The sequence below is a fragment of the Musa acuminata genome, chromosome BXJ3-8 (genome assembly GCF_036884655.1).
Source record: "Musa acuminata AAA Group cultivar baxijiao chromosome BXJ3-8, Cavendish_Baxijiao_AAA, whole genome shotgun sequence".
Classification (NCBI taxonomy): Eukaryota; Viridiplantae; Streptophyta; class Magnoliopsida; order Zingiberales; family Musaceae; genus Musa; species Musa acuminata.
The window spans coordinates 7,228,327-7,337,687 of record NC_088356.1 but is presented as its reverse complement, the minus strand read 5'-3'; the positions used below and the strand labels follow the sequence as shown (position 1 = coordinate 7,337,687).

Below are 109,361 nucleotides of genomic sequence, written 5' to 3'. Positions count from 1 at the left end.
GGACCCGGTTATATCACTTGGACCGGGTTTGACTCCCAGGATTGTGGGCCGAGATAACCGGTCCGATCTTCACATACGAAAAATTATTAAATTATTTTATTCTTGTCTTCGTCGAACTCATTATTGACTCTACGAAGAACATAGATAAGTTCGACAAGAGTCGATAGGATCCGCAGAGTTGACAAGCCTCTTGCTCTCTCATTTCTAGTGCAAGAGTTGTGAGCAAACGCAAAAAGAGCGATGTAAGGCTAAGGTGACGATGTGATAGGTTTAACGAGAGCTAGAGATAAAATAATTATTTATATAAAATTTTTTTAAGTTAGAGTTCTCTATATAAAAATTATAAAGTTTTAAGTTTTTATAATAATTCACCTATATATATATATATACAACATAAAAATATAATACGTATAAATGGCATTAAACCATATATATTAAATATGTTTGAAATTTATGTCATCACAAGATTGAAAATATGAGAAAAAAAATTTTCTTCCACCATCACAAGTTTTTCCCTTTTTTTTTTCAGTGAAGCAGAAAATAGCAATTGATTCGATTAGATCACAATGGTTTTGAAATAACTCACAAATAACTAAAAGATTGTCTCCTATCTATTTGTTATAATCATTGATGGGATGATATCTGTGGTTAGAAAATGATCAAAAAGACAATTTTCGTAATGTTTATTTTTCTTACATTGCTTTATTGACGGGGGGTAATAGTGAGGACCCCAATGATTAGCCAATAACTACGTGTCATGTAGCGCAGATGACAGCTAACCAAACTGAGACCATTCCTCGTTATCATCTGCCTATATTGGCTGACACAGCGATTCTATCCATTGCCATATCGACTAACAGAACACGTTTTTAGTGACCCAATCAACCAACGAGGGACTCCCACGTGACGATTACGTTACATTCTGTTTCCCTCTCGTTGTGGACGTGGTCAAACGCGAATCACCATTAGCGACGGCAGCCACCACCTCGTCGACCAACATAGCAAGAGCTGTTACCGGAGCCCATGGACAACTACTTCATGCATCTTCTTCTTCTTCTTCTTCCTCTTCCTCATCCCTCCTTGTTCTAACCTTTCTCCGCGCTTTTCCTTTACGGTTGCAGGTGAATAACTCTTAACCCTACTACTTCATGGTTTTCTCTCTCTATATATAATGAATTTCTTCGTGTTTTTTCTTTTTGGGGTGTGTGTAAACGCAGGGAATTTTGGCGACCTCGGAAGAGCAGGAAGGGACTCATGAGACGGGGCACCGAGATTGACATCTGCATGCTGCTGAATGACAGATTAATGCCGGTCGGAAGAAGGTCTGCTTCATATCTACAATGGCGTGTTGCTCACCGTTGAGGCCCGCTTCCGCTGTGCCTCCGGTGGACATCCTCGGGGAAGCCGAAGTCGGCGCCTAACTTTGGGGTGACGAGTCCATCTTTCCGTGTTTCTTATCCGTCGCTTGCATTTCACCCCAAAGTCTGCATGTATAGCCCACCATCACTTCTTGGATGTTAAATCGAGTCTCAGGATTTTTTTCTTTATTCATTTGACTTAAAACATGTGAGAAAGAAAATTCATGATCGAGAAAAAAAAAAGGCGTGTGTCAAATATTGATATCATTTTTTTTGGCATAGTATAATAGTTGACATTTAACTGATCAATATGAATGATTTTGATATTTGAATAGCATCTTCATATTTTTTATATTCTTATTAGTAAATTCTCATCTGTCCTTTTTTTTAATTTATTATTGAGATAGTTCGCCTAAAATAAGCCAAAAATATTATTATTTTGTTTATTTTATATTTTCCCATCTTTCTCAATTCTACGCCGCCCTCTCATCACTCTGTGTCTGCAGATCAACTCATGCGAAGCCAAAACCAGAGAGCGAGGAAGAAGATGGCAGGTCTGAGCCAAGCAAGCCCAACCGGTTCTCCCACTACAGGCCCTCCCAAGTGGCTCGCTCATGGCCATGGCCGTGTCCTCTACCCCCTGTTCACCATCCTCAACATCGTCCTCATACTCCTCCTCTACTATTACCTCTGGCGGATATTCTGCAGAAGGTCTCAGCGGTTGAGTGACGCCGCCGCCGCTGCCGCCGCCGCTTCTTCCTCCACCGCCAGCTCTCCCTCGCCCTCCCTGCGCAACGACAGGGTTAACCCTGACGTCCTCTCGTCGCTACCGGACTTCCTCTACTCCGCGTCGGGGGAGGAGAAGCAGGAGTGCGTAGTGTGCTTGTCGGAGTTCAAGGATGGCGACAAAGGGAGGCTGCTGCCGATATGCGGCCATAGGTTCCACGCCGACTGCATCGACATGTGGTTTCGGTCACAGGCCACCTGCCCCATCTGCCGATCGGCCGTGGGAAGCAAAGCTCAGGGATCAGATGAGGCAGCATGATCGATCCCATGTTCTTGTTCTTGAAACGAGTTGGTGATTGCTCTTGTAGCTTAGATCTATCACGATGTCCTTCGGACTGTCATCTTTGATTCTTACACGCAATCTTCACCGGATTACCTTCCAACTCCACTCATTTCTTGATCTTGCAACTCCAATCCCTGTGTCAGAGATCTACTCGGTACGATTGAGAGCTTTTATTTCTCTAAATGAATCGACAAATTGAGATTGCGGCTACAAAGGAGCGATGGTTTATTTCTGTTTCTTTTGGTTGTAACAGATTGTGCTGAAGAGATAAGAACCGTACGGTCTACTAAATAAGAAGCGCATTCATGTAGACTGTGAGATTCCTCCGCCCTATTGGCCACCGCCTTGGCTCCACTACACCCCTGCCCTCCCCTCCGCCCCGCTGCGCCCCCACCTCACACCTCTCCGCCTCGCCCTCAACTCCATCCGCCTCCATGCCGCCTTTGCCACCCGACCCAACCCCCTTCCTCTCGCCCGCCCTTGCCACCTGACTCGTCCTCGTTCCTCCGAATGAAGGAGTTCGGCTCCTTCCGTTCCTCCGGAAAGAATTCCTTTATCAACGCCTTCCTTTCCTACGGAGGCTTCACGCCTTCGAGAACGGAGGTGGAGGAGGGCGACGGAGGGGGTAGGGGCAAGGAAGAGAACGCCACACCTCTGAGGGTTCGAGTCGGGTGGCGAGGGTGTGGAGGCGATGGCCCGACGAAGAGGATCGAGTTGGGTGACGAGGGCGGCATGGAGGCAGAGGGGGGTCATGGCCGAGGGTGGAGAGGGAAGACATCAACGGAGAAATTCCTTCAAATGAAGGGAACCGACGGAAGTCCTTCCTTTGGAGGACCAGGGTCGAGTCGGATGCTGAGGGCGGTGTGGAGGCGAAGGCCGTCGAGGGTGGGAGGACAGTGGCGACGACCGCGGTAGGACAGAGGCCAATAAATAAATTATATATATATATATATACATATATATACATATATATATGTATATGTATATATATACGCACACACACAATAAATGTTCCGACCTCAGCACATCTCCCTTCATCACCAAACAAATCATTACTGGAGGATGAACTTTCTTTGCTGCTAGCGTGGGTGTCATAAATGTTCCGACCTCAGCACATCTCCCTTCGTCACCAAACAAATCATTACTGGAGGATGAACATTCTTTGCTGCTAGCGTGGGTGTCTGACCTATATTTTCTACCGGTTGACTTTGTGAATTAGCCTCCTCTCGATCAACACGCAAGTTGGTTGTCATCTGGATTGATTTATATTTTATATGACTTGACTTCTAATTAATCACTCTTAAAGTTTATGCAGGGGAGGGGACTTCTTCTGTACTACAATTAATCGGTTCCTCCTCCTCGCACGAACCACCTGTTTCACATCCCATCGACATTCCATCTCCATCTCGACGAAGGGAAATCGTATGGCCAGAGATGTGGGCACGGGAGCCGTGGTGGTAATACTGTGCCTCGCTGCGGTCATGCTCTCTTTTTCCATCTTTGCCTTTTTGGTGGATTGTTGGACTCGGAAGCGAAGAAACCAGCGATCGAACACCAACCCCTTATGACACCAATCTCCACCACCTTTCCACTCCATGACAGGCTTCCAATACGGTAGGAAGTCCCCTCGGCGGATGCAGTCATCGATCGCCGTCATCACCGCACTCATCGGATGTCACATGCAACAGTGCACTGTGCATGATGGAGTCCTCAAAGAAGGAGATTTCTCGTTTGTTGCAATTCGACCTCAACAAGTAAATTTCTCGTTTGTCTCTTTCCTCTTTTACTCTCACGTAACGCAGAGTCGATAGCCGTGTCGCCGGTTATCCTTTTGCTTGCTAATTAATCCTTCACCTCTAATGAAAAGATAACTCTAATCCCTCAAGGCGGCTCGCCATTGCCACCACCGGTATCGGCTTTGCATTGCCTCCGGTCGCGGGCTCGACCCGGAGCCGCTGCTCTCCTCCCTGCCGTCTTGCACCTATTCTGCCGCCACCAAGGGCGAGCAGCAGAGTTGCGCTCTATGCATAACGGAGTTGCAAGACGAAGACGAAGTGCGACACCTCGCCAGGTGTTTCGCGTGGTTGAGCTCTCACATGAGTTGTCCCGTCTGCCGAGCCTGTTAGAAAATAAATAGATAAACAAGTTGTAGAAGAAGTTGATTGTTATTAACATATCCCCCTTCTTTTTATACAGGTTAGAAGGGAGAATTTTCCTCAACATGTTAGAGGATTTCCCTCAATAGAGTAGATAGATTTCCTCAAACAGTTAGGGAAATCTCATCTACTATCATGCCCCCGCAAGATGGTGCTCCTATCAAGGAGGCCAATTTTAGACTGATGTAATGCAAAAAGTTTACGAGCTAGAGGCTTCGTGAATTAGTCGGCCAATTGATCAGCCGTATGAACCTGAGAAACACGAAGTTGCGGTGGACAACTTGATCGCGTACAAAGTGGAAGTCGATAGCAATATGTTTCATGCGGGAGTGAAATACCGGATTAGCGCACAGATAGGTAGCTCCAATATTATCACAATATATTGTAGGGGTGGAATCGATGTTGAGTTCCTGGAGTAGATTCGTGATCCAATTGAGTTCTACAGTGGTAGCGCCAATGGCACGGTATTTAGCTTCAGTTGTAGACCGGGTGACTGTCTTTTGCTTCTTAGAACTCCAACTGATTGGATGAGCACCAAAGAAGATAATATACCCCGATGTGGATGTTCTATCATCAAGGTTACCTGCCCAATTAGCATCGGTAAAGGCATGAAGATGAAGTGGAGAGTGTTTATGAAAAAAGAGTCCATGATTTAGGGTCCCTTTAAGATATCGCAGAAGTCTCTTGACCGCAAACAAGTGTAGAGTAGATGGTTGCTGCATAAACTATGATAATTTGTTGACAACAAATGAGATATCTGGACGCGTGAGAGCTAAGTATTGTAAGGAGCCAATAACTTGGCGGTATTGAATGAGTTCTGTAGTAGGACTTCCATCCGATAATTTGAGAGAACCACTAGTAGAGATGGGGGTTGTAACTGCATTTGCATCTTGCATGTTTGTCTTTAATAACAAATCTTGAATGTACTTGCGTTGTGATAAAAGGAGACCGAAAGATATGAAGGTAGACGCCCAGAAAGTAGCTCAAGGGTCCGAGATCCTTAAGCGAGAATCGAGCTACCAACTGTTTGATGAACGCTTGGATTCTGATGGGATTGTTGCCTGTGACAATAATATCATCCACATATACTAGAATATACATTGTGTTTCTATGATGATGTCACAGAAACAACGAAGTGTCAGATTTGGAGTTAAGAAAGCCGACAGAAGTAAAAAATGAGCTAAGTTCAGTGTACCAAGCTCTTGGAGCCTGACGAAGTCCATAAATGGCTTTCCGAAGTTTGCAAGCATGCTGTGGATACTGAGGATGAGTAAAACCGAGAGGTTGTTGCATAAAAACAACTTCGGTTAGAGATTCCTGTAGAAATGCATTATTAACATCCAATTGTCGTAATTGCCAGCCTTTAGTGGTAGCCAGACTCAAGATAAGCCGAATTGTAGTGGGTTTAACAACAGGACTAAACGTCTCAGTGAAATCAACTCCAGGTCATTGATGAAACCCTTTGGCGACCAAGCGTGCCTTATATCGGGCAACAGAGCCATTTGGGTTCCGCTTAATTCTAAAGACCCACTTACACCCGATGATGTTTTGTGAAGGATGGAAAGGAATAAGATCCCACGTTGAATTATGGAGGAGGGCATTATATTCCTCACTCATGGCAGTACGCCAATGCGGAGATTTTTGGGCTTGAGTGAAGGTGGTGGGTTCAACGTTGGGGGATGAGGAATTCATGATAGCTTGTAGGTTAAGTACCTGACGAGGTTTAAAAATACCATTCTTAGAGCGAGTGGTCATAGGATGATTGGAGACTACAGGATTGGGAGGTGATGTTGGGTGAGGATCTGTGGCACAAGCCGGGTCAAGTGGAGACATGTTAGGGGCACTTGGGCGAGAAGGAGGTAAAGAGGATGGTTGTGTTTCGGAACATATTGCCCCATCAATTGGGGAAGAGTGGAGTGGAGTAGGAACAGAGGAAACGGGCAAGTGTTGAACTGAAGTGATATAGTGCGAATCAGGAGGGGAGGAAGTAGACAAAGGCATGGGAGGCTCGTCCGATTGGTCCGAAGGTATACTCCAGTGAGATAGTGAAGTGGTCCGTATGGCAGGATATGGAAGGGTTTGGAAAGGAAAGTTAGACTCAACAAAGACAACGTGACGTGATATGAATATTTTGTGAGTGTGGAGATTATAGCAGTGGAAAGCATTATGTTCAAGTGAGTAACCAATAAAGACGCAAGGAGTAGATCGGGATGTTAACTTATGAGAGGCATAGGGACGTAACCAAGGATAACATAAACAACCGAACACTCGGAGTTTACGAAGGTTAGGGGGTTTGTGAAATAGTGTGTCAAAGGGGGACTGGTATTGTATGACTGGTGTAGGCATTCGATTAATAAGGTAGACAGTAGTTTGAAAGGTTGCTGTCCAAAAAGTTGAAGGCATGGAAGCCTGATGTAGAGGTGTGAGTCCAGTTTCTACTATATGCCGATGTTTACGTTCGGCAGAACCAACTAGTTGAGGAGTATGTGGGGGAGACTTGAGGTGTTGAATACCACAGGCTGAGAGATGGGATGACAGGGGTGATGTTCGGCGAGTACCGAGTGCTCTTTCGTTTAGACTTGTGACTGACTTGAGTTGTGATAGTCGATCCAGGCAGTTTGTCCGCACGCTTCAAGTACATCTCATAGTCAGTCAGCTTATCATAGAGATCTTCAAAAGAGACTGATGAGTCGCGTGCCCAAATTGTAGCAGCCAATTCCTTGTAGTCGGTGTCGAGACCATTGAGGGTATGAATGACAACCTCTTCGTCACATAGGGAATGACCTATCAAAGCCAAGTCATCGATGATAAACTTGATATGTTGTAGATAATCAGAGATAGTACTTCCCTCTTGTTTTGTCACCATAAGCTTGGATAGAAGACTGAGCTTGCGAGTACGCGAATGATTTGCCAAGGTGGTTTATAGTTTAGACCATGCATCGACAACTGTCACACATGAAGATATCAAGGGAGCAACGGATCCAGCAACTGACGCTTGAATAGCTTGGAGAATGAGACGATCTTGACGTAGCCACAGTTTGTGAGCTGGATTGGGTACTGGACTGGGATCTCCGGGGATGTTGAGCATGGCCGAAGGACAACTGAAGGAGCCATCAATGTAACCTAACAAGTCGTATCCAAATAAAAGATTAGAAAATTGAGCTCGCCAGGATGCATAGTTGCCACCCTTTGATAACTTAAAGGGGATCAGCGTGGCAACATTGATGGAGATAAGCCCTATAGAAGAACAATAAGTGGGAGTCCCTATAGGAACTGAAACATCAGAAGAAGTGAACGAAGACATTTTTTTTTTTTTTAGAAGAAGTAATGCAGCGAACCTTGTGTGATACTTAGGTCACACAAGGTGGAGAACGAGGGAGGGAGGGGCCGCTGCTATAGATTGCTGCTTGCTGCAGCAAATTAGGCAATCTACAACATTGCCCAAAGCTGCCGGTAGCTGCTGTGGATTGCGGCTTGCTGCAGCAGATTGTAGAGGATGCAGTTCGCCGGAAGATGGCCGCGAAAACTACAGCGATACTCAAGACTGCGGTTCGCCGGGAAATGGCCGCGAAAATCTGCAGCGGTACTCAAGGAAACTACAGTGAGAGAAATCTGCAGCAATTAGGTGTATAGAGGAAAGCGGCAGCGAAAGTTGCTGCGGTAGAGGAAGGAATATGCAACGGTTGCGGCTGCTGCTGGCCGGGAAGCGGCTGCGATAGCGAAAGAGGAAGACATGGCATCCGTCGTTAAGTAAGGAAGACTGAGCGAGGAAGACACCGTCGTTCACCGTTCGTCGCTATTAAGGAGGAAGATACCGCCGTTGAGGAGGCGCCGTTGTGTAGAGGGAAGCGACAGCAAAAGCTACTGCGGTAGAGGAAGGAAGATGCAGTAGTTGTGACTGCTGCTGGCCGGGAAGCGAGGAAGACACCGCTGTTCACCGTTCGCCGCTATTGAGGAGGCAGTGAGAGAATGTTTTCCTCCTTACGTGGTGGCGACGGAGAGTGTCTGCTGTAAGCCGACGATGGAGAGTGTCTGCAAATAGGAGAGGGAGCAAGGCCGGCGAAGAAAAGCAAGACCGGCGATGAAGGAAGAGAAGGAGTGGATGAGCAGAGCCAAGACGGTGCTCGTTAGCACTGGCTCTGAATCCGTGTCTTGGTGCTTCTTCAATGACTCCGCTTGAGGCAGCGTGTTACTGTGACCGCTTGGCTAACACACGGCGATACTGCTGTCGCCAAGAAGGAACTGCTCTGATACCATATTAGAAAATAAATAAATAAACAAGTTATAAAAGAAGTTGATTGTTATTAACATATCCCCCTTCCTTTTATACAGGTTAGGTGGGAGAATTTTCCTCAATAGGTCAGAGGATTTCTCTCAACAGAGTAGCCATGGCTTCCTGAGGTCTCAATCAATAGCCACACCCATGGATAGATCTTTGAATGATTCAAATTGAAAGAATTTGATAGTTGTTTGGAACTATATCACATGATCAATTGATGGAAATATCCAACACGCCACCTTCGTCATACGTTTGATCCAACAAAAATGTTTGGAGGATAGAAAATGAAATCATAGACAACTATTGCAATATTGAGAAAAGGGCAAAAAGAGTGTGAAACAACATGAAGCCAATTTTCCGATCCTCGTTTGCTTACCCGGCCAGCTTACCTGTTAGTGAATGGAGGCAATTGCACCATACATGTGGTCCCTACACAATTTGACCCAATCAACAGGCTGGTAGTTGAGGACGTAACATCAAGCTTCATTCACACCCAGGACACCCCTCCCTTGCAAACCATCGAGGGTGGTGTTGTTCCCCATGCATTCTTGTGTGGGGTCTACACACGTGTAGGTCCCACCATGACAACCGACTTAGTTGTAAACGTATCTATTATGGTCGACGGGACGTCCTCTCCGCTTTGGATATCGAATGGTTTCTAACGCGGCGACGATACCCAGCATTTTTGACCGGAATGTCCGGCATCGAGTGCGATTCTTCGCAAAAGAATGGTGGGTGCAGAGGAATGGCGAATGATCGAAGGAATCACGTCTGATCCACGTTCAAGGCAATATGCAGACAAGTCCTCCATTAGATTGGGAAAGCATGCAAATCCAATATATGTTGACGACAGAAAGCATCCTTTCCAATGACTTCTTTATTTTGACCATTAACTCGATGAGATTTGCTGGCACCGTTTCCGATTCTCATCGTTCTCGACGTGCACAACGTGTCCATATCGGTCTGTAAATTATATTTGGATGGTATAAGAACTAAGATTCGTCGAGCCCCATATTCCTTTCCAGATCACAGGAGACATCCCGTAGAAGGTAGAGATATGACAGTCAGAACAACACTGCCGATGACATGTATCATCAAAACAATCACTCTAAACAAGAAAGAAAAATGTTCTCGGTCGTCAAAATCTTTGCACCAACTTTGGTCGTGATGGGAGCACCACTTACAGTCGGATTCATTTCTCTTCACCAACCTCTTGATGGAGTTGATGTGCCCGTCGGCCCACCGCATTCATCTGACGTGCCAACGGTCCGATGGTCGGCATGGCATGTTAGCGAACCACCAATAAGGCCGGGAACTCATGACCCCATCCGTGGGGTCCCCAGCATCATTTCTCAATGGGCGTACGACACGAGTACAACGCGCTGGCATCTGACGCGGTCCTGGCGAGAGAGCATTTACGGAGAGGAATCAATAAATGACGACCATTAGAGGCCGGTAGTTTGGGGTCAACGAGGAGGAAGAAGAAGAAGGTGGAACCCTCCGTTTAACTTACCGAGAAAGGAGCGAAGGCAGCCCAAGTTGGCGGACAAAACTTAGTTTGTCGTCGGCTCAAAACTCTGCCACAAGGCACGTAGAAATTTCGATTTGCAGCTGACGCAGGTGCTGATGATCGAAGGAAACGATGCCGTCCGTCATCGTTCTCTAACGAAGAATAAGTCCACGTTGACTTTGCGCCCCCCTTTAGCTTGACCACAACGCACCTTCGTAGCAAATTCACGATGTAGAGCCCCAACAACGCCTCGTCTTCTCCCTGCACTGACATATATACCTCCCCTACTCTTCCCAGCCCTTCACTCACAAGGAGACGACGACAGGGGGATGGTATTGCTCCAGGATTAATGCCTGGTCTTCTCATCGTCATCCTGTGGATCTTCTGCACGGTCGTAGTTCTCGCCATCTCCTGGTCCGTCCTCAAAGCCGTATGCGATGGTTTGCCCGACAACCGGACTTCAACCTCCACCATCACCACCACCACCACGGCAGCCGTCGCCTCAATCGCAGCCGCGGCCCCTAACGCCAGCGGGATCATGACAGCGGGCGCCGCCGCCGCCGCCGCCGCCGCCCCCCGAGATGTCCTCTCGGTGCTGCCGGTCTTCGTCTACTCCACGGCTCAGAAGAAGAAGCTGAGCTGCTCTGTGTGCCTGATGGACTTCAAGGAGGGGGAGAAGGGGCGGTTTCTCCCCAGGTGCTTCCACTGCTTCCATGTGGATTGCATAGACATGTGGCTGACTTCTCATTCCGACTGCCCCGTCTGCCGCGCCTCCGTCGACCCCGAAGCTCCAGAGCTTGCCGTCTGATCTTTCCTACTCTGCTCGCTTGTATACAGCTGTAAATAGACATCCTCTATTTGCCGATCACTGTAATCGGTGATGATGGGATCCATCACCTATGTTAAATTCGAGGTTTGTTTTCTCAAAAGAAAAAAAAATCCTAAGGTTAGAGTCTGACCATACGATGAAATTTGGCTGAACCAAAGGAATTGTAATACCTTAATTTTAATTAATAATAAATTAATAATTTTATTCTATTAACAAATAGATTATTAGGGTTAACTTTCCTTTCTCTCTCTTTATTTATAAGCTTCATTGACCCCATTTCATGAGAGATAGCAATATCATCAAGAAAGAAATAGAGGAGTCTTTAGAGTAATTATTAATAAAGATTAAAAGAGGGATCAAATTTCTTTTGTCTTCTTTATCTTTTATAATATATATATATAAATTTTAAAAAAAATATTTTATTGTTCCATAAAAGAGATTTTGTTCATGCATAAACCGATCTTCTAATAATAGAGTTAGTTCAGTTCGAGATGTGACACTTCTCATTTTTGACATGCTTCTATTGATCCTAAATCTTCAAAACTTATCATTTTAAGTTTTCAACTCATACATATATAGAAAAGAGCTATCAATAGATATCATAAATTTGTTAATAAATTTAAGTATAATTTTATTAATATGTGAATCCACGAGAAGGCGAAGAAATATATATTGATAACAGAGAGATTTCCTCTAATAACAAAGAGATTTTCTCAACTGTACAAGGAAATCTTTCTGCTCAATTGAAGAAATCCTCTCTTTCACCGTATATAAATAGATTTCATGTGATACTAATTAAAAAGTATTTTTCTTGTTTCTATCATTTCACTCTTCGTTTTATCATATACAACCAACTTTCACAAGCTAATGATATTCTAATAGATATTTATATAGAGAGAACTCCAATTCTCGTACTCTTCCTTATTTTACTTGGATTTTTTTGTCTATTATTTTTAATTACGTTTTTTTCATATTTTCTTGTGATTGGATTGAGAAGCCCCGTAAAGTCAGCATCTACATGAACTATATATATAATTTTTATATGACTAAGAATATTGCACTAGCGAGGGATTCAAACATTTCATTGGAGATGATTGATACAACTAGTTTACTAAACATTTTACGATTTTCATTTTTATTTGTTATCGATGTCGTAAGTTCTTAATTTATTTTTAGATGAAATTAAAATGCACATGTGTTTGCCTCATGTCAGAAAAATCTTGATATCTAAACTTATTTTATAAATATATTTTAATATGGGAATTTAAGATATGATGATTAATGCTCATTTTAAGTCACTTTTATTTTACTATATAATTCCTTAAAATATCTAAGAGGGATTGTAAGAAGTTTGTAATACAATCACAATGCACAAAGTTTAAATGTTGAGGACCACTGGTTACCCCATTGTGCTTACATTTGCCTCTTCACCTTATCGTGAGGTCTCATTATCTTTATATGATTGCCTCTATCTCGCGAGGTTTTGTCGCCTCTGCTCCATCATGAGTCCCATTGATTGTGTTGAAATAGAAGATGAGATTGAGGGCAAGGAGGTGACCGGGCCTACCCCACACATTATGATGGGAGGAAAAAAATATAATCATTGACCAAGGATAGAATAATGATGGGAGGAGCGAGAAGAAAGGAAAGAGCTGAGTGAAGAAATGAGTGAATGACGATGGGGAAAGGTCCAAGATAGTCAATCCGGGATGAAAGAAAATGCCAAAAATAGAATGATGGGTATGAGATTTTTCGTAGGCAAAGATAGGAGAGAAGATAAGGCAACCGAAGTTTGGACGAAAGATGTGAAAGCAAAGGGAGTAGACAAGAAGCTAGTAGAGGACATAACCATAAATGAATTCTTAGAGGCTATAGGCCAAAAGATGAAGGACAAAGGCAACAGATAAGGGTGTTGTGGCAACGACGAATGAGGGGTGAACATAGTTGAATATCGAAGATAATCTCATCTTTTAAAAAATAAAAGATATTATGTGAATAAAATAAAAAGAGAACACAATATTTGATATTTCAGATGGGTTATAAGTTATTTTTCTAAATTTTGTTACTATTCTAGATAATAACAACAAAAATATAAAAAAATAAAAATCCAATTAAAACATGGTTTTAATTCACAATATAAATAGATAACTCATTTATGGATATTTTGATAAATAAATTGATAATCGATCGAAGTTATTTTTGGAAATCGAAATAATTGAACTCTATGAAATGAAATATTGTTCTAGAGCCGTAGTGACCCAGATTTGATATTTCCATGACTATAAATCCTTTTTTATAATCAAAATTTAGATTTAATTTTGTTTACCTTTACTCTTTTTCTTCTGTGTTATCCTACTCTCTGTTTTTTTTTATTTTGGATTCGGTTTGACTTCTCTTCTTGATAAGGACCATAAAATGATGAAAAAGATAATAATAATAATAATAATAATAATAATAATAATAATAATAATAATAATAATAATAATAATAATAAAGGGGGCGCTCCGTAAGTAAAAATGATATTTATTTATGGTAAATCGCCCAATAATAATTTTACTTGAGACACAAATTCAACAAGCAGACAATACTGCAAGACTATGCCATGTATCCACGTAGAAGACGAGTGTTGACATTGGTCGATCAGACCAATCCACTGTCATGAGGCACTCCAGCCATCGGCAGCCATTGATCACCCGAAATGAAGTTGCTGACAGTAAAATTGATGGCGTCGTTGGCGCTGATCACAAGGTATCCTGGCCAGTCGACGCGGCCGGCCGTGCCGGAACCGGGACCGCTGTTGTTGTACTCTGCGTAGTACAACGTGTTCAGTGCGAGGTCATCGCTGTTCCATTGCACCCAACCTGCAGGCTCGATCAGCGAATCCATGTAAGATTGCATGACCACGGTCCTCGAGTAAGGCTTCCACGGTCGGCCGAGGTACGTCATCGGCGACTCCTGTGATTCCAGGCAGAGGGCCGTGGCGGCCAGATCAGCCGCGTCGAGGAAGTTGCAGGACTGCATCGACGTGCCGGTGTTCTGGTTCGGGTCGGTCCGGCCTTGCGCGGTGATGGTGTTGATCTGGCCAGGGAGGGGCAACCGGGAGTAGACGTTGCAGTTCTGGAACACCACCGCTGCGTTGCCGAATATGTAGTCCACTGTGCCGTAGATGTCGCACTCCCTGTAGAACTGCCTCATGGAGTGGGTGTAGAGCGTGTCTTGGTAGCCCTCGAAGCTGCATCTGTAGAAGGTGGACATATCTGCGTTGTTCAGGACCGCGACCGCTTGGTACTTGGCCGGCCCGGCCGCGTTTCGGAAGGTTATGTTGATCGCCACGAATCCATGTCCGAGGGCGACTACAGGTGAAAGACTTGTGTCAGGTAAAGCATATCTTGGGAATGGTAACCAAGCGGTCACGTACCAAAGGTCGAGGAGGTGAAGGTAGTCCAGCCATCACCGACGCTATGGTTGCCGGTGATCACCGTCTGGTTGATCCCATCGCCGATCATCATCAAGTGTTTCTTCTGCTTGGGGATGACGACGTACTCTTCGTAAACCCCGGCGGCGACGTATATCAAGTGGTAGCCGGTGTTTTCGTCGTGGTCAACGGGGGCCGACTTCACCGCGTCTGTGATCGTCACGAAGTTCCCACTGCCGTCTTGGCTCACCCGCACGACGTCGTTTACCAGGACGGCGTCGGTCGCCTGAAGGAGCCCCCGCCCGCTCCACTTCTCGAACAGCTCCCTTTTCTGGGCCGGCATCCTCAGCGGTAGCTCGCCGTCGAGGCCGACGGCGACTTCGTGGAATAACAGTGTCTTCCTACGTGGGACTCTGGAGTGGCTGACGTTCCTGTTCTTCCTGTGAGGCTCCCAGGCCCGCTTGAAGAGTGCAAGGGAGACGCCGTAGAGCTTAGTGCTATTGTGCATAGGGACGGAGAGGCCGTTCTTGATGGACCACGCCGACTCCGTCGCATGCAGGCCGTCGGAGCAGGTGTGCTGGTTGGTGACCAGAGCTGACAGCAGGGTGTGCACCTTGTCGGCTTGGTGGTCGAGGAGCTTGTCGGTGTCATTCAGTGTGGTTTCAGCCGCGGTGAGGATGTCGATGTTGAGCTCCGACAGGAGCTGGCAGTCGAGGAGGGCCAACGAGGCAGTCGGCGACAGGTTCGACTTGTGAGCGAGGTATCGGTTGATCAGATGGAGGAACTTCCTGGCATTGGAGAGGGACTTGGCGACGGAGAAGCGGCCATACTCGTACAGGTTGTTGGATCCTCGTGGGGGAAGGACCGTCTTGCAGAACTTGGGGTCGAGCGTCGAGTTGCATGCGGTGGAAGGGTCGACAGGGGCCAACAGAGGAACTACGGAGACAACGGGACTGAGGAGGAAGAAGGAACTCAGGAGGAAGAAAGCAATGGCGTCGGAAGCCATGATGAAAGTGGTGAGGGCCATCGAGTATGCATGTATATATATAAGCGGATGAGAGGGGCTTCATGGTGAATGGAAATCTGGTTGTCTTCATCTTCTTTGCGTTGTCCATTGTGATGACAAACAAACTTTCTACATAGGTCAACATTAATGACCTAAGAAATCAATCAACCATGTTCAAGAGAAGGTGGAAACCATGTCAAGTAGTTTGTCTGCGAACGAGCGATTTAATGGCGAGGGCTAACGAAAAGTTGATGTTAAGAAGGGATGATGACTGGGCAACACGAAAAGGGACTTGCCTTGAATCTGGTATTGTTTGGTAGAAAGCTTTTGATTTAGAAGGTAATATTTGACTGATGGGATCAGATATTTGATTTGACCTCAAGAATCTGTGCACTGATTCCATTGCTTTGATCAGGATATAAGTTTTAGATATCAAGAAATGAGGTGATTCTTGTATCAACGTCTGTAAAGCTCATGAAAAGATGGTTTTCGTTGTTTAGTTCATCATCTCTGCAAGTGGACGGTGATATCTTTCTTTCCAAGGACAAGTTCGAAGCTCCCCTCGATGACATCTTTTAATGAGTTCACTAATAACATGGAGCAGGTTAATCTTCTTACACATCAATCAATCAAGCTCGCTTCACCCCGGCAAAACACAAACTTGGAACTGCCACAGTTGACCATTTTTGACGCCACGTCAGAATCTAGAAAAGGATTAAGGGGTCGAGCAGTAAGTTCTGAGAAGACAAAATGCAAATGACAGCATACAACTTCGACGCCATCTCGTCGAGATCAATTCGAATCACTACGACACACGTCGCAGACCACACTTCCCTGTAGTTGATACAGTCAGCGGACATCTCTCATCTCTGTAAATAATCTAAAGAGACGAGATTGTTAGCAGCCAAAGAAGAACGACAAGAACTCCAGATTAGTTTAATGCTCTCCGAAGATACGTTTGCAGAGTTTGGCATGGCAAAAACGCAGCAGAGCTTATGGCTCCTAATCCATCAATCCACCTGGCTTCTCCCGGCAAAATAATGCTTCGTTGGAATCGGTCAAACACCGCAATCTGTAGCAGTTGACCAATATTTTCTTACCCGCTAGCAAAATCTAAGGAATGATTAACGGATAAGTGAGAAGATCTGACATAATAGAAAGCAAATGACAGCGTTGGCGCTACTAAAAGTATCAGCATACGACTTGCAACTCCAGCTCATTGAGATCGATTGGTGACACAATGACACATGTTTCCGACCACATTTCCGTATAGATTCTCAAGATTCTGTTGTTCCCTCCAAAACCGAAGCCTCTCTTCTTCTTCCTCCTTCTCTTCTGCTAATTGTGCCGAAGAAAAAAAATTCTGTAATCCGCTGCAATGGCGGGAGGTGCAGTAATGAGCAATGGCGGTGGCGGCAAGGAGTATCTCGGAAAGATGAGTTCCTTGCCTGCTTCGTGGCCTACTCCGGCGGCCTCATCTTCGGCTAACATTCCTCGTTAGTACTCGTGGTTTGATTTCGGGGGGTGTCACGTCCATGGACTCCTTCCTTGCTCAAGCTCTTTTCGTCGATTTATTACAGGGAGAAAGAATGAAAGACGAGAGTGTTAGCATAAAAACCAATTTTATATTATTATTATTATGTAAAAAGTTTTAATATTTAAAATATAAAATTAAATAATAATATATTAAATTTACGATACGTATCTTTTGAATTCATTCAAAAAAAATTTATCTGATTGACGAGTGCACCATCATCAAATTCGAAAGCCATAACGATATCAGTCTACAAGGATAATAGAACTCGTCTTTTTCTCTTTTCCTATTATTCATAATATCATTATAAATAATGGATTAGGGACAAAGAAGAAATGAAAGAAAATTTATAAATTGATTCACGTGACTAATGGGAGATGAGAGAAGATTTGTAATCTCTCAATAATATCATGTATCCTCATCTCCTTTTATTTATGCATTATGTATCGAGGTATTATCCTCTTATAAGCACGAGAGCAGATGATATAGGATAATTAATTATGATAGTCTCCTATATCAACGTTATCCCCTAAGAAATTCAATCATAATTGAACTTTCTTTCAATTTATCGATAAATATGATCAAAATCTAATTATATATATAATATACCTTACATAATTATATATGATCACATAATCTAATATTTTCTCACTTGACACATCGATTCGTAATATATAAAAAAATTAAAAATTAAAATAAAATAAATAAAATTTTATTTAAATTTTTATTTAATCAAATTCTAAAAATTTAAAAATATTTTACACATATGCATGAATTTTATAAAATAGGCTAATAAGTTTAATAAATATAATAATATCGTGTTAAGTCATAACGATTTTTTGTCATCAATGTTATACTTTCTTTTATGTACCACAACATTTATAGTTATTCGTTATGCAATCTAAAATGATCCTTATTATTTATCTTATCAAGAAAATCTTATTATCACATTTAATCATAATATCTATATACATAAATATGAATATAAAAATAAAAATAAATACTTTTAAGTATGTAAGAAAAATATCAATTATAATATACACTCGTATCATCATATCTTTTATGGGTTGTAGAACTCTAATTCTTAATTCATATTAATTAGTTTTAGATTCTTTTTCTTTAACCATCAAGTATTTTATATTATAATACATAGAGTTATAATAATACTTATCATTTTTAGATAAGAAACTACTGCAATATATCATAAAGTATCTTGAACAATTTGATAATTAAGTCTAACCACACCAAGTCCTAAAATAAAATTTTATAATTATAAAACTTAATTAGTAGCTTCAAAGCATACCACAAAATCAATTTTTATCATTAATAATATAATAATATATTATTATATATTTTTTCTATAAATTGCCCCTCTAATTCATATAAATTTAAATCAACTTCCTATTATCGAAAAAATTTATAAAATTACCATATGAAAATATCATCATTTTAAACTGATTTAATTATATATATGTGAGCATATAATTTCTCGTTCTATATAAATATCTTATTATTTTATTTATAGTGTTTTAGTGTTTTCAGATAACTCTAATATCTACTTTGTATTTTAACTGTAAAATTAATATATGATTTAACATAGGCTTGAGCATATAATAGATTTCAAAATGTACATACATGAAAAATATTTTTTTTTATCTTATATTTTTAAGTCATTTTAAAAATATTTATTTTGACTAATTTTTTTTAATTTTATCATTTGTTGAATAAAATTATATTCTAAATCTCTCCAAGACTTTCAATATATTTTTTCTAAGATAATCCTAAGCAGTTCTTTAGATCTATTTCTAAATATCTCGATACTATTAGCATAAGTTGTTTTATTCATGTCAACAATCTTAAAATTATTAGTGAGAAATTTTTATTTAAACATAATAAATCAAGATCACTATTAGTAAGTAAAATATTATCTATATATAAGACCAACATAATAAACTTGCTCCCACTGACCTTCAAATATAAATAATGATTAAGAAACTTTATTTATCATTGTTTGGAAGCTTGTTTAAGATTATAAATAGATTTTCTAAATTTATATACCAAATTTTATATATTTTTTTATTTTCTCTAATTCGTTTAGGTTAACCCATATAAATATAGATCCCCATTTAAAAAACTTATTTTCACATCTATATATTATAACTTAAAATAATAATGAACTACTAATGTCATGATGATGCTTAACGAGTTTATTAAAAAAAAACTCATTATGACATATGCATTATTTATGAGTAAAATCTTTGATCATAAATCTGGCTTTTATATTATTCGATATTGTCCTTTAAATCACGTTTATATAATATACTCTTTTATAATTATTGAGTAATTCGATAAATTCTCAAGTAGTATTTTGGCTTATTGATTTTAACACTTTTTTTATTCTGTCATATCACTTTTTAGAATCATTATTTTCTATAACTTATGAAAACAATGAGAGATTCTTTTAATTCCTTTATCATAATATATTTCTTATAGATATATTATATAATAATTAAAAATAATATATCTCTTTTCCATTTGAAATATTCTTAAAGTTATTGATTGTGATCAACAACGATATTAATATGATATGAGAATTCACTAATGTTATTTTGTTGTTCACCTCTATCAAATTATTTAGTGATATGAGGAATAGTAACATCTTGAATATAAAATGATAAATGAATATCAACTTATGTTTTCTCAATATCAAAATTAAAATTTAAAATTTTTCACTCTTATTGATTTGTTATTTTTAGGTAATCTAGTTAAAGAATCAAAATTATGATTAGTTTTATCATAACTATCATATAATTTATCATCTCTATCGGATGTAATAATTTTTAATTTTTTTATCTAATTATATCTCAACTTCATTTATATATATGTAAAGATATCAATAACGTGAGATCTTACATACCCATCTATAAAGATAATAAGATATCTCTTTATAAAAATTAAGAATATGAAATAAACTTAAGATATAGTATATAATTTTAAAAAATTTATGAAACTATATTTTATTTTAATATTTAATTATAAAATTATTATAAACTTAAGATTTATATTAATTTTGCTCAACCTATTTTTGGAGAAGGAAGATAGGAGCACCAACCTTTGCAGTATTGTATTTTGTTGTGCGTACCTTTGCAGTCAGTACCAGTTTACCTCTCTGAAACAACACCAGCTTGGCTCCGAGGAATGCTTAACACTGGCTTCCAGCTCATGATCACCATCGGCATCGTTGTGGCCAATCTCAATCGACTATGCCACTGCCAAGATCAAGGATGGGCGGGGTTGGCGTGTTAGTTTGGCGCTCGCCGCTGTGCCAGCCGCCATCGTCACTGTAAGCTCAATGCTCCTTCCTTAGACCGCCAACTCCCTCATCGACCGTGGGCATGATGAGAAGGCTAAGGTCATGCTCCAAAAGATTCGTGGCACTGATGACATCAATGAGTAAGAGGACCTCGTGGCAATCAGCAAGGAGTCGAAGACGATCGAGAACCCATGGAGGAACATACTGGAAAGCAAGTATAGGCCTCACAACTCACCATGGCCAACCTCATTCCATTCTTTCAGCAACTCATCGACATCAACGTGATCATGTTCCAATGCGCCGATGCTATTCAAGACCATCGGGTTTGAGAATTGATCATGTTCATCAATTTTTATTATTATCTTCAAGAACTTTGAAATCCCAAACATTATCTTTTACTACCCAGTATATTTTTGGATTAAAGTTCATTTTAACCCTATGATTTTGATTATGAATGTCTTAACTATTTATAATTTATTCATGTCTAAAATAATTCTTATATTTTTAAAAACATAGTATGTATACCCCTTTCGTCAAATCTAAATTAATATACGTTAGAGTCTGCTCATTAATATAATAACATATATAATTTATGATTAAAATCAATTTTAACTCGATTTTGATCATAGATATATTAAGCTCTTATGGTTTACTCGCGTGTAAAATAACTCATATATTTTTTAAAATATAACATATAAGCTACTCTCGTCAACTCTAAGTTAATAAACATTAGAGCTTGCTTACATGGTATACTAACTCATAATAAACTATTAATATAATTACACATCATTAGTGTGAGAGAGATCGTGTGCGTACGATGTCATGCTAAACAGTAGTATCTCAGTATTGCTATTGGTGGTTGCTTTTACGACGATGCCTTCTCCTACAATTAATAAAGGTCTTAGTTTTTTGTTAACTCAGATTTGACATAAAGGGTTTATATGTTATATTTTTGAAAATATAAGAATCATTTTATACACGAGTGAATCAAAAGGGTTTAAGAGATCAATGACCAAAACAATAGGGGCTAAAATGGATCTTAATTCTAAATTATATATGTTATTATATTAATAGTTTGTTATGAGTTAACATGTTACGTAAGCAGAATCTAACGTCTATAAACTCAAACTTGACATGAGAGACTTATATATTATATTTTTAAAAATATAAAAATTATTTTAAACATAAATAAATCAAAACCACTAAGAGTAAAATACATCTTAACTCGTATATTTTTATTAAAACATCTTTAAGAGTGCCTAATAAATCCACCAAAAAATTTTTTATCACCCTAACATAGAAAGGAATAATTTGAAAAGATATCCAATTTTCAAAGAAATCTTTCTAAATTCGTACGAGTTCAATGATCTAAATCAAATGTTACAATTCTCATACTCTCCGTGGATATAGAGTTTGTTGACAACAATCAAAATAATATCTTGAGATCTATCATACCACATAATAGAAAATAGCTTGATGTCTAAAGAATACTCTACTACTTTACAAGCTTAAAATCTTCAACAATTTATATGAGTAGACCAAAGATGAGTATGAAACTAATTACTAATAATTGTATTTAAGTCGAGCTCTCAATATACCTACTCTAATTCCTAATTTTTTTTTGGTAAATGTTTCCATAAATCCTAAATGGAATTATATAGGATTCTTTGTCAATTGAGTTCTTTCTCTATTCTCAATGATACATTCTCTTCTATATATATATATATATGTATATATATATATGTATATATGCATATATAAAATTTATTTTTCAGATTTTTTTTCCTACAACATACTGAAGTGTAAAGTTAAAAGACCACAGTAAATAATTTTTACTGTCCAATAGAAAATTGTGCCACAAACTTAACAGTAATTTAATTGGATGTTTATTTATAGACAGGTAATTCTACTCAATTATTGTACCCTTCTAATAAGATGGCAGGTTCAATAGTGGGTAAAGACAAGAAGGTGCGATAAGGTATAGTTGCCAAGAAAGTTGACGTCATTAGACTCTTTCTTCATTTTTCTTTTGTGTCTCACCAAAAGAGCTTGCGAGAGAGGGGGAGGGAGATGGGAATGGAAGGGATCAGCCACCGGAAGCTGCACGTGAACGGCATCAACATGCACGTGGCCGAGAAGGGCGACGGCCCCGTCGTCCTCTTCGTCCACGGCTTCCCCGAGCTCTGGTATTCCTGGCGCCACCAGATCGCCTCCCTCGCCGCCCGCGGCTACCGCGCCGTCGCCCCCGACCTCCGCGGCTACGGCGACTCCGACGCCCCTCCCTCCGCCTCCGCCTACACCATACTCCACCTCGTCGGCGACCTCGTCGCCCTCATCCACGCCCTCGGCCAGGACCAAGTAACCTGCTTCCCAGATGGCGATGATGATTCCCTTTCCGATTCCTATATGTGTACCTATATCGTGATTTGGAGGACTGATTGGCACAGGTGTTTGTGGTGGGGCACGATTGGGGCGCGGCCGTGGCGTGGTGGCTCTGCATGTTGCGGCCGGACAAGGTGAAGGCGCTGGTGAACTTGAGCGTGCCGTTTAGCCCTCGGAACCCTCACCGCAGGACGTTGGACTCGTTGAGGGCCATCTTTGGGGACGACCACTATATGTGCCGCTTCCAGGTAGCTAATTTATTGTGTCCTGCCCGGTACCTGTTTGATCAAATGACCATTCAAGATTCGGTCGCAATTAATGTTGGATCAACTCCTTTACTGATCGGCTTGGTGGTTTTCACCTAATCCTGCACTGAGTTGTGATGGAGGTTTAGTAATCTTGAAACTTGGTATATATGTCCTAACATTGGGACCTGCCAGTTTCACGTTTTACCCATCTCGGCCACCACTTTGGCGATTGGACAAGCAGTGGAGATCACGTGAACTCCACTCCCCCGACCCGCCTCTCCCTACTCTTAGATATGTTAGGGGTGCTATGAATCCATGATTTTTCTTACATACTGGAGATTGCATGTTTTGTATGATCAAAGATAAATAAGTTATAAGCACGAAATTTTTTTGAAACTCAAACCAGGATTATTGATATTTTTATTGGTTTTTAATACCCTATTGTTTTTATGAAAATTTCTTCTTTATTTTTCAAATGGTTTAGTAAGTTTAATTCCAATGGTTCTAGCCCTAAGAAAACTTTGATATGTATTTTTTTGCTGTCTAGCAACGAAGAGTCAGATTTGGGATAAGCAAAAACTAAAGTATATTAATGTCGCAAAATTCAGAACACATCTTAGTGTTGTTTCTTTTATACATGGATGATTCCTAAACCTATAGGCAATGATGATATAAAGATGGATGGCTTCCCCCATCGTTATTGTTACCCGTTTGTTGCATCAATTCAATCTACCCAATTTGGTGACAAATAACTTGAGTTATTTGCTATATATAGGACAAGTTACCATTCCTCTTAAATCCTAGGAAATTTCTGAAAAGCTGGTTAAAAAATGCTTAACCACATTATGCATTTGCTGAGACATATATCAAACAAGTAATTTGAGTTGGGCTGGCTTACACATTTATTGGTGAGTTAGGTTCAGATTTTGTGTACAGAGTTATATTCTCCATAAATCTCAACCGAGAACAATCAGAAACCAACACATCGCCATCCCTAGTTGTAGCTCGGGATTGTGGGTGTCATTTCTAGCATAGTTCCATAACTAGACAGTTCATGCGTCTAAATTATAGTTAGGTGATGTAACTTCTTACTCGAAAGAGTGAGAATGCATCAGTTCTATTTCTTAATCTTGTTCTTCATCTCTTACATTATACTTTCATGATGATGTATTAGGAACATGGGGCAACAGAAGCTGAATTTGCACAGATTGAGACTAGTTTGTTGATTAAAAAGTTCTTAACATATCGCAAGCCAGAACCTATTATTGTACCTAAGGAGAAAGGATTTGATGGTACTCTTGAAACTCCTATTGCCTTGCCTACATGGTTGTCAGAAGAAGATATAAACTATTTTGCTAGCAAATTTGAGAAGTCAGGCTTTACTGGAGGATTGAATTACTATCGGTGCTTGGACTTGTAAGTTTATTTAGATGTATCTTGCTAAGCATTGATTATTTATATGAGCTATTTTACTTGCATTATAGATTAATTTATTTAGCTGTTGCCTTTGATCTAACTACTTAATCAAGATTAGCATCTTCCATGGTTAAATAAACCAGAAAAGATTCATTAATTTTATTTCTAATGATGATATATTTGGTTTAGATTTGAAAATCTCAAGTTCATGATTAATTGGATAAATATAAGCATTTTCAGTTATCTATCTGCATTCTGTGAGACCTACAAATGAACAATTAGTAATTTTTGTTGAGTATCAAAGATGTTCAAGCATACAGGATGGATTGTTCGAGTGAAAACCAAGTGGTCTAATGGTTGCTAAACATTTTGTGTTCCATCTGACTTTATACCTTTTACGATTGCCTCGTATGTCGAAGTCTTTTGTCCTTGTTTTTTTTTAAATTAGAGAATTTTATTGTCTACCAGAAATATTATGAATTATATCAGAAAGATGTAAAAAAAAAAAATGCAAGATCAAAATAGTTCCAAGTATTCTAATATATAATGTTAAAGAGGATCTCATGATTATAGAATTCAGCAGGATCATGAAACTTCATTGACCAAATATTCAATTTTGCAAGTCAACACACAAGTTTCATCTTTGTATTTCTCTGTTCATTTACTTATTATAAAAATGATTATAGGAACTGGGAGCTCACAGCACCTTGGACTGGGGCCCAAATAAAGGTACCTGTGAAGTTTATTGTTGGGGATCTTGACTTGACATACCATTCGCCAGGTGTCCAAGACTACATACACAAGGGTGGTTTCAAGAAACTGGTTCCATTTCTTCAAGATGTGGTTGTGATGGAAGGAGTAGGCCACTTCATCAACCAGGAGAGGGCCCATGATATTTCTGATCACATATACGAGTTCATTAAGAAGTTCTAGTCCTTCGTATAAATACTTTCTGCACCTCTGTTGACAAGCTCTTTAACTTTAGTATCATAAATAAATGCTCTCGTGGTGTTTAAATTAGAAAGTATAACTTATGCAATGATTATATAAATTTTGCTTAGCCAGTGTTTCCAATACCAAGAGTTTCCTCTGCACTGAGTAGTTGTTATTGTTGGCATCGGGAATGTTTGTCATTGTAAGTAGCTCGCTTTTTGACATCTGACTTGTAATTTAGGAGATTTTTCAGAAAAAAAAAATATTTTTTTGGGGTTTTTTCCGGAAAGTACTCTCAGCTTTTAATTTTATCATTTGGTGTAATTTTTTTTAATATCCTAAATACCTCATTTGGGTAGATATGGTCGGTCGTTGCGATGGTCGCCTCCATCTCGTCGCTCTGCCTTTATTGTCCTCCTCCTTGACTCACTTGGTTTGTCATCGTTGATGCCTTTGTTGTCTTCAAGAGAAGGAGACCCTTAAGAATGTTGCCGATGGCTCCCATAGTGACATCGTTGCATTAACCTTTGTTTATGCTTGTTTTCCGATCAGAGCTTTGGCAACAAAGAGATTAAACTCAGGCATGTCAAATTAAAAATAAAATTCTCAAATGAACTAAACAATCCTTGTTTCCTTGACAAAATCGAAACAAAAGCAAAACAGCAACGATAACAGGAAATCCTTAATGCCACAACAGTACCATTTAGTTCTCATAAAGTAATTAGAATATGATATGAGGCGGCTTAAACCCTAAAACCCCTGCTGTTCCTCCTTCCTCTAGCCCTTTCAAATTTCCTTCCCTTGGATCGGACATAAGGCTTGGTGTTGCTATGTGGAACACCAGGTGCTTTACCAAAGTGCTTCACAGCTTCCCTGGCATTCTTTGGACCCCTAAGGAGTACCTGTTTGTTAAATTAAGCATACATGAGAAACTGTCATAGTAAATCAAAAGGATTTACACAATTAAGGCAAAGGCAAGAAATTTTGCAGAATGCTGAGATAAAATTAACAAATTCAATCGAGGCAAGTCATCGTAAATCCAAAAAAATTATAGCTATGTAGACAAAGTTCAAAAAACACACTAGAAGATAATAGAATTTTAAAATGTAGCATAAATGAGAAACTGTCTGCATACACATCAAGACAGTCATATAATATCTTTAGTTTGTCATTAAGAATTTAATGCACTAATTCAGAACCATTCTACCTGCTAGCAGGATAACATAATCATGTGAAAAATACGCTAGTGGACAGGGTATAAAAGAAAACCTAAAACTAAAGCCATCCTTACAATCAATTTTATTTTCTAAACAGATATTAAAAAATAAGAACCAGCATGTTTCTTTTTTTTTGTGTATTTTGCCAATAACAATCACATTATTGAAAGCTTTAGTCAGCAAAAGCTCATTTCAATAAAAATTTAGAAACAAAAACATCTCCAAAACATCCACAGTGTTCTACCTAGCCAATTATGATTGTTTGTACACTCATCACTTATACTCCAACCACCCATACTGTACCCCTCTGATCTTTCTATCTCAATTTTCTCTCTCATTCTATCTTCCTGCCTCTATTGAACCCTATATCTCAATTTCTCGCTCCTGTTGCAGAACATGACAAATGAGATAACCAATATCCAGTTCTCATTAATCATCTCTCTCTTTATTATATCTTGTTATTTTGATTTTATCTGGGCTGTGTATGACTATATTATGTTTCAATATTTAGATATTTTGTAGCACATTAACTTAATACACTTATCACATCATGTTACATTTTGATATTTGATATAGTATGGCTCAACTTCATAAACTAGTCTAATAAACACTTGATGAACATCTAGTGTTTGGAAGTCCATTATATAAATTGCTAAACATTTTTTGATAGTGTGTGCTATGGTATTACATTAGTGATCAGCTTCACCTGATCACCCACTACCGGCTATCTAATATCTCTACATGAAAATCACCTTAGCTATGCACCTGTTTTACAATAATCATTAAATTGGCTTCTATACCCAAATAAGGATGGCCTTAAATTTCACAGATCAATCAAAGAAATAAGTGACCATCAAATTGATAAACATCATAAGAGCGCATCAAAAATAAATACAATAATATAGTGGGATGAATACTGTAAGAAATCAAGAGAAGATAGAAAACGAAGAAATGCATAATTTGAGTTGCAATTTAGAAGTTATCCTCACTCTGCTAAGAAGTAGCTGGATCTGCAATCAAGAGAAAAAATCAGGAGAAAGGAGGACAAATTTACTGCAAGATTCTGAAGGTTCTGTTACATGGCATTATAGCTGTAAAATGGATCAAGGCATCCCAACAACAGTCACACTCTTCTTCATTACATGAGCCACTTTGTATTTCCACAGAAGTTCTCATTGGTTCAGCATACAACACTCAACTAATTATAAATACAACCATCTGATCTAAATGTGCGGGCTGTCCAATCAGATATGAAGTCTCACACAGCAATAAGCATCACTTGTGAGGAACAAGCTTCAAGAATCGTCAATTAGGGAGTCAATCTCATATAATCAAACAAAACACGGCTTGTACAAGGGTAGAAATAAAGCTTTTTTTAATTTTAGGAAAAAAAGGAATAAGAAAATGGATGACCAAAATATAAAAAACAACCAATTCAGGGTATATTATTTTCTTCACCAAGAAAATACAAACAATTTGTGAGTGGAGAGATCAGAAAGAGAAAAGAGAGAAAACAAGAATAATAAGAGGGACCACACGAGCATCTGATATAGACATAATAAAGTTCCTTCAATCGAAAAACATCTAGGGAATCAGAAGTAAATTAACAATTACGAGTGTACATGTAAGTAAATTAATCAAAGGTAAGTCTCGAACATTTCTATAGATTTTTCCGGACTACAATTTAGTTTCTTCAGCAACTCACCAGGGACCAGTTCATTTGCAACTATGTAGCATATCTAAAATCATCAAAACCACTCCTCTAACTTCACAGAATGGAAATAGTAAGAGAATAGGCTTATAATATGGCGATAAAAACAAGACAGAAGAAAACAGAAGTAAGGAAAAAGTATACCGTGTTCTGCCCAAGAGGCGCCCGAAGAGCAAGCTGATCAAAAGTCAAGCATTCCCCACCAGCCTTGAGAATCCTAGCCCTCGCTGTCTCCGTAAACCTCAGAGCCGTCACCTTGAGCGCCGGAACCTCGTAAACTCTCTTATCGTCGGTCACGGTCCCAACGATCACAGCAATCTTATTATCCTGGTCGAGATCAAATCAATCAGGACGATTGCAAGTCACGAATCTCGGAATCTCTACAGAGAAGAACTAGAGGCAATGAAAGGTCCAACCTTCCCATTCATGAAAGTGATGAGCCTCTTGAGGGAGATCGGGGGCCTGTTGATCTTGCTCATAAAAAGCCTCTTAAGTATCACCGCATTGAACTTGCTCCCCGTCCTCCGCACCAAGAACCTATAGAGCTGATCCAACAGAGAGAACAGAAACGAATCCGTCGTCAGATCTGATGTGAGAGCCAGTGAGAGAGCGCTCAGAAAAACCGAAATCAACGAGTGCAAGCCAGTTTAACCTTGACGAGAAGTTTGAGGTAGACATCGTCGGACCTCGGGGCAGTGCGCCTCGCCTTCTTGCTCCGGCCGCCGGCGACGATATCGATACCCTGAAATGGACCAAGGAGAGAGAATCCCGAATGAGAGCACAGGGGAGAACCAGGGCTAAGAATCGAGAAAGAGTGTTCGAGATGCGATCACCATTGCCCCTCGCTGTTCCTCGGCTCCTCCTAGCGGCGCTTCGGTTCTAGGGTTTTGGCGCTCTGATTCCCAGGGGGTGGAAATGCTTCGAGGGTATTTATACAGCACCATTGATTTGGGTTACCAGGGGAAACTTATTGTCAAATCTTGAGCATTGGATTTCGATGGTGAGATCTCAACCGTTGGATGGTTGAACATGATGGGGCGTGAGGATCAACCTGCTGTTATACTTAGAATTCCGAGAACGCCCCTCACATTTCTCCTAAATAACAATTGTATTTGATTTTTTTAATAAAAATAATATATGTTTTTTTTTAATTTTGATTAGATTTATAATAATAAAATATTATATACTTTTAGAAGTATAATATAGTTTGGCAGGAGGCAAGGGAAGAAAGAATGGGGCGCAGTAGATTCGAGGATGGGATGAGATCCTTCTTCATCGACTTTATTCCATCTCTATTCAGCTAAAACCTTTTTTGTGCATCTTATGATTCCATAAGCTCAATTTGCCCTCTAGAATTATACAAGATTACGTGCCGCAAATAGAATTCGCAGTTAAGTAAAATTTCTTTTTTTTTCGTCTCTGTATAGGAAACAGAATATATATATATATATATATAGATTGACTGGAGTTTGACATATGCTTACACAAACTGAAGTTTGACATATTTCTTTTCCTTCTAGTGGCAACGCAAGAAAACTGAAGTTTGACATATGCTTACACAAACAACAAAAAGAATGAGATCAAGAAGTTTTCTTGTCTTTCTTAAAGAATAAAGAACATCTAAAAAAAGAGGTGATTTCTCTTACAAGTTACTATATACGTCTATACTTTCACCATTTACCTACCAACATATCTTTTTGTGGCTTTTGCCCGTGCAAATAAACTAATCTATGGTTTGATGTGAGCTTACAACTAGTTTAACACTCTTATATTCTACTCTATACATGTTCACTGTTTTAGTGTAACAAGCAAAAAAAATTGCACAAACATTCAATTACCAAATCTATTTTAACGGCCAAATTAACTTTTTCTGTCACTCCTTCAAATCACAAAAGTCTAAAAATAAAAATCTTTTGCTGAGTAATAGTGATGATAAAAGTCTAAAATCAATCTCACAAAAAATGGCACGATCATAGTCCATTAATATATAAGTGTGATTTCATACATCATAATTGACTGCTGGGAAAAAGGTGGTATGCATCCCTTCCAAGGATTTGCCTGCAAACGCTTGGGACTTTATACTTATTAAATTATTCCACTCACTCCAACCGTTCCATCTGTAACACAAACAAATTTCACATATGAGAATCTTAAAAATCACAAAAAAAAAAGTCATCAATGTTTGTAAAAAGAAATTGAACATCTAGTATTCAAAATCTGAATAAATTAATTGAATGCACATCATAAAATCATCACTAAAAGCATCATTGTTCTGCATGTTTTATTTCTTCAGCTGCCTTCCGAATATCATAGGAGGTTTGTACTTAACGAGATAAATTGAACACTCATCGGATTAGGTAATCAGGGCTGATGCTGATTCATCAGCTCTATCTACATGAGTGAATACTAGCATAGTAACACAGATGAATCAACTAGTTATTTGGTTCATAGGTTTTCTCGAGGTTGACCAGATCTCAACTTTCTTCTTATTACTATGGCTGCAGTTTGTATGCACAAACTTAATTTGTGGAGTTTTCACTGATGACTGACATACTATATATAATATAGGCTGGAAAGTGAAAATATGTATCTCATACATTTATGTGAAAAAACAGAACGTGAAAAAGAATATATCTTGAAGAGAAGAAAAAAAAAATATTTACAGAAATCTTTTTTATTTCAAGAAAGAAAGGAAAGAAGAAATATACCTTCCAAAGACCATCATTCAGATAGTGCATATTATCAACTCCAATTCCCTTGTTGATAGTCTTTCTGCGTCAAGAACAATAATCACATTCTAAATTTAGCATATTTTAACAAAATAAAAACATGACCATAGGTTACAAAAATGAGGCTTTGGCTGCTTTAGCCACTATTTTATCGCACCTTTATGAAGAAACAATTAAAATTGCACCGGTGTGGTGCCAATGAATGCCGACCAAAGTCACCATACTTTGCAGGAAATCTAAGTAATTATGCATGCTATAATAAACTAATAAAAGCATTGATAGGTTGAATCAAAGTTGAGGTAATTTATTTCCATTCTACAATATGCCAAAAGACATTGATATACTGAAAGATCCTTGATGACACCTTCCATTGGAATATGAAGATGCAAAAATTCATTTATACCCTTCAGAAGACAGACATATTGATGATCTTGTCGGCAACTCTAAAGTATTAACCTTCTTCTATGAATATTGCCACTGCTTCCTTCCATCTAAATGCATACTAATGGCATTAGCCATATCTCGAAGGAAGTTGCTTTCTACCTTTTTAAATAAGCACTGGTACTACTGCACTTTCTGAACTGTAGAATATGAAGGAGCAAAAGTTCTAAAAAATGTAAAGAACATACTGATGATACCGTCCACAATTTTGGACTCTCCATGAATATGCAACTACTTCCCTTCCATCTAAATTTGTATTAGCGACCCTGAGCACAACTCTGAAATGATTGGTATCTACTAACTGAATATTGCTGCTAGTGCCCTTCTAGTCATGTAAGTCCATCAAAGGACGGAAGCAGATTTACCTTTTCTTTAAGAAAAGAGCACAGGTTAATTGATGAAAGAAAATAAGAACTTAGCATATAACAAACACGATATGCTGCCTTTGATGCATTTAAAAGACATGACGTGAAGTAGCGAGTATTCACTAAAAAATGTGGAAACCGATCACTTCCTTGTCATCTAGGAAAATGTGTCCTATAACACAAGTCTAAGTTGAATGGTTTCAACCATCTATATAGAGACCAGAGAAGTGACTAAAGCACCTTTAAGATGCGAAGCAGATCTTTCAAATTCCAAATTTACCCCTCTAGTTTGATCATATGTTCACAGTTAAAGAAGAAATACTGACTTGATGAGATGAGAATTTTGCAGTTTCAAGGTTGTGGTTTTCCATGTAGCTTTTAGCACTACAATTAACAGCTACAGACAAGAGGGGGAAAAACAATAATATAGGGTATGTCTACTACCTGCCTGGACCAACACAAGGAACAATGAATATCTTTTTGCAAAAAATACTGGGCCACAGATGTCTGGGCCAAGATCAGCCCAAAACATCTCAGCTTAGTGTGTGTGGCCTACCATTTTATGATGAGATTCCGTATTACCTATATTAGCTACATAATAAAATTCCAACCACTAATGTCTGACTATTTACCATAATCGTATTGTGCTAAACTGAAGAGTGCCCAAGTGGTTGCCTTTGGTACAGAAGTCAGTAACACAAAAAAGTTATGGTAATCCAACAAGATATAGGTTGTAATAGATAATAACACTTGCTTATTTCGGAGTAATATTATACACATTGTTTAAGGTTTTGGTTGGACCGATCCGTACAACAGGTATTTACCAGTTTGACCATGAGCCAGCATGTGAACTATAAAATTTCACCTGGTATGTTACCATTACAGTTACTGTGCTGAGCATACTGCCTAGTATATTTACTAGTACCGAGTTGTACCAAGGAGAAACCAATACCCAACCCAAAAATTTTTCCTCTCTTACCCAAAATCCGCTTTCCTCCACACTTTCAACTCCTTCCGACTTCAAATGTTATTTAATTTCTTCTCTCAAGTGCTCCCTTTTTCCACCAAATTTCCCAGATAAATTGGATTTGGAGATTTCTCTCCTGCTATGGAGTGGATTTCTGGAGAACAATCTTAGCTTTTCTCCCAATAAAACTGAGTACCAATCATATCCTTATATTTACAACTTCAATTTCTTGCTTAAGAAGGGTTTTTGCTCAAATTAAGGCTAAAATTTTTGTTTTAAGCATACATTATTTCTCTAAGGACAGATCTATGCATATTCTGTGTAGATTATTCGAATCTAAGCTATATCAGCATAGATCTGGACAAGATGGTGCAAGTCCACCTATGATCAGTACAGAACCTTGCATATCTGATAGTTCCACGTATCCGATAGATCCATGCAAATCCACCATAGATCTGTCATTTTTCCGTTATTCAAGTATAATTTTTTTAATTATGAACCTAAATCTTTGATATCTGTAGATAAATTTTTAAAATTGTTAAATCAATCCAGTTTAGAATAAGACATGATTTTACCAGTTAGTCCACTGGTCTTAAAATGAGAAGGATAAAAAAGGTGAACATATGAGCTACATAAAACAATTGAGTAAGAAAAACTTACATGTCTTTTGCTGATAGTTTTGTATACCCAATAGCCAATGCATGTTGCTTTCCTTCAGCCATTATGGCCTGAAAAGGGAAAACATAAACCTCTTATTATCACGATTAACACAAGCCACGATCTACCTTGCAGAGAAGTCAGATCACAAAAAACTACAAGTAATCTGAACTATTATTTTTCAAATACTGACTCTCTGATTCACTGCACAAAGAGTACATGTGATATAAGTTATTTTTTACTGATATTTTAACTCTAAGTTCCTGCATATCGAATTTTACTTTTTCCAATTGTTAGCAGAGTACCCACTAAGTGCAGCTTTATTAATCTAGTACCTCACAGTCAAGGAATGCAAGCATATGTAGAAAGGTCGCATGTCCAGATCTATCTAACACAGACTTGAGGCATAGTGACATCATACACCACAATAATATGTTACTGTTGGTATATAATAATTTATTAATTTATAATAACAGGGTTTCCACGACGAGTAGCAGAATCTGTTCAAAATATTTTTTTATGCAAATATAGCTGCTCCTCGGGTCATCCTAATGCTGGGTCTACTAGGTTTGACAAGTCCATACTTGTTGGTCAGGACTCTGAATAATCAACTGAATTAAGTTCTCTGATGAATATATTTATACAAGCAGGATGAGACTGTACCACAGGTGTTTCCTCCAACACTTCCTCATCCAATGTACCGCCAGGGGATGTGAGACCAGGACACATTATGTTTGCACCTGATAGGACAAACTTGATAGCACCTCTGTCTACTTGAAACTTCTTCATTATATCTGGATCTGAAACAGAAAGTTGAAGAGCAAAAGAAGAAAATGATAAAAATGCTCTTTATCATTTCATGAAGACAAATAGCAGGAGATGATCCATGCAGTTAATCCCACATGGTTGGGCCCTATGTGTAGTAAGCCAAAAGTCCAATATAACTAGATATTGCTAGTGCTTGTCTAGAAAACTCACGGAGCTGATACGAAGTCTCGAATTTACTGTGAAGTCATATGGATTTATCATATATTAATACAAATAAGTGTAGATGATACACTTGTCCTTATACATTCTGAAGCATCTGACAGCATTTAAAGTGTCCATGCTACAAACTGTGAGATTGTTGGTAATATAACAAATATCAATTACAAATGGGTATCTGACTAGTCAAATCTGACAAGATCGAAGTTATAAGGACCTCAAATAGACTTATGTTCTATCAAAACTCGATGAGAATCTGAGCAAGAAATTCACACAATAAACAACAATTTTCCAATAGCAAATTTGAGGACCAAAATTTAGTTACTCTGGAAAGAAAAAGAGTAGAAGTGACACATTACATTGATGAAGAAGCCTCAGCGTTGGCATATAAGGTCCATCACGAATGTTGAAAAAAAGTGGCACATTATTCACCACCACAAGATTCAGATGATTTTGACTAGATAAAGAGAATAAAAATAATGTTAATTAGGCATCCACTTGTATACTTGAGTTTATTTTAGACAATTCCTAATCACTGGCAACCAGCGATATCATGCATACTTAAACAAAAAAATTATAAATTTGTTCAAATAAGTAAATCATTTGAAGGATGTTCAGTGCCTCAAACTTCCAATATACAGAGGTTGAAAAGTGTAAGAGAACAAAATCCAAAGAAAGAGTCTCTATAACATTGAACACGTAAGTTTGCTGAATGCTACATAATCAACACAAATATTAGGTTACAAAAAAAATCCAATATGCACATCAAACAAGAAGTCTCTATGACACTGTTAGGTTATTTCTTACACAAACCAGGAATACTTGTAGATCTTATCACTAAACTGAAGTTTGTATGCTCTACAAAAGGAAGTACATCCCTTAATTAAATAAAAACACCAACAAATTTATTAAAAAGACATTTGATACTAAAATTTTAACTATTAGAAATATCTAATAAAACAACAGCACAAATTTAACCAGATTGAGTTGTTTATGCAAAATTTCTAATTAAAATTCTAGTTTTTACAAATCGAAATAGGAAACAACATCTGCTGTTTGAAAAAAAGAAGTATCAGGAATGCATTCTAAATCAACGTTGATCAATTTGGGTGGTCAGAACAAAAGAATGGGTGATTGGTCCAAAGAAACTGCAAAATCAAAGATTCAAACTACAGAAAAAAATATAATAATGAAAATTTCAAAATAATACCTTAAACAACCACTAAAAAATTATATTTCCCAAAAATAGTATAATGCCAAGAGGAATAGAAGAGATTACTTGTAACCTATTAGTGATTCACATAATATAAATGCTACGGTATAGTAACATGCAGATCCATAAAATGCTTTTTTTGCTTGACATGACTAAGTTCTAAAAGATGTAAGTGAAAATGCTATACTAACCATTTTGTAACAATCAGAGGCGCCTTTTTAGGGAGTATGTCGTCTAATAAAGGTTCAAGACCAGGGTACTGTAAGATGGAGTGATAATATCAGATATAATTATGCAAAGGAACAAGGAGGTGTGTAAGAGTTGCATTGCAGTAAAAGGAACACATTGGAGAAGAATTGAGTCTTCATTGAATGCAGACCTCATCAGCAATGCTTTGACGAATCTTCCGTTGTACGGATGCCTTCACTTGGTTTTGTGCAGATATATCCTCCAGGGAGAATCTTCAAAAAAATACTAGTACAATTTTCAGAAATATATGACTCAAGAAACATGAATTTCTAAACCAAGGTAAAAATCAACTCTTTTAGTTGAAGACAAGAATCAAATTTCATTCACATTAAACGCCCAAAACATATGTTTAGTAAAATGATGATCATGGACCTTTCGTTCAAACTTAACCTCCAACAAATTATAAAGAGAAATTACTTTTCTGCAAAACATACGTTAGGACTCTTTAAATACTTTTCTGCAACTGAGATACAAGTGCATTCCAAGAAATGATAAATGCAATAGGAAGCTTTTGAAATGTGCAATTCAATTACAGACATAGTTAAACGATCCTTTCAATGGAATGTTATACGTTCCATTCAAAAGAAACTCAATATAAGATAGCACGAAACTATTTAAATATCAATGATTTCATAGATTTCAACTCTTCTACCATAATCTTTTTTGACCCAACTAAATGCATGGTTGATATTCACTATGACAAGATATCTTACTTATGTAACAAGCATGGCTCAAAATACTGCTTGGATAAGTATGTATTAGATTGCATTTATCAATCTGAGGCTGAACCACACGCGGACCAAGGGTTTTACAGTCTTGTCCAGTTTGCAGGTTACTGCCTGGAAGCCTGCATAAATTAGGTGGTATGCCCAGTTTGAATTTATTTTTTTAGATTTTAGGGTTTAGAGTTTTCAAAACTCCCACTTTCTTTCTACCTTAACTGAAAAGGGGTTTTGCCTAGTGCCGCTGCCTTCGCTCGTCACCTGCCATCACTTGCCCAATGACCCACGCGATACTTACTCTTCCTCTTCCTCCTCTTAGTTTGCACCTCCTCTTCTTCTTAATCTCCTCCTCTTCCTCATCAACCTCCTCGTCCTCCTCCTCCTTTTCTTTGTCTTCTTCTCTCCTCCTCCTTTTCTTCTTCTCCTCCTCTCCCTCCTCAACGTCCTCTTGCTCCTCCTCCTCCTACTCTTCTCTACCTTTTCTTCATAATCTCCTCCTCCTCTACTCCGGCTCTTCTTCTCCTTCTCCTTTTCTTCTTCTTCTTCTCTTCCTCCTCAACCTCCTTTTCCTCCTCATATACTCCGGGTCTCCTCCTCCTACTCCCTTCTTAGTGCCAATCAATATGCTAGCATACCATATGTCACATGCTAGTATGTACCATACCTATATCAGTTTGGGACCAGTACAGCTTTGGTGACTGAAATTTTGAACATGGTAGCAAGTGAACTAAGCGATATCACGATATAAAATAATGCTTCAAATCTTCACCTATGCATTACAAATCAATCTAAGCGGCGCATCACATATATGAGCCTGCATCATGATATATAATGTCCTATTTCCTAGGTGATTATGGCATCAACCATCTCATATTAATAGAGATATGATCCCCTAGATGGCTATGCAGATACCATGATGTATGAAGGCAATGATATAATCTCTACTAACCATTATTGATTACTTTTATCCTTTTTACAAAATCACGAATATTTTCTCATAGATTGTATAAAATATGATAGCTATACAAAGGAAAAATAAGGTGTGACTAAATTTTGCATCTCAAAGATAAGGATCCTTTTCATAGACCAGAGGAAACACAAAAGAACATTCACATGTGGAGAATGGCATAAGTAATTCATCAATATAAAACAATTCACCAGCCAAATTTATCTACTAAATCATCAAGTAGCTCTTCTATATACTATCTACCAATTAAACCTCCTACACCAAAGCAAAAACATAAAAACAGAACTTCAGAACACCTATAGTGGTAATTCCCCATCAGCCCCCAAAAAGGAAAAGAGAAGAAAATGATCAGAAGGAAAAGAAAAAAGAAATGGAAAAGGAGTGTAGTATAAAACATCAATAATTTGCTTAAGCGAAACAGATTGGATAATGTCTGGCCTAAACCAGATAGAGCTGGATTCAAATATTTAGAAACAGATATTAACTGGACCCAAGTTCAGATGCAGTGCAAATGTGAATCTGTTAAATCAAAAGTATAAAAGAATTCATAAAAGACCTAGAAAAGCAGGATCTGGATTCAGATATCGGATAGTACTTGGATTCAAAATTGTATATCAATACACATACAGTCCATCTATTACACAAGCATGATGCTTAGCAAAAGAGAACTTCACCTGGTATAAGCAGTGAAAGTCTGATCTAGGAGAAGAGTATTAAGAGCAAAAACATTATTCTTTTCTATAGGATTTGAGAATGTCAGAGAGAGAGAGAGAGAGAGAGAGAGCGACTACAGTAAAGATAATATGCGGATTCATTTAGGTTCTTAAGCATCAAACACAGGGATCCTGATCTCACATCAAACTTTCCATTTTCATCCCCTTTTTCATTTATTCTTCCCATTCTTTTACAATCAACATTTCAACGGAAATATGACCAAGATAGGGTAGCTTCCTCTTTTCTTACTTGCACAATGACTTTCCTATCTAGCTGTAATTATCAGCTGCTTATATGATTAATCATTATACTAGGGCTACAAATAAAACAATTATTTACGTTGCCATAACCTGCTTCGGAGCTTCACAGCAGCATTTACACTCCCTTTATGCATTACCAGTCGCAATGTTATCCATTCATCTCCAACTGATCCTTCTTCACCTCCCCCAAAATCAAAAAAATCTCACAATAACACAAATATTACCGACAGCAGATAATACCAAAAGAAAATCAACATCACGTCGTAGGATCATCAGTCGATCAACAGACCTTTTAGAAAATGAATCTTGTAGTAAGTAGTCAAATAAACCGATCATACAGCCTGTGAATCTATATGTGCAAATGATAAGCTAACAACGACCCACGAAACCCCCTTAGAACGACTAAAAGAGGCATTTGAAACAAACCCCAGCACAAGAAACAATTGAACTCAGAGGTCGGTGAGTGAAACCCTAAAATCACACGCATTCATGGCGCCAAGAGAAACAAAACCCACACCATATCGATCGAAACATAAATCGACATAACAATACCTAATCCGAAACTCAAAAGAAAGATTCACAAAGAAAAGGTAAAAAAAAGTTTAGGTGAATTAATATTTAGGTCTAGAGAGACGGCTCACTTTTTGAACATAGTGTAGAAGAAGGGGAGAGAGATCGAGCGAGGAGCAACGGATTGCGACGAACGAGAGGAAGGGGACGTCGGATCGGAGAGAGGAAGGCGTCGCTTGGAGATGAAGCGGATCGGGACGGGAAGCGCACGTGAGTCGAACGCTAAAAGATAACGGGCGTCATAATAAAAACATAACGTCCGGTATATAACGAACAAATAATGTTGCGGTTGTGCATAACTGTTACATAACGAAATGTAACGGGTCGTTATAAACTAGATTTTTTTTAATGGCATTTATATGTAACAGAAACGGCATTAAAATTATTTTTTTGGGAGGAGCTGATATTACTTGTTAACTAAAAAATTACAAATGTCATTAAAATTATTGCTCGAAATCACACATATGGCATTTAACATTAATGCCAATAGAGGAGAAATCAATTCAAATCAGTGGTTACACGTTCCATCACAATGGCACCATCGAGGGGTCCCTTCCTTTTAGGGCCTTTCACTTTCACTCAAGCAGCTCTAATCTTGACTCCTTCAAGGATTGATCCACGAGTTCTTAACCTAAAAGATTGGCTATCACATGTTTCTTCACTACGTGCTAATTAAATTAAGTATTTAAATTATTATTATTTATAGTTTTTACTAAGTTCTTTATAGATCTTCATCTATTTTATTTTATTTTTTATAACTATATTCGTTATTCTTTCTTATTTTAACCTCGATGAAAGAGGTATCCCGTTGAAATGAAGCCATGGACTCAGAAGCCTTACGTTGATCACACAGTAATGCATGACGTGGCACTGCTTTCGAGCAGCTTTGAGGGGCCACCTACACCTAATAATAGTAACCTAATATATTATATATGCACCCCATACACTCTTATGTGCATCCCTAATACTAGTGGGTCAGTCCATCTTCCTCTTCTTCCCCATTTTTCTCCTCGAGCGTCCTTCAGCAATGGAAGCCTCGCTGCTCGTTGTAGGAGTGATCGGTGAGCTCTATAGCCGTTCGAGTTACATCTTATTTCCGTTTCAGCCTTCTCCCTCAAATGACCTACTGGTCTGTGGATCTTGCAGGGAATATTATCTCGGTTCTGGTCTTTGCTTCTCCCATGTAAGTCATGCTGATATACGAGCTTCATCTCGGAAGGATATGAATGATGGATGTATTGCAGTCTCTTGACTTCTCTCTACGCGGTTAATGTTTTGCGTACTATCTATCTTACAAGTATCTTTCAATCCGTTCGCCCAAACAGCAAAACGTTTTGGAGGATAGCGAGAAGCGGTTCGACCGAAGACTTCGAGTCGGCTCCCTACGTCGTCACCCTCCTCAGCTCCTCTCTCTGGGTGTACTACGGCATCACAAAGCCCGGCGGCTTACTGGTCGCCACCGTCAACGGCGTCGGCGTCGTCATGGAAGCAGTCTACGTCACCCTCTTCCTCCTATTTGCTACTCCACAGCTGAGGGTACGTACGTACGTACGTGAGGAGTGCTTGCCATTGCGAATGTTAACGATAGCTTTGGATTAACTCACCTGATCATGAGCTTTGTGGTGTGCTCAAAGGCTAAGACGGCTGTGCTGGTCGCCGCACTGGACGTCGGTTTCTTGGGAGCGGTGGTTCTGGTCACAAGCTTGGCCGTCCACGGGAGCTTGAGGGTGATGGTGATAGGAACCATATGTGCCTGTCTCAATGTGTTCATGTATGGATCACCACTTGCTGCAATGGTAAGCCGGATTCTTCCATATTCTTCAATCTAAATTTTAGTTGATCTACATGCTCTACAAGTAACTTTGCAAATCATGAGCTACTGACGATCTAAGAACAAAGACGCATCTCATATACTGCATCAATATAGTGGGTGAAAAGAGGATCAAAGATTGGCTGTAAGCTCGTGAGTGATAGGGACCTAATTTCCTTCTTCTTTTCCCTTTGGTTACGTGAAGAGCTTGCAAGTACCAGTAGCTTATCTGTTCTATTCCTGGAATCGAGATATACGTGGTGTGCTATCCATGATTGCTTCCCAGATTTTGTGAACGCTGGGGAAGAAGGTTGCTGATCAGATCGCTGTCTCGTTCCTCGCATGCATGGCACCAATAATATGGGGGTCGGTGTGTGGTTTGTGTTGGACTACAACCAATTGACTTGAGACCACAGATATCGAGCACGTGTTGGAGTAAAATAAGTGGACCTATCGGACAACTCACGACATCTGTCTACTTCTGTTTTAAAATATTAAAGTTATATATTAATTATATCAAAATTGATAAGGGCGTTTATGCTATTTTAAAACTTCCAAAGGACAGATGTGCAAAAACACGCTCGTTTTTAAGTGTTTAATCTTTTGTGAATTAAGTCCTTTAATTCTTGTTATTTATAAAAAGGTCCTCCAAATGTTGGATATCTTCCTATATGGTATTTGGTCATCGGTAGCAACATAATACATATGATAGCATATCTTATTATCGTGAATAATCCGATCTATGTGTGGGCACGACATGCTACATAAAAATCTATTTAAGCTTTGTCGGCACCATTCCTCCAATCCCTTTCTTTCGTCTCATCCACTCACTTGTTTAGAATATAGTGAGGACACATAAAAGAGGATCTAATCAAAATCCAGTGGTGGATGGGATGCAACGACAAGTTACATCGTCCCAATCGGCATCGTGGCCTGTGTATGATCATACATAGAGTCTACATATCAGATTTGGGAGAACAGCCACAAAGGATGAGGCAATTGCTCGGATTGTCATTGCAATCTATGGATCCCATATGGTGACAATTTCTTTAGCCAAAGCATTAGTATTAGAAAATTAAGTTGATAGTGTCTCTCAAATTCCCTCAGCATTGTCAGTGTTTCTTAGGATGTCATTCTTTTTCCATAAAAAAAATCAAGAAAGAAAGAGATGACAAGTTCTTAATCGTTTCATATGCTTAGCAAATGCTTCAAGCTTGAAGTATACATTTCAAGGAATATAATGAAACTTGTAATTTTAGTTTAATACTGCATTTTTTTTTGTTATTGAATGAATTACAAGAAAATTTTGGTAGGGTATGCCAAGAAGAGGTCTCAAATATATGTTTTAGAATTCATTTGAGTACATGACAAGAATAATCAATGCGTTTGTTTTCAATATGTGTACAGAAAACTGTTATCACAACAAAGAGTGTGGAGTATATGCCGTTCTTTCTTTCCTTCTTTCTCTTTCTTAATGGAGGAATTTGGATAGTCTATGCGATATTGGATAAAGATATCTTTCTCGGGGTATGTTTCTCGTTCCTTTGATTGATTCATTAGTTTTACATCAAATTTCTCTTTTGTTTTATTACTAACAATTAAATATTTCGATCATTGTTACTTATGTTCTTAAGATCAGTCAAACCTCTTACATTAGTACTAACATTTTATTATTTTCCAACATTATGATCCATAAGTATAACTTGCCTAATTACTATCCTAAAAGGATTTTATTTTTAATCTAAGAGAGAGAGAGAGAGAGAGAGAGAGAGAGAGAGAGAGATAAGATGATCATTCAATTTTATTTTTTTGTGTATGGATTTCTTGTTCATTTATCTTAATTGCAATGTTAATTTATTTCTAATGTTTATTTTCATGACCCATCAAATGGACAAAAACTAAGAAACTTAGTTGATATTTGTCTCGATCTTAAGGGTCTTGAGATGACTATTACATGTTTATTATATGACACAAGGTTTTCTTTTCTTGCAGATACCCAATGGAATTGGTCTTATTCTGGGAACAATTCAATTGATCTTATATCTAATCTATGTGAATGCTAAAGCCTCAAAGCAATTAGGGGATTCACATGAAGAAGAATGGCAGCATCAACAGCTGATTAACTCAAACAGTGAACATGAGGCTGATGAAGAAGCTCATATCTAAAAGCTTAATAATAAGCCTCTTAGGGGTTATGATGTTTTTTATGCTTCATGATTCCTTAAATTAGCATGGTTTTATTATATGTTTATCTTAATTAATGTTGCTAGCCATAAATTTCACATTTGTCTATATTCCCTTGTAATTTTTGGCACTGGTAACCCTCTAAAAGGACTCAAAAGCTTAATCATAATTTTAATTTTAAAAATAATCATCAATAAAAAAATTAAAATTTGCAAAAGTTACACAACAAGCCAATTTCGAGTCATACATCAATTACTATAGCAGTTGTTCTTCACCAATTTTTGTATGGTATTTTACACAACAAGCCAAGAATATTTGAGGAAATATGTCAATTCTTGAAATAAGGCTTTATATTTAAAATTAAAATACCAATATATATGTATGTGTGTGTTTTCGATTGTGAGTCGACATGTCTTGCTCATCCTGAAAGCGCAAGGTCATCCGAGGAATTCTCATGGCTGCCTCAAGCGACAGTTTGAAGTGACTTTTGAGATGGTCTTCGCGGTGACTTCCAAGAATCCACAATAGTTCTGAGGTTTAGTCGAGATGGATTTCAATTTTTTTGGTGGGTACCTACATAAAGGTTAATGCCGAGAGAGCTTCTCGATCTAATCTCTCTAACACTTGAGTTAGCTCTTTCAGGGGTTACATAGAATGTGAAGAGTTTTCTAAGAAGAAGTCTGACCCTTAGACAAACATTGGGGATTTGTTGTAATTGTTGTAATAGCTTCCTTTTGGAGTTTTGTCTACAAGAACGACATACTCTAATGACCTCTTGCGGGCAATCGTCCATAGAGATCGACGAGGGGGAGCAAACTTAAATGATCATCCAGGGACCATTGCCCATGACGACTGACAAGATCAACCCGAATGATCTCCCATGGATTATTATTCATCAGGGTCCACGTCGTTGTTGCCCCCATGTCGCTACCGAGTTAGGGGTGACTTGCCTTGTCCATTATGTAGGTGTCTTGGTGGCCATGCTACACACACTAACGTGCTTTCATGTTGAAGCTTTAACTTTTATTCATAGTCTGATATGAGAAGGTACATAAGGTCATAGTGTTCCCAGCATCAAGCTCGCTAAGGGAACATATCGTTTGTAGTGGAGTCCGAGGATACATAGGTATGCAGATGGACGTATTTTAAGTTCGTATGACGGATCATATAACGCTGTCTTCTTTCTCAGTTCCTAGCTACGGTGAACTTGGACGGGCCAAGAATTCCACCAAGAAGGCCATCACCTCCCAGAATTCCACCGAGCAATCCGCCTTTACCGAAAATGTCACCGAGCAAGCTTTTGTTCCCAAGAAGGCCGTCGAGACCCGTACCTGAGAGAAGTTGGAGGGGCGACTGCAGGTTCCCTGTGGCCCGGAGCGACGCGTCGCAGGTGGAGACAGGGGTGGGGATGACTAGCTTGCAGCTACTCAAAAGGTCGGACACAGTCGAGGTTTGTTCACTCAGTAGCATCGCAAATGCTCCATTGCTGTTGGTGGTGGTGCTGGCGATCACACTGCTCCCACACCGTACCTGCACCGTCGCATCTGCATCCACAAGAAGATCCATGTTTCGCTAAAAAGATGTGTTTCCCGTACTCATAAAAACAGATTTATAGGATGATAAATCGCGGTAAAAGGTTATGGCTACAAAGCCACAGAAGAAGTCTCTCATGGTCGGTAGTAGTAAGTACTTCCATGCATGTAGCCCTACTTGGAAAGGCAGGCATTGATTTCGCTGCGACGGTGGCGGTGCGGCACGGCACGGTGCCAATGACTGCGATCTTCTCCTGTTGGGCGAGCGCTACGGATGCAAGAACACCCACAAACATGAGCACTGGAAGAAGGCAAGGCCTCGTTAAAGCCATTGTTATGGGCGGAAAGTTGCAGATGCAGGAGTTGCTAATTTGTTGGCACTTCGCTTCGATCGATGTGAATTTATAGGCACTGTGGTTCTCGTCGTGATACCTTTTCCCACAGGGTGGGCCAAACTTGGAATTCATTATCGCTAAGGTGGGTGTTGCACGCGCACTTGTTCTCTTTCTGATGATTGCACTCAGCAGGTTCCTACGGCTGCGAATCTTTGGATTGCTTTTGTTGCAGTATTCCCGATTGATAGTTCAGCTTCCCTAATACGGATTTCCCTTCTCAAATATGTACCTGTGAGAGGGTTCCCGACAGTAACTTGCAAGCTTAATTTAGGATTTCCAGTATTATCTCTTCTTCTTCCTCTTTAAGAATAGTAACACCATTCTCATTCTTCTTACAGGAAAACAAAGAAAAAAGTAGGAAAACAACTGTACCTTCTTCAACCTTGAACTCGAAGCTCCTATATGATTAGATTTAGGATTAACGTCTAACTCCTACATGATAAAAAGCTTTCTGGGAAACTTCAGTCGTCAGAGAGAAACTTCACTGAAAAAGACTTGTACAAAAGATCTCGTAAAAGTCGAATCCAACTTTAACCCAACTACTTCTGGATCATACATCCTCCTCTAATATGAATGCCATCTCATTTCCACTGCGCAGATGTCGGCATAATGATGAAACCCAATATTGGGCTGGGAAGAATCGACCACCACACGGCCATTGAGTCAACCCGTTCATATTTCGGATCGCCATGATCGTGGCTAAACCAACTCTTTTTGAGGCTCAGCCAACACAAGAGTAGGCGAGGAGTGATCATCTTTTAAGTCTTAGTTCATTTGCGATAAGATTTACGATGTGTTTCATACCGGAAATAATCTTCCACTTCAGATGAACAATCAAAATCTACCCTCATAACATATATTGCTCAGTAACACTCCCCACAAGATCTCCGATCCACGATTCCAAGATCTAACTATTTTGTTGATCACCAAACTCCGCACCCACAACTCCATCGGCACCGTGTGGAGTTCGGAAGTGGAAGCCACACAGAGGAGACAACCGAGCATTGTCGCGGAGACCCGTTCCTAAGTGCTCCGCAATAGCTTCACCACACCGAAACGGAAGTGTCAAATAATTATTGTTTGTCGGTAATTTTGGATCGATCAATCGGGTGTTGACGAACATGCGACTGTTCATATCTCACAAGCTGTTCTTCCATTTAGCACAAAGAGGATCACGTACAATATTCCAAATGTTCTCACATACTCTTAATCCCATTGGAGCTTTTATATTTGGATCCTCATTTACAGATCACTTATTTAGTCTGATCCTGTCACATCCTGAATTTTTTTTTTTTTCATATATTTTCACACAGGCCAAATAAATAAACATCACTTTATTCATCATCTATAACCATTTATTATAATTCATTTATTAATCAAATTACAAATAGAAAAGTTAACTTCAAGAGTCATCCAAGTGGCTCTACCTAGCGGTAGAGGAAGGTTCGCTCTCCACTGGAATCCGATTTAGTACTAGAGGGAGACTGCTCTGAAAATCAAAAACAAAGAAAATTCAGCAACGCTGAGTAGGAACCCCAAAAGTCAAATCAAGATAAATACATGACCAAAATTCAATCAATCATCCCATTGGCATATATCAAGTACCCGAAGGAGCACTCCCCCAACAGCGGATGGAGAGGCTTTATCCTACGGGATGAGTTTGTGTTCTCCCAACAGCGGATGGAGGCAAACTCATATCACACTCCCAACAGCGGATGGAGTGGTGTCCCACACCCGCCAAAGTGGGGACACGTTCCTCCCAACAGCGGATAGAGGAACCGTCCAGCCACCACGTCTGACGGCCCGCTAATCCCCGAAGGGAATCGCCCTACCTGCTCTTGGCAGGAATATAATCTCACACTGGTCATATCCATTTCGGGATGAAATAACATATTCAAAACATCTCTTTCAAAAATCATCAATATCAAATAATATAAATTAACCCTCAATTGACTTGAACTCTAGTTTAATCGATTCAATTGAACTCGATTTACTAGAGCCTAACTGAACTGATCTCTAATCCTTATTTAACTGGTCTGGAACCACCCTATACTAGTATAATTTAGATTAGATTAAGTTCAATTTAGGTTAAACTAACTTGAATAAGTCAATCAATTCAGAATCACCATCTAGACTAATCAAGTATAGTTTAATTCAATCAATATTTGGGCTCAAGTTCAACAATAATATTGGGCTAGATTGAGCCAGTCCATCTACTAGTCATGTGCATTATACATGATTGAGCATGCATTACATAAAACTGGCCCAACCCTGGCCCATGGACTAGTCATAGCATATACCCATTAACAACATAAATGAAAACATAATAATGCATTAAAAGATAGACGAGGAGAAAAGCTTTAATACAAAGAAATAACATTCTCAATTTGACTAGAAATTATAAGACATTAAAAGAGGGACTAGGAGATAAGTTTTAATACAAGGAAATAGCTTTCTAAATTCAAATAAAAATTATGTTTTCAACACATAAAATTTCAACATATTCTAGTCATATTTTAAATCATTCAGAATAATATATTTTAAATTTCAAATCAAAGAATATCAAAAAAGAGATTTTAGATAACATATTCTAGTCTAACAAGATTTTAATCCAGATAAGATTAAAGATAAACTGTAATACAGAAAATATATCATATAAAACATATACATTTTTAACATATTTAATTTTACAATAAAAACCTTAATCATGGGTCAAAGAATATTATGAAAACTTTAACTGATTATTTTAATACAAAAAAAAAATTTGACATTTAAAGAATTGATACACATTTTTCAAACTATAAAACTTTCAACATTTAAATAATCAAAATAAAAGCTAAAACTTTTAAGAAAGGTAGGGAAACCTACTTTTTGTCAACAGGGTGTAACTCCTCGTTCTCTTGTCAACAGGGTGTAACTCCTCGTTCCTCCCGCTACCAACTAGGTGAGGAACGAAGGAGAGAGATCCCTCCCCTTTAAATAGGAGGAGGTGAGCCTCTATTATGGGAAATAAATTTTAATTTTCGTATTTATTTAATATAAATTATTTTCATTTAATATACTACCAAATATGATATCATCATATTTAGAATACTTACTAGTTATTTCCTTAATTCATATCAACAAACAAGGAAGTAGATTAGGATTTCCTTAAATTATAATAACAAGTAAGGAAAGAAAATCAATTCCTAACTTAAATATTTGATGTGATTACAGATCCTATTTAATTTAATAAGATATATATATATATATATATATATTATAAATTTGATTAGATTCTAATTATATATTTATGGATGAAAAGATCCATTGCTGTTCGTGGTTGCGGTGGCAACGACACTGCTCGCACACTGCAGCTGCACCGTAGCGTCGGCAGGAGACGCAGATGCTTCAGGACACCAAGCCATACTGCTCGTGTTGGGAGAGTGCTACAGCGGAAAGAACTCCCGCAAAGCCATCGTTGTGGATGAGTATGGAGTTTCCGAAAGCTACTTGTTGGTAATCTGATGGTTTCTTCTCTGCTACGGTACGAATTTGCAGGCACCGAGTGATGTGATTTTTAGGTAATGTGGTTCTCCTTATCATGCCTTCTCCATCATCGCCAAGGACGACGGGTGTGTTGCAGGCGCACTTCACTTCTGCTCCTTTTGATGGTTGCACCAAGCGCGTCCCTACCACTGCACCAAGCTTCTCTAATGTGGATCCATCTCTGTAGGTGCTCAGCCCACTTCTCTAATGTGGATCATCGATTGATAAGCCCACTTTCCAGATCTTTTGAAGCTCCACCGAGACTGTGTAGAAACCCATTCCGATGTGCTTCACTAACCTCGCCACATGGAAAACAAATCCGAATTGCGCTTGATTACCATCATTTCTTGTTCCAAAAACTTGAGTAATATACATGCATAGGTATAGATGAAATATACCTATATTTATTAAGCATCAAACATCCAAGCATAGATGAAATATATTGAATGTGTACATACATTTACATGCATACATTTGCATAGGTATTAGACTAATAGACATCTTACATGCATAGATACATTGTCCAACTGCAAAATGTTTGGTATAGTACAACAAATAAATATCTAGATGTTATGTCAGGAGGCAGCAAGAAATGAATGCCAGATGGAACTCAGAATCAGAGGACTGATGTACTTATTCAAATAGGTCTCCACAATATTTCCACACTCCCACTTTACACAGTTCCATAACAGAGCTTACATGCAGCTGAATGTGACCTTAAATCACCAACAATTCCTGTTGCTTAATGATATGAACTGTACACGATAGGTAGATCACAGCAGCATCCAACATAAGCACAAGTCCACCAACTCCAACCACTATCAATAAATATGCAAAAGAGATCATAACATAGTTGATAAGTGCCACTACCAACATATCTCATTCCAGCTACCATCATCACAAGCTTTTATTACATTGTCTGGAAAAGAAGGAACACAGCCACACCAACCAAACAGCTTCCCCCAACCCTGTACAGTAAAAAGAGACTTCCATCTCCAAGTTCTCACCACCCATACTACTAAATCTTACAAGCATAAACTTATTAGTACATGGAGCAAAGAAACCTGCACTGGCTGCCTCATTTTGCTCTGTGATTCTCTACCTCTCATGGTGCAAGTAGTAGTCTAACAGCAATATTGGAAGAGGAGGGTGCTCAGCACAGCTCAAACCTCGTGAGGAGGAGAAGGATTCTGCGATCCAAGACCCACCATTCCTCCTCCTTCCCCTCCTCCTCCCACCACTCTTTCATATGCATCGGATGATGATTTCCTCCTAAACCGGTTCCACTCCCTGCCTCCTGGTTAGCACCAGAAAAAATACCCGGTCAAACCTAGGATCGCAAGATGTTTAGTATGGTAGAACATCAGCAAGGCACTGTCTAGATTCACTGTATCTTCGTGTAATCTAATCTAACTTCTAATTAATCAAGATGTTACATCAGGAAAGAGAGGTGGCACTAGAACCAGAAGACTACCTACGTGAGAGAGCATTAAACAAAGTGCCATTATGATAATGCAACTGTTTAGACTACTGCAAATTGTCGAACATGATGCGGTATGGTTAGACAATCTACAAATCATGCAATGCATCAGGACTGCTCATGTAATGCGAGACTTTGTTAGTTTGGATTTCTCGTTAAAGTATGAGGCAGTAAAGCTTCTAATTTCTTGCACTCCATATATACAGATTGCGGACTAGAAGCTAACAACATGATGTCCTCTGAGCATCTACTGGTAGCTACGTATCAATAACTTACAATTGAGCTAATTCAAATTTATTGTTCTGCTATGACAATAAAAATATTCCCCATATAGTATTTGTGAGTGGGATATGGAAGAGTTAGGTTAAATGGAAATGCCTAAATTCCTTAATTAACCTTGCAAGGACGAACATGTTAGCAAACAAGACAGGGGTACATCAGTAGAATACACGGAGACTATTCCGAAATGACCAAAATGTCCTCGAACATCCGATAACGCACACTCTTGCCGAACACCAAACCCTTACCGGAAAAGGGGGAGATGGGTGGCGTGGATCCCGCGGGCGATGCCGGCGGCGTCGCGTTCCCCGGCGACGGACACCCAGCCGGCCTCTTGATCATGATGCTCCGCGTCACCCTCACCTCGACATCCTCGCCGCCGCCCTCCGATCGGGCGATCCCTCCGTGCGCCGCTGCTCCCTCTGCTGCGCCACCACGTCTCCAACATCAGATCCGTTGAATCAGTGGCATGACTTCAACGGACGCATCAGATCCTAGATCAAATCAGAGAAAAAAGGGAATGGAAAGAGAAGGCGAGACCTTTGCCGCCGGAATTGGGGCGGAAGCCGAAGGACGAGTGCTTCCGGAGGCGGCCGAGACCGGTCTCTGGGCGAGGCCCGGCGACGGTGTCGTCCCAGAGCTGATCAAGAAGGCCCATAGTCCTTCACTTAATCACGGAAATGCCCCTAAGAAGAGCTCACTTGCACAGAGCACCAACAGTAGTAGATCAGGATCCGGAAGCGAGGAGGGGCATTTATAGAGGGAACGGTCAAGGAGCTGGACCAATCCCCACCGTCGATTTGGCTGTTGATGGTGACAAGGGGACCGCCTGTACTGGATAAGATCGGCCGCTTTGTGGACCTGTTCCTGTGCGTGATGCAAGACACGCAACGAGATACATACCAATCAAAGAGTGACAGATCATTATAAATCGACGGATCCGAGACGTGGCAGTTGAATTCTGGTCGGATAATTGTGGGCGTGTTGGTGGGTGAACAGACGGGGGAAGCAAGGGCCCATTCGTCGTACAAGAGATGGCGGAACGTCCCGTGACGAGAACGATGGAATCTGCCTGCTTGGATTTCCCGAGAGAGGAGTCACCAAGTTTATCTTCACACGTGTGCATAGTCAACAGGGCTTCCTTGAAGTCAACTACGCCTGCGTTTTATTTTCACTTATTGTTACATTTTCTCAAGGAAAAAAAATATAAATTTACCGGAAAAATACTAAATAATAATAATTTTTGTCCTCATATTTTATTTTTACTAAAAAATAATTTTTTTTTTGACTTCGACGATACTACACTTAATCAAATCATAAAAATATGATTATCGTTTGTACTCGATTTTTTAATAAATTAAATTTTTTAAAAGAAATCAAATCAGATCTATTAACTAATTCTTAATTATTTAATTAGATCTTAAATTATCCTCACCTCCTTATCTCTTCACCTCCGCTACTACTCCTTTGTCATCATCTTCTTCCCTTTAGTTCCTTCTTCTCATCGTCTCCTTTTGCTTCTTCCTCTTCCTCCTCATCCTCACATTCTCCTCTCACTTCATCTTCATCTCCGTGGTCACTCATTTTTTAATTATATCTCCTTCTCACTCTTCTCTTGATTTTCTCCTTCACATTTATATCCTCCCTCTCCTCCCCTCTCTCACTCCTTCTCCTCTCTTCATTCTCCTTTTTTTTTTTTTTTTTCCTTTCTAATCCTCATTAGCTACTCCCTCCCTCCCCTCCTCCTCCTTCTCTTTGTTCTTATCTTCCATCTTTTTCTCCTCACAATTTATACTCAAGGAGCTACACTTATTTATATAAAATATTTTAAAAATATATTATTTTTTATATAAAAATATGTTAAAATTAAAATAAATTAAAAAACTTAAGTTATCTTTAAATATATATTAATTATATATATAAATTATTTTTTAAAAATATTATACTTGAGTTACACTCATTCGTAGAACATATTAAAAAATTTAGTTTCTATATAAAATTATCTTAAATTCATCAAAAAATAAAAAACTTAAGTTATCCTTAAAAATATATTATTTTTTTATATAAATTTATCCTAAATTATCTAAAAAAAGTTATTACACTCAAATTATACTCATTCACATAATTTGTTAAAAGATATATTAATTTTTATATAAAATTATCATAAATTTATCCTAAAACTAATCATAAAATTTTATATCTTATATTTTTATTTTCAATATTGACTTAGTTACACTCACAATTGAAATAAGTTAAACTTGATTATCTAACTTATTTTTAAATTAATATTTTATATTTAGATATTTTAGGATATTTAATATCAAAATTTTGAGAATTCTACTATAATTCGATTTTAACAAAAAATATATTAGTTTTTTTTTATGAAAAATTTAGAAAAAGTTTATATAAAAATAATATATTTTTAATAATTTTGTGAATGAGTTTAACTTAAGTGTAAATCGATTATAAATTAAGTATAACATGAATGTAAGGATTTGATCCAACCTAACCCAACTTGAATTGATCTAATCTGAACCAAACCAACTTACGACTTGAATAAACTCGGTTCAAGAGTATTATCAAAATTATTTGAAAAAATAGATACCCCTTTGATAAAAACTAAATATGAGGATATCATGTGTTAAAAATCCATTACTATGATTTTTTTAATAAATTGCTCAAAAAATAATAATATTCATCTTCATTAGCAAAATTTAAAAAAATTATCAACCAATTAATGGGTCAAAAATTAGTATTAAAGATTCACTTAAAGAATTATGGGAAGCTAGCAATACATGTGAAATGAATCACAAAGATTCGCTACTAAATGTCAATTTAAGGTCTAAAAGATCATTGCATTTTCAAATAATAGATAATGTTTTTCAAATATTTTTAACTAAAAATCTCAGGGAAAAAAAAGAAAAGTGTATAAAAGACAATGCAATGATCTTTAAATTTAATTATTAAAGTTTAACCAAAGGACAAAACTTCCTCCCTCTTCCCTTCAACAATGATTTCAAGTCACACGCACATCAATTATGTATACTATTTTATGAATATCCAGTTTCAAATTATTGCTATTTATTTTTTCACTTATACTAATGGAGAACAGTTATATATTACCTTACATAATTATGAATAGGACAAAGACAATGCCAATTACTCAAAAAGAAAAATTAATTTTTAATCAAATCATCATCATCATCATCAACACAGTAGTTCAAGAAATTATCATTTTGTATACATCAAATGTTGCCCAATATAAATTATTACTTTAATTCTCTCATTCCATTAAAGATCAAAGCAAAAGTTATTTGCAGCCTCCATTCTCTTGTGTAATTCTATCATCCCTAAGCTCTATTGATTCAGATTCTTCTTAATCGTAAAATAGATTACTTGACAAAATGACAATTCCTGTACGCACGGTTGTTAGCATATTAAACGAGCAACATCTTCCTACTTAATCCACCATATAACTAATAGAGCATATAAATGCGACTACAGTTTCCTACATTCACATGCATAAAGACCTATCGAATAATTAATATTTTATCGAAATATTTTTTCTACAGTTCAAGAAAAAAAAAATGATAGATTTTTAATAGAGCCCAAAGTTTCTATTGTTTCCAACATAGCTTCCCGATTTTGCTTTATTCCCTAAAAGATGAGATTACCTGTCCATGGTGACTGTCTTCGTCCCATGAGACCCTATCGTCCCCACCTCAGTAGTCGTCGTGCTGCGTTGTCATCCTGCAACTCCATGCATGCTGTCCCCCTCCCCTGTTGTGGTCGCCTTACACCACACGATGCCTTGTCATCCTTTAGTTTGGCAAATTCTTTCCTGGAGGTAATAAGGGCGGGCTAATAGGCTGACACCGACCAGTTGGTAGGGCAAGGTGCTGTCAGGCTCGAAGAGGTCATAGTTGCGCTCGGAGGACAGCCTCGCCTTCTCCTTCTCGTTGAAGAGGACGAAGATATGGGTACGGAGCGACGTCCCAACACCAGCGACGTACCCTTCTACCATCTCACTAGCCACATCAAATTGCCATTGTGTTTCGCGGTGTTCTTTGGTGTTGTTAGAGCTAGCCCCAGGAAATTTACCACAAGGTAATTTTGGCAACCCAACAAGACAATAAAACAGAAAGAATAAAAGTGAGACAAGAACACCAGAACACCAGATATACGTGGTTCGGTCAATTGACTTTGACCTACATCCACGGACGAAAGAGGAGCAAATTACTACTACAAAAGAGGGACAATTACAAATGCCTTAGGAAGATGTTCCTAGGCCATAAAACGCCCGAAAATACTAAACAAGAAAAACCAAACTATAAGTCCAAACTATTTAACTGAGTATGGATTTAAACCAAAGCAAACACTTAGGTTTTTCTTGTGGTGCCACTTATGGTACCTGTGGTGCGACTTGTGGTGTGACTTCAAAACCTAGGCCCTTATTTATAGTTCCAAGACGAGACAACAAGTCTGATTTTCCCGATGTGGGACTATGGGACTTGCCAAACTAACAAATCTCCACCTTGGCATGTTCCAACAAAACTTGCTCCACCTTCTTCATAAAATCCCCAACGGGCAATCACCAACAATGAACACCAACCAAGTCCAAGCACTGCTTGAACTTGTAAACCAGAAGAGGCTTCGTAAGCATATCAGCTCGATTGTCCTTCGTATGAATTTTCTGAACAAGGACCTTTCTTTTAGCAATGGTATCCCATTTGTATCCAACAATTTTCTTACTCGAATGCGGCTTCACAAGATCCCAAATTCTATTATGATGGAGAGATTCTATTTCTTCATTCATCGTAATCAACCACTTAATGGAATTATCACAAGAAACTGCATCTGAGTAGGAAGTAGGCTCACCAACTTCACTTGTCTCTTCTGCAACAGACAAAGCATATGCAACCAAATTTGCATATCTTTGTGGTGGTCGAATATCTCTCCGTGGTCTATCCTTGGCTATGGAATATTGCTCTTCCTCTGGATCATCTGTGTCAGTAGACTCGGGATCACCTACTGGCATTCTTTGAGTAGAAGAGTTCGACTTAAAAGAATCTGAACTACCAATCTCAAGCTCCACCTGCTTCTGCGCACTATCATTTGTACAACTAGTATAATCCTCTTTGGAAGATAACATAAACAATTCATCAAAAGTAACATCTCTACTGATTATAAATTTTGGGGATTTGGGATCAGAGCACCATAATCTGTATCCTTTCACCCCAGAAGCATACCCAAGGAAAATGCACTTTTTAGCCCGATGCTCTAATTTTCCTTCATTTACATGCATGTATGCTGGACACTCAAAAAATTTTAAATCAGAATAATCAGCAGGAGTACCTGACCAAACTTCCTTTGGAGTTTTAAAGTTAAGTGCTGCAGAAGGAGTACGGTAGACAACGTAACAGGCCATATTAATCGCCTCTGCCCAAAAGTCCTTTGTCAACCCTGCATTTGAGATCATACACCTCGCTCTCTCTAAGAGTGTTCTGTTCATACGTTCGGTCACACCATTTTGCTGAGGCGTCATCCTAACAGTACGATGCCGAACAATTCCTTCATTTTTACAGAATTCATTAAAGTCACCTTCACAAAATTCCATGCCATTATCTGTTCGAAGCCGCTTAATCTGTTTACCTGTTTGCTTCTCAATCAAAGCCTTTCATTGTTTAAAGGTTAGAAAAACATCATTTTTATGCTTCAAAAAATAAACCCAAACTTTTTTGGAATAATCGTCAATGAAAGTCAACATATACCTAGCACCACCCTTAGATTGAACATGAGCTGGACCCCAAAGGTCTGAATGAATATAGTCAAGAGTACCTTTCGTTTTGTGAACTGCCGGAGAAGTGAAGCTGACTCTTTTCTGCTTTCCAAAAATGCAGTGTTCACAAAAATCAAGTGGCCCAGTACTCTGTCCACAAAGTAGACCCCTTTTGCTCAATATGCTCAAACCTTTTTCGCTCATATGACCCAAACGCATATGCCATAATTTGGTGATGTCATAATCAGACAATGATGATGACGAAACTGCAACCAAACCTGTGACAGTAGTTCCCTACAGAATATACAAGCTACCAGACCTACAAGCTTTCATAACAATAAGAGCACTTCTAGAAACTTTCATAACTCCACCTTCAGCTGTGTATTTACACCCAAGGGCCTCTAGGGTGCCTAAAGAGATGAGATTCTTTTTTAAATCAGGAACATGTCTAACATTAGTGAGTGTCCTCACAATACCATCATGCATTTTAATTCGGATTGTGCCTCTACCAACAACATCACATGCGGCATTATTGCCCATCAAAACAATTCCACCGTTACAAGATTCATATGTGGAAACAAATCCCTATTGGGACACATGTGATAAGAACAACCTGAATCTAAAATCCATTCATTTTTAGACCTCGTCCTGTCATCAATAGCAGAAAAAATATTTCCAACAATCTCATCAGTTGCTACACTAACTTCAGCGGATTCAGTAGTTTTTTCAACAAAATTTTCATTTTACTTTAATTTATTTTTTAATTTAAAGCAATCAGATTTAATGTGCCCCATTTTATGACAATATCTGCATTCCAAATTTCTATGTCTGGATTTAGATCTAGATTTAAATCTACTATTGTCAAATTCTCTTTTATCCATTCTTCCCCTAACAACCAGACCCTCAGCCAGATTCTCTCTACTTTCCCTAGTGATATTCCTGTCTATCTGCTCCTTAGATTTCAGTGCAGATTTAATTTCTTGATACGAACCAAAGAATCAAACTTATCAAGATGCGAGAGTATAGATGTACCTTCAATCATCCGAAGCATATACAGACTCTGCTTCAAGTAGAGACGATTCTCCACTGTCCTCTTCATGTACAAGGCTTTAAGCTTGTCCGTCAGAGAGATTTAGAATGATGCTTGATCGGGCCTTCTTATCCATACCCGCAAGCTCTTCTTTTGACATATCATCTAGAATGCTCTCGGCTCCCTATAGTACCAAATCAACTCCGTCTTGAACCAGAATGGCCTCCATCTTGAGTTGCCACAAGCCGAAGTTGACATTTCTATCGAATTTCTCGACAACAATCTTTGTTATTGTCATCGTTGCCAAAAGATCCCAGAACCAGGCTCTAATACCAGTTTGTCAGAGCTAGCCCCAGGAAATTTACCACAAGGTAATTTTGGCAACCCAACAAGACAATAAAATAGAAAGAATAAAAGCGAGACAAGAACACCAGAACACCAGATATACGTGGTTCGGTCAATTGACTTTGACCTACATCCACGGACGAAAGAGGAACAAATTACTACTGCAAAAGAGGGACAATTACAAATGCCTTAGGAAGATGTTCCTAGGCCATAAAACACCCGAAAATACTAAACAAGAAAAACCAAACTATAAGTCCAAACTATTTAACTGAGTATGGACTTAAACCAAAGCAAACACTTAGGTTTTTCTTGTGGTGCCACTTATGGTACCTGTGGTGCGACTTGTGGTGCGACTTCAAAGCCTAGGCCCTTATTTATAGTTCCAAGACGAGACAACAAGTCTGATTTTCCCGATGTGGGACTATGGGACTTGCCAAACTAACAGGTGTCACCCATAGTCTCGGTGTCACCTGCATTGTCATCCGTCGGATGGCATGGTTGTTGGGATAAACTGTAGATAAGTACCATTAAGATTGTAGAGCTTATTGTAAGGATTTTTTAAATAAAATTTGAGCTAAAACTAATAAAGTTTAGCCACTCGATCATATAACAAACGTCTCAAAACCTTAATTTTTTTCTCTCTCTTTGTTCCTTTTCTCAACGTCGCTACGGTTCGTTGTACGTCTTTTATTATTTTTTTTAATAAATTAGATTTGGGCTCAATGCCCAAATTATCCAATCCAAGCCCACATATGAGCTTGTCCTAATAATTCTCCCCCTCCAACTCATATGGTGGGCTTTACTAAGCCCTCTCTTTGTCTATATGCTTCAAGCTTCTCCTTAAGTAAAGACTTTGTCAATATATCTGATCCATTCTCGTTGGTATGCACATTTTTCAAATGTAATTCTTTCATCTCAAGCACATCACGAATCCAGTGATATCTAACATAAATATGCTTGGATTTAAATGATATGTTGAATTCTTGGAGAGGTGAATAACACTATAACTATCACAATAAATAATATATCCTTCTTATTTCAAGCCCAATTTCTATAGAAACTTTTTCATCCATAAAGCTTCCTTGCAGGCTTCAGTAATTGCTATATATTCTGCTTCCGTGGTTGATAGAGCAACACAATTCTGTAACTTAGACTACCCAGAGACGGCTCTCCCTGCAAACGTCATCAAGAATCCCGAAGTGGACTTCCTGGAATTAGTGTCACCTGTCATGCCTGCATCTGTGTACCCCTCTAGCACATGTTCATCATTATCAAAACATAAACACAACCTGATGTACCTCTTAGATATCTTAATATTCATTTCATTACTGTCTAATGTTCCTTACCAGGATTAGAGAGAAATCAACTGACAACTCTATTTGCATGAGCTATATCTGATTTAGTACAAACCATAGTATACATCAAACTGCCTACTACAGATGAGTAAGGCACTTTAGACATTTCTTCTTTTTCTTTCTCACTTGTAGGACATTGTTCCGAACTAAGCTTGAAATTACTTACAAGTGGAGAACAAACTACATTGGCTTTACTCATGTTAAATCTTTCAAGAACCTTTTCAATGTAAGTCTTTTGGGATAGCTAAATCTTTCCTTTCTTCCTATAATAAAAAATCTTCATTCTAAGTCTTTTATGGCAAAAGACTTACTTAGTTCTCTTTTAAGTTTTTCAATTTTACCAACATCATGACCAACAATCAGTATATCATCAACATATAGTAGGAGAATAATGAAATAATCATTTAAAAACTTTTTTGTAAATACATAATGATCAGATGTGATTCTATTGTACCATTGGCTCATCATAAAGGAATCGAACTTCTTATACCATTGTCTAGGTGCTTGTTTAAGTCCATATAAGCTTTTCCTAAGCTTACACACTAGATTTTTTTTTCCCTTGACTTTGAAACCTTATGATTGCTCCATATAAATTTCTTCTTCTAAGTCACCATGAAGAAATATTATTTTCACATCAAGTTGCTCAACTTCAAAATTCAAGCGGGTAGCCAAACTAAGAACAACACGGATAGAAGACATTTTTACCACAGGAGAAAATATTTTTTCAAAGTCAATATCTTTCTTCTGACTGAATCCTTTTACAACTAGTCGTTTCTTGTATCTTTGTTGTGAGCTATTATTTTCAGTCTTCAATTTATAAATCAATTTATTCTTAAGAGTTTTCTTCTCTTTAGGCAACTTTACCAAGTCCTAGGTGTGGTTCTCAAGCAAGGATCTAATTTTTTTTCTATGGCTTTAACCCACTCATTTTTATGTTCAAGTAGAATAGCTTCTTAGTAAGTTTCTAGCTCTCCCCCGTTAGTAAGTATAATATACTCATGTGAAGGATATTTGATAGATGATTATTGCTCTCTTGTAGATCTTCTCAATGGAATCTTAGCTGGTGGTAGAGGTACTTATTCAGTTGGTTCAACATCATCAATTATAAAAGCATCATCATTGACATTCTTACCACAATCTTCTTATTCATCTCTCCCATGATCATCATGAACTACAGGTAAAGGAACTAGACCCAAACTCCAAGAAATATAAATAAAGGTTTTTGGCTTCTCAATATTATCACCATCATCAAATAATTAGTTTTCAAGAAATACAATATCTCTACTTCTAATAATTTTTTTGTTCACTAGATCCCATAATCTGTATCCAAACTCTTCGTGACCATATCCTAAGAAGATACATGTTTTTGCCTTATTATCAAGCTTGAACCTCTCATCTTTAGGAATATGAACAAATACTTTAAATTGAAAGACTTTTAAGTGATTATAAGATATATCTTTTCCTTTACATACTCTCTTTGGAACATCACTTTTCAGAGGAACTTATGGAGAAAGATTTATCAGATCAACTGTAGTTCTCATAGCCTTTCCCTAAAATGACTTAGATAACTTGGCATGGGAAAGCATACACCTAATCATTTCTTCAATGGTTCTATTCATCCTTTCTGCCACACCGTTTTGTTGAGGAGTTTTAGGAACTGTTTTCTCAAGCCCGATATCATGAAACCTGTAATAATTTTCAAAAAGACCTCTGTACTCGCCATCATTATTTGCTCGAATACACTTTAGTTTCTTTATTAGTTTCTTTTTCAACACTGACATGAAACTCTTTGAAAACATCGAGTACTTGGTCTTTAGATTTCAAAGCAAAATCCTAAACTTTTCTAAAATGGTTATCAATGAAAATAACAAAATAAATAGCATATCTAAGAGTTCTAGTTTGCATAGTACGTATATCAGTATAAATCAAATCAATAATATTTAATCTTCTAGATGATGGATATGTATGAAAGACAACTCTATATGTTTTTTCAACTAAGTAATGATCACAAGATTTAAGAGATGTACCTTGCAACTCTGGTAAGAACTACTTTCTAGCAAGAGTTTGAAATCTCTTCTCGCCGATATGACTAAGCCTCTTATGTCAAAGATCTATACTTTCACTCTTCTGAATTGCATTAAAAAGAGTTTAGCTTCTTTCTTCTCGCTACAATTAGAGAATCTTTAATGAGTTTCCATTTATTCTCATCGACTATCACCGTAACAGTCATCCACAGCGCCATCATCCACTACTATAATTGAAATTACCTTATTGTTTATAGTTTTTGTCATTCATACATTTGTTGTCATATATTGTATCTTTCATTGGTAAAATCGATGACATTAAGATAAATTAAATTAAATATTTTATTTTTATAATTATAAATATTTTAATATAATTTTTTTAAATATAAAAATTAGGATAAAGAGTTCTAACTGAAATAATGTGATATTATCCCGCCTTCCTACAACTACAGCTTTATGAACCCAAGATTAAGCAACAAGAAAGAGCATGGACAATATAACAGACGAGATTCTTCACATAAAATTTGAGCCAAAACTAATAAAGTTTAACCGCTCGATCATCTAGCAAACGGCCTAAAACTTTAATCTTTTTTCTTTTCTCTTTGTTGCTTTCCTCAGCATACTCATTGCCCTCACTATGCATGTCTTTTATTTTCTTTTTTTTTAATAAATTAGATTTGGGCTCAGTACCCAAATCATCCAATCCAAGCTCACATATGGGCTTGTCCCAATAATTCTCCCCCTCCAACTCATTCGGTGAGTTTTACTAAGTTCGCTCTTTATTTACATACTTCAAGCTTCTACTTAAGCAAAGACTTTGTCAATGTATCTGATCCATTCTCATTGGTATGCACATTTTCCAAATGTAATTCTTTCATCTCAAACACATCACGAATCTAGTGATATTTAACATCAATATGCTTGGATCTAAATGATATGTTGAATTTTTGGAGAGGTAAATGATACTATGACTGTCACAGTGAACAATATATCCTTCTTATTTCAAGCCTAATTTCTATAGAAACTTTTTCATTCATAAAGCTTCCTTACAGGCTTCAGTAATTACTATATATTCTGTTTCTGTGGTTGATAGAACAATATAATTTTATAACTTAGACTGCTCTCTCTGCAAACATCATCAAGAATCCCGAAGTGAACTTCCTGAAATTAGTATCACTTGTCATATCTGCATCTGTGTACCCCTCTAGCACATGTTCATCACTATCAAAATATAAACATAACCTGAAGTACCTCTTAGATATCTTAATTTTCATTTCACTGTTGCCCAATGTTCCTTACCAGGATTAGAGAGAAATTAGCTAACAACTCCAATTACATGAGCTATATCTGGTTTAGTATAAACCATAGTATACATCAAACTGCCTATTGTAGATGAGTAAGGCACTCTAGATATTTCTTCTTTTTCTTTCTCACTTGTAAGACATTATTCCGAACTAAACTTTAAATGAGGAGAACAAACTGCATTAGCTTTACTCATGTTGAATATTTCATGAACCTTTTCAATTTAAGTCTTATGGGATAACCAAATCTTTCTTTTCTTTCTATCACAAAGAATCTTCATTCCAAGTATTTGTTTCATCAATCCCAAGTTTTTTATGACAAAAGATTTACTTAGCTCTCATTTAAGCTTTTCAATTTTACCAATATCATGGTCAACAATCAGCATATCATCAACATATAGTAGGAGAATAATGAAATAATTATTTATTTATTTTTAATAAATATACAATGATCAAATGTGGGTCTATTGTACCATTAGCTTATCATAAAGAAATCAAACTTCTTGTATCATTGTCTAGGTGCTTGTTTGAGTCTATATAAGCTTTTTCTAAGCTTGCACATTAGATTTTTTTTTCCCTTGACTTTGAAACATTATGATTGCTCCATATAAATTTCTTCTTCTAAGTCAACCATGAAGAAATACTATTTTCACATCAAGTTGATTAACTTCTAAATTCAAGTGGGCAGCCAAACCAAGAACAACTCGGATAAAGGATATTTTTACCACAAGAAAAAATATTTCTTCAAAATCAATATCTTTTTTCTGACCGAATCCTTTCACAACTAGTTGTTCCTTATATCTTTATTGTGAGCTATTATTTTTAGTCTTCAATTTATAAACCAATTTATTCTTAAGAGCTTTCTTCTCTTTAGGCAACTTTACCAAGTCCTAGGTGTGGTTCTCAAGCAAGGATCTAATTTCTTCTTCCATGGCTTTAACCCATTCATTTTTATGCTAAAATAAAATAACTTCTTAGTAAGTTTCTGGCTCTCCCCCATTAGTAAGCATAACATACTCATGTGGAGGATATCTGGTAGATGATTGTCGCTCTCTTGTGGATCTTCTCAATAGAATCTCAGCTAGCGGTAGAGATGCTTATTCAGTTGGTTCAACATCATCAATTGTAGGAGCATCATCATTGACATTCTTACCACAATCTTCTTGTTCATCTCTTTCATGATAATAATGAACTACAGGTGAAAGAACTGGACCCAAACTCCAAGGAATATGAACAGAGATTTTTAGCTTCTCAATATTATTACCATCATCAAATAATTGGCTTTCAAGAAACACAACATCTCTGTTTTTAATAATCTTCTTGTTCATTAGATCCTATAATCTGTACCCAAACTCTTCATGACCATATCCCAAGAAGATATATGTTTTTGCCTTATTATCAAGCTTGGATCTCTCATCTTTAGGAATATGAACAAATGCTTTATACCCAAAGACTCTTAAGTGATTATAAGATATATCTTTTTCTTTCCATACACTCTTTGGAACATCACCTTTCAGAGGAACTGATGGAGAAAGATTTATCAGATCAACTATAGTTCTCATAGCCTTTCCCTAAAATTGACTTATATAACTTGGCATAGGAAAGCATACCCCTAATCCTTTCTTTAATGGTTCTGTTCATCATTTCTGCCACACCGTTTTGTTCAGGAGTTTTAGGAACTATTTTCTCAAGCCCGATATCATAAAACTTGTAATAATTCTCAAAAGGATCTCTGTACTCGCCATCATTATCTACTCGAATACATTTTAGTTTTTTGCTAGTTTCTCTTTCAACACTAACATAAAACTCTTTGAAAACATCGAGTACATAGTCTTTAGATTTCAAAGCAAAAGCCCAAACTTTTCTAAAATGATTATCAATGAAAGTAACAAAATAAATAGCACCTCTTAGAGTTTTAGTTTGCATAGTACAGACATCAGTATAAATCAAATCAATAATATTTAATCTTCTAGATGATGGATATGTATGAAAGATAACTCTATATGTTTTTCCAACTAAGTAATGATCATAAGATTTAAGAGATGTACCTTGCAACTCTGGCAAGAACTACTTTCTAGTAAGAGTTTGAAGTCTCTTTTCATCGATATGACTAAGCCTCTTATGTCAAAGATCTATACTTTTACTGAATTGCATTAATCTCTCCTTTGTGTAATTTAGCTTTCATGACATAAAAAGAGTTTAGCTTCTTTCCTCTCGCCACAATTAGAGAACCTTTAGTGAGTTTTCCATTTGTTTTCATCAAAATAGTATGTAAATCCCTCATCATCAAGTCTGCATATAGATATCAAGTTAAGACGAATATCTGGAACATGTTTGACATCTTTGAGTATCAATTTGCTCCCAATACTGGTCTCCAAGCAAATACCTCTAATACCCACAATCTTAGATATATCACTGTTTCTCATTGTGATAATGCCAAAATCACTAGCAGTGTAAGATATAAAGAAATCACTAAGAGAAGTAACATGAAATGAAGTACTAGAGTCAATTACCTAGTTACTATCTTGAGCTATAATACTAATACAACCATCATCACAAACAATAATGATATCATCTTCAATAGCAACTTTAGTGGTCTCTTTCTCATTTTTCTTCTTTTTCATTCTGTTCTCGCTTCGAAAACCTACACTCTTTCTTCATGTGACCTAGCGTATTATAGTAGAAATATTTGATATCTCTTCTAGACTTGGATCTTCCTCTATAACCATGTGGATTTCTACTATAACTTCTTCCACGTCTTTCTTGTTTTTCAATAACAAATGCACTAGAAGAAGATTCTCTCTGTTCTTTCGTTCTGGCATCTTTATTTAGCAAACTATCTTTAACCATATTTATAGTGAGTCCCCTATGGTGTGGAGTTACAAATTGTCACTACATATGTTTCCCAACTTTCTGATAAAGAATTGAGAAGTAATAATCCTTACATCTCATCATCTATATTCATTTTCATACCAATCAACTTGTTTGCAATACTCTGAAATAGGCTTATATGCTCAACAATATTACCACAATATTTATACTTTAAATTTATAAGTCTTCCAAGGAGAGAAATTTTATTTCCCATTGTCTTTTTCGCAAAGAGGTTTTCTAACCTTTGCCAAACAACATCAGCTCTGGTTTTATCAGAAAGATGCTCATACAAATTTATATCAATCAATCTTCTAATATAAGTAATAGCTTTCCTATGTTGAACCTCCAATTCCTCATCTTCCATAGTAGAAGATTTGTCTTTAACTTTGATGATCTTATACAAATCTTTACAATAGAGCAAATCTTCTATCGTACGCCTCCAAGTAGAATAATTTGATGAGTTCAATTTAATCATATCATCTGACTCTTCCATTTCAATCACATAAGAAAAAAACTATCACTAAACAACCTGAAGCTTTAATACCACTTGTTGGGAAAAACTATTATAGTAGAATAATTCTTTTCTCTCTTTGTGTATCAAAATGAGTTTCTCATCAACATACCAACTTGTTACCAAAATCAAATATTAACTAGAGCAGCATAAACAGTAGAACAATAAATTAGAATTATGCTCATGTAAATTTATATCCATCCATCTAATATAGGCAATAGATTTTCTATGTTAGAACCTCCAATTCCTCATCTTCCATAGTAGAAGGTTTATCTTTAACTTTGATGAGCTTATATAAATCTTTGCAATAGAGCAAATCTTCTATCATATGCCTCCAAGTAGAATAATTTGATGAGTTCAATTTAATCATATTGTCTGACTCTTCAATTTCAATCACACAAGAAAAAAGCTAGCACCAAACAACTTGAAGCTCTAATACCACTTGTTGGAAAAAACTATTATAGTATAATAATTTTTTTCCCTCTTTGTGTATCAAAATGAGTTCCTCATCAACATACTAACTTGTTATCAAAAGCAAATATTAACTAGAGTAGCATAAGCAGTAGAACAATAAATCAGTCACAAAGTGAGACACTAAAATTTTTACATGAAAACCCAATGCGGGAAAAACTACAGGACCGTAATCTACTTCAAACTTCCACTATCACCAATAATGATAACAAGTTTATAGTAAGTCTTCTTCAGAATAACCAGAGGATCACAATAACATCAAGAACACAGATATTGGCTCAACATTAATATATCATCATCACCAAAGATGAATTTCATGAAAAGAAAATTTTAGATCTCACAAAGTGGGTATAGCAGGAAAACATATTAGAGAGGATAAACTATAGATCGATATTATTAAGATTGTAGAGCTTGTTGTAAGGATTTTTCACATAAACTTTGAGCCAAAACCAATAAAGTTTGACGGCTCGATCATATAACAAAAGTCTCAAAACCTTAATCTTTTTCCTTTTCTCTCTCTATTCATTTTCTAAGCGTCGCCATGGTTTGCTGCACGCATGCCACTCACTGCCCTCCGTGTGCACATCTATTTTATATCTTTTTTTTTTTAATAAATCAGATTTGGGCTCAGTGCCCAAATCATCCCGTACATACGCTAAACCCAACAGTGGTATATGTCGTTGACCTGAGCATGGAGCAAGTTGGTGTAGCAGATGCTGGTGGCCGGGTTGGTGAAAGCGACGGACCTCGGTCAAGGAGAGCATATTCAAGTGTGATGTTGGATGGATCCTTCACATATGCGAAGAGTAGGCATTGATGAAGATGGGGGAGCTAGTGCGGGTGTGGAAGGCAAGGAGGAGTTGAATGTAGGAGAGGAGATCCGGGCAGAAGGCTACGCCATAGGGTAGGTAGGACAGTGAGGGAGTGGCGGAGGTGACGATGACATCGTGATCGAGGTTGAGAGACGTGAGGGCACCATGGAGGATCTCCATGGCAGGGATGAGGCAATGGGCGAGGGTGGAGTTGTTGGCACAAATGAGGACCTCGTTGCCGACGGTGACAACCACGATCTTACAGCAGGGATGAAGGCATGAACGGGAGCACAAGCCCAAGCAAGAGCCTCTGTTAGCCAGAGGTAACCACGATGAGACTAAGGCAATTAGGACAGGATGGGATAATATCATATTTTAAAAAATAAAAATACTTCGAATAAAATAAAAAAGAAATATTTTGTGAGAAATAATAGAACTTGTGATTTTTTTAGAAAATTTATCAGAAAAAAATACAAGCTTCTGCATCTATGTTTAAGTTGATTGCTAATTCTTCACCAATCAGTCTATCTAGATAAAGTTCATTCAGTGCCTTGTAATTAGATCTCTTTAGTATTTTATTTTAGTCTTCAGATTTAAAAAATCTATATTAAAATTTGTATGGTTATAAAGTGAAATATTTAACTTCATTTATCATAACGTTATTGATTTTATCGATAGAAGATACAACATGTGACATCACGTGCATGAATGATATGAAAACGATGAGCAAAAAATATAATTTAATTGGTGGTGGCAGATGATGACACCATGGGTGATTATTATAGTGGTAGTTGACAAGAACAACGTGATGGTTAACCTTACCGATGTCGATCTAAATATTGATGATGAGGAGGAAAATGAGACAGAGCGATGAGACATCAGTGTCAGTGCTGAAGGAAGAAGATGAAGGAGGTGAGACATCTGCATCGGCGCCACATCGCTTTACCTCTTCTTCCTCATACAAGCTCAACATCCATGTTGGTGTTGGCATCAACATCGGAGGAGGAAGAGAAGGCGGGTGAGACATTTACGTCACTGACAATGATGAGGGAGGCAAAAGAGGAGGCAGAGCGGTACCTCCTCTTCCTCGTCCAGCATCGCATTGCTCTACCTCACCTGCTTCCTCTTCCTCCTCTCTCCTCATCATCGTTGATGCAAATGCCTCACCTCTCTCCTCTTCCTCCTACGGCACTGACACAGATACATCATTGCTCTACTTCTTCTTCCTCTTCGTCGTTGATGTTCAGGTCAATATCAATAAGGTCGATCATCATATCGTTCTCATCGACTATCACCATAACAATCATCAACAGCGTCATCATCCACTACTATAATTGAAATTACCTTATTGTTTATAGTTTTTGTCATTCATATATTTGCTGTCATATGTTCTATCTTTCATTGATAAAAAATTTTTAAATTTAAAAATTAGGATACTAAAGAGGTGAAATAAAGTGTAATTATCCCGCCTTCCTACAACTACAGCTTTATGAACCCAAGATTAAGCAACAAGAAAGAGCATGGACAATATAACAGACGAGATTCTTTGGTCATCAGGCGTATTACCCAATATGATAGGTTAAACTAAACTATATCCCAGCAGGAGATAATGTATTATACTCTACCCTGTCGCCTTCTTCATTGTCTGTTCTCTATCTGTAGGAGAGAGAAAGCTCAAAGCCTATAGGGTCTCTCCATTGACATTCACCAACATATAGCAGACAATGTACACTGTTTCCGTGTTTTACTTTGCATGTGGGTTTCTCTCTCTCTCTCTCTCTCTCTCTCTCTCTCTTCGTTTCCTTATATAAAGAGGTGCGTACTGCTCCCTCAGAGGGCCTCAGAGCGGAACCAAAGTCCAAGTGATCTGAAGGCATCTTCTGCTATGGTGAGGAAGCCATTGTTGGAGAAGCAGGGCACGTGCAAAGTCTCTCTCTCTACGTCTCCATCTTTGCATGTGATCTCCTTCTCCAACATAGGCATCTCACCTCCTCCTTCGAAATCCAACTCGCGATGCAGGTACGACCTAAATGTACTCATGTCTCCTCTACTTTTCCCCCCAGGAGACGTGTCTTCTATATCATCTCTACTAATGTTCTTAAATGCACACCATTAGGTTGCTTCATGTCGTCCTCTAAATTGTTCTTTCTTCTGCTCTCGACCGACAAAGACAGAGTAGACTCGCACAGGCTGAACTCTCTCTCTCTCTCTCTCTCTCTCTCTCTCTCTCTTTCACTTTGACTAAATGGCTCACAACATGGAAATGAGACTCTGAACTATTTATAAGATTTATTTTCCTTGTCAAATGATTGCTTTGACTAATTATTTTTTTTTCCAAAATCAGAAGAATTTTTCGTTTGACGCTAAACTCGAGTGTGAGACCTATCACCTATGCAACAATACATTATCCATTTGACCCATCATATATTTTTGTCTTTTGGCTAGGCTTGGACTTACCTTTTGGTCCTCATTTTAGAATAATCTTAATAAAAAATAATTATATAAAAAAAGGAAAAAAAAAAAACACCATGTGCTATTTGAACCCTAATTATATACAAAGGGTGTAAAAATATTAGACTTACAAAACTACTAATTTTATGTGTGTGTGTGTGTGTGTATATATATATATATATATATATATATATCTTATTTCTTATTATTTGTATGAAGGACCTTCAGATATTCTCCAGTATCTTCTGCAACAGTGTTGTATTATAGGAATTTCTACTATAAGCAGATCAGAATCTTAGTCATGATCTTTGACCAGCTTGACTTTGATATCAGTGGTTGCTTCTCTGTTTATGTAGAAACAACCTCTCTATTAATCTTGTCCTTTCTTCAGTTGTCTTGCCACTGAAATTAGTATAAAGATTCTGTACTTTTTGTCAATCATATGACACTGTATGATTATGCAGAATGATAAGGGAACTCAAAGCAGTATCTGATACAGAGGTTGTTCTTAAAAGAGAATCTTGTTGGCATGCTTTTTACATGTCAGGATACTTGCAATAATGCATTCTGCCAAGGGAATATAACATAATCTAACATTACAATAATAACATCCAATACAGAAGGCCAATCTGCTACAGCAAGTAAAGATACATGATGAAATTGTATTATCCAAAGGGACTTGCACCACTGCAATGCAGCTGCAGCTATCTCTCAGCCTGCAGCAGTAGTATAACTCATACAACAGCTATGGGACAATGGATAACTCATTAGTAACCTAAACCAAACAACCCAAGATCTGTGTGTCTCCTCGCTTCTGCCGAATGGGATTCTTATGGTCTGTATATATATCCCGTATAGGATGAAAATATAGACTCTTAGGAGGATCCAGTGCCAGTAGTTTTAGAAGTTGTGGAAGGATTGGCGTCGGAGTGATCACCAAAGATACGCTTACGGAAGTCGGAGACCATAAGCGGAAGGCCTTGGCGGAGAGGGATCTTGGGCTCCCAGCCGAGCAGCTCCTTGGCCCTGGTGATGTCAGGCTTGCGCTTGTGGGGATCATCCTCTGTGTTGGGGCGGAACTCAATTTTGGCATCGGGATCAATGGTTTCCTGCACAACTTTAGCAAGCTCCACCATTGTAAACTCTCCGGGGTTTCCCAGATTGAATGGACCAATATGTTCTCCTTCCATCAGCCTCATCAAACCCTCCACCTGCATTTTATTGTTAAATGCTTGGCAAAGATTATAGGATATTCTAAAAGCATGATACAAATGTTTTGAGCATACTACTACCGATATTGAACTGTGATCATTCTTGAAATGCTTTCTTGTCCTTTTTTTACCTTGTTGAGTTACAGTGAAAGCAAACCAATAAACTCCACCAAAATAATCATCTAGTGTCAAAATCAAGTGAAGCATCACTCCCAGTCCACAGATATGGAACCTCTTATTAGCAAGGGCAAAGTTGTTTGCTGTTTCCTTATCAATGGCGTCCAGGAGCTGAAGGTTAATGATGAATCTAAATTTTGAAGCTAGAATAAACTAAAGGACCAACTGAGATTTTATCAAGGAAATTTTGGTGCAGACAAAGCAAAGAAGCACAAGCTGTTTGGGCACAGTAGGTTGATATTGCACATGAATGTGCTGTTTTTGAATGTCCATATACTCTTTGGACCCACCCACAACAGCTGCAAGAAATTGAGAACATAGCTGGTCCATGTTGAGCTAACATGCATCAAAATCAAAGCTACTGGTTTCTACTACGTTAACTTAAAAGATAAATAAATACGAGTGAAATGGAAAAGAAATAGATTGAACTTGGTGCAGAAAAAGCAAGAAGACCCACCAGGTCGGAGACATATTGGAAACTCCTTGTCTGGTTTCCATCTCCATAAACAGTCAGTGGCTCCTTCCTCAAGGCCTAACTCGTATCATCAAAATCAAGCAGAACCATCAAATTCAGCAGATCAATGCATCTTACTTAGTTGAAACTAAACATCAATACCACCATGTAACAAGGAACTAATAATCTATGTTAAACAGAAAAATTATAGAATCTCAGCACAGTAGCAGAACACCTGAGCAACAAAATTGCTGACCACCCTGCCATCATCGATGCACATGCGAGGCCCATAGGTGTTGAAGATTCGAGCAATCCTCACCTGCAACATAGGAACTTGGCATATGATATCAAAGAACCAATCAAGAAGCTACTTCTAAAGCAAATACATCAGTGTTTCGATCAGTCACAAGTTAAACGACCTCGACTTGGGCACCACGGTGGTAATCCATGGTCAGCGTCTCTGCGGTGCGCTTGCCTTCATCATAGCAGCTCCTAACTCCTGCCATCCCCCACAGGCCAACCCAACACCCAAACAAGATACCGAATGCTTGTTAGATTCTTCTCTATTTTCGTATGAAACACAATGGTACCCAGCCAACATAATGTATCATATGGACCACATGTATGATATGCTTCACAGTTCCCAGTTGCAACCCAGCCCACAAGTGATTCTAATTTAGAAGGAGAAAAGGACACTCACTACCTTAGGATGCTTCATTTCATTGAAGATTCTATGACGAGCCAGAGCTAAAGAAATGAAAGAGATGGTGATAAAGAGAGGGAGATGTACCAATGGGATTAACATTGCCCCAGTAGGTCTCAACTTGAGGGTGCTGCAATGGATCACCATAGACCTCGCTGGTGCTGGTGAGGAGGAATCTGGCCCCCACTCTCTTGGCCAGGCCTAGCATGTTGAGAGTTCCCACCACATTGGTCTTGTGCACTCCACGGCAAAAGCTGCATGAATTAAGGCTTGTAACAGGTGAGAAAAAAAGACACTTTTTCTTCTTCTTCTTCTTCCCCCTTATTCTATTCAATTCTTTTCGCCTGCAAGAATAAGAACACCAACAAGGACACCGACATCCCACCCAACCACAAACCACCACTAACCAAATTGATCGTTTTTAAACAAGAATTAGCTGTCAAAAGTTCAAATTATTCGAAGACCAGAGGAGAAGAAACCCTGTTTTCACAAATTTGTACATACGAGGAAAACCAGTGCAGAGAGATGATGATCCAATAAGAATCAACATCCCACAGACACAATGACCCAAAAAGAGTACTTTCACTAATAAATACTTGTCTAGGAAGAGCTACAAGCAGACAAGTGTTAATTTGAGGTGGCCAAGAAGAAAAAGGATCCCAATTTAGAAAATCTTAAGAAAAAACAAGACTGAGACGGAGACTTCTATAAGGGATATGAACATTTCTAGGAGAGAGAGAGAGAGAGAGAGAGCTGGATCATGTATCACCGAAACAAAATAATAATCTAATGAAGAAAGCTTGGTTCTCGGAAAAGAAAAGATGGGTTCTTTAACAAATAATGAGCCAAAATAGAACATATAAACGAACGAAGCTTTATATCGAACATGAAAGAGTACGACGGATTATCGAAAAGAAGCGATCTTTACGGCTAAAATGATGCAGAAGAGGAGATCAATTAGGAGAGAAAATGACAAAGAATATAAGGATATGATGGTCTTGATTGGGTTGAACTTGTAGTGGACGGGGGAGGCGGGGCAGGCGAGGTGGTAGATCTGGTCGACCTCGAGCAGCAGCGGCTCGACGACGTCGTGGCGGATGAGCTCGAAGTTGGGGTTCCCGAAGTGATGCATCACGTTCTCCTTCCGCCCCGTGAAGAAGTTGTCCACCACGATCACGCTGTCCCCCCTGGCGATCAGCCGGTCCACCAGGTGACTCCCCACGAACCCGGCCCCGCCCGTCACCACGACGCGCAGCCCCTTCCGCTTGATCCCCAGCGGCACCTTCCCGCCCACGAACCCCTTATTCGCCGCCTCGAACGCCGTCCTGTGGTGGTGCTGCTGGAACGCACCGAACCTCGTCGGCTCCACCGAGCGCAGGGCGATCTCGACCGCCACGGCAGAGGAGGAAGAAGATGAGGGAGCGAGGGCGAAGAAGAGTGAGCCAAGGGCCATGCCTACGAGCACGAAGACGAGGCGTTGCTCCCGGAGGAGATAGCGAATCGGGCGCGAGAGCCAGAGGATCCGCTTCTCCGGCTTGGGGACGTAGTCGCCGCCGCTCACCGAGCGGTAAGCGTCGTGGCCACCGCGGTAGATGAGCTCGGAGGCCATCGGCCGAGGATCGACAACGCCACGTAAGTGGGGCGACGGGAGTTCCACTTTCTTGGAGCTGCCGTTCGACGGGTGGCAAAGAGGGGGGCGGGTCTTCTTGTAGAAGAAACTGAGAGACGAGGGCTCGCACGTAATTTTGTCCACCGCCATCATAAAGGGTATTAATGGTATTTCCCATTATCTTATCAGTTGAATACGGCCGACAGCATGGATGGAGCAACGGCAACGTGGACATCGAGATGTGTGCGAGAAAGATCGCCAGCTCCAACGCGACGGAACCAAGGTCTGTGTTTGACTTGACGTGTCTTTGGCGGGACCCCTACGTTAGCTGCTGACTTGTCCGGTTTGGAAATGCATGCATCATGGCTGGTAGATCGGTGGGGACGGCGTCGGCGTAGCCTTTTCCGATACGTAACTCCACCCACGACGGACGGTCTTTTTAGAGCAGCAGTTCAAAGTTGGGCAAGTCGAGAGGAACTGATGGCACCAAAACGGGTTCGAGTCCGACGCTGCCTAAGTTTGGCATGTCGGGAAGAAATGGGTGCGTTAAGACAAATTAGGGTTCTACACGTGTTTTGCACACAAGGGAAATCAAGAAAACACAGTAGTATAAAGATGGATATCATACATGAGAGTGGGTTAATAAAGTTGGGATATGTCAACGTCTATAGTGTTGTATATGGTCATAATATACATGGTCGTCAATCAACCAGTTAGGCAATCGTATCGAACAGTCCAGTAGAATTGACAAGCAAGATAAATATTTGTCAGGTTATCCTTAGCTGACAATTCTGGGTTAATGCACTTTGAATCATAGAGCTATGAACAATGGCTGTAGCACAATAAAGACCCCACCTGTGCTGCTAAGGGCTACTAAGGACAGTCTAGTTATTTAAACCTCAAGCAAAGCCTGATGTTGCACCATTCATGTTCCATGCGACTCAACCAACTTTCCCCACCTATAAATGTTTAATAACTGAAAAATGAACTTGATGTATGTATGTATGTATATACTCTCAAGTTTTTAATTTTTATTTGATATTTTTTAGTATCTTAAATATCCTTTGTCCTCGTAGTCATATCCTCCCTCGTAGGACTATGTTGTTTTGTAATAAGGGAATGTGGATGAGACTAAATCATATTGTCGACTCTATTTCCTTTAATAATAAAAGAAAGAATAAAATCTCTAAGACTTTTCTCCATGGTGCTGATGGCCACCATGATGATAGCTCATGAGCCTTCCCTTCCTCGACAACCTCAACTTATCCCTCTAAAATGAGCGATCAAAGATCTCTCTTTATCATCTATCGACGGATCTCTCGTATCATCCCTTCAAAACGTGCCCAAATGAAGATCAATATAAGGGTAGCACTAACGTTGGGACCATCAACAGCCCGAACCGAATGAAGGTCTTGAAGGTTTCTTTGTTTCCTTCATTTTGTAAGAGCACAAAGTCGACAATATAACTTGATCCATTTGCGCCTCCTCCTTACGAAACAATGTCTCTATCAAATCAAGGGAGTCAAGACAAGAGGACAATATAACAATACGACGAATGACTACAACAAAGCAAAAGACAATAAAGACGACCACAACAACCCGTAATGCAATATGATAGAAAGTGATCACGATGAGACAGAAGTGACAATCATAGATATTTAAGATATTAGAGAATAAAAGATATGAAATAGAAAAATTAGAAACAGGCAAAAAAAAAAAAAAGTCAAAGAAAGATTTTTTCACATAAATCACCCGATCAACTTTCTTCAAGAAGACCTACAAAATAAAATAAAACAAAAAGGAAATGACCATAAGACACCTTGCTTTCTGGCAGTGATGCTGAACAAAATTGCATAAACCCGATAAAATTGCGTACACTGAGATTATTCTCAACCCTCGCATGCCAGTTATTCACTTAGTATTTGCAAGCATAAAATTATATACATTGATCGCCTTTTAGTGTCAGTTGAAATCTTTTGAAACAATTAGCAGGCAACATTGTGAAATTGAAAGCGAATCAACCTTTTTACAGGTACTCTGTGCATCCATGGAGTCAGTAGCACAGTTTGAGTAATCCTTATCTCCTCGCATTTTGCCTCAACATAATAAGATTAGCCAGAGGACCCCTAGCAAACTATATCTTCAGAAACAGCTCAAGTCTTTGGGCAAAGCTTATGCATGGAAGCATTCCACTTGACAGATGATTAGGACTATTGTTGAAACATTGCTCATGTTGTTGACTACATTTAAGTTGGCAAACAAGAAGAAAACAGAGAAAAAGTTGGGATGGTAATTGTTGCAACAAGGTTCTAAGATACAACTCATGGAATCATGTTGCCTTAATCCAACCTGGTTGCGAATATGAACCTAGTCATAAAAGAATCACGTAATCATAATATCATGTACTAATGAACTTGGATCCTCCACAGTACAGTTCATCTATTATTCCACCTAATTATGATAAAGGCTAATCTGCCAACCTAATTACAACAACCACCATTTGCTTGTAATTTGTCATCAAGCTGCCATCCTAATTACCGTGAAGGTCAATGGTTCGCACCCACACAAACATCACTAGCCAAATAGTCCACCAAACTAGACAGTGGCATTTCCATTTATGAAAACAACTAAAAAGGACAATCACATGAACAACATTGTGTGGAAAAAGTTACCTTTCATCTCTATATTTTCTTTCTTCTCGGCAAGATTTCGGTGCTTACCAATACACAAAGATGGAAAATCAATACTCATGTTTGGTATCACTAGTTTTAGTGTTTCCGAATAGCACAACCTCTTAAATTCTACCTGTTCAGGTTCCCAGCAAACAACTCCGGCGGTGGAAAGAATTTCTGTAGTAAACTTATAAAATCTGCTGCCGAGAGGTGGTCAACTCGAGCCGAAATTAGTACCTGCGGAATTCTTTTGGTGGCTTGAAGTTGAGAGGATGGGTTTCCAGAGTTGCACTTTGATCTTCTTTCCACATCTTGATAGTTTTGTCTGCTTCGCAGGTAACAAGTCTTGAACCACTTATATCATATGAAAGAGCATAGATGCATGCTTCACTGTCAAGGGACCCTGAACAAAATAAAAGGAACAAAAGAATTCAAGACAAATAACATGATGTTCCAGGAATACCAAGAAAGAATAATTCACAGGTATAAATGGCAACACTAACCAGGCTGGACAATAGTCTGGGCTTGCTGGAAATTGTGGCCGCTCTTCCAATCCCAAAACCAAAGGCTTCCATTGTCACCTTCAAAAAAGTGAAGCTGTGACTTCCAAGAATTGACTACATAAAGATTTCTTGGCCATGTAAAAGCATCATTTGGCACGGCTTATATCAGGAACAATGTGCTATCCAATAACAAGTGGCAATTGAAACCACATGGTTGGTTTCCAGCATACCAGCAGTGGCCAAAACACCATCTTCGTTAACTGCCATTGAATTTATTATTGTTCTCTGTTGGGACCTGGACAACAAAATAAAACAAGTAGCATTTCAAAGGGTGGTTCAAGAAATTTTTATTAATAATTTTACAAACAGTAAAATGTAAGCAAACAAATGTGCAATTTCTAATACAAGATGGATTGAACTAAACACATCAAGCCACAAATCATCCTACATGGTTTTATAATAACACAAGAATAATAGATAATCCTTTAGTTCTGAAGTAAAATCACAGCTCAGATCAACTGAAGAAAGTAAATTGCTCTACGAGTTTTCTTTTCAACTACGGCACACTCAGATTCACCATTAAAATGGTTGGCATAAGAACAAATACTCACAGCATATTGTGAAGAAATTCGCCTTTTGGAAGGTTAAACTTCTTTATATTGTCTGCTGATGCAGATGCAAATGCTCTCCTGGATTCAAAAACAGAGATTTAAAAAAGCTTCCCGAATAAGTTGATATCAAAATATCGAGACCAAGCCATGAGTTCTGATGAAATACTCTTTTGGATGCAATGCCATAGCACGAACAGATTTCTTGTGGTGTGTAACTGTTGTCATTGTTTTTCCTGCAAATGGGATTTCAACTTTGTTGGAAAACAATAACAGAAGTAGCTTATGGATATTGACAATAGAATAATACCAGCTACAAGATCCCAAAACTTAATAGTAGTGTCTGGGAGCCAGTTACAACTTGTGGATCCTGAAAAAGGAAAATGTTCAAGTTACCTACACACAAAATATTTAACTTCACTTAATTTGAGAGAGAGAAAAAAAAGATGGCCAGGCAGAACCAAATCATACAATAAGTAACAATGAGTGAAGAGATAAAAAACTGAATTTCTCCTTGCATATTAGCAGACACTACAGAACCATGTGAAAACTATAAACAGAGATCAAAGAACCTTGCTAATGGGAGAAGTAAAACTAGGCTAGACAACAACATCAAATCATGAATTTTCTCATATCAAAAAAGAACTTTGGCATTCAGTTTAATTGCAGCCATCACTTCAGTAACCAGTCATTGAGTTAATTCCTGCTGAACCACACATTAGCATGCTCAAACCAGTGATTTCCCAGAGTTTTCAATGAACCAACTAGATCTGAACTATCAATATAGGTGTTGACTCAATCAACATAATGACTGAACCGCTTAGATCTTCTGAACTGTCATCAAGCAGAGTGGGTGTCATGGGCTACAGTATCAAGCCCTGCAGGGCATGTCCAGATACGGATGCCCATGCTGGGTAGGGGTTCAAGACCAATAATCAGGATAGCGTGGTTGGACTTAGGCAGCAAGTCATGTGGTGACTTGACAGTTGGCACAGCTGGCCTATCGAGCTAGCATGAAAACATATTTAGTGTATATTAAATGAGAATCAAAGAAGAATTATATTTCTCTGGAAAGACAAACTGCTCCATTTAGGTCAACCAGACTGGTTATATATATATATATATATATATATATATATATATATATATATATATATATATATATATATATATGTGTGTGTGTGTGTGTGTGTGTGTGTGTGTGTGTGTGTGTGTGCATACAATATATTTTTTATTTAAAACTAAAAGCAAGCTATACTTTAAGTTCTAATATCAAAAAATAGTTAAGCAGCATACGATAACACAGCTAACCTAATGTGCCATGGACTGGGCTAGTCCACCAACCAGTGATTCTCTAAAATGCTGAATTGGCCAAGAATGATATACAGGTTGTGTCAACATAGCCTGAAATCAGGATATGTCGTGGGCCTAACCAACCCAAAATGGCCTCCTCTACTCACCATGGATAAGAGACCAAATCATAGTGAATTGAATCCCTCTACCACCTTGACAGTGGACCAAGACTTTTATCCTGATTCATAATAATTTTGCCTCCTAAATCACATTGGAAAGTTATCTAAATCACCAAAATCGGGATACAATCTATAAATGTCATTTTATTTTATAGGTATAAATCAAATATCAAAAATAAAACCCACAAGCATTTCTACACTTGAATCCTATAAATAATCTCAAAATATGAAACCAAATAAAAAAGGAAAAATTCAATGTATTAATAACATAAGGTTATTTACTTGTCAAGATTTTAATATACTATATGTGTTGCAAATGGTTCAATCGGTACCACAATCGAAAATAATCCTATCCCCCATGTATTACAAAAGCATATCTCATACCCAAACCTGTACAACATTCAAATCACTCAATGTCCCACATAAATAACCCAAATGCTATTATAAATACGAGTTCATCCTTGTCAAACCATAAGTTTGGTTAGTTAGGGCCCAGGTCAGCAAATTTAAATGGCTAAAACTTAGTCTATGCTCCTCGAGAGTTCAAATCACTTTGACCTTGCAAATACAGTGAAGCTAATTCCCAACAGAAAATGTCTACTAAAAACTAATTAAAAGTTCGTTCTTTTCTCTTCATCTTAGCATTTGACGCACGAGGATTCAACTATGGACATGAGATTCCATCAAACTAGAACGTCCATCAGGGACAAAGTTATTATCAGACTCATTCCACACAACCAGATAGAAATAAACTAGGATCCACACTTGAGAAAATGATTTTCTGTACAACATAAGCTGCCTGATGATAGATAAATGGCAGCACAAACTTGCCCATCAAGCAAAGCTTAAATGTAATTCTGCTTAAATGCTATAAGTGAAGAAATATCAGTATCTGGTCTAGGCATCGAAAACATAAACAGTAGAAAGTTTCTGACTATGCAAAGCTATTTCTAAAGAACCCACTAAGCAAAACGAAACCAATTTTTTATGCTAGCTTATGTCTTTAGTGTAAGATTGCACAACCACAGGCAAAAGCCTTGAATAAGTCGCATAGTACATGAATTCCACAATATAAACATTCATGTCATCCAAACTGAAAATAGATTTGCATACCGTAGGTCGAGCAAAAACTGAACAAACAGTGTTATCATGGCCAGAGAGAGCCATAACCATTGCCTTCGTACGAATGTCCCAGACCTAAATCAAATGCATGATAAGTCCAAAACTTTAAAGTTATATTAAACCAATTTCACAAAAAAAATGCCACTGCATTTGATTTTTTAGGGAACCTCCAAATAACTTTACAATTTGGATAAATTGCTACAAAATAAGTGTCATACCCACCAAACAGAATTCCGTCCGCCTGTTAACAAAACATCAATAGTTGGATGAAGAGCTAAGCAGTATACACCACTCAGATGTCCATGATAAGACCTAATAACCTTGGATCATTAAGACAGGAAGTGCAAAGTGCAAAGTGCAAGCAAATTAGAGGTGTCCAAATGGTTAAAACTCTAAATAACAAAATAAAGTATACAATAACAAACCTTATTTTGTTCAAGGTCCCAACATTTAACTTGTTTGTCATCTCCAGCAGAAAACAAATAAGTGTGCCTTTGACTGACGGCAAGTCCTAGTTATCCAAGGAGGTTTATATCAATACTGAACAACTTGCAGTATAACACCCAGCAAAAGAAAATTAATAAAGAAAACAAAACGAAACCTCAAAGATCTGCCAGATCAACTAACCGTGTATTTGTTCAATATGTCCTGTCAGTGTTAGCTTTAACCTTCCAGATGCAACATCCCATATCTTAAAAAAATAGGCAAATACATCAAATCTTAATAACAGGAACTGCCTTAATATAAAGATATAAAGCAATGCTAACTCCTTTCTTGAAAACTATTTCGAGTGATGCTAATCATAGTTGATAATATGACAACAATACTGAAAACACAGAAAGAAAAAGACCGATATAGCAATTTTATTTGTCAAATTGTTGGATGTTGTTACAGAGTATTTTCACATTGTAGCTTCTTGAATTTTCCATATACATTTTTTATGTTTTATGAAAATCAATCTAACAAGAATCTTCACAAAGAAATTGCTAAAAAGCACCTTCCAAGGAAAACAAGTTTTGGCAGAAACCCAGTAAAATAAAAGCACTGATCCTAGCACTTCGTTTTAATAATTTATCGAAACTTCTTTGAAGAAACATAGCTTTCAAATTGAACAATTTATTCATGAAGGATGACTATCTACCCAATGATGAAATATAGTTCCTTTGAGATTAGACAAAATTATTTAAGTTGAAAGGTAAAATTATATTTTACTCCCATAAAACATATAAAGAAAGAGCTCAACATAGTATTTTAATCATATCATCAAGATCCTTGCAGTGTCGAGCATGTCTGAATCTTGTCCAATTCTGGGCAGCACAACCATGTAGGGATCTTGATGTAAGTGGAGTTTGCTCAGGGTTCTAGCTAGTTGAATTCTGAGCAGCACATTTAAAGTGCCCCAGTATCCTACACCACATCTGTGGCATTAGAAGATAATAACAATAATATATCATTTATGATTCCAGATGAGGGCAAAAAAAGGTAAAAGTTACCTTTATCGTCCTGTCTGCTGAACCAGTACAGAATCATGAGTTGCTGGGATCAAAGGCAATGGACCGAACCCATCCCAAGTGGCCACTAATAACCTGAATCAATTAGCAAACAACATTACATCAACGGTGGTAGATTGTCATACAAAATTAAGTAGCAAGTTCTAAACACTTGAAATTTTATGCACAATAGCACACTTGTTCAGTGAACCAGCATCGTCTCTAGCAACTGTACCTAGCAGATCATAATCATTTTGGACAAAAGGAAAAGGAGGGCAAACATACCCTATAATTCTTCCAAGGAGGATGCCATGTGGGACGAGGCCATCTACTTGGAATCCTTTCCATTAGTGCAGATGTAGACTGATATCTGAAACAAACATGCAGAAACTATTAGGGAAATTTCCGTTGTATTATCATAAAGTAGTATGAATAGCAACTAGGTCAATTTGTCCGATTTAAGTAAAAAGGGAAAACCCAGTGCACAAGATTCCACCAGTGTGAATTCTGGGAACAATCAATTTGTCCAGATTGAATACTAGGTCCTAAATAGGCCTTCCTCATGCCCTATGAATCATATAACAGCTGGGCCAAGATGGAGAAGGGTCAGTTTAATTACAGGTTCAAGCCACATCGAAATGGGCTACTGAGATTCTACTTATCTAAAACATGAGTTTCAGAAGTATGAGCATAAATTTTGATACTTGAATAAATTTCTATGATGTAGACAGTATTCTACCTTATATTGTCGAATTGGATTGTTTGGTTAATTCAGGTTAGATTCAAGTTCGTAATAGGTTAACCCAAATCCAACCCCATTTATGTCCAACTGAGCTTTTCAAATCCTAACCAAGCTCAGGTTTCAAAAAAACCCAATGGCTCCAGTTGATGGCATCATGTCAACAAACCACTGCAGGTCAACCATAATCCAACCACATTTATGTCCAATCGAGTTTTTTAATTCCTAACCAAACTCAGGTTTCAAGAAAAACAAAGGCTCCACTGTTGATGACATTGTCACAACAAACCATTGGATGGGTTATACATGTTCTTTTTTTCAATTACAACAATAACCAATAATGAGCTAAGTGACCTAATTTTGACTCAACTCAACCAATTTTCAACCTACAATTTCCCCCTTTTATTCATTTAATGCCAAGTGCTACCCTTGACACAGAATGGTTCGCTGGTACATACCATTCCAATGGCAGGAGAGACTCCCATGCCTTTGAAACTTAGATCTTGCTAAAACAATCAAAGCAAAGTGAACGGTATGCTGACTACAGGCAATCATACAAGTCATTCTTGAAGCGTTCAACGAGTCTCATTTAGATAAAATTACATGTCATGGATAAAGAAAACAAATGATGCAGCAAGTACCATCACCGCTTCTTTACTGCATGAACAAGAATATATGTGACTTTTCTGTAGAAGGTTCAAGACTAAAAGAGCAAAATCCTTGTAAATGATTTTCAAATTAAAAAAATACTGGAATATACATATTACAGGCATACACAATAACAGCCAAAATAAGCAAAATGTTCTTTAATAAATAAAGGCAGCTCAAAAGGAGTAAGAGTGAGTATCACCTGTCCGTAACAGAAAGTACAGTCCCTGTATTTCTGCTTGCAGTACCAATCTCACTGTAAAAAAAGAAATCACATGAACTTATAGTCAAGCTAATCGTTAAAATATCTGCATAAAGTGAAAGCAATGCACAAATGTGACAAGATAAGATAGTGGACATACGGTCCTTTTGGTAGCATGGTAGGTGCAGGAACAATTGCATTTTGGTTCCCATCATTTTGAGAAGCCTTGGCTTCTTGGCTGCCTGCAGAATAATCATAATGATATTCAAAGAGCAGGCTAAAACAGAAATAATCTAACATGGTGGTATTCTAAACTCTATACAAGGCTGCCAATCCCAGGAATGCGGGAGGGTCCATGTCCATGTATATAGTCTTGTCTTACAAGTAGGAAAAAACCTTGACACTGAGTTTGTAAAGGAGCTTCTTGCTTATGTTGCCAAGGTTCATCCTTGATTGTGGAACTATTTGTCAAACTTGAACTTTGTACCCATTTTCACTTTCAATATCAAAATTTCCCTATACCCCATTGCAGTTCATGTCATTCGGATTTATAAATCTCTTTCTAGCTTGAAATTTTCATTTCTAATATTATATTTTTCATCAACATGACATTAGAAACAATGTTCTATTTAACATGCCAGTAATTAGACTCATCTCCAGCAGTGGACCACATGGCATCCATTCAGGTTGTGAATTTTGAAGAGCATCAACATCAGTAAAAACATATATCTAAAGAAAGAAACCTACCTCTGAGAAACTCTATCCCCAACGACTTCCTTCTTTTGAACTAGTTAATAGAATAATTACCACTAACGCACATGATGCTAGTTTTGCTGATTGTAAAAGCCAGCAATGACAAGATGATTGGTCAAATTGTACGAGTAGTTACATTATGCTGAAACAATGAACAAACAAAATGACAAATTGATTGAGCCTTCAATTCTACATTATGTTCAAACCAATAAATAAGCAAACTTTATGACACACATTACTGTTCTGGATCTGATTCATTTGATAATGCATAAACATTACGTAAGTTGTAGTGCGTAAAAAATTAGTGATGTTTTTAATAAAGCACACAAGAGGTGAGGGATTAAGACAGAAAAACCAGGTGAGGTGAGATACAGACTGCAATTGAGAAAAAAGTTCAAAACATACCAGGAAGAGCCAAAGCAGCTTGATCTCCTTTTCCCAGCCCACCAGGATAGTTTTGCTCTCTAGTCTGCTGACCGGACAAGTTTGCTACCGTTCCATATTCAGCTTGCACCTCCAAAATTCAAAGGACATGAAGCAATGCACAAAGTTAGGACTTCCCCTTAAACATTTTCCCCTGAAAGAATACAAACAAATGAACCAAGAAGTTCCATTATTTTCCTTTTCCCGTGTATCACTAAACCATGCCATCATCACCTTTGTCTCTTATAACAGGAAACTGAACACAAATCGTGCACAGTGAGGTTGCACTTTCAAAAGAAAAACCCACGAAACAACTTCCAATTGCAATTTTTCCACATCAATATGCATTTTTTTAGGGTAACTCAAGGGAAGAAAAGTGAGAAACAACAGATACTGAGAAGAGACCGTCACCAACCTTGTAGCTGATCCGAATCCGCTTGCTGCAAAGTGAAGGGAACGAACAGAGAAGTCAAGCACAAAGAAGGAACAGAGAGGCGAAGAGGTTGATGTCGTGAGGGTTAGGTTTTAAGGGGAACCTACCTCTCGGTATCGGAAGGAGAATGATGGCCATGGATCGGGGAGAATAGGTCGAGAGCGCGCTTGAGGGACTTGAAACTGAGCTTCTTGAGCGACTGCGGCTCCACCGGGAGCTCCATCGCGGCCGTCGGACGCGGGGCGGCCACCACGCCGGGCATCGGCCTACTAACTAGCCCTCCCTCGCTCGCTCCCTGTCTCTTGCATTTGCCTCCTCTTCCTTTGAAACCCTCCTTCCTACTCGTGGTTTGTATATGACCCGACACGAGGCCACACCGACGTCACGGTATTTGTCACGCGATATGTACTTGTCGGATTCGGGTAAGGGATTGGAGGAAGGACTGCATAAATCCGACCCGGCTCACCAGTGGCGGACTGTCGAAACAATCCATTAGTTAACGGGTTGAATGAGGTTGAAACTACGGACTTATACTGTAACACCCTGATTAGTTCCACATGGAAAGTTGATAAGATTAAGATTAATTTATAAGGATCTGATGAATATATTATTATTGATTAACTTTAACTTAAATATTTTGATCTATGGTTTCGACCAAACGAAGTTGATCGATCTATTAATCCATAACATAAGATTAGGTTGACTCTTGTGAACTTGACCAAGCATCCATCAAATTGCATATTATTTATATATAATCGATGAATTTTTTACTTCTATCTTTGAATTTAAACTTATTCTTTTTATTTTTTTATAATCCATAATAACGGTCTATATTTTCTTTTGGATGAATTCTAAAACAAATCTTTTTTTAGGTTTTCTCGTATAATTTTAGAACGGTTGAATCAATCAAATTCGTTATCATGTTTTGAAAAATATGTTAAGCATGTTTAGAAATAGTAACAGATATAAAAGTGTGTCTATTTATTTGTTTTTATTTCTAAACTAATAATGATGTGTATTTGAAATGTTTTTAATATAAATTAGTTTTCATTAGGTTTTGAAATATCTTTGAATAGATTTATAATGTTTTGATGAAAGTGTGCAGTAAACCTATTCAAAAAATCTTATACACCCAAAGATTATAGGATATTTGGGTAAAATAAATTATAAAATCGCCTTTCCCTTAGGAAGTAAATAAAAAAATATAAAATGCCCCCATGCAGGATCGAACTACAGACCTTCAGTTTACAAGACTGACGCTCTACCACTGAGCTATAGGGGCAATTGTTGAGGTGAGAATAACAATATCATTGATACATAAAATTTTAATGTGAGTATAACAAAATCCCAACTGCAAACTGATATCTACAAAATGGTAAATAATATGCGATCAAAATGTCAAACAAAAAGTAATTTGACAAAATAGTCAGAAATATTTTGAAGACACTGTTACATAAACATCATACAGAAAAATAAAAATAAATCAGTGATCAGTCCTACTTTGATATGATATGGCAAGAACATGGAATAAAATTATCAGGAAATGAAAAAAGATCTAAACCAGTGAAGATTGACCAACTAACTTCTATATGATTGGGAAGGACATTCAATAGCAGGTGGATGAAGGAAGTTCCAATCAACAAGAGAAAAATAAAACTTTGTGGTTGTGGTGGTAGCGGAAGCTCTTGGTATTTCCGTCTCTTGGAAAGAGCCGCTAAACGACCAGACTAGACAGGTGCAGGTAGCTCGACTGTGTTACCCAGAAAATAAAAAACAAAAACTATCTTCAAATGCATTTACGTAGTTTTGCAGACCATAGATGGTTTACTTCTTGCTAGAAACTGCTATAAATTACAAAATTTGACAATCACAGATCATCCACCATGAAAAGTTCAGAGCTTCCTTGAAGCAGAGAATTTAAAACAACAAAGAACAGGTTATTTTGAAGTAGAAACAAGAATTTATGCAGCAATAGTTGTAGGCACCCAAAATTTGTAACTGACTAAAGCATGTCTGATAAGATAGTCTGTATTGCACTTAAATGGATCTAAAAGTCCACTTTTGCCTATAGGTAGAAGTATCTTGCTTCAACTGGGTGAGAAAAACCCAAACACACACTGTAATAATATATTTGCCTGGATACTGGAATATCTTGCTTTAGTCTGAGAGAAGGAGAACATTTTGACACTAAAGAGAGATTGAAAAACTGAAATACACGAGAAGATAGTCTGGACTGTCAAATCAAACTAAATCAAAGATTTTAACGTTTAAAAGAATCAGATACATTCTATGTTTTGAAACTCTCCAGAGACAAGTTTATAGAAACATAAAAAATATTTTAGACAGAATCACTTAGCAGCAATATGAAACAGGAACACAAAACACAGATTTCCTATTTCTTATAAATGAGGCTGCTTGGCATGAATGTATGAGAGATTTACATTGCTAGGATCAATAAAATATCCCATCACAATTTGTTCCCATAATTGCTTGGATGAGCAAATTTGATTAGTTAGATACTTGATAATGAGTTATTACATATGCTGCAAATGCCCTTTTCGACATCAACATTATTGTTCACTCCATCTGTCAGCAAAATTCCACCACCATCGAAGATTTCATTGACTGCTCAATCTACCACAGCTTCTCAGTTTCTTATCATTTTCCTCACTTTGTTCAATCAACAATTTTTAGAAACAACATTTGTCTTCTACCTTCGGTAATTCGATATGATCCTTAAATTACTATGATGATCTAAGTACCTAAATGAGACGAATTTAGGACTTGACAATGCAACACTTGGAACTCTAAATGATGGCACCGGTGGAATGTATACAATGGTTACCCAATGCAGGTAGGGCAAGCATGTAATGAAGTTGATTTGCAACTAAATAACTCGAGTATAGAATAACAAGCAAGGGCACCAAGGGAGAAGATGAGCTGTAGATTTAGTATCGGATCTCAAGGTATAATCCACTTCTTCAATAGAAGACTTCTTTGACAGTTTTCACTCTCAGCCTTAAGTCAGAACGCATTATACATTAGTAACAAAATCTACATACTTTAACATACTGTGCTACAAATGCAAGATGTTTATGGCATTGCAGAAACTGCAAAAGAGATGTGGGACATACAACGAGCAGATAGAAAGCATAAAATTTCCATAAAATTTCTCCTTAATTTCAAAAAATGAAGCAAGACATGAAGCAGAAACCTGTCAGTTGCTCCATGCATTAGCCATTTCATGAAGAATTTCAAGAAAAATAGGCAAGGGAACTGATCATAGCAATTTGCCACTAGTATCACACGCCACACATCAAGTGTTCGAGAAAAATCCAAAACCAACAGGGAGAAGAAGGTGTACCCAAGCACCTCATAAGCCTACGCTTTGGATCGTCCTCGGTACGGACGAGTAGTAATGTGCCTCGAGCTCCTTGAAGCTCGGCGACCGCCGCTGCTTCAGCTCTGGACCGGCGGGTGATTGACCTAAAACCAAGAGAACGTGGCATAAGCGCGTGTAGAAAGAAAAACCAAAGGGTTTAGTGAGGTCGACAAGGTGACTCAAGTCGACGACAATGTCGGCCACGTCGTTGTTACCCCCTCTGCAACCACGTCTTGTGTCTGGGTGGCCGCCGCCCGCCGCCCCCGCCCCCGGGCGTCTACAGATACAAGATCCGGGCCCCAAGAAAAGGGCCCAGATATAATGGCTCACTGTAGTTGATGATGGGCCATAATTGGGCCGTCCACATCTAAAGCTCATTTGCATGAGCAAACAAATGAACTTGGTCAAGAGGAATTTGTCATCACATCCAAGCAATAACTTTGCTTTAATTAAGATTTGTTGCACAACTGATATAAGATCACCAAGAACCATTTAAAACATCAGTTAATGATTCAGTGGTCAATACCAAAGAAGGGAAGGTTGCTCAGGAACAGTGAAAGCATCCAATATATAAACTGGTAAAAGCATGCTCAAGATTCATAGCACCAGACCATGCAAGTTCCCTGCTTGCTGACCACCTTATGGACTTCTGTTTGAACTAACAACAGAATATATCTATAGGTCTTATACAAAAAGTAGTACAACTGTGTGCTGCTCATTTGTACAACATAATTCTATGATAATTGATAATATACAAATTTGAAAATCTAGTTATGGAGTATGGATGTGCATTGTCCTCTTTATTGGGTCAAACTCCAATATTCCACCCTTTTTACATCATACGCCGCTAAACGTTCAAGTAGAATTTACAGTCGCCTCTGTTTTGCTGTTTCAGAGAGGTATCCATCCCTGTCATTCATGTTTATATCAGAATAAATACTAAATGAAACCTTCAGTATGGAAGTTCAATGAAAAAAATGCTAGATGGATCGGTGGACAGACCTTGATTAATCCATTTTCTGTACCACAAAAGATGATATCATTTGCCGCAAGCAGGCTCGTGACCTTGCTACCGGTTGATAATCTACCTACCTTCTGCTGCTGTCCTCTTAACCAGATCTATCACAAATTCCCAGGTTCAAGATCAATAAACCTAACCAAGTAGCAAAGATTCAAATGGATTATGTTAAGAAATTGAGAATATAATAATGTCACCTGAACTACACTTCTGGATGAGCTGCAATTCAAGTAAACGAAATCTTCTACTACTTCCATTGACTGGACGCTTGCTCGCCTTGTCATATTTATCAAGATTTGTGGTTGTCGATGCTTTCGCCAGTCCTGTAACTTTTGAAAATTATATAAAGTTGAATGCAACAATTGGTAAATAAGTCAGTGGTTATCAATCAATACCTTCAAACAAGATCCTTCGACAACAGCACCTGCACTATAAACCCAGTCTTTGTAAAGCTTAATTGAATTTACTGGTTTCTTTTGAATTCTCCAGCTGTAAGCTGGAGCTCTGATCAGAGTCTTATTGCCATCCATCAAGTCTACTTCCTGAGGAGATTTTCAGTTTTATAGAATATCCATAACATGTTGAACATGATTTAGATTGAAGCTTGAATATCCAACAAACCTGTATGCTTGAGTCCGTACAGCCAAGATAAACTTTATCACGAGCCACGACCAAACATTTAATATGTTTATTCTTGCATAAAGTTTGGATACTTCTTGATGCTTGACACACCTGGGAAAAATAGTTCAGACTGCTACCTAGAGAATAAATGTCAAGTTCATTCTTAAATAGCATGTACCTTGAGCCCACGGCTACGAGTAATTACAAGGATTTTGCCACCATAAGTTTCCAATTTCTGAATTGGTTCTTTCAACTCTATCACTTCAACACACTCCAATTTCTTTTGGGCCATTTTCCATATCTGTAAAGAATAAATGATATGTGATACTAGTCTTGTTTATCAAATTTGATTCTTTGAATGACAATAGGGCTTGATCACATACTCTGACAGTTTTATCAGATGATCCACTTAAGATACTGTCACCCGATTCAGAAAGGGCAAAGCAAGTGATGGCCCTTTTATGTTCCTTGGCTTCCAACAGAAGCATGGATTTTTGACCCTTGATGTCCCAGACCTGTTTTATCACATCCAGTCAAACAAATTTAATCTTTTAACAATTGAAGACAGATGAACTGTATTTTGATTGGTGGGCTCATATATATAGCTTTTTAATTCATTTCATCTTTGGTACCAAAGAAAAGGTTGATTAATTTAACTGCTACAATGACAAAAACAACCTGCAAGATCCCAACAATATAAATCGGGTCAACTACATGGATTTTTCCCTCCATCAAGCCTTGTTGAGACCATGTTGATATATTTATCCTAAGCTGTTACCACTTGAATTTGATCCACATAGAGGAAGGTTGAGTACCCTTTTAACTTCATAAGTTCAATGATCTTTTCACAGTTTTTACCAGAGAAATTTTGTGTGTGTCTTTAAAGCAGGGCTATATTGAGAATAATGACTATTTACATTGTTTTCAGTAGGAAAAACTCGAGTTTGTGCACAATGCTGTAGGAATAAAAAATGATGGTTTAAATGAAATTTCTGTCCAAACAATGCTTACCTTAATTGAGCCATCTGAATGACCAACACATAGCAGTCCTTTACAGAAGATAAGGGCAGTTGCAGCTCCGCTGCCTACCTGGCCTACCTCCAAAATTTGAGTATGTACACATGATACACGCTGCATTTCTCATAAAAATGAGATGAAGCTTGTATATTAGTTGATCAAGACTATAGCAAGTCTCAGAGTTGGAATGAAACTAAGAAATTGCAGGAAGGAAACTTTTTGCTCTAGTTGTAGTCTCCCTAGTAACACATGTGTTGAATATTAGACGTATGCTTGATATCAAATAAATATGTTACCTAAACATCATCGAGTCAGCACTCATGCTAAAATTTCAATGATAATTAAGTAGCGTGGTAGTAATAAACATATTTACACATCAGTTATAAGCACAATCATTTTCACATTGTCACTTCATTCGTTTGACCCGTACAATTAAGTATGCTCCACCATGGTACAGAGTCTACGGACATTTATTTCATTTATATTAACTGTATGACTTAATTCTTGATAAAAGAGATAAGTATGTAACTGAACTAACCGGTTTGGTTGGAAGAAAATAGTCTGTTACTTTAAGTAATTCTTCAGCCATCCATGTGAAACTTGAGAGTCGTCGAAGAGATTCTCTTATGCCCTCTGAGAAGTTCATAAGTTTTTGCTTTCCTATGAGTTATAGGACCACTGAAGGTTAGATCATAACATGCAAAACAAATTTTAGCCAAACAAATAGCATCTAACATTCTAACAAACTGCAAAGAAATGAAATATAGATGTAACTAATATCCAATATAAACTTAGTTCATTAGCAAAAAACTGATCTTGCATTGAGGTTTCTTTTCTAATAAAGAGTGCTAATGCAAAATTAAAAAAATCTGATAGTCTGTTGTTTTTGCTGCAGCCCTCTTGTCGTTTTTATGAAGGCTTCATTTTTCTTTAAATTTTAGAGGATCTACTTTTTTCTTTCCCAGCTAGAATGGTTTTTCCTTTTTCATATATTTTTCAAAATTAAAACAGTTAGGTTCTCAGTCTACTTTCATTTCAAACAATAATAACAACAACAATATGCTACTACAATAAAGCGGTTATCTTTCATCAAAATATGCATTACCTTTTCCAGAAGTGTAATTATATATGCAGATACATGATAAGATTCTCTCATCAAGATCTGAACCTGGATGGAGAAACTGAGCTATTTCATTTAATAAAGTCTCACAGGCAGAATATTTGAGGTTACTTGGACCCTTAATGGCAATTTCACTTCCAAGCCATGCAAGAAGTACTAGACAGTCACGTGAAACACTTTTGACTTTGCTTTGCATTCCTTTTGCCAAAGCATTAAACACAAGATTCCCCATTTTAATGATTCCTTTTGCAGCCTTTGCACTCCATGCATTTATTTCAATATCCTACAAAAAGGAGTTCAATTTTCTTAGCTATATCCAATATGTCTTCTGTCTCAGCATGTGGTATTCACTAAAACGATTGTCTTGTTTGGATGTAAATTTTAACAATCAGAATGCTTGACTATTACCTGTAAGCATGGATCAAGCCAGTCAATATTTTTTATCATATTCCTGTTATACGAAGATGTTAAACCTGCTCTTTTTAACAGCCATGAGGTTGTGTATGATTCTCCTGCCCAAGAATAAGTTCCTCCAATGTTTGCAAGAATATATGCAGATAATGTCTGGGTTGTGGAACTCTTTTCATTTGCAATCGATTCCAATAGAACTTCCATCGCTTCCTCTTTGAAAACACTCTTACCATTTGATCCTTCCTGTAAAGGTTTATAAAAATGTCAATGCTTCCTCCTAATACTATTCTCCATATCAGATAATATAAATAAGTATAACGCTTGATAAAGAAAATGATAATAGTTACATGATATTGTTAAAATATGCTTCAGAAGTTCAGATAATATAAAAAGTGTAAATAAACTGCAAGTCCTAGATGCTCAATAATCTGTATAAGATGATAGGTACTTGGAATAATTATGAATTCATTCTTTTAATCAAAGGTAAGTTTTATGCCTTTAAACTGTTCTCACTAAAGATTCATACCGCCGAAACGAGATGTGGAATAAGGAAAAAAAACAAGAAAGAAGATAAACACCAGAGTTTACATTGGTCATTAAGCCATATCCACAAGAATAGATAGAGAAGGAGAAACTAAGGTGGTTAGGGGTAAAACAATGGCATAAGACCTCCAAATTCAAAACTCCCTCATCAACAATAATCTGCCCCAGAATTCTTGGGATATCAAATGGAAAAAAAAAAGAAGAAGAATACTTTAAATGTATGTTTTAGTATTTTGGGTATCTTGTGTAAGATAGTGGGGATCTCTCAGTTGGTCTCAATTAGAAACTTATGCCCTCCACTCCTCAGCCTCCTAGAGGCTAGAATCCCCATTTTCAGTGCTCCATAGGCTGACAAATGCAAGACATTGTAGCAAAAGATTTGTCAGGATCTTCTAAGCTGAAATGAAGGCTCTAAGCTTTCTTTAGCATACTCTCCAGTCTCTAGCCTCTACCAGAAGGAGATTGCTAAGATTGGACTCTTTTCTCGATACACAAAGAACTCAAAACACAAAGCCAAGTATTCTTCAGAATACAAATCTAGCCAATTGATACTTTAAGGCTCATGGATACTGTTACTTTTCTTAGTTTTCCAAGCAAATGAAATATCCATTATTCTCTTGGTTATGCAACTTCAGAGAAAAGAAATGCAATGTTATAACCTAAAACGTCAATTGCTAAATTATTGAGGAAAATTCACCAGCATATCCAGTTGAAGCAGGAGATTAGCTGCCATAAGTTGATGCTCAAGTTCAGTCTGTCGGATACAGGCCATCAGCGAGTGCATTATGCCAATACTTTTGTGTTGCCGGATTTGATGAAGTAGGCGAATTGCTGACGACCTGATGCATTTGGATCAAGGAATTTAGTAGAGTTATTAAAGTGTCAAAGCATGATTCATATATTGTTAGAAGTTAAATCATGTAATTTCATTTATACATATCACGACATGTCAATTTCAGCTAATTTCATCCAAAACCTGAGCATTTCTAGCTGGACATCTGCAGGCCCAAAGATTTTAGGTGAAACAAAGTTACTTTCTGTTGGGGGAAAATACAATTGTAAGAGGCTTAAGCATACAGTAGTTGCTCCATGTATAATGGGTTTAGTTGCACTAGCCAACCAATATCATCGAGTTCAGAACAGAAGTGAACAATATATAAGTTAATAAGATAAATAAAACACCAAGATTGTATATTCCTAGAAGTTGTTGCTTTGTTGTCTGCTGCTCCTATGACATGACAATGGTAATTTTGATACCTTTCTTCTACACCACATGCATAGATTTAGTGCCTTACATATGTATCAAAACCATAGTTTTAGAGACATTTCAATGTATCAAAACCATAGTTTTAGAGACATTTCAATGTATCAAAACCATAGTTTTAGAGACATTTCAACCTTCAATGTTGTAGCATGTTTGTTATTTGAGAAAATAATATGCTTCTGCTTGATGCAAATTATGCAATCATGCATGTTACACTGAAAATATAGCTAAACTATTCAATGCTTAGCTCCAATATATGAGTGAACATTTTGTTTGCAGAGGGATGATTTTACATGATAAGTGCAAATGAACACATATGCAGTAAGATGATCAAGTAAAAATATCAATTTTTATATAGTATACCGTGGAATTTGCAAAATCTCATGAAAATATTCAAGCGCTGCAAATTTGTCACGCTTCTCATTGCTCCTCAGAAGATGAAGAAATGGTTCCACAGGAGTAAACTGTGACAAAAACTTCTTGCAGTTTCCATTAAGACGCATACACCTAACAAGAATAGCTGCCAAAGCCACACCTTCCTCCAAGTTCTTATGCATTGCAGCATTCACAAGTTTAGAGAGAATTTGAGGGGAACTAATTGCTGCCAAATGCATGTTGTTCGTTACATAGTCAAAAGCAGTTACCAAAATTTCAATCATAGCTATTGATGCAGATGAAGGTGTCAGTGGAAGTACTATGGACTTCTTATTGTGACCATCCGGGCTGCAAGCAACCTCCACTAGTGCTGGTAGAAGCTCTAAACTTCTTATCTCTGAAGGTGATGGATTTAGCAAATAGATAAGAATGGCAGCCTCATGCACGTTTCTCTTCAATGCACTGGCTAAATAGTATAAATGCAGGTCCTTCTTCTTAATATCCTGAATAATTGTTTTATCTTCTGATATCAGAAGTAAGAGTATAGAGACTGATTCCCTAATGAACTTCTCTTTTTTAGAAGCTGAAACAATTTCAAGTAGTTGATCAAGGATCTGTTGCTTTGTTAAACTGTGTTTCACCTCTTTTTGCTTTTTGAGTAATTCCCATATTGTTGTTACTTCCAAATCGGCATCTTCACGATTACCTCGACCTTCTGGGAAACAAATAGTTGAAACTGCGTTCTCAAATATTCCAAGCAGTTCAACCTGACTATCCTTTCCATAGTTTGAACTCCCATCGCTCCAATCTTTCTCACTAGTTGGAAAATTCCTTCTTCGCCTTGCATAACTTCCTCGAGAAACCAATTCAGATAAGTTATACCTCTTACGTAATCTAGCTGAAAAAGTGCTAAAGCATCTTAAATCATGTTTTGGTGATCTCCCTGGGGACATCCCCTTTTTTACATAATAGTTACAGAAGGGGTGAGTTTCCACCTCTTTCACATCCAAGACTGAAAATTTTAAATTGCTAAGTGAACAATGTGATCTTCTAGATGATTGAAAACTTGCATTTGCTTCATAGTCTTCCTTGTCTGCAGGATATCCGGGAGATTCCAGAAAAAATGCATCCACATGTTCAGAAGGTGAACATTGGGCTCGACAGTTCCTGTTAATAGTCAGCTAGTTGATTGAGCAGACACATGAAAAACAAGATAAATGATACATGATCATTTAGCAGTAGTGAATGTACCTCTGACTAAAGGATGCTAAAGGTCCTACATCAATTGAAGGGATATCTGCTGGACACTCTGTGTGCTGCATTCTTGCCTGCACTAGGAGAAGCAGTGAACTTTAGAAATGTTAGGCCCAATTTCTCTTACTATAAGAAGTTGCTTTTTTTTTTTTGGGTTCGATGAGGAAATTTGGGCAGTTTATGGTATTTCAAAGTCAAAACTTTGATGCTACAACCAAATGTCTCTCAGGATGAGGTTCGTAGAATTGTTGAACTGATAATTTATGAAGTTAGATATCTTCTGGAAGACATAAAGACCAGGTCAAGGGCAATGCAGCATCCGATTGGCTTAAATGTCTATGGATTGCAAACACAATAAATTAAATTTAGAACAATATATAACCAGTTCCTGGGCTGATGCTAATACCTTACCAGAATGTTCTACAGCAGATGGCAGAGAGGGCCTGGCCAAGTGTCAGAAGAGAAGTATGTGCTGAAAATTAACCTTTGTATCCATTAGGTTTTGGGTCATGAGGGCTAGAATTTTTTATTTCCTACAGGTTCTGAAAGTGAACTTATACCAAAATACAGGTCACTAGTCATACAGGTTACCTCTGAATCGCTTTCTTCATCCGCAGAACCAATATGTGAGTAGAAAGAAACTGGTGAATCTGACTGGGATTCTTCTAACATTTCTTGAAGGCATCTAATGTCAAAGCTCTCCTTGATTCCACCAGGAAAACTAATATCCAAGTTCAGTGGAGTATAATTTTCATCCTTCCTTTCTGTGAAAATTTCTTGTTCATCAGAAATGGATGCAGAGGCCTCAATATTTACTTCTATGTTATCTTCAAGATTAAGCTGATACACCATCTTTGCCTGCAAGAATTGACTTATATAATAAAAACATAGATGCTTTCAATTAACATGGTACAATTGTGAAGTGGCTGCTTGTTATAACAAAGCCCAAAAGAAAAAAGTAAAAAAAGAAAGTGCAGATGCAAAGGCAATATGCGTGCTTCTTTCTTAACAACATACTTTCCTAAAGGGAAATATAGCTCCACTGGAGTTGTCCAAGCAAGACCTATGATGTGGCTTTATAAAAAATATATGTATCAATATAATATATATGCAGATTTAGGTTTTAAAAAAAGGTGGAATTTATTACTGAGTTTCAGTAGTCACCTCCAAATTGATTAGTCAATAAGTGCAACAATGGATGTCTGACATGTGGCCAAGTAAGATTACAGTTCTATTTACCTTTTCATGTAAAGTGAAAAACAATTAATCATGTTTGACTTCTGATTCTAGATTTATTTTTCTCAATCAGATTCCAGTTGGACAATTTATTTGTCAAGTAGTAAATTATTTGTCAATAAATGTCATTTACACATAATAATATTACTTTGGAGGAAAAGTTGAAGTTTTAGCTACTTACATTCTGAAAATTCGACCAAGAAGGTACTTGCTTGATAGAGTTGAAACATCTGGTACTTGCAGAACCTCTATATCTGTTCATAAACAGCGGCCGAGAATAAGAAACTGTGTCAACTCTAAGCTCCTTTAAATGCCTATCTCAGAAATTCACAAGATATAAGTTATTTAAGCAAGGCAAAATCATGGTGTTTGGATACTGAAGTCTACAGTCTTTCAGTTGCTGAAGCAAATTATGTTCCCAATGTCATTAGCACTAGTGTAGAAGCAAAAGCTTGAAGATATATCTATGACCATGACAGATCTAACTGTGACATCTACAATGAGTTGCACATTCTACATGTGCTTGCTTTTGTCCTCAAGCAAGCAGATGGGTATGGACTTAAGAAGCTGTGCAGACACAAAGATATCCAAGATCATACAATATAGAAAAATTTATAAATAAAAAGACCTTAAAATATATATTATTAGATCTTATTTTTAGTCCCACAGTAAACCTAAATGGGTTGGTAGATTTCTGACCATTGTTGTCATCCCCTGCAGCCATCCTCATGTTATTGATGCATGCAGAGTGATTTTAGGCAGGAGATGACTGGTTTATATGTGAAGCTTCACAGAAATGTAGATTACTTACTGATAATTTTCTGCCTCCCTCTCACCATGGTCAGCACCCGAGCGTTCCTTGTTCCATGGAGGAGTTTCACCATATGAGACAACCTGATAGTACATCAACCAATCTTTATACCTTCTCACATGCTGCCTTGCAATCTCCTCCACCTCCTCCTCATCTTCTGTTCTACTCGTCAAAGAACCAAAAAGACTTCGCCACAGGCCCGGCGCGAGCTCCTTCCTGAAGCAATTGGGCGAGACCAACAGAGACTGGAGCAAATGCATCATCATCTGCCACTCATCCCTGCGAAGCTTCCAAACCAGCGCGAGGTAGAAGTAGGAGCAGCAGACCAAGTACCGGTTGTCGACCCCGGCCGTACTCCCGACCTCATCCAGCAACGCCGGCATCTGCAGCATCTTCTCGGAGGCGGCGAGCCTCTGGGTCCACCCATCACGGCACTGGCACTGCAGGGCGACCTCGATGTTCTCGATCCCCCAGTAGAGGTTGGAGAGGACGGAGTGCTCGGAGAACTCGAAGAAGGCCTGGTGCGAGGCGGCGAGGGCGCGGCCGCACCGGAGCTGGAGCGACTTCCGGGCGGCCGCGTCGGAGAGGAAGCGGTGGACGTGGCGGTTGACGGACGAGACCAGGGAGCGGACGGCGTCGAGGTCGAGCCTCTGGGCGAGGCGGAGAGGGGGAGGGGAAGAGGCGGAAGCCATGGGAGTGAGTCGGAGAGGGGATGGAATGGGGGGAGGAGGATGAGGCAAAGGGGAAGTGAGAGAGTCGAGGGAATGGAACGTTCGCTCGTGACTGCATGTAGACAAAAGGCCAAACGCGACGGGGGCCCGCGCACCCGCTACGGCTCTCCACAGCACGACAACGTGACCGCTGCCGCGGCTGCTGCCGCTGTCTCGGGTCGCCATCTTCCCCTTCCCAAGGACAAATTGCCTGCCTCGGTCATCCTCTCCGCCACGAGAAAGCAACTGCGTGTGAGTTACCACAACCACCACCCTGTACCAAAATCAACCCTGCACCATGTCAGTAAATTTCTCGGTTCGCAGGTGTGACGATGGCTCCTTTGTCGCAGTGGTAGGAATTCCTCGAGAGACTTCGTCGATCGCTTTAGGTGCCAATTGCTCTGACAGGAATTACATGTGCGTCTTTCGTCTAACGAGTTGCAGACGAGCACAGTGGAGTGAAACAGTGCAGCCCATCAGGATTCATGGAGCAAAATCCGGAGAAGAATCGAGCAGTAGCCACCCACGTATCTTCTCCTCTGGATCCTGTCAATTCTTGGTTACATTCCTGCTAGTTCAGGATTAAAATGTGAGATGATGATGATACATGTCAGTACAGGATGATAATAATAAAGAACATATCAACAAGTGACATGGTGAAAAGACACATTACTGTGGCCTTGGGAGTGTTGCATACCTCCTCCTTTCCTTTCACAAACTTCTTTTTATTTTTGTTTTGCTTTTTGTTTTATGTGAATTATTCGATGGGAAAGATCATTTCAGCATGCAACGGAAGTCACAAGCCTAGTTTTGGAGTGACAGTATAAGAATCCAATGGCCAGTATCTATAAAGCAGAAGAATACAGAATCCAATGACCATGGATTATATTATTTCTCTGTTTAACTGTTAATTATTTTTCATGTCCATGGTCTTTGGGAAAATGACTAATTAAATTGGCTGGAAAGTAACAGTTCAAATTTTTAGAACTAACCACTCGAGCACATATTTTGTTGTGACACAATGAAACACATGGTCATGATTGGCATACTAGAGTGTCACAATAGCATTAAGTAATTGCCCTAGCAAGAGTCGATAGAATGTCATCTTGACCAATACTTAGATCTAACAAGGATAAGATGGATGATAGAGAGTCTATTTGTGTGACTCAAAGATTACTCAGGTCAAGAGAGATCAATCTAACCATGATGACAAAACTCATCCTGTGCCCACACATGCAGAAACAATAACAAAAACATGGCATTTTGACCAACTTGAGTTGTCTCGCCACAGTCATCTGACATCAATGTTTACCATACTAATTCAACAAAATAAACACAAACTGAGCAGCATTTGTAACCTTGTTTTTGTCAAAACAAATCAATGTCACATGATCCCCACATAATAAAACTGGAATGCAGAACATGGCTCCAGCCAAGGAATTCCCCCGCAAGTATTAATTTAAATCTCAGGGGGCCTGCCATATGATTAAGAGAATCCAGTGGTGGAGCTAAATGTTTAAGCCTCTGCAGCACTCCATTCTCAATAATAGAAGACTACAATGCTATACTCATCTTTAATCCTTCTCAGAAGAGTGGCTACCAACCTGTCCTTCTGGTCCCTCTCTTAGAAGGACTCAGGACACTACAATATTTTCTATTATTCCTTCTGTCATCTTATAACAGAAGGTGCTTCACAACAACCTGTACATGAGGTGTGTTGATAGGGATGTGTTCTGCCCCATTGTCCAACCTTTTTGTTGCAGTAAACATCCAATTCTTGCAACCTATGAAGAATCAACCGATACATAGAAAACCCCACACCATGTCCCATTGAGCAACAGTATGTCAAGTAACATTTTGTAAACAGCCACCTTACCTAAAAGTGATGTCTTATTAGCTATAAAGTGCCCTGGAATCTGACCTGAATTGTTTTAATTGCTAGATGATCCATAAGGACCAACTTTGTTGACAAAGACCTCATTGTCTAAGCTAGATCACATAAGCAAAATATTTTATAAGGAAAACCATCTGATTACTTTGATCAGAAATGTAAAAGATAATGATACTGATCTGGTGACTTTGAAATGGAAATAAATAATCACAGTCATTACTTATGTATAAACAGGCTTTATGTTTATAGGCTCATCAGAAATTGCATCCACATGTCAATGTGACTGGTCAGGCCAATCTACACTGGTTGAGATTGCTAACTGAGTGTTCCCTAGGATGAACACAATTTATTACTTCAGGTGGTACAATTAAATCGAACCGGATCTGTGTCAAAATGCCTATCAAAGGGTAAATAAAGTGATGTCACCTTTTTAACATCAATGTACTTTTCAGTTTTCTCCATCCTCTACAGGGTCATTAATTATGGACAACATTTGTCACGAGTATAAGTCCATCACCATAATGGTTAAAGGAGCAGTAGATACAACTTTTCCTAATTGAGCAACTGAGCATAATTACTCCCAGTTGTCTGGCAGGAATCTAATATTGTCATAGTGATTGACAACATAGCAAAGATAAACTGCTTATATAATCATCCATGTAATATTTACATGTGTCTCTGAGGATATATTATATAAGCAAACAAGTGGAACATATATAAGAAAGGAAAAATGTCCTAAAGAAATTTACATCTGCTGCATATTCCTCGGACAAAAATATGAGTGTTATTATTGCTTGATGTGCAGCATGCTGACCGGTAACTTCTGCAAAGTGAATCATACATTGCTCTTGCTGATATATTGAAAATTAGGAGCATGATTAAACCTCTGAAAAAGCAGATACGAGCATCAAACATTATTAGAATTATACAGAAGCTTCTGAAGCAAAGTTCTAAATGATCTATAAAGTTATAGATCCAACCTTTTCATCTACTAACACTTCCAAAAATACCATAGTATAAAATTGAATAGGGTGATAGATTAATACTATAATATTTTTTTAAGTAGATTTATGCTATAATATTAACATGTCAAGTTGTCTTATGAAATACATTCTTTATCACAGTGTCAGAATTTTTCTGGACGTCTACCATGCCTGGTATGTCAACAAGGTGAATTACAAAAAATATTTTTAAGCAAACACTACATGAAACATTAAAATAGACCAAAGAGAACTTAAGAAAGACAGAGTGACACCGTTTATTGTCTTCAAATTTAAAACAATAGCCACTGTTTTGTCTCAGCATCTGCAAAATTAATGGAAAAACACTTAGGATCAAATACAAATGAGTAAAAATTGAGCCTCACACAAATAAATATAAGTTTCATATAGACAAGAAGGATTAATAATTCATGTTGAAAACCATTCCATCTCCATGTGTTAACAAATCTACTATATCGAAGCCCATGCTTTTTGGTTTAGTAAAATGGGTAAAGTAAAACATACTTCTGGTCTACTTTACTACATGACTACTAGGGTTCATGGATGAACTAAAACATAGACTGAACAAGAAGTTTTTCTTAGCCAATTGTTTGATGTTAGCTACACGAACCTTTTATGACATTATTTGTACTAAGACCAATATCACTAACTAGTCCAAGAACCATAACACCCTATTCTACATAGATCAAGAAATCAGTGATATTTATTATTATCAAACCAATTTTTTTTCTTTTGACTTAGATATCCAAAAATTCTTCATTAACAGATTAGAAGATATCACAGAAAGGAGACCAATCAGTTACAAAGACCCATCTTACGAGGATCATGAGATACTTGTTTCCGTTGCATTGTACCAACTTGCTAATAGTCATATTTGCACGTAATTTAATTAATCAAGGAAAAGCTAGGAGCCAGGTTGAATCAATTTAATTTAATCTACAATTGATCCATGAGTTCAAGACTAGTTTTTTTTTAACGACTTTGTCAGTATAATTTTAGAAGCTCAATTAAGTTGTTCCAGTCCAATTAACAGGGAGCCCACTGGTTCTCAGTAGAGCAAAACTAAAAATAATAAGACAAAATATATATTGGTTAGTAATAGACCACTAACAACCTGAAAGGCAAATCTAAGACTAAAGAGAGATGGAATCATATCTTCCGTTGTATTGTATCATATTTAGAATCAGACATAGCTGGTTATAAGTTTTGTGTAGCATTTTTACTGTGAGAAAAGCAGGTCTCGTATGACAATCATATTTCCAATAAAAATCTCTTTGCCTGTTTGTCACTAATCCTACTCATGTCTTCATGATCTTTATTGTATGCCCTCTCTCTGCCTCCTCACCCTTGCCCCTTCTATTATAATATCGCTAGATTCCCTGCGTTTTTCTTCCTTTCTCTGCATATACAGCAGTGTGAACTGTTGATCATTGGTTATAAAACACACTCAACAACCATTAGTCCTCATGCATCCTCTAGTCTAGAGAGCTTTAGAAATTGGCTCATGACAAGAAGTCCTAATGTCCTTATGTACCAACTACTTGAAGCCAGCTTCATGGGTCTTTTTCTACCAATGAACTCCATTGAGAGCGATATTACTAGTACGAGCACTTAATCTCTTCCTGCACCTCTAAATTCTAATTGGCACATCTCCTCTGACCAGTGCATCCATTAGTATCTTTTACATGTAATCATGCCATCCTAAAAAGTTCTCCATCTATTTAGAATTACACAAATTGTTCCCAAATGTAAACAACTTCTCAGTTAATTTATCAATAATTTCACACATCTTGATGACACTTATTTATGGCATATGTTGCTTTCTAACTTCATAGCAACATTATCCATTAGCATAATTGATCTTACAACTATATGCCTAATAAAATATAATTTATGTTCACATTTCTAGGTAATCTCATTATCATCATTTTTCTTCAAGTGAGTTTTAATAATTACAAGAATGAAAAATTCATCAAACTGATTTTTTTTGCTTCGTTCTTTTTTCTGAATCCAAACCCTCACATGCTCCTTTTAGTTTTTATAGTTTCTCTATATGATGGTCATGATCATGAAAATGGCTTCAAATGATGAATTTTTCACTTACAGGTATTTTTGAATAAAGTAGTAAAATCAGCATAATCTATTGCCATCTAAATAATCATGTGCTTTCTCTATATGACCATTTAAATATTCCAACATGCAATCTAGGTTTGGCACAATGGTCATTTTTCACCTAGGATAACCTTGGAAGACAACAAACACATTTATTCTTAGCTACAATAAAATGGTTGACAGTATAAACCAAGGATTGAAATATCGTACCGAAATTTCGACATTCTCTCTATACGGTATGGTACTTATATATGGTTGATGGTATAAACCAAGGATTGAAATATATATATATATACATATATATATATATATATATATATACATATATACATATATACATATACATACATATATACATATACATATATATATATATATATATTTATAAATAAATAATGTCGTCCGATAGCAAGCGGTCCACGTACCGGTTTACTGTCAGACCGGTATGTACCGCCCGTACCGGGTGGTATCATTCGAAACTGTATAGCTTGGAATAAACCATAGATTGCCCACAACAACATGTTGAAACCTCAAAGAAAAATCCAAAGAATAGGGGAGAATAAGCATTAAATTGTAAAAAAAAAATTAAAATCTGTAAGGGAATGATATCCATAAGATTTTTCATGATAGCAAATAGAAGAAGTACAGTTCTGATATGTTTTCACAAGATTCTGGTTTTGACCAGGATCCATGGCAGACAGCTGTCACGAGAGAAAAAAACAAGGAAAATGGATTATATCTTTAAAAGAAATCTGGAGAAAACAAAAATAGTAAGATAATTGGATGCGTTGAGAATAAGAATATCAAGAGATATTCTGAGCAATGGTGAAACGAAGTCTATGGATATATTGTTGACTCTAATCCTTCTTTTCATGCAATGATGAGGTTTTTAAAGGCTCGATAAAGTTTGTCTGGAGAAATCAAAGTTACAACCGGAATTGAAGATTTTCAATCTTCAAATACATTTATAAATCTATTAAAAGAGTTCAGACTGGAAGCAGGGCCATGGTTTTTTGACCGGAAACCTTATATACCAAGGCAATGGAACAAAGATGGTCTCAGTTACCATAATAAGGACAAGATAACTTCCTAGATTAGATTTCCATTCCTTGAACTTCACTTGTGGACCAAAATATGCTTTAGAACATTGGCAAGCATCACAGGAAGGCCTCAGTCTACTGAAAGTGTAACTCTTACGTCAACAAGATCATAAAGAAGACTATCTAAATTCCAAAATTCATACAGCCTAGTGATCCTGAAGGCAATACTTATAAGCAGAATTTTGTTACGAACTAATTCATATTCATTGTTAACACTGCAGACCTTGATCAATCCAGTGGTAATTGTGAATTTAACAAGGATATGAACCAAGTAGTTGGGAAAGAAGCAGAAAGAATAATTGATTTATCATCTAACATCAGTGTCTATGAAAAAAGTTAGAAGATAACCTGTATCGAATATTGGTGGAAGTGGTAAGGTCAAGGGATAGATTCAAAGATATTGTCTGATCTAATCCCTTTGCCAAATAACTACTATCAAAGAATAGAGAGTTTGCAAGTTTTAAAGTCAGGCTCTGGGATAGAGAAGTTAGAAAAAGCAGCAAAATTTGAAGCAAAGAGAGTTGGGAGAATCGTGATTCCTTAGGCTATTAGATCTTTTCATACAGGTTGGACCAAATGGGGAGTTAACTGATACCATTTAGTATGTGGTAGAATTCTGTATGTATTTAATGCTATGAGGTGTAATGTGAGATCTTATGTTTCAATTTTTGTCAGAAATGAGTTTATAGCCAAGAACCTTGTGGATTTATATCTTACCATGTATTGCTTTCTCCTTAGATTGGAATAAAATGATCGCTTACTTCTCCCAAAAACATAAAAGAAGCAAAATGAATTTAAAATTAATATAGAAATGCTATAGGTTAAGACAACACAGAAGTTGAAAAATACTACTCTTTTCACTTGCAGAAAGAAAATGAAATATATCCTGATCTGCCCATTTCATTTCGATCAAAAGTGCACTTCAATACTTCCTGCAAACAACCTTGGAAAGCATAACAAGAAAACATGGAATAGAACATTATGATTTCTTGAATCTTAGAATGAAAAATTCACAGTTAGTACTGGGATGTTATATCTGCACTTATTTGCTAAGCTTGAAAGAACAGTTGGCAGAATGGTTAAACATTAAATTACAGAAATACAACATCTTTTCAAATTTCTTAGCGTGAGAAAACCTATTCTAGAAAGCAACTGATCTAAAGTTTAGCCTGCAACAGTGATGATCACCTTTGGCGATAGCATTCAGCTAAATTTCCCTTAGGTAGACTTAGAAAGGAACTCTTCTGAGGGAACCTCCAGTGTTGCTCCAGCATGTTCTTTCGTAGGTTTAACAACTGCATTACAAGATTCAGATGGTCAAAGACAAAGGAAATGAGTAGCCCAATGGCCAACCACAAAATTGATGCAGATAAAGCAATTGATTGTCCCGCAAGCAAGCGTCTAAAGATTTGGAATCACATGCTCATGAAAAGCCACATGATGGATCATATCTAGTTCTCAAAGCTCACAGATTTTATGATTTTTTTAATCAGTTAATAGATCGTAGGTTACGATCTCAAAGAAAAGGTCGGAACGTTGCTCGAATCATTACCGTAGCCGCCAGAGGAGCTGAGTTTCGCTTGGACGATCATGTGAGAGACAAAGTGGGAGGCCTCCCGGGCCTCGTCGAGCAAGCGATTCACCTCCGCCTCCGCGGCCACGCCTCGGTTCTCCTCGAACTTCCGCCGGATCTCCGCCGCAGATTCCGCCAGCATCAGCGTGTCCCCGGCGAACGTCTTCCGCGTCGCCCTCAACAGGGCCCGGTACGCCGCCAGAGCCTGCGTTCCCCCCATCCCTCTCTCACCAGCCGTTGTGTTCCAAGAACGACGCACAACAAAAACACCCACACAAGGAGACATGTTATGTAGCATGGTCGGTCTCCAGCCTAATGCATCCAACATGATTGTTCGCAATTAATCAACCTTTGCTCGTTAAATGGTCAGCTCAATTATTAGTTGTCACTTCGTTACTATTATATATCTTAAATTATCATTATAATATTCGAAACCATAAAAACTTTTTTTTTTTTAGAGTTTGAGTTATCTAAAAATCTCCCTTTTCTTAGTTTACACTTTTTTTTTCGTGTTTTCGAAGACTTTTATCAATTAAAATCCTTGGAATACGAGTATCATATAGATCAATCCATAAGATAAATCAGTCTGAATTCATTCTTAAACGGGATTAAAAAATATTATTTATTGATTCAAAAATAACTGATATAAAAATCTTCAGATTTTTATTCCTAAACTTATATAACCGCTTAAAATCATATATTTATATGTAAGTTTCTATTAGATTATAAAGTGCCATAGCATAAGCATAATTAAAAATATCATAACTCATACACTAAAATTTACACATAGGGTGATTGGATTGGTCTATAGCATACCAACAGCTAATTAATTTTATAATTCGGTTCATATGTTGTAGTTTTTCATGTGATTACGTTATTTGTGGATATTTCAATGATTAATAAATAGGAGCTATTATTTGAAAAAAAAAATAAAAATAAAAAATATATTTTTAAAAGACTAAAAGTTAAGAATTTTACATAAAATTTATAATATCATCTTTAATTTTATAATTTTTAATTTAGATCTCAAGATCGAAATATATTTATATAAATATGTTATAATAGGGAGTACATTGTTAGCTAATTGTCATTCAATATGTAATTGCTATGTGATATTTAAGGTGAAATGAGAAGATAGTGGTCAACTTCCATCGGTCTATCCACGTGGGCAAGGGTCCAAGGTATATGGTCATGGGGCAAGCAAGAGACCAAATGGAGGTTGTTGAAGATAGTTATATATTGTCTCTTCGTAAAATATTATTTCCTTTTACGATCATGTATAAAAGCTTATTTTTAATATTAAAAAAATATCAGTTTTTACCATTCATATCCATACTCATATACATTGGGCATTATATGGATTGGTTAGGAAACCATTGGTAACCTCGGTCTTCTATAAGTGTTACATTAAGAGCTCAATATTTTCATTTCGAAGGCACATCGGGCAATCCCGCTCATACAAGTCTAGACCACGTCGGGCTGACTAGGACATCAACGACTACTTCCTTCAACATTTTTTGCGCTAGAAGGAGGACCTAATGTTACAGGAATATCCACCCTCTGACACTCTCAATAAACGCTCGAGTAATGAGGTTTTGCCCCCGACACACGATACTTTCACTTAAGGGGGGTAGCAGCTATCCTTTCCTCGCATAGATGCATCCATCTTAGTGTAAAACATTGATGTGACACTAGCGTTTATTCAATAAATTGGATCTCTCATCCCTAGGGATGACCATGAGCTACATGCTCATCCTTGTCGAGATATTCTTGAATGTCACCCAACAAGTACAAATGCTAACGAGTATGATACAGGTGCGATCATTGGCTCAACTGCCACCAACACTAGCACCCATCGAGGTCCCCCCACCCAACATGGTGCCAACATCCCAAGAGCGCATGAGACATGTCAAACCACCAACCGAGGGGGCACTTTGATCCCCAATCGTGAAATTCAATGGACCACACCACCACTCTACTTTGCTTGAATATGAGACATAGTTGATGGATTTGATAAAGGGTTCCTTAGGATCCAATTATGATAGATAGATTGATGTTTGGAGAGATGAATGAGAATTCCAATAATCTAAAAAAGAAATGTTGGTCGACCCCACCTCGAGTCGGTCACAATTTATCTAAAAAATCAAAGAGGAATCGATTCCAACAAAATTTCACCTCCCATAGTTAGAGGCATTCAATGGTAGTGCCAACCTGATAGAGTACATCGTAGCCTTCCATGGCCAAATATCATTATATGGTACTTTGGATGCCTTGATGTGTTGTACCTTTCCAACCACATTAAGAGGCAGAATGATATGCTTACCTTAAGCTGATTTTGATTAGTTCTTTTGCCCAGCTCGCGAGGAAGTTTGAATTTCACTTCCTCATGAACATACGCTAAAGGCCAGTAATGGTAAGGCTTCTCAGACTTACATGGGAGGAGGAAGAAACACTTATAGGGTTGATCGCTCGGTCCACTAATGAAATTTGAGACATTGTATATGTCCATCCGTCGCTCATAATATAGATCTTCATGATGGGGTTAAACCTTCTTACCTCTATTGGCCAATGATCAAGAGATCGTCGATGATAATACCAAAGGTATCTTAATGGGTCAATCAATATATTATCACTAAGGTCATAGTCTTCGGTAAACATGAGGAGTTATACAAGAGGCTGAAGTAGAAGCGACCATAATCCACCCTAACCCCGAGGCTACCATGGTGAAAGAGAAATAAATGACCCGAGTTACCTCACCTAAGGTTTGAGCTAACCATCTTGAATATGACCATAATTGAAATTTTTCTATGGATAAAAGAGAATGGGCTCTTAAAAAATCCTTACCCAATAAAGATTTTGTTAGTGAAAAAGATAAATTCAAATACTGCCAATTTTATCGGGATTACAACTACAACTCGAATGATTATCGCGATTTGAAAAAGTAGATTAAAGAACTCATATATCGAGTACACCTTAGGTAGGTTGTTCGAAAGCACTAGGAAACCTGACCCTGATCTCAGGGGTTAATAGAGAGACAAATTGAGTCATCATTGGTGGACCCACGTTGGAAGAGATAGCTCATGGGTCATAAAACTTATGCTTAAGCTACCATTGAAAAGAGTTCTAGGATGAAGGATAACCTAAAAATAACCTTTAAGGAGGAAAAAACGAAGTTCCTTGACTTAGATCACGATGATGTCTTAGTTGTTTCTATAAAGATGATCAATGCTTGAATGAAGATGGTTATAATTGATATAGATAGCACTATTGATAACCTCTACTTTGATGCATTTTAAAAACTCAGGCTCTCGACTAATGACTTTACCCTTAT

The 109,361-nt window shown here is 37.8% G+C and overlaps 11 protein-coding genes, 1 non-coding gene and 1 pseudogene across 15 annotated transcripts; 3 read left to right on the top strand and 10 right to left on the bottom strand.

Annotated features, from left to right (window-relative positions):
- Positions 1–10,721: 10,721 nt before the first annotated feature.
- Positions 10,722–11,180, top strand: LOC135645724 (RING-H2 finger protein ATL64-like). Its single transcript, XM_065164371.1, has one exon. The coding sequence runs from the start codon at positions 10,722–10,724 to the stop codon at positions 11,178–11,180; it is 459 nt and encodes a 152-aa protein (XP_065020443.1).
- A 2,646-nt stretch (positions 11,181–13,826) lies between these two features.
- On the bottom strand, positions 13,827–15,661 carry LOC103994262 (pectinesterase-like). Its single transcript, XM_009414592.3, has 2 exons — positions 14,620–15,661; positions 13,827–14,554 (listed from the first exon to the last, which is right to left on the bottom strand). Exons 1-2 carry the CDS (start codon positions 15,641–15,643, stop codon positions 13,842–13,844), a joined length of 1,737 nt encoding a protein of 578 aa, XP_009412867.3. The 5' UTR covers positions 15,644–15,661; the 3' UTR covers positions 13,827–13,841.
- Positions 15,662–22,477: 6,816 nt separating this feature from the next.
- Positions 22,478–25,591, top strand: LOC135644777 (uncharacterized). The gene is made up of 4 exons (XM_065162677.1): positions 22,478–22,827; positions 22,917–23,099; positions 24,274–24,515; positions 25,202–25,591. The coding sequence occupies exons 1-4, from the start codon at positions 22,540–22,542 to the stop codon at positions 25,446–25,448; spliced, it is 960 nt and encodes a 319-aa protein (XP_065018749.1). The 5' UTR covers positions 22,478–22,539; the 3' UTR covers positions 25,449–25,591.
- A 441-nt stretch (positions 25,592–26,032) lies between these two features.
- Positions 26,033–29,343, bottom strand: LOC135644778 (large ribosomal subunit protein eL18x-like). The gene is made up of 5 exons (XM_065162678.1): positions 29,210–29,343; positions 29,029–29,118; positions 28,793–28,921; positions 28,521–28,703; positions 26,033–26,350 (listed from the first exon to the last, which is right to left on the bottom strand). Exons 1-5 carry the CDS (start codon positions 29,318–29,320, stop codon positions 26,192–26,194), a joined length of 672 nt encoding a protein of 223 aa, XP_065018750.1. The 5' UTR covers positions 29,321–29,343; the 3' UTR covers positions 26,033–26,191.
- Positions 29,344–30,194: 851 nt separating this feature from the next.
- Positions 30,195–39,418, bottom strand: LOC135582816 (uncharacterized). Of its 2 annotated transcripts, XM_065162679.1 has the most exons (9): positions 39,286–39,404; positions 38,735–38,819; positions 36,112–36,193; positions 35,924–35,991; positions 34,879–34,976; positions 34,199–34,335; positions 33,539–33,606; positions 31,085–31,148; positions 30,195–30,493 (listed from the first exon to the last, which is right to left on the bottom strand). In XM_065162679.1, exons 2-9 carry the CDS (start codon positions 38,776–38,778, stop codon positions 30,476–30,478), a joined length of 579 nt encoding a protein of 192 aa, XP_065018751.1. In that variant the 5' UTR covers positions 38,779–38,819; positions 39,286–39,404; the 3' UTR covers positions 30,195–30,475. The 2 variants fall into 2 exon arrangements, with proteins under 2 accessions (XP_065018751.1, XP_065018752.1); XM_065162680.1 differs by lacking the exon at positions 38,735–38,819 and having other exon boundaries at positions 39,286–39,418.
- A 755-nt stretch (positions 39,419–40,173) lies between these two features.
- On the top strand, positions 40,174–43,316 carry LOC103993361 (bidirectional sugar transporter SWEET16). Its single transcript, XM_009413391.3, has 6 exons — positions 40,174–40,275; positions 40,361–40,397; positions 40,540–40,750; positions 40,849–41,010; positions 42,432–42,551; positions 43,017–43,316. Exons 1-6 carry the CDS (start codon positions 40,242–40,244, stop codon positions 43,188–43,190), a joined length of 738 nt encoding a protein of 245 aa, XP_009411666.2. The 5' UTR covers positions 40,174–40,241; the 3' UTR covers positions 43,191–43,316.
- Positions 43,317–44,209: 893 nt separating this feature from the next.
- LOC103993362 (uncharacterized) lies at positions 44,210–45,124 on the bottom strand. The gene is made up of 2 exons (XM_009413394.3): positions 44,919–45,124; positions 44,210–44,752 (listed from the first exon to the last, which is right to left on the bottom strand). The coding sequence occupies exons 1-2, from the start codon at positions 45,070–45,072 to the stop codon at positions 44,394–44,396; spliced, it is 513 nt and encodes a 170-aa protein (XP_009411669.2). The 5' UTR covers positions 45,073–45,124; the 3' UTR covers positions 44,210–44,393.
- Positions 45,125–49,513: 4,389 nt separating this feature from the next.
- Positions 49,514–51,151, bottom strand: LOC103993363 (dormancy-associated protein homolog 3). Of its 2 annotated transcripts, none has more exons than XM_009413395.3 (3): positions 50,963–51,151; positions 50,671–50,847; positions 49,514–49,960 (listed from the first exon to the last, which is right to left on the bottom strand). In XM_009413395.3, the coding sequence occupies exons 1-3, from the start codon at positions 51,078–51,080 to the stop codon at positions 49,827–49,829; spliced, it is 429 nt and encodes a 142-aa protein (XP_009411670.2). In that variant the 5' UTR covers positions 51,081–51,151; the 3' UTR covers positions 49,514–49,826. The 2 variants fall into 2 exon arrangements, with proteins under 2 accessions (XP_009411670.2, XP_009411671.2); XM_009413396.3 differs by having other exon boundaries at positions 50,671–50,844; positions 50,963–51,145.
- Positions 51,152–69,937: 18,786 nt separating this feature from the next.
- LOC135645950 (UDP-glucuronic acid decarboxylase 2-like) lies at positions 69,938–73,606 on the bottom strand. The gene is made up of 6 exons (XM_065164894.1): positions 72,909–73,606; positions 72,005–72,152; positions 71,634–71,713; positions 71,450–71,533; positions 71,218–71,292; positions 69,938–70,583 (listed from the first exon to the last, which is right to left on the bottom strand). The coding sequence occupies exons 1-6, from the start codon at positions 73,524–73,526 to the stop codon at positions 70,248–70,250; spliced, it is 1,341 nt and encodes a 446-aa protein (XP_065020966.1). The 5' UTR covers positions 73,527–73,606; the 3' UTR covers positions 69,938–70,247.
- Positions 73,607–76,180: 2,574 nt separating this feature from the next.
- On the bottom strand, positions 76,181–84,963 carry LOC103994263 (protein pleiotropic regulatory locus 1-like; annotated as a pseudogene).
- Positions 84,964–85,801: 838 nt separating this feature from the next.
- Positions 85,802–85,873, bottom strand: TRNAT-UGU (transfer RNA threonine (anticodon UGU)). The gene has a single exon. It is a non-coding gene; the product is annotated as a tRNA-Thr (tRNA).
- Positions 85,874–88,512: 2,639 nt separating this feature from the next.
- On the bottom strand, positions 88,513–98,561 carry LOC135646158 (putative E3 ubiquitin-protein ligase LIN-1). 2 transcript variants are annotated; one of them, XM_065165375.1, is made up of 17 exons: positions 97,644–98,558; positions 97,014–97,086; positions 96,188–96,454; positions 95,594–95,670; positions 94,331–95,509; positions 93,401–93,542; positions 92,158–92,403; positions 91,735–92,032; positions 91,168–91,289; positions 90,624–90,743; positions 89,996–90,127; positions 89,791–89,913; positions 89,613–89,723; positions 89,387–89,533; positions 89,189–89,314; positions 88,976–89,092; positions 88,513–88,882 (listed from the first exon to the last, which is right to left on the bottom strand). In XM_065165375.1, exons 1-17 carry the CDS (start codon positions 98,537–98,539, stop codon positions 88,865–88,867), a joined length of 4,194 nt encoding a protein of 1,397 aa, XP_065021447.1. In that variant the 5' UTR covers positions 98,540–98,558; the 3' UTR covers positions 88,513–88,864. The 2 variants fall into 2 exon arrangements, with proteins under 2 accessions (XP_065021447.1, XP_065021446.1); XM_065165374.1 differs by having other exon boundaries at positions 88,716–88,882; positions 89,189–89,320; positions 97,644–98,561.
- Positions 98,562–101,279: 2,718 nt separating this feature from the next.
- Positions 101,280–106,327, bottom strand: LOC135645148 (mitochondrial zinc maintenance protein 1, mitochondrial-like). The gene is made up of 3 exons (XM_065163247.1): positions 106,010–106,327; positions 105,646–105,752; positions 101,280–101,549 (listed from the first exon to the last, which is right to left on the bottom strand). Exons 1-2 carry the CDS (start codon positions 106,314–106,316, stop codon positions 105,676–105,678), a joined length of 384 nt encoding a protein of 127 aa, XP_065019319.1. The 5' UTR covers positions 106,317–106,327; the 3' UTR covers positions 101,280–101,549; positions 105,646–105,675.
- Positions 106,328–109,361: the final 3,034 nt, after the last annotated feature.

Bases quoted from the DNA above. Each gene is read 5' to 3' on its own strand.
- LOC135646158 (XM_065165374.1), bottom strand. From the start codon at position 98,539: ATGGCGACCCGAGACAGCGGCAGCAGCCGCGGCAGCGGTCACGTTGTC. The intron at 97,087-97,643 runs GTAAGTAATCTA...GTTTATGAACAG, and splicing joins AGGGAGGCAGAAAATTATCA to ATATAGAGGTTCTGCAAGTA. The intron at 89,093-89,188 runs GTGACATTATTA...AATTTGTGATAG, and splicing joins CATCCAGAAGTGTAGTTCAG to ATCTGGTTAAGAGGACAGCA.
- LOC135582816 (XM_065162679.1), bottom strand. From the start codon at position 38,778: ATGCATAAAGGGAGTGTAAATGCTGCTGTGAAGCTCCGAAGCAG. The intron at 34,977-35,923 runs GTTAGTATAGCA...CTCTTTATCTAG, and splicing joins CCTCTGATTGTTACAAAATG to TCAAAATCATCTGAATCTTG. The intron at 31,149-33,538 runs GTAAGTTTTTCT...TTCTTGACGCAG, and splicing joins AAACTATCAGCAAAAGACAT to AAAGACTATCAACAAGGGAA.
- LOC103993363 (XM_009413395.3), bottom strand. From the start codon at position 51,080: ATGGGCCTTCTTGATCAGCTCTGGGACGACACCGTCGCCGGGCCTCGC. The intron at 50,848-50,962 runs GTCTCGCCTTCT...GTGGTGGCGCAG, and splicing joins CCCCAATTCCGGCGGCAAAG to CAGAGGGAGCAGCGGCGCAC. The intron at 49,961-50,670 runs GTAAGGGTTTGG...GGTGCTAACCAG, and splicing joins ACCCATCTCCCCCTTTTCCG to GAGGCAGGGAGTGGAACCGG.
- LOC135644777 (XM_065162677.1), top strand. From the start codon at position 22,540: ATGGGAATGGAAGGGATCAGCCACCGGAAGCTGCACGTGAACGGCATC. The intron at 22,828-22,916 runs GTAACCTGCTTC...TGATTGGCACAG, and splicing joins ACGCCCTCGGCCAGGACCAA to GTGTTTGTGGTGGGGCACGA. The intron at 24,516-25,201 runs GTAAGTTTATTT...AAATGATTATAG, and splicing joins TACTATCGGTGCTTGGACTT to GAACTGGGAGCTCACAGCAC.
- LOC103994262 (XM_009414592.3), bottom strand. From the start codon at position 15,643: ATGGCCCTCACCACTTTCATCATGGCTTCCGACGCCATTGCTTTCTTC. The intron at 14,555-14,619 runs GTACGTGACCGC...TTTCACCTGTAG, and splicing joins CTTCACCTCCTCGACCTTTG to TCGCCCTCGGACATGGATTC.
- LOC135645148 (XM_065163247.1), bottom strand. From the start codon at position 106,316: ATGTCTCCTTGTGTGGGTGTTTTTGTTGTGCGTCGTTCTTGGAACACA. The intron at 105,753-106,009 runs GTAATGATTCGA...CTTGTAATGCAG, and splicing joins CAGCTCCTCTGGCGGCTACG to TTGTTAAACCTACGAAAGAA.
- LOC103993361 (XM_009413391.3), top strand. From the start codon at position 40,242: ATGGAAGCCTCGCTGCTCGTTGTAGGAGTGATCG. The intron at 40,276-40,360 runs GTGAGCTCTATA...TGGATCTTGCAG, and splicing joins GCTCGTTGTAGGAGTGATCG to GGAATATTATCTCGGTTCTG. The intron at 41,011-42,431 runs GTAAGCCGGATT...ATATGTGTACAG, and splicing joins GATCACCACTTGCTGCAATG to AAAACTGTTATCACAACAAA.
- LOC135645950 (XM_065164894.1), bottom strand. From the start codon at position 73,526: ATGGCCTCCGAGCTCATCTACCGCGGTGGCCACGACGCTTACCGCTCG. The intron at 71,714-72,004 runs GTACATCTCCCT...GGGGGATGGCAG, and splicing joins GGGCAATGTTAATCCCATTG to GAGTTAGGAGCTGCTATGAT. The intron at 71,534-71,633 runs GTCGTTTAACTT...CCTATGTTGCAG, and splicing joins ACCGTGGTGCCCAAGTCGAG to GTGAGGATTGCTCGAATCTT.
- LOC135644778 (XM_065162678.1), bottom strand. From the start codon at position 29,320: ATGGTGCTGTATAAATACCCTCGAAGCATTTCCACCCCCTGGGAATCA. The intron at 29,119-29,209 runs GTGATCGCATCT...GGTCCATTTCAG, and splicing joins AGGAACAGCGAGGGGCAATG to GGTATCGATATCGTCGCCGG. The intron at 28,704-28,792 runs GTTGGACCTTTC...GATCTCGACCAG, and splicing joins TCACTTTCATGAATGGGAAG to GATAATAAGATTGCTGTGAT.
- LOC135645724 (XM_065164371.1), top strand. From the start codon at position 10,722: ATGCCTGGTCTTCTCATCGTCATCCTGTGGATCTTCTGCACGGTCGTA.
- LOC103993362 (XM_009413394.3), bottom strand. From the start codon at position 45,072: ATGGCTTTAACGAGGCCTTGCCTTCTTCCAGTGCTCATGTTTGTGGGT. The intron at 44,753-44,918 runs GTAGGGCTACAT...TTGTGGATGCAG, and splicing joins ATCAATGCCTGCCTTTCCAA to ATGCGACGGTGCAGGTACGG.